The sequence below is a fragment of the Vipera ursinii genome (genome assembly GCF_947247035.1).
Source record: "Vipera ursinii genome assembly, chromosome: 1".
Lineage (NCBI taxonomy): Eukaryota > Metazoa > Chordata > Lepidosauria > Squamata > Viperidae > Vipera > Vipera ursinii.
This window is the reverse complement of record NC_139512.1, coordinates 70,272,767-70,390,090: the sequence shown is the minus strand read 5'-3', so window position 1 is coordinate 70,390,090 and position 117,324 is coordinate 70,272,767. Positions and strand designations below refer to the sequence as shown.

The window sequence follows — 117,324 nt, the reverse complement described above, 5'->3', positions numbered from 1 at the left end:
GCGCATAGATGAGCATAATAGATGTGCACAGGATATCCATTAATTCTAATATACCATCCCATCATTAATGGATTATAGCCAATTACTGCCACATACTTTACTGAGTAATGTCTTTTCTGAGCATTATTGCTATGCCATGCCATGCCATGCCATGCCATGCCATGCCATGCCCTGAATAGTAAATCCTGGTGCACAAGTTCACATATGCCTAAAATTTAATCTCTATTTTGACAATTTCAAGATTTCTTTTTTACACTTTTTATTATGTTATGTCCCTCTTTCAAACCTGGAAGCATTGGTGGTTGCATTACCTTGTGTCTGGCCATATAATTACCTCCAGATCTACTTATGCAAGTTCCCAAATAACTAGAGAAGTGCTGTAACTCTAGCCAAGTACAGGCTGTCTTTGGTAGCAATATAGAAATAATGTGCTATTTTCTTCCAAATGGAAAAGGGTCATTAGGTGGATTGATTTCCCTCATGCTCCCTGAGCCACTTCTTGGATGAATAGATTTTTAGGAAATAAGGATTTGTGAGAATTGCATGGGTGGGTAATTTTACTGTAGACCTCATTATGTAAAAAACAACAACCAAAAACCCAGTTTCTACAGAATTGAAAGATCTGTATATGCTGAGATTTAAATCCCAAGATATTTTGCTTTCCTACCACCTTGTTGTAATGGACTGTTTGCAGTCTATTTGGTTGCTGAGAGTTCACTGTTTTTTCAGGCATTGTCTTTTCTCAGTGGCAGCTCCTGCCCTTATTTGGGTAGATGGAACTCCACCTGCCCTTATGGATTCCTCTTAACTTCAGTCCTCCCCTTTGATTTTACTAATGAAAGTCACCCTACAAGGAGTTCCTGCTCTCATACAGTTCTAAAGCAGTGGTGGGATTCCGCCAGTTTGCACTTTAGCAGAATCAGTAGCTAATTTTTTGTTGCCCAGGCCCGGAATGGACTTCCGGAAGTGGCATCTACACAGAGAACCAGTTGTTCACGTATTTGAATCCCACCACTGTTCTAAAGTCAATGAAACTATTGAGCCTTCCTGTCAATCAAAGTAATGATGTATTTTTATTAACATCGTCCCACAGTTTGCAGCAAACTGCCATTTGTTTTTGGCTGGGGTTACACAATACCTTGGAACAACAAATTAGTCAGCCATAATTTTGCCTAGCATGCCATACATAAGGCAAATCAGAAAGCTGGCTTGAATAAATCATGGTTAATTACAGACAAATCGACACAGATCTGCTCTGTGAATCTTAGTAAATTCCAGACTATGCCCCACAGTAGATTTTAGAACAGTAATAAAAAAATATATATATATAAAGCAGCACTAACATAAAATGGTTGTTTTTTTGAAGATCGAATAAAGTGTAGGGGAAAGAGACTCTTGTTACTATGACACCAGGGACGCTTTCGGCTTTCCTGTTCTCGCAAGAATTGGCAATCCCGCGAGAAGGGACGAGGGGGAGTAACCTCTGAATAGCTCCCGGTCCCATCCTCTAGTCTAGTCTAAAATCAAACTCGCGCTTTCACTAAAAGTTCCTCCTCGCCGTGTTGCTTTTCTCCAAAAGCAATGACAGTTTGGCATAGTATTGTACCGCAGTACCGTGATTAAATCAGTGACTCACATCGCCCGATTTCATATTCGCAGCGGACTGGTAACTGCCTACCAACTCTTTACGTTGCCTTGCGCACGAGCTTTTTTTCCTTAAAAAGTGGTTTTTCGCTGTTTCCGACATTCCTTCGCATTTTAGCAATCCTCTAAATGCCTTGGCCCCCCATTCCCATACTTCCAGCGATGCTAACGGCTGGACGAGGCTCGGTAGAGAAGCCGGCCGATGCAACGCAAAGCAACGGGAGCGTCGGGGACAGAGGCTGTCCTGGTAAATCGACAGCCTTGCCCATAACTCGATTCTCTTGCAACCTAGCTCGCCAGGTGGCTGGGCCACTCCGGCGACATAAGTCAATATCTCGCAATTGTGGGGACATCAACGCAGGCTAAAAGACCAAACCAAAACCGACAGCGTTTGGGGCTGAAGGCAGCTCCAAGACCCTCCATCCCTGCTTCGTTCGCCAAAGGGCCGAGAATAAGCGTTTATTCCGCGCCCTCTCCCTTTGCGGTTCCGATTTCCCCCGCTCGCTCTTTTGCCTTCACTTGTGTGTGTGTGTGTGTGTGTGTGTGTGTGTGTGTGTGTGTGTGTGTGTTGGGGGGGGGGCGGCGAGCTGGCGAAGCGATTCGGCGGCCGAGCCGAAAACGCCACCTCCGCCACCGATGTATCTTCCCGTTGCGCGCAGCGGGCGGAAAATCCAGCCCGGGCGCTGAGGTCGCGTCGACTGCCGCAAGGCTTGCCGGTCCATAGGCTGGCGGGCGGGCGGGCGGACGGGCGGTCCGGAGCCCGGACGTAAGATGGCGGCGGCGTTGACGGGGGTGTGGAGGAGGAGGAGGAGGGGAAGACGGAGGACGGGGGGGTGGCTCTTGTGGCTGTCGCGAGGCTCGGGCTGTGGAGGCAGCGGGCAGTTGTGCCCGAGCTCGCAGGACGGGTAGAGGGAACCGGGCTCGGGGCTGGCAGGAGCCGGGCTGGGGCCAGGCCGCCATGGGCTCCCAGTTGCTGCAGATCCTGCGCCAGGGCGTGTGGGCGGCTTTGAGCGGCGGCTGGTACCAAGACCCGCACCAGGGCGCCGGGGTCAACGCGTTGCACCTCTACCTGTGGGTCTTCCTGCTTGGCTTCCCTTTCACGTTATACATGGTGAGTGAGGGAGCCGGCCTGACACATTCCCCACCCCCGCCCATGGCCGGGAGAGAAGGAAGGGAAGGGGGCTTTTCGGGCTTCAGCCTCGCCTTCAGATTGGGGGGAGCTACTGCCTTCGCCACCCGCGGAGCGTTCCCAGCCAGGTTGGGTTGGAGAGCCGCCTTTGAGAGCGCCGTTGCCGCTCTCCCGGCTGCTGCTTTTTGCTGTATTTCGGAGGCGGAGGGCGTCGGAATAAAGGGCCGTTGCCTCCTTGTTCGGGTTAAACGCTGAGCTATTCAACTTGGGGAGAAAAGGGAGTCCAAAACTGACCTCGGCTACTTAAAAACACAAACAGAAAAAAAGCTGCTTGTGGCGTGACCTCTTTCCTGTCGTTTGAAGCGGCGGATCCGTGGCTTTTTTGGCCTCGTACGCTATGGATTTCTTCTCCCCCCCCCCGGCCAGGAAATGCTTTGTGTGGGAAGCCAATGTTCCTTTTGCGTGTCAAGCTGAATGGAGGGGGGGGGGCAATCTTATACGTGGGGTGTTTTGATGAGAGTCCGTGTCCTCCAAATTCAGGATTGGTTGCAGCTTGTCAACATCTACAGTTGTTGGGCTTGTAGTTGTGAAGGACCAAGGATAAATAACTAAGGCTTAGGGCAGCGTTTCCCAACCTTAGGAACTTGAAGATGCGTGGACTTCAACTCCCAGAATTCCCCAGCCAGCTATGCTGGCTGGGGAATTCTGGGAGTTGAAGTCCACGCATCTTCAAGTTCCTAAGGTTGGGAAACACTGGCTTAGGGAGTCGGTCTGAAAGTAGTGAAACAACAGCTGGGGAGGGAGGGAAGTGTTGGTGCTAATGTTCCACAATTGGACATGCATCCCTGTCTGTAGTGGGATAAGTAATTCCCTCTCTCTTTTTTTAGTAGAAATCCTACAGCTGGAGGTGCAATTAAATGATCATCAGACGCTCTTCCCAGTGCTTATTTTATTCTTATTGATGCTGATGCATAATGTTAATTTAGTAGTTATTGTCTTGATTGGAAGGATGACAGAAGGCCACGTAGTATTTGAGGTCTGTTTGAATTATACGTTTCCGTAAAAACTTGAAGTCTTTGTGTGTACTGATTCAGAAAGCATACACTGTGGATGAAAGACTGCACAACTTCGATAGACTACAGTATATATTTCTACTACAGTATGGTTTAAGCTACATACACTTGCGTTCTGTGGATTAATAAATGAGCTGATGAAGAGAGAGAATGAGATTCTCTTGCTGTAAACAAATAAAATCACTGTAACTTAAGACCAGCCAGGTCATGTTATGGGAAAGCTACGAAATATTTCTTAGAATCACTTTTTAATTTTTTTATGCATTTATTGTAATATCACTGATATTGGCCTATTGAAATCTAGATGTTGGTAGCCATAAACTGCTAATGGCATAAACAATTATGCAAATATTTTCAATAATTTAATTTCAGAAATAAATAATGAGCTGAAGAATTAATAGAACAGAAGTGGGAAATGAACATGTTAAATACTATTGCTGTCTCATTCCCCTTACCAAATTCAGTTCTGTCTAATGTAGGGGAAACTTTTTTTGTGAGTATGGTGTTGCCATGACAATCAGGCATTATTGCACCTTATTCCTTGGAAATTCTAGTAAACATAAAATACCAGGGAAAAGCTGACTTGTGAAAGATTTATATTGTTCATCAAATAAGACTCTAGAGAGAATTGTGCATGAGGTTGCAACTAGAAGAATAAAATGAGGGCACACTACACAAACATCTTACAGTACTTTCTTGAAATTTCTTCCTCTCCAATCTCTCTGTGGGGAGGGGGAGGAAACAAGTAATTTCTATAGACAATCTCATTTGTCTGATTTTTTTTCCTGTAGTCAGTGTGATCACATTGCTTTCAGTGTGTAAAAGAGGACTTATGCACTTGTTCTCTTAAAATCCCACTCGAGTCTCCACTCTGCAATGGGAGGAGGTTGGCTTTATGTACTTGGGTATTCCAGTGAAGGAGGTTGCCTTGCCCCTCACAGACCAAGTACACAGTCTGGGGTCCTCTTAGACCTGTGGTTAAGAGGGCTTTTGCACCATTCCTGGACCAGGAGACTGGTCACTATTGCTCGTTCCTTTGTGACCTCTGGTCATAATTTTTGCAATGTGCTCTACATTGGGCCGCCCTTGAAGAGCAGTCAGAAGCTTCAACTGGTACAGAATGCAGTTGTGTGGATAGTAAATGGTGTCGGATACTTGGCATATGTAACACCCCTACTTCTTAAGCTGCATTGGTTGTCAGTGTGTTTCTAGGTGCAATTTAAGATGTTGATTGTCACGTTTAAAGTCCTTCATGGCTTGAGACCAGGCTATATAAGGGACCATCTTCTCCTAGTTGTTTTTACCTGTCCAGTCTTGTTTAGTAGAATGGGCATGCTTTGAGTCTAGTTACCCAAGGAATATCTGCTGGCAGGGACTAGGAGAATACCTTTTTTCTGTAGTGCCTATGCTCTGGAATATTGTCCCTTAAGACATTTGGATGGTCTTGATCTTATTGACTTTTCATAAGTCCTTGAATATCTAGTTATGTGGCTGGGCTAGGGTCCTGAGTTTCTTAAGGTTCCCATTTCCTGGTTATGTTATCATTTTTAGATTATAATTTTCATGGCTGCTGTATGTATTGTATTTGTAATTTGGTTTTAATTTTATGATTGTTTGCTGTGCAGAATCAGTTGTTTGAGATGGGCGGCCATATAAATTGAATAAATAAAGAAAAATGCATCTTTTCTTACAAACTTGCTATTTTTTTAATTCAGGCAAACTGTTCCTTATATCATCCAGGATAAATGAGGCATGAACTTTTTAACTCAGCATCTGAAGGTGATTGGCATCTGGGTAGAGAGGTACAGACTTACACAGAATCTAGTAATAATGAGTGGCTGAGGGCATGAGGACCTTCTGAATCCAGAGATGGTTCATGTATAGGATGGAGTCATGATTCCCCATACTTAGCAGCTTTGTAATCTGTTGGTTTTCTTGGATACTTGGGTTCAGCTTGAACAGCAACCATGCTAGGAAACCTTTGTACATATATATTTTGTGTGTCCGTTGTGGTTTTCCCTGGATTAGAAGGCTTTACACATAAGCACCAGTGTCCCACAACTGGTTTGATATGCACTAGTATGAATAGCAATGGATGCAGCTATAGTTGCCCACATAACACCTCTACTCTAGGAACTATACAGGTAGTCCTTGATTTACGACCCCAATTGAGCCCAAAGTTTATGTTGCTCAATGAGACATTTGTTAAGAGAGTTTTGCCTCATTTTACCACCTTTCTTGTCATAGCTGTTAAGTGAATTACTGCAGTTACTTGTAACAAAGTTGTTACATGAATCTGGCTTCACCATTAACTTTGCTTGTCAGAAGATCACAAAATGTGATTTTATGACCGCGGGACACTGCAACTATCACAAATATGAGTCAGTTGCCAGGCATCTGAATTTTGATGATGAGACCATGGGGATGCTGCAATGGTCATGTGAAAATGGTCATAACTCACTTTTTTCAGGGCCGTTGTAATTTTGAATGATCACTAAACAAACTCTTGTAAATTGAGGATTACCTGTATTGGTTGCTACTCAGTTTTAGGTGAAATTCAGGTTGTTAGTTATGAATTTTAAACCCTTATATGGCTCAGAACCTGGTTATCTTCAAGATCATCTGCTTCAAACTGAATTTAGCCATAAAATTAGGGAAGGAAATTCTGCTAAATTCCTCTCCTCAAGGGAGTCCTATTTGTAGTACACTATACTTAGGTCTTCCCAATGTTGACTTCCCTCCCATGGTACAGCTCACTCCCAAAAATATGGACTACTTGCCTGATGAATTTTTGCAGGAATATGAAAACCCATTCTGAGATGTATTTGAGCTTTCATTATGTTAAGTTTCGGCTACCATTATGCTTGTTGTGATTTTGTTGTTTTTCATATTTTTTTAACTTTGTATAAAGCTCAGAGCTGTACATGTGTATAGAAATATCAGTAACAAACTTGTAGGGAATTATCTTTGCTTATCAAAGTTGTATTTAAGACACAAGTCAAAGAATTATTTTACCACTGAGGCTTACATGAAAGATAAGGAATTATGAGCTCTGTTCTGTCTGGTGAAAAGCATAAAGGACAATAAAATTGAATAACTTTTCAGAACTTTGGCTTCTGTCTTAAGATAGTCATACATATAATTCTTTGTAATATCTGCCCCTTAATACAAAAGCAAAAAGATGATAAATAGATCTTCAGGGAAGGAAATAATTCTTGGATAGGCTTGAATTAACTGGAAAGGCCAACAATCTTAATCCTGTAGTGAACATCAAATCACAATTGACTCTTTATGAATTGTACATTTTGCCATGGGTATAAGGTTTATATACCAAATAGTGTTGGTTTGTGGTAGTACTTTGGTTTCAAAGTACTATTTATTCCAAGCTTTCTGACTTTGGACCAGTAGAACAATTACACATAATAGCAATATTTATTTAGAGTTTGGGAAAAGAGACTATTTTAGGATGTAGCTTTTAACTATGCACAGGAGTAATTAACTTCAAAATTACGAATTAAATTTAATGCAGTGATACCTCGGTACTCATCGTTAATTGGTTCCAAGAGGTGTGTTGAGTACCAAAAATGATGAGTACCAAACAACTTTTTCCCATAAGAAATAATGTAATGGTTACAAGAAAACCAACACTGACAAATTTAGCTTATGTGTTGAGTAACAAAAAAATGATGAGTATAGGGACAAAATTTTCCTGTCAAAATGTGTTTACCAAATTCAATGAGTTTCAAAGCAGTCGAGTATCAAAATACTGCTGTACTTCGTTCAAATATTAGGCATCTATTATGGCATATGTTTTGATTGATGAATATATGTTACCTATAACCTGGGGCCAAAGCTTGGTTATAAAACTCTTTCACTCTATCAAATAGTGCAAATTTTCTTTGCTTTTGTAGAGAAACCTTATAATTTTCTAATTAAATTACAAAATAGATAAGCATATAGTTTGTTTATTTTGTCTGATGTAGTTCTTTCTCCTTTTGAGAGGAAGCTAATATGTATTCCAGGAATTGTTTCACCATTGCTTATATACTCACATCTAGCATTATAGTTTTTGTATTAAGCAGAAGATTTAATTAGAGAAACAAAGTCCTTTTAAATGCTGATCATATATGACTTGATCTTTTCTGTGTCAAAATAGTTTCTATGTTGGAAATCTCTGAAATGAGATTAGCACTGCCAACTGTTGTATTATACAGCAAATGTTTGTTCTGAATCAAAAGGTCCTTCCTATATAAAGATGTATAGTAACAGAAATGTTAAATTAATTTTTGATTTGGCTGTCTTAGATGCCAGGTGTAGGCTCAGACATTCTGTGCTCATTCCTCCCTTTTTGCTATTTTTGGCTGTTGATGTAGCACAAAATAAGTGAGCATCAAAGGAGATAATCACATTAGCAACCAGGAATATTTACAACAGAAATATAAAAAAATATATTTAGACTTTTTGGATGTGATTTTCTTTCACTACTGCATCAACAGTTCTGCTTGTCTGCCACTTTCAAATATAGTACATTGAAAACATTTTTAGCCTTGAAAAGGTACAATTTTGCACATGTATGTGAAGATATATTATAAACTCACAACAAAGAAGAAAATGGTTTGCCCCATTAGAATTGTGTTCGGGTCTGGATAAATTTTTCAGATACTCCTGTTGTAATGATGGAAGCTTTGCTGTGAATTCTATGCATAAAATGGCAGCTTAAATCTTGCCTTTTTAGTCAGTATGTTAATACTATCTTCAACTGCCTTTTCGGTGGAACATAAATTTTATTCAGAAATGGCGGTCCTTATTGTGCAATTAAGATTAAAATCTTGTCAGTTTCATGTAAGTTCTTGACTTGATATAACTGTGTACCATATCACATATGCATAGGGAAAATTGAATATGCTTTTGCATTCTGATGCAGACAGGAAGCGAGTTGGCAAGAAATGAGAGGAAATCATAGTCTAAATCTTGGAAAATATAAAATGCTAAGAAGTTTAACCAAGAGAAATATTTATCAGTGTAGCTTATTTTGCAGCTTGACATATAATGTAGGTTGACATGCAATGAAAAAATAAACATTGCTACGTTAGGTGGAGGGTCAGTCTAAAACAATATTTCGTTTGCAACAAGTGCCTCGTCAGCTGCTTCTGGGTACAAGTAGGCATAACACAATAGTTATGGTATAACTAATGTATGAGTCATCCAGCTGAGATAGGCGGACTTCGAAAATAAATATTCAGATGTGTATTAGGGAAATTTTGCTCAGGAGCAGAGAGCTTCTGTTGATAAAGAATGGTAAATGCAACTGTCAGTGGCTGACTGAAATTCTGTTATGATTATTGAAAATGATCACCAATTACCTAGTGAATTTTCTCTTGACTTTTTTTGGAACAATTGCGCTTTGATTTCATTGGATAAAGCTGGGGTCATTTTAGGTTATACATTTTATTTATTTATTTATTTGTTTGTTTGTTTGTTTGTTTTATATACCGCCCTTCTCCCGGAGGACTCAGGGCGGTGTACAGAGCAATAAAGTAAGAATACAATAAAGCAATAAAGTGAGAAAATTTTAAAACCCAGATCCATCAGGCCAGGCCGGCTTGTTGGAATAGATAAGTTTTTAGATCACTCCGGAAGGAGCGAAGGTCGGGGGCCATCCGGATTTCAGCTGGTAAGCGGTTCCAAAGGAACTGCTGTGATGGGCAGTCCTCACCTTAAAGTCCAAATGGCATGTTTGGCATGAATTGCTTTTCACCAACTCTGGGTGGCACAGCATCCGCATCTTCTTTCTAGTTAGAGATAATCTTGCTGCAGACTGGTGCAGTACATTATTAAATATGAGGCTATATTTGAAGACTCCTTGGAAACCTCTTTACGCAATAAGACATTTAGATTAATAACAGGAACTAATTTCTTTTACGGATCTTAAAATGGACATTTATTTTGGAGTGTAATTTTAAGTGCTGATGTTGACCTTTAAAATTTTATAGAGCACATAAGCCCATAAATCAACTTTTTTCTCTATATTAAGCTATCAGATCTGTGGACACTTGGAATAGTCCATGCCAGAATGTTTTGCACAATATTACTTTGTTGCTACTATATGTTTTTCCTGTACTTTTTTTCTACTTAGCAATCTGTAACATTTTTTTTCTTGATGAAGGAATTGGTCTACTTAAATTTAGGAAAGTTTTGACAATGTAGACATTTAAGTTGAGGGATTTGCTTGAGGATTAATTGACTTTAGTAAATTAGAATATCATCTGCTGTTTTCATATAGTTCATCAGCTATTTTCCTGGCTAGAGGTTGCCTGATTAGTCTTCCATGTTCTGTTTGGCTTAGAATATAACATTTCATGTGGGATATGCCTGTGAAAATAGTTCTGAAGCTGCAAATTCTGTGGCTGCAAGTGTTGTGATTACTTGTTTCAGTTTTGAAGGAACTTGCTTTCAAATTATTGCACTTCGCATTTTTAGTCCTTTCATTGAAAGCTTGACTGATTTGCAGTGTAAATATCTGAAGGACTCTATTCTTCTAAATTCATTTGTCCATAATTTGAGAGAATGGAAGAATTCTCTGTTCATTATGTGGAAAAAAAAATCATTGAACATGTGGAAACAGCTAGCATTTTCAATGCCAGCGTCTTAAGCTTGTTTTGTCCTTATACAGCATTGGTACAAACTTTGGCTTCTTTACAATAACTACCGTAGTTAAAGTACTTATTGCATGAGCATTAAAAAGATTTTAGAGATTTAAAATTAAATCTGGTTGATGTAGTTTTATATTTTGATTTTGGGTAGCTTAATTGGATTAAATTTTGAATTATGGTGGCTTCCTGCATTGTCCAGAAATTCCACTGAGGTAAAAATATATTATTTTCTAAACCAAATTGTGATGATTTTGAATTAGCCTAATCTTCATAATAGTTTATATTCTTAGCTAGATGAGGCAAAACATCCCTCTTTAGAGTTAATGTTGGTTCATTCTCCATAAAATTATTTTACATGTGTTAATAATTCAAACTGTGATGACATTGTACCTGGTTTCTTGGAACAAAATTATTCTCAAACTGTACAAGTTCCTATTAGTTTATTGGAGCACTACTTTAAAAAGGTTTTCAGTATTATTGAAGATAGGATATTTTAAGTTATTCTTGTCAAAATGCAAGCTCAGTGTTACTTTTGAATTGGAATATATCATCTGACTATTGATTAATGAACTTGTAATTAGTCAACTACCTCACACAATTTTCTTTTGGCATTACTGTTAGATATAGATGGAACTGTGCCTCATTCACAAATATTGGGTTATGGTGTGTATTTTTATCAAATTTTCTCTTTCTGTCATTTTGAAATTGCAGTCTTCCTTTCTTAAGTTTCTTTGGGTAAGAATTCAACAAATCTAGTAATAATCTTACTCAACCACTGATTATATGCTTGGACAATTTCATATTATTTGCCCCTCAATTTTTTTCTTCTGCCTGATCAGTCTTTTACACTTGTTCTTCTGTGTTTTTCCTTATTTTAGAGTGGCTTCTTCTTAAAGACTTCTTGATGTTTATCAAGAAGGGGTATTTATTGTAAATGAGTTTCATTTTTCCAAAGACTATTCCCTCCAAAAATATCAATAGTAGGCCGCCATTACTTTGTTTGAATATTTTGTTGCCTCTCTTTCCTATTGTAAAGTTTGTCAAAAATCTCTCTGTTTAGCCTCTCTGTATCAATTTTTTCTTGTATATATGTTGAATTTCACAGTATTCTTAATCATTGCTAATAATTCATAACAGTTTCTCACTAGAGGATACATAAAGACTTACCTTTCCCTTTTCAAGTTAATGGCTCTTCCACTTTAGTGCATAGTCCACAAGCATTTTTAAGGACTTGTCATAAAGCATACATCTGAAGTGGCTTAAATATTTTTTTCTGATTCTAGGGTACTTGTATTATTGCTGCTATTATTTTTTAAAAATAAATTTTGCTGAAAGAACATTCATTATTTCTGCACCATCAGTTATGTTTATGAACATTTTAAGATGTGTTCGTTAATATAACTGAAGGAGTTGCAGCATTAAGTAAGTAGATCTCTGGGGAATTGAGGCAATTGGGTACTGTACTGTTTTTTCATTACCATGGTGCTTCAGGGTGAGCAAGTAAGCTTGAGCCAGTTTGACAAGGCACAATTTCTTCAAAAATAAATTATAATGTGTCACTTTTCCCAAAAAGTGTTATGATACCGTGAATTCTAGAATACATTGAATTAATAATATGACAAATGAGTTAAATGATTAATTGCAAATATTAAAATACTAATTTTTACTCCAAACTTTTATTTCACCTTTGCGAAATAAAAAGGTGGCCTTCACTGTAAATCTTAATAAAAAGTGTGCTCTCTTAATTCTAGAAACAATTCAAAACGATAAGAAGTATTTAATAGAATTGTCAGAATTACGCTTGTTTTTCAGAGTTCTGATTCCCACAACATGTGCAGAAGAAATATAAATAGAAGCATCAATAAGGGGTTTTTACTAGTTTTTAAAGCAAAGGTAGTGATATTCCCTTTTTTCCCCTTGCCCATTTACTTACCCATGCAGATAATTAAGTCTGCAACAGAAGACATGTTATCTAAATTACTATATAATAATTCTGACATGTAAAAAATAAAAAACCATCGATTTATGGGTGAGGAAAAAGCTAACAAATTCAGAACAGTAATTGATGTTTGAGTAGAATAGTGCTGGAGATGATATATAATATAAAACATATACTTGTAAAATAGAATCATTTTTCAAAATACTTTTAAATAACGTTTTCATTATTGATACTAGATGAAGAGTGCAAATATAGATAATTCAGCAGTTCACTAATATCTAATTTGACTTCCTTGCCAAATAGGTACTATTTTTAAATTAGAGCTTAAAGTACTCAGTGATTTAATTTACCACAATTTCTACTCTTCAAAGCTAATACACATTGGAACCAGTCAGGGCTCTTTAACAGCCATTATCAAAACAAACTTGTCTGTATCCTGTGATTGGCTGATAGGACAAAAATTAAATACTGTACCATTCTGTTGGTCAAAGAAATGTAGAAGGCCAAAATTGTGCTCAAGATTTTTCCAGCTGGAGAGTTCATTAGAATTTTATAACCTGTGCTTTTATTTGTACATAAAGCTCTCTACCCTCTATTTGCCTTTACGTCAGGTAGATTATTCTGATAGACCACATGAACCCGCCTCTCAGGTAGTAGACTCATGACATTTGATTATTCACATATTTAGCATATTCATTCACATACTAATAACTGAAGGTAAAATGTCCTGTTTTCACTCAGGAATGGGTGGGAGCCCAGAGAGTAAAGATATAGTATTTTGGGCAGGACAGATGGCACATACTCAGCTGTAGCAATTGTTATTTTATTAAATTTATTTGCCGCCCATCTCAGGGTTTCAGGCGACTGAGCAGCTTTTAGTATGATAAAATATCCAAATAAAAGACAATTATAAATATAAAACAGATTAATATAAATGTAATATAATATAAAGTAAAAAAAAAACACCTGAGTTTGGAGTGGAGAGGTGATGATGCCTTCTCTATTACTGTACCAACCACCTCCAGCCAGCAGCTTCTATTTCAGGACTCCAAGCCAACTGACATAGCCACTTTTTGAGGCTTTTCCTAGTTTGAGGCTAAAAGACAGGGGACAGATCTCACCTCCTTGGTGGGGGCTGTGGAAGAAAAGGCTCTTCTCCTGGATCCCACAAGCCAAAATTAGTGCAGACTGAAGCATGTATATGAGTATGGTGGATGTTATGCCCTTCAGGTGTGTTGAACATCAGTTTGGAAGACATCTACCATAAAAATGGCTTTGTTACTTCTTAATAGCTAGCTGGTGATTTGGACTTTGCGGTTCTTTTACTTCCTTGCTGCATATGCTGTAGCTGAATTGTGGTTTTCAGCATCTTAAAGCATATTGAAAAGCTTTTACTTTCTCAATTTTCTCTTTCAATTACATTTTAAATCAGTCTTCCACTTTTGAGAATGTCCTGTTTGAGGTTAGTCATGAATATGTTGGCCTTTCTTAATAGTTCTCTATTTAAATAAGATTTGATGGCATTGTGCTCTGTTTCTATTCAGTAATAACAAATACGTTGATTTAGGATTGGGACATAGGGTCACCTCATTTATGATCAGTTCCATAACCAGCCTGAATATATTGTTCATGACAAGTTGTGAATACTATTAATCAGATTCAAAGTGTATATAACTAAATGTTTGAAAATAATTTCCCTGGTTTCCTCCTTGTATCCAATTCTTTTTTTTTCTTTTTCAAAAGGCTCTTCCTTCTTCCATGTTGATAGCAGCGATTTACTGCCCAGTGATAGCAGCTCTCTTCATTGTTCTGAAGATGATAAACTACCGTCTTCACAGAGCACTTGATGAAGGTGAGATTGTGGAGAGAAATGCCAGTGAGCATACGGACAGGAGTGCAAAAGCAGAGCAGAATAACTCTTCTACCAAGAGAAGGGACAGTAACGGACCCAGGTAAGATATCTTCAGTGTGACCGGTTTTGGTCACTATTTATATTCTGGTAAATATTTATATTCTGAGATGATTTTTAAAAAAGTTTTTATTTTTTTTATTCTGCCTTTATTATTTTTATAAATAACTCAAGACGGATAAAATAACTAATGTTCCTTCCTCCTCCTATTTTCCTCACAACAGTCCAGTGAGGGAGTTGGGTTAAGAAAAAGTGACTGGCCCAAAGTCACCTAGCTGGCTTTCAGGCCTAAGGTGGGACTAGAATTCACAATCTCCTGTTTTCTAGCCTTAACTATCGGAGCTAATTAATGATTCATTCCTTCTTGTAAGGCAACAAGACTTGTTTTGTCATGTTGTGGCCTACCTGCCACTGTGTACTCATAGCTGCAGATTATCTATCTGCTGTCTTTATTTTGAAGCCATTCTGTACAAAAGATAAGCAGATTGGTCCAGGTTCAGCCTAAACAGAGATTCAGACTTTCCCTTGGAACAAATTTGTATTAAAAGTTTCATCCTCATTTTCATTTCCTGCTGTAGGACATTGTGGCCCCCGTAATAACTTTTCTTATTCCCATGATTCAAGTTGGGTAAGGGAAAAACTGACAGCCTTATTTCTCTTTTCATTATTCAGTGCTTATAGCAGTTGTTCCTTGCTTTTAGTTAGCCTCCAGAACACAAAGCATGATCACTCGTGCTTGGTCAGCTCACATAAGGACTTACGCAATGTATTCTATATAGGGCTGCCCCTGAAGAGCATCAGTAAACTACAATTGTTGAAGAATGTAGCGACACAGGCAAATGTGAGCATTCCTCATTTTGCACATCTTACATCTTTGTTCTATAGCAGACATGTCAAACACAAGGCCCGGGGGCCGGATGCGACCCGCGAAGTGGTTTCATGTGGCCCATGAAGCCATCCTGGAAACAGTGAGGGAACGGCCCCCACTGCCTTGGCCCTGGCCCAGAGACCCTCCTTCTGCCAGAGACCCCCAGATCTGTCCCACTCCTGCCCAGGCCCCCATAGGCACCCTTGATGGGAACGATGTAGAGCTGGCCACGCCCACCCAGTAGGCCATACGCACTCTAGCCACGCCCGCCCAGTAGGCCACGCCCACCCCGGCCATACCCACCCGCCCCCCTGGGAGCAACCGCAATGCTGATGCGGCCCTCAATGAAATTGAGTTTGACACCCCTGTTCTATAGCCTGTATTAGCTTTTGGTACTTAAAAAGAAGTGCTGGTTGTTATCCAAAAACTGTTTATGACATCAGACCAAGCTATTTGAAGGATCACTTCTCAGTTATTGTTTCTACCTGCTCTATTAATCTGCTTGCAGGGACATCCTTTGGGTCCAGTCAATTAAAAAATGTCATTGGGGAGGGGAGGAGCAGGGGGTGTACTTTTACAGTTGTAGTGCCTTTGGAACACCTTACCACCTGAAATTAACACGACCCCTTTACTCTGCTGGCATTCTAGAAAGCATTTAAGATTTGTTGGCTTAAGTGTGAGGATTGGTACTTAGTGAGACTTGGTTCATTATTTTTATTTCAGTGTTTTTATTCTTGGCTGCTATTTCTTATTTATGTATTTAGTTGGTTTATTTATATGATGAATTTTATATTTTGTTTGCTACCTAGAATCACTTTGGCAATAGTGTGGCTATAAATTAATATGAATAAACAAATTCCAATTTGTACAAACTGAAAATAGAACAGAAGAATTATCTTGCATTTCAATAAGCTCTTAAAAAGTGTCTCTGTCCCCAGGTCCTGGTTTAAAGTGGGTGATGGGTCCTTTGTGGGTCCCCCCCCCCCAAATAATCACTGATTTTTCCTGGACTTTTAATGAAGTTTGTGTTTTTATTGTGCATCTTATAAACTACTGAGTTATAGAAGATTGGATTAGCCTTTAAACTTACTATTCTGGCTTGTGTTCTTCAAAGTTCTTGTTCAGTATCTATTCAATTATAGATGTCCTATTCCAACTGTTGAAAGTAGTAGAAAATGATACGCAGAATTATCCTTGCTTATTGAGCTAAAATCATTGTTATTGTGGGTTGCATTATGCTTACATTTGCGGTCTTCATAAGAATATATTCACCTTGGATCTATTATATAGCCCAGAGTCTAAAGAGTAACACTTGAAAACCCAAGATTCTCCAGCATGACCGATGGAGAATCCACAATAGATGGGTTAATCCTTGTCTTCCTGCCCAGAGACTAAGTCAATCAACCCTTTGCCATGCCTCTTCCCTTGGGCTAGGATACCCAGTCTTGACTTGGTCTTTGCCCGTATGAGATGTGTAAAGCTTGGCTCAGTCTTTAGGCAGAGACAACGATCAAGTCGTATTTTTCCTTTTTATTTTCCTCTCTTCTCCCATCTATTGTGGTTCTTCCGGCTGCTGAGCTTAATAGTGCAGCGTTGGATCGCCTGGATAAGGGGGATTTGAAGCTTCAACAGGCCGGCTTAGCAGGTGCCGGCGAAGCGCCACGTGGAGGCTCGTTCATTCCTCTTACTCGCTCCTTTTTCTTCTGGCCGTTTAAATTGCTGTGTAGTGTTTGGCAGCGTGTGAGAGCTGGTTGTTTTGCAGGTTTCAAGCAATTTTAGCTTGGTTTTTCTTTTTTCCGGGCGTCAGCTGGAGCAGCTCCTTCGGTTCCACAGATAGCAGTCACCATTTTGGGCGCCGCATGTTCGTGCTGCATGGAAGGCAGTAATTGTTTTAGGGACAGAACTCCCTGCCTTGATCGCTGGACTTAGGGTTATCAGGCAGCAGTGGAAGGCAGCAACGGGCCTTTCATTCCGGCTGCAAATCAGAACAAGATCCTAGATCTCATTAATTTGGAGCGGCAGGTCTTTTGGAGGCCACGAAGCAACCAACAGTTGAACCTAATTTTTCATCACAGCTGCATGCAACACTGCAGGCTCATTGCCCTGCACTTGGGGCTAATACTGCATAGGTGCCTGATTCAATCTCACTGTTCCTTATTCACTAATTTGTCAGGCCTTTAGGTGGAATAGGCCTGCAAGCAGACATAAGCAAGACAAGCCGCCATTTTGGGGAGCACACACAAGGCCTCAAAATATTCCCTGACCATTGCATTGATCTGGCCGCCGCCAAGTGAGACACATGTGACCTGGCTGTTACCATTGAATTAGTCTTACCATCACTAAGCAAACTACATGTGACTGAATGTACCATACTACATGTGACTGAACATTACCATTGAATTGGTCTTGCCGTCACTAAGTGAACCACATCACTAAGTGAAACATGTGCGTTGGCTGTTGCCATTGAGTTGGTCTTGCTGTCTGTAAGTGAGCTACACATGCATTGGCTATTACCATTGACTTGGTCTGGCCATCACGAAGTGCAACGTCACTAAGTGAAACACATGTGAGTTGGCTGTCACCATTGAGTTGGTCTTGCCATCACTAAGCGAGTTATTTGGCCCTGCTGCCATCAGGAGCATTGCATGTGTGAGGGCAGTACCATTAATTGGTTCTGCAGCCACAATTGATCCTCAAGTATACTGTTTCTTACACTGAGTGGCTCTGCCACTATCAGTACTCTGCTCCTTACTATTGAGATTCCTCTTAGTACACCACTGAGATATATCTATTTTGAGATCCCTCTCAGCATACCACTGATATATATCTTATTGCAATGGCAGACAACTTGGCATCTCAGACTTCACAAGATCCCCCCAGCACTCCCAAGAAAATGAAGTATAATTCCTCTAAACAGGAGGTGGCCAGTAAACTTAAGGCCAAGGCTATTTCTGCCAAGAAATCCTCTAAGGCGGCTGAGAGGAAGGCCAGCAGGAGGCACCAGGCCTTAGAGAAACAATTCTCCAGGGTGCAAAGGTGACAGGTGTGGCTGCATCTGGACTGACATCTCCTGCTCCCATGGAGGCCTTGGTCTTTGGACCATAGCATGCTCCTTCTACTTCAGCTGCCCCAGGGACCCTGTATACTCTCCAATTCCCAGGGCAGCACAGGTGGAAATGATTCCTCGTGGCAAGACGCCTGACCTCCAGCTCCCCCCGACAACGAAGATCACACACTTCGGACCAGAGGCGATATTCACACGTACAGCAACTGGGCCTTGACCCTCAGAACCTCATGTCTTGTTGTCGCAAGAGCAATTGCAGGTCCTTATCCAGGGCATAGCTTCCACAATTCACCTTGGAACCGGAACCGGGTCAGTAATATCAGAGGCCCCTTCCTTCCTCTTCTAGGCAGAAGTTGCTGGCTCCCAGGGGTCGATCTCCCCTTTTAGATCTTCCAGGAGCAGACTCTCGCTCACAGGAGAGTATGAACAGATGGAACAAGGTTTGTCGGAGGATGAGGACCTGTCTCCTGATCCTCCTCCCTTCATAGGACTCTTTAATCCATCTTTCTTCAAATCAGTGCTCCACAAGGCCAGTAGTATCGCAAAAATTGGCTCTAGTCGAGTTCCCCAAGAAGAGCCCTCCACTAGCCAAGATACCAGTACGGTGTTTTCACAACCCACCTTTACCCAACAACACATTCCCTGTCCCCTATTCCTGGACACAATACAGGCTCAATGGGGGGACACTAGGCACCTTCCCCGCACTGGGGGGAACACATAAGAGGCTGTTTAACATGCATCCCACAGTTTCAGCGGTGTTAGATGTTCCTGTTGTGGATGAACCCTTAATGCCATTGTTCTCTTCCTCCATGGTATCAGGAGATATGGCAGAGGCTCTGAAGGCGGAAGACAAGAAATCAGAGCTTACCTTCCGCAGAACTCACCAGGCTGCAGCATGGACCATAAGAGCAGCTACTTCCGCCTCCTTTTTTGCCAGATCTTCCATTCTCTGGCTCTGCCAACTGCAGGCTAGAATCCCACCGGAGGAGGTACGAATAGACCACAATTTGAGCAAGTTAGTGGCTGCTTCAGAATACACGGCGGACGCGTCACTATGTGCTGCCAGATTTTTGTCTTGATCCATGGCATCCAATGTCACCGCTCACAGACTCTTGTGGCTTAAACATTGGCGGGCTGATATCTGGTGCAAGTGGCATTTAGTGGCTGCTCCGTACTACGGTAGACAGCTATTCGGTGAGACGCTGAATCCTTATCTGACGGAAAGCAGGGAGAAACGCAAGGTAATCTCCCACCTTTTCAGAAGAGTGGATAGGAGGATTACCCCCTACACCCGTGGGCACTCCGTTTGATCAGGGCCCAGGTCCATGTTTGGCCAGTCCGCCTGTCCTTTTCCTCACAGGCCAAAGCGTCAAATTGACAGATCCAGCAATAGGGACAGGCCTAGACAGCAATTTCAGACCAAGAGATCTTTTTGAGGCATGACAGGCTGAACTGGTGGTTTAAGTGACCACAAGAAGGGCTCTCCCATAGGTGGCAGGTTGGCCCCCTTCACACACATATGGGAGACCACCACCATGGACATCTGGGTCCTCAACACCATCAGATTTGGCCTGTCTCTGGAATTCATATCCAATCCCCCCAAGACATTTCTTCCCATTGGCCAAAAATCCGGTCAAAAAAGGCCTCATGAAGGAGGCTATCCAACATTTTCTGGACATCTTGGCCATAGAGCCGGTACCAGCGGGGCAAAAGGGACGGGGGTTCTATTCCATTCTGTTCGTAGTTCCCAAGACCTCAGGAGGATGGAGGGCAATCCTTGATTTAAAGGAGTTAAACACACACTTGGCACACAGGAGGTTCAAGATGCAAACCCTCCAATCCATATTGGCTGGCATCAGGAAGGGAGACCTCCTGACATCCATTAATCTCATGAAGGCATATTTACACATTCCCATCCTCCCCGGTCACCAAAAATTCCTCAGGTTCTGCTACGCAGGGCGCCATTTTCAGTACAGGGCCCTACCCTTCGGTCTATCATCGGCTCCCAGGGTGTTCACAAAGGTCCTGGCAGCAATAGCTGCACATTTGAGATCCGTTCTGGTGCGTATCCAGTGTTATCTGGACGGCATCCTCATTCAATCCTCCTCGGTTCAGTTGGCTCATTCAGACCTGGATTTGGCTGTCAAAACCCTTCAAGACCACAGGTTTTTTGTAAATTTCAAGAAGAGCCAGACAGTTCCCTCTACCCGCCTCTTCACTTGGGGGCGGTAATAAATACAAGGAAATGCGAGGTTTACCTCTCTCAGGAACGTCAGGACAGCATCCGGTCCCTGGTTCTCCAGGTCCAAAGGGAATGTGTAGTCGTCCTGGCGTTGCTTTCCCAACTTTAGGGTAAGATTATTTCCTGCATAGCAATAGTACCTTGGGGCAGACTACACTCCAGGACCTTGCAATGGTTCCTTCTTCTGTTCTAGAGACTGGGCACCAGTTCTTCCAACCAGAGGGTGCAAGTCCATCACGGACCCTAACATCCCTCCAGTGGTGGATTTCCCCAGCGATAGCCAAGGGGACCTTGTTCAAGGAACCCATCAGGCTCATCCTGACTTCAGACACCAGCCTGTTCAGCTGGAGAGCACACCTACAATCACAGTTGGCTCAGGGCCGGTGGTCCCAGTCAGATCTGCAGCAAAACATAAATTGGTTGGAGCTCAGAGCTATACGCCATTTCCACTGCACAGTAGCGAGACAACACGTTCTAGTCCTCACAGACAATGTGGCAGCGAAAGCCCACATAAACTGGCAAGGGGGTACCCATTCCAGGTCCCTTATGGCCGAGGCTCAGTTGTTGGGAACCTGAGCAGAGACCAACCTCTCCTCCCTCAAAGTCGAGCATATCTCAGGACAGGCGAATCAGCAGGCGGATTTCTTGAGCAGGGTGACAGTGGATCACTCCAAGTGGTGCCTGCATCCAGATATCTTCAAAAACATATCGGAGAGGTTGGGTCATCCAGTGCTGGACTTATTTGCTACTCCAGCAAATTCCCAGCTCCCGAGGTTCTTCTCCCAGTTCCTGTCTCCAGGGGCGGAAAGAGCAGATGCTCTCTGCAGCCCGTGGCCCGGAGGCCTGCTGTATGCTTTTCCTTCTCTCCCCCTGATCCAGGCAGTTATCTGAAAGATACTGCAGGAACAAGCAGAGGTAATACTAGTTGCTTCACACTGGCCAAGACGGCCGTGGTTTGCCGACCTCATGGGCCTCTCAATCTCTCCTCCGTGGAGGATTCCTCCAGACCAAATATCTCTCAGCCAGGGGATTCTACAACACCCAGAGCCCCAGTGGCATTTGCCTGGCATTTGAACGACGACTTGTGTCGCAGGAGTCCTACTCATCAGACATCATTACTGTGATGCAGGCTTCACGGAGACCTTCTACTAACAGGATTTATGATTCCACGTGGAAAAATTTCTGCACCTGGTGTAGAAAGCAACAACTAATCCCAGGGTTGATCACCATCCCAAAGATTTTGGACTATCTGATGGAGGGACTCAGGAAGGGCTTTTCGCCCAATACGATCCGCAGACAAGTGGCTGTTCTGTCCACGGTGCTTACATATGGCAATTCAGAGCCGTTGGCTCAGCATTCCATGGTGCGCTCCTTTGTTAAGGGAGCGACCAACATCAGGTCGCCCGTGGTTCACAGATATCCCTCTTGGGATCTGTCCAAGGTCCTACAGGCTCTCATTTCTTTTCCCTTCGAGCCCGTCAGAACCTGTTCCCTGAGGTTTCTGACGCTTAAGATGGCCTTCCTAGTGGCCGTCACATCAGCTAGGTATATCTCTGAACTGGCAGCCCTGTCTATCAGAAACGACTTATGCATCGTTCACGTGGACAGGGTGGTCCTGCGGTTGGATCCCTCTTTTGTTCCCAAGGTCAATTCCTTGTTTCACAGGACGCTGGAAGTGCTGCCAGAATTTTGCCCTCAGCCGTCTCACAACTTGGAACGTAAATGGCACACCCTGGACGTCCGCAGAGCCTTACATCACTACATTAAGTAAACTGCTCCCTTCCGCAAATCTGAGGCCCTCTTTGCTTCATTCCAACCCTCTTCAATGGGCCAGAAGGTGTCTGCCTCTACCATTGGCAGATGGATTAGGGCATGTATAATGGAGGCGTATCAGACATACTCCTCGCCAGTTCCTAGTCGGATCACCACCCACTCAACTTGCAGTGTGGCGACCTCAGTGGCATGGGTGACGCAAGCGTCTATTGAGGAAATTTGTAGGGCAGCGACGTGGTCGTCACCTTCACCTTTTGTGAGGCATTATAAACTAGATCGATTTACCTCAGCAGATGCCTCATTTGGTAGGAAAGTTCTCCAGAGAGTAGTACCAGATAGTGGGACACAGGCCCAGACTACTTCCCACCCACAGGAACAGTGAGGCTTTGATATGTCCCATCTATTGTGGATTCTCCATTGGTCATGCTGGAGAAGGGGCGTTGTCTTACCTGAATGCCTTTTCTCAGCATGACGATGGAGAATCCACTCCCCCCCCCGTTTAGGTCCGTCAGGTCCTGTGTTAGGGGACTTTTTTCTTTGAGCCACTACATTGTAAGGTCATCAACGGCTACGCCTTTGTCAAGAATGGGTATCCTAGCCCAAGGGAAGAGGCGTGGCAAAGGGTTGATTGACTTGGTCTCTGGGCAGGAAGACAAGGATTAGCCCATCTATTGTGGATTCTTCATCGTCATGCTGAGAAAAGGCATTCAGGTAAGACAACGCCCCTTTTCAAACAGGTTCCTTCATTTTTCAACATGAATGACTTTTGCCACAAAAAGTGCCTGTAGTGAGTGTGTGGGAAACCTTTTACTTTTTTATTCCTCTCAGTCCCAGCAACTGATTTCCTGCTGAGGATACAGAGGACGTTAGTAGTCCTAGGAACATTAATGCCTACTCAGAGGCTGCTTTAAAGTACCCATGAGATTTTGATTGGTGGATTCCAAGGCCTGACAGTTAAGTGGGTACATAGCTGGCTCAAAAAAATCGTATCATGAAGGATTCATCATCAACAGGAGAAGAGTATCAAACAGAGCCATATGGTTCAGTCTTCTGTTCTTATGTATTCATTAGTGCAGATGATAGCAAATGCGTGGGATAGCTAATAACCAACAACCATCTTGATAGGTTAGAGAAACGAACTGAAAGTAATGGAATGAATTGAATACAGTAAATAGCGAAGTTGTACATCTGAAAAGCAAAAATCAATTGCAGCAATATAGCACAGAGTTTGTTTGGCTTAGCAATAGTGCAGTACAGTACTTGAGAAAAAGACTTTGGAGTAGTAGTTGAATGCTACTGATAATGAGTCAGCAGGATGATGCGATTGCAAAAATAAAGACAAAATTTTAAGGGCTTTGAAGGTCATAACCAATACCTTAAAGCCGCTGGGTGAGATCATCTGTCACCATGGAGCAAGATATCATCAATATGCTGATGATACACACTGTGGTTAGAGACTCTTAGGGGCTGGATGGGAAGCAATGGGCTGAAACTGAACCCTGGCAAGATTGAGTGGCTCTGGGTTTGGGGTTCTTTGGTCCACAGAAAATTGCTACCTTTGGTCTTGGATGGGATGGCACTGCCCCAAACACACCCAATGTGTAATCTAGGAATTCTCTTGGATTCACAATCCTGCTCGAGGAGGATGTGGCAGTTATGGCCAGGAGAGCCTTTGCACACCTGCAGGTAGTGCACCAGTTATGCCATTTCTTGGATCAACAATCCCTACACACAGTCACTTAAGCCCTAGTTACCTCCCATCTTGACTGTTGCAATGCACTCTACATGGGTTATAGGGCTGCCCTTGAAAAGCATCTGGAAGCTGCAGTTCGTTCAGTATGCAGTGACCTGCATGGTTTTGGGCATATCTAGGTGCGCACATATGTTACCTGTCCTGCAGGAGCTTTATTTGTTTTTTGTTTTTTTTTATTTTCTATTTTCTATACTGTGTTTTTACTGCTTATAAGCCACATAGAGTCACTGTGAATGAGGTGGCCATAAACCAGGGGTCTTCAAACTTGGCCCTTTTATGACTTGTGGACCTCAACTCCCAGAATTCCTCAGCCAGGCACGCTGGCTGAGGAATTCTGGGAGTTGAAGTCCACAAGTCATAAAAGGGCCAAGTTTGAAGACTCCTGCCATACAAAATTGCACTCAGCAGACCAGTCGCCAGTGAGGCTTGTGGAAAAAAGATGTAATATGGGCCATTCTTCGGGCCTCAAAGACTACTCTCACTGCCACACTTTGCACCAGCTGAAGTTTCCAAATGGATTTCAAGGGTAAGCCCCATGTAGAGTGCATTGCAGTTGTCCAGACAAAGAGATGACCAGAGCTTGAATAACCAAGTGCAGGGAGTCATGATTCAGGAAAGGTTGTAGCTGGTGCATAAATTGGAGCTGTGCAAAAGATGTCCTAGTCATGCCTGTCACCTGCTCTTTGAGCAAGAGATGTGAGTCCAGGAGATTGTTGACTTGTGGTCTCCTCTTGTGGAGCAACTGCCTGGAATATTGGGAGTGATCTCCTCGGTCTTCATTCTGCCACATTTGTTTGCTCTGTTTTTAGCACAGACATTTTCAGTTTGCCATTTCTTCCCCAGAAGTGCCTATCCTCATCTTACAATCCATCTTTTCTGAAGATTCAGCGTATAGGTTGAATAAATAAGGGGAGAGTACACTGTTCTACTGTACTATGGCTTCTTGACTTGTATTTACGGTTTTGATGAGAACTGTTAGATGTTCTGGGATTCCCATTTTTCTGAGCATGATCAACACAATCAAAGGCTTTTCTATATAATCAGTGAAGCAAGTATCTTCTTTTTAGTGTTCTTTGGCTTTCTCAGTTATCCAGCCTACATTAGCAAATAATATCTCAGGTTTCTTGACCTTTTCTAAAGCCAGTTTGAACAGCTGACATCTCTTTTTCCAGGTAGGGCTCTGCATTGGATGTTCCTAAGCATTATTTTGCTACCAATTAAGGACATTGTATGATAGTTTATGTACTCTGTTAACTCTACTTTGGTATTTTTATTTTTATTTTATTAAGTTTATGTGCTGCCCATTTCATTGATGAGCAACTTTGGGTGGCTTACAACATCATAAATACAGCTGTGTAAACAGAATTAAAACACCAAACACTAAAAGTTAACAACAACAACAAAAGATGGGAACCAAATAGGGTGGAACTGGGATCTTCTTCCTAGTCTATTAACCATCTCCAGAGTAGGATGCTCCTATTGGAGCCCCAAGCCCATCGGCAGAGCCCGATTGCCAGGCCTTTTCAGAAAGCCAAGAGGATGATGGTGGATCTCAAACAGCATAATGTTCCAGAGTGAGGGAGCCACAGCAGAAGAGGCTCTTCTCCTGTCTGTTGGCCACTGTATCATTCTCCAGTTTGGTTAGAACCTTTAGTGATTCTTTTTCTGTTGCTATACATATTGCTGTGGGTTATTTCACCAGTTCCTGTAGCCTTCCAACTGAAGTGCTGATCTCACTTCATCTTCTAAAACTAGAGGTTCTTGTAAGTAGGGAATATCTTCTAAGGTATCTTGGATGTTTATATCTCTACCGTACAGTGCTTTAGTATACACCTTTTCTTTAGTATATCTATTTAAAATCTCATGAATTCACAGATCCTTTGCACTCTTTTTAGACTCTGTCATCTTGGGGGCATTTTTATGAAGAGTAACTTGGGTACAAAATAGTATAACAATGTAAAAAAAAAGTTTATTCTTATTTGGACATAGAAGATATTGAGCAACTCTTTTGATATTTTGCTAATTGAAGATTTTGGATTGCAACATTGCATTTGGTGCATTTTCAGTATATGAACTGAGTATTAGCAATACTGGCAATTGTAGAAGCTTCAAATATATCCTTTGGTGTAATTTGACATAGATAACTAAAGTAATACTTTAAACATTAAAAATTCTTTATCTTTTAGTGATCCAGGGGGCGGGATTGAGATGTCAGAGTTTATTCGAGAAGCCACACCTCCAGTAGGATGCAGTTCTCGAAATTCTTTTGCTGGCCTAGATCTAAATAACCAGGTAAGACCTGTTTGGGGACACGTGCCTTTTTTTTAGTTAAGTTCAGCCGAAATATGAGCCAAATAACAGCGCCCTTTATTTTTATTTTATCCTCATTTGTTTTAGTTTATTGAGGATCTGTTGCTTTGTTTGTTTTTTGTCAACTTCCAGGATTTTAAACTATTGTCTACTTACTGCAAGATCATACACTGGTTAAATTCTTCCAAAATGTTTTTTTTTATTTACATAATTTGTTGAAGTTATTCTGACAATGAAATAGTTATTGTTGTTGCTATTCTTTGTAGTTGTTTAACATTGGGCTGATTGGATTCTTTGAATCATTTTATGTTCATGTGTTTGGATATCTGTAGGTATTCCTAATTGCAGTTATTTATGTATTATTGTTATTCACATTATTTGAAATTGCAAAATACATTTTATGAGAGGAGCATAAATAGCACCATGATTTAGGAGAAAAAAGCAATTATATGATTAATTGTTGTTCACAAAATAATCTTTTTTAAAAGCTTAAAAGTACTATTCCTGTTCTATTAATAAAGGAGATTTCAGGTATTTACTCCAGTTATCGCAATTTTGCCTAAGAAGGTAAATTATTGATGTAACTCATTAGGTTATTTTTTTCATTTTAGATTGGATCAGGTTTATCTCGTCATGGAACTGCAGCTACCATTAAAGGTAACATTCTAATTTTCATCTTTGACTAACTTCAGCAGAAGTATTAGTATTAAAAGGCGTTTCCATTACATTGTTGATAGGTAAAAAATAAAGCACAATATAAGAAATGGAAAAATTCTTATTGATCCCTGAGTTCTGACAAAAAAATACAGAGTATCTTTAATTTAAATTTTATTTTTTTAACCAGAAAATTGATATGTCAGGAATTCTTTCCCTTTGTTTTCCTGTTGCAATAGCAGGCTTTTTCCAGATTTGAAACCTATTACAGTATTCTAGAATGTCTTCCAAAGTATTTCCAAGTATTTCAACTGGTTTGAAATTTCACAGCTCTAGTTATCTTATATGTAATGATATTTATAGACCATATTCATGCCTTTGGCAATATATCCAGTAATTAAAGATGATATTATTTCATCTTAAGCTCTGTAATAATTCTTGTTTCCTAATATACTTAAATGAACTACCAACCCAATCTCTATAGCACTTCTTCAGATCACAACTTCCATGTTCATAAAGTTGGAATAAGTCAGGTCAGGCCATACAGGTTTCCCCTCCTTGCAATATTATTTGATGCACTAAATCTGTTCCAATCTTTGGTTAGAGTTACTTTGGTATTTCATTTGAAAATATAACTGTTTGTTTGTTTGTTTGTTTATGCAAAGATATTATAAATTTTATATTTCACTTAGTTGAGCCTGAGGAGATTTACAGTAATATCATATAAATAAAACATACTTAATACCACAAAATGAAGTAACGTCCATCATCATTGCTCTAGAAAATAATAGTCTTAACACTTTATGAAAAACAAGTAATTAGGAACATTTCCTAACTTAGGAGAAAGTATAGAGGATTTCAGGGCTTGGGGCCACCAAGAAGATATTTGGTGATTTGCCATCTTCATCACTTCACATAGGGTCAGGACCTTCAGTTTATTTTGCTTTAAATAATGCATAAGGTGAAGCAAATCTTCTTGAGGGTATAATGTTGAATGAACTTGTTTTGTTGATATAAGGAATTTCATTAAAACGTGTCCTTAGTCCCTGCTGATTGCTCTGTGTCCTCAGTATGTGTGATTTTGTATGGAAGAGGGAATTCAAAAATTACAAGTCATTAGTATAATTGCAAACAGTGCATTTAAAGGTGTTATTCAGTGCTCTTTCATCCCTATAAGAAGGCTGAAATTTATTTTGGTTTTAAGATGTACTGACCATTTCATTTGCAATGTACATCCTCACCATATCATATATGAGAGTAGTTTTCATGCTATACTCTTATAGGGATTGTCTGGGGCTGTTTGCTGGAAATAGTAAGGTCAGCCCTGTGTATGATGAGGTCTCACACAACGCAACTGGCCTCCCTGTTGTATATTCTGCAGCTTCTTGAATAGTGAATATAACACTAGCCAACTTTCTCTTAGTCTTCCATGATGTTGTCTTTCCTCTCATCAGCTTTGTTGTTGCACAGGCATATTAGCCACGAACTAATAATGTAATTTAACATGGTGGAGATGCCCTATTATCTTTTGGTTTTCTTAGTCTTACGTCAACACAACAGGAATATGCAACAGTGTCCCTGCTGATGGGATGCCCTAACAGATTAGAGTGTACAATTCAGATCATTATAACTAGTGGGTTAGGACGCTGAGACTGTCGATCAGAAGGTCGGCAGTTTGGCGGGTCGAATCCCGAGTGCCGCGTAACAGAGTGAGCACCTGTTACTCGTCCCAGCTTCTGCCAACCTAGCAGTTCGAAAGCACATAAAAATGCAAGTAGAAAAATAGGGACCACTACGGTGGGAAGGTAACAGCGTTCCGTGCGCCTTTGGCGTCTAGTCATGCCGGCCACATGACCACGGAGACATCCTCGGACAAACGCTGGCTCTTTGGCTTTGAAATGGAGATGAGCATCGGCCCCTAGAGTCGGAAACGACTAGCACGCATGTGCGGGGGAACCTTTACCTTTACCTTTAGAGAATTAAAAACACTTCTTAAATTCTGTTTTCTTTTAGGAGTACAGGATGATGCTTTGTGAACTAACACATTATTTCTTTTACTTAGGCGATACAGACACTGCAAAGACCTCTGATGATATCAGTCTGAGTCTTGGCCAGAGTTCTAGCCTTTGTAAAGAAGGGAGCGAAGAGCAAGGTACGCATGTCTTGTGTGCAACCTGCTAGGTGTTATATCCATGAATACATTTTTAGTAAAACAAATAATAACTGTCTTAATTCTTTATTTGCAAAATAATAGTCATTTAACTGCAGCTTGCTGTATTAAGTGTTCATTTTATCTGTTATATAATCAAGTCTAAAGTTACGGTGATTACATCTGAAGTCTTTTGCTATTCTAAAATCTTTTTTTCCCCCTAGCAAACCTCAGAGGGTGTTAGATGTGTCATAAGTGTTTTTCTTGTGGATTCATATGCTAGTGATATGAATCTTAATAAAAGTAGCTTGCAAAGAGAATTAAACAACTTTTTTTTTAAAAAAAAAGACTTCTCTATAACGAACGATGAAGTGATTTTCACACATTTCCATATGGTGTATTTTGTATGCTTCCAGATCTGCAGTCAAGTGAGTTAATGCACTTAGCATAATATTCATGCAATATTAATGACCTGTTTTTGTTATCTGGACTTCTTCAAGAAATTAACTCATTGTAATTATCAAGACTGATTTCTTACAAGATTTTTTTATTCACATTTTATTATTTAACTATGGGGGCACGATGGCTCGATGGTCAAATATGCTGAGCTTGTCAGCTGGAAAGCTGAAAACCCAGGTTCGAGACCCGAGTGTTGTGTGACAGGGTAAGCTCCTGTTACTTTCCCAGCTCCTGCTCTTGATAAGGAAGGGACTGCCTCTTCTGTTTCCCCCATCCATCTATGTCCCCATCTCTGCCCTTTTGACTGATGCCCACGAAGCTAGGCACTGCGACTCAGGCTCTGTGGCCGCAGGAAGGGCATAGACGGGGGAGAATAGGTGATAGGGGGGGGAACTTGCAATGTCTTTGTGGTTATTGCAGGTGGGCCCCCAAACATCCAAAATTTGATCATGTGACCACAGGGATGCTACAACAGCTGTGAGACTGGTCATAAATCCCTTCATTCAGCCACTGCTACTTAGAATAGTCACTGAATTAATGGTTGTAAAGTGAGAACTACCTGTACATTGTAAAATGCTTATTCTACCTCTTTTTGGTCCTTGCACTAATTCCATATAATAGTTGTTTTGGTTATTGTTTAGGGTTTTGGTTGGCTGTGATATTCTGATGCATAGATTTGCTGAATGGTGAATAATTAACAAAGTGATCAGAATTGTGGATTTTAGTCTTTTTTGTTAGAGCAGATTCTGTATGCACACGTTAGCTGAAAAAAGGAACCTAGATATAAAAGATATTTTATTGGAGCTTCTTAGTGTAATATGTGAATATACTATTTCTGTTTATATCCTGTTGAAATACATTCATTTGAAGGAAGCTACTATAGGCATTTGCCTGCATACTTATTAAATTTGTTTCATTTTTTTAAAAAAACAAACAGATTTGGCAGCTGATCGGAAGACTTTTCATCTGATCTCCGTTGATTCCTTTGTGTCCATTCAGCCCTCATTGTCAACTGCACAGGAGTTATCAAGAGACAGCACTGATAAAGTGTGCCTTCCTAATCAGCATTTAGATCCTTCTGGGTCTAATACGTGTGACACTGAAATGGCTTCTCTTGTCCCTTTGCATTCACACTCCTATAGGAAAGATCATAGACCACGAGGTGTGCCAAGGACTTCCAGTTCAGCAGTTGCATTTCCAGATGTGTCACTAAATGACTTTCCTCTCTATCAGCAAAGGCGGGGGCTGGATACTGTCAGTGAACTAGAAGCTTGCAAGCCTCGAACAGGATCCAAAGAATCATTAGCTGAGAACTCATGTATTTCTGGTGTATTTCAACTAGATGACATTCTAAAATGTAGCAGTCCACAACTGCTAGTCAAAAGCAGCAAGAGTAAATCTTTAGAAGCAGACAAAAGTGTGGATAGCCTGAGAAGCCTGAGTACAAGAAGTAGTGGCTCAACAGAGAGTTATTGTAGTGGAACTGATCGTGACACCATCAGTACCGTCAGCAGCTATAAAAGTGAGCAGACAAGTTCTACTCATATAGAAAGCATGTTGTCAGAGCATGAAGTGTCGCCTAAAGAAGAGAAAAAAAGCAGCAAGAAAAAAAACTCTGCTGTTGATTCTGGTGACTGTCATATTGCTACTAACAAAAGGATGAGTACGGAAAGAACTATAGTTGAAACTAACACCAGCAGTTGCATTCAAGTAGAAGAATGCCTGAATGCATCAGAGGAGATGCACAATCAGAGGGCCCTTAGTACCTCTGCTTCAGAAGAAGCAAATAAGAATCCTCATGCTAACGAACTAACAACACAAACAGAACAGTCTCCCCGAAACCCTACTGTGAAAAGAGGGGAACATAAAGAGAAATCTTCCATGGTTGACTCGAGAACTTTTAAGGAAATGGTAGAAAAGCAGAAGGAGGGGGATGTGCGACCTAAATCATGTAGCTTAATCCATCGGACAGCTTCAGCTCAAAAATCCAGCAGGAGAAGGACAGGGAAAAAACGAGCTAGTAGTTTTGACACAAGTCGACACAAAGAATATATTTCCTTCCGAGGGGTATCTTCTACCAAGCCCCACAGTACAGGTTTTTGCCACGATGAAGACTCAAGTGATCAAAGTGATTTGAGCCGAACGTCAAGCATGCAGTCAGCCCACCAGTTCAGCAGTGATAGCTCTTCCAGCACAACTTCTCATTCATGCCAGTCTCCTGAGGGAAAATTCAACGCCCTAAAGACAAAATATATTGCCAAAGAGAGAGGCACAGACTTGGAAAATTCTTACAAAACTCACTTGGGCACTGATGCAATTGTTAAAAAGCATTCAACCCGACAGACTCACAGTACAAACGGTGCCAAGAGTCGTACGAGGGTGTTAAGCTTGGATAGTGGTGCAGTAGCCTGTTTCAATGATCCAAATCTAATGATGCCAGATACAATAAAACAATTAACAACTTCTAAATCTGACTTAGAGGCCAAAGAGGGAGAGGTGCTTGATGAGCTATCTCTGTTGGGAAGGGCTTCACAACTAGAATCAGTCACTCGCTCTAGAAATAGCTTACCCAACCAGGCTATGTTTACTGAAAGAGAAGATCAGGAGAAGGGAAGCATTGGTAAGTAACTGGAATACTTAGATGTAGCACTGCCTATCGGTGCGGTTGTTCTCTACATAGTCTACATTGGCTTATAGGAAATGTCAACTTCTTGCAGGTCATCTATATTTGGGGTGTTTTACATTTTGAGATCAGTTTATGCTAATGCTATTCTGAGTTCAGTTAGCATTAAATAGTGAATACTATTACTAATATTGGATCCCTTAGCATGAACTGAGATAGGTTGGACAAATACAACTGTAAAGAATTGTTGAGGTTCGTTGAACACATTGGAATGTTGAGAATATGGTATTGATCCTTTCACAAAATGGATGCCTTGGCAGGCCTTACTACAAATACCCATTGGTCAAAAAACAAACTGGTGAAGTTGTTCCTGGCTACCAAAGAATATAATTCCTGCTACTTCAGGTTACCATTTATTTTCTGATCTAGTGAGCACACTTCCCAATAAAAAATTGGTTAAAGCTATCAATTGTATTAATTTTCTAAGAATTCCTGTGATTATGGTAAATCAGAACAATATTACAGCCTAACTGCGAGCTAATTACAGCAAAAAATAAAAATAAAAATTAATTTTAAAAAGCCAGGCAGGAAAGGTAATCTGACAAGTGCCCAATGAGGTATATGCAGGCATATTGGTACCCAAGTATATTATGCTTTGTATTTGTCATCTAGTCTAATACTTTTATCATGTTTCATCTGTAATAATGAGGTAAAGTTGAACATACATGCATTCTAGTTCTTAAAGCTCTTAAATATGTGTAACATCTTTCCTTTAAGTTTTTCCATTGCATCTCTTTGTACTAGTGTCATGACTGAACAAAAGACAGATTTCTTTTCTTTTGTAGTGTGGTACTGTCTAGCCTTTTTGTAAGTCCCATAAGTTAGCTCTTAATATATGTGTGGTTTCTATAATATAACAATCCCTATTTTGCTTTCATCATTGGCAAATATTCCAGTGGAAAATGGCTGCAATGTATATTTTAATGCTGAAATAGTACAGGTATTAAACAGATACTACGGTAATTTCTTCCAAAGCATTTTCCAATATACTCAGAAGATTTAAGATCCATGTTTGTTTCTTGAGGACAATGAAACCAGCTCTTTGCCCTTTCACTAACTCGACCCATGCTTCTGAAGACCAAGGAGGTTTTTCTTTCCCCAAAATGGCTGCCATTTGATTGTTTAAGCATGTTAGGGACTAGTTAGCTATTTGCTTGAATAGGTGTATTGAGGTTCTACTTTAGGTCACTTGTAACACATACTTGACACTCAAGAAAGTTTGAAGTCTATTAGTATAGGTCAGGGGTAGGCAACCTCAGCTCTTTTATGACTCGTGGATTTCAACTCCCAGAATTCCTGAGCCAGGCTGGCTCAGGAATTCTGGGACTTGAAGTCCACGAGTCATAAAAGAGCCGAGGTTGCCTACCCCTGGTATAGGTAGTCCTTGACTTACAACAGTTCAGTTAGTGACTGTTCAAAGTTAGAACATTATTGAAAAAAATGACATATGACCCTTTTTCACGCTTATGACCGTTGCAGCATCCCCAGGGTCACGTGATTTATATTCAGATACTTGTAAACTGGCTCACATTTATGATGGTTGCAGTGTCCCTGGGTCACCTGAGCACCTTTTGCAACTTTCTGACAAGCAAAGTCAATGGGGAAAACCAGGTTCACTTAACAACCGTGTTACTAATTTAACAATGCAATGATTCACTTAACAAATGTGGCAAGAAAAGTCGTAAAATGGGGCAAAACTCATTTAACAAATTTCTCACTTAACATAAATTTTTGGGCTCAATTATCATCGTAAGTTGAGGACTGCCTGTAGTAGCAGCACTTCACAAGCGCATCAGCACTTTCCAGTTTAGAAATTATGTTTCGTAGAAACCTGAACTTTCATATAAAGTTGCAATGTTCAAAACACAATTTTGAACAGTAGGCTGGCAGAAAGAAAAGCATCTCCAATTGACAGTTCTGGTTTGTAAGCATTTCCTCACTAGTACCTTGTACATTTTTAAGAATAAATAATGCTAGCGAATGTGACTTATAACTATAGTTTATATGTTGTAACTATTAGTATATTATAAATAATATAATATGCTCTTCTATTGGTATAACTTGACCAATTAATATAACTGTTAATAGAAATTGCAAGTGAGAGGGTTTCTGATAAGTTATATTCACTGGCTGTTTGAGTTTAATTATCATAAAATGCTTATATATATTCTCTCTCTCTCTCTTTGTGTGTGTGTGTGTGTGTGTTTGTTTGTTTGTGTAAACAGCCAGTCAATATAAATTATCAGAAATCCTCTCTTGCGATTTCTATTAACAGTTATATTAATTGATCATTATACCAATAGAAGAGCATATTATTTATTTATTTATTTATTTATTTTATTTAATTTAATTTCTATACCGCCCTTCTCCCGAAGGACTCAGGGCGGTGTACAGGGCAATACAATATTATATTTATAGTATGTTATAGTTACAACAAATAAGCTATAGATATAAGTTATATTTTCTGGCACTATTTATATCTACAAATGACTTTTTGTGTGTTTAAATTTTATCCCACTTTGTTTACCAAAGTAGTTGATGCTTCATATTTAAAGTATTTGCAGTTAAATGGGAAGGCAATCACTGTATTTTCACTTTTGAAATATTTCTAATAATTCAACAAAATATAAGTATAAACTACATTATCACAGTCAAGGCTTATTCTTTCATTTTTATTTTATCATAAAGTGATATAGCAAATAGAAATGTTACTGTCTTTGCAATATAGTTTGATTAGTTGTATTGCAAACTGAAATGGCGGGGACTAGAAGGATATCACGATTCCCAAGCCTTTACATAACCTAAAAATTAACAGTTTTTCTTTGTAGACAATCGTATAATAGTAGTGTTTCAGACGTATTTGTTAGTCCTTAGCATCATTTTAAAAAAATGTTTATTTTTTAAAAAGAACTACAGACCAAATTTTAGTATATCACGTTGGAATAAAGTGCATTCTAAGCTTTTTCAGAACTAGGAAATTGCTATTCTAACAATTATCACAATTGATAATGTAAAGAGACTGAATTTAAAAGAGCACTTTTCTGCATTTATGATATATGTTTTCTTCTCATGTCTTAGTTATTAAGAGTACTACTCCAGTTAAGTTGTTTCTGAATTCATCTAATAAAATATCAACTTCAATTTGATCCTCCAATTTCTATTTTTTTGCTGATTGGATCCAAATGTAACAGTGCTAACAGGCCAAGTTAGGTTATGGAGAATCCTATACTGTTTTGTGTGGCTTTTTCTATCATGAGTCATTAAGGGCTTGTCAAGTGCAACTTGAACTAAAATTACTGTTAGCAAACACATGAACCAGATCTAGCTTTAAAACTGAAATAGCTGGGAGTTGAAATCTCCATGATCTCATGAGAGTCATGATACGCATGAACTCATCAGATTGTGATAGTCATGATTAACAACTGGTGTAGTATTAAGTTTACTCCAGCTTCTCTTGATATAAATTCTCAGAAAGAAAGCTTTTCTCATCCGACATCATTCACTAGCATAATAGCTGACTAATAGGCTCATTATGTATGGTTAGCCATACTAAACTTTCTTACCAGTAGATTGCAGGCAATAATTCTAATTTCAGAAGTGAAGAAAGTTGTAATGCATATTTTAGCAATTATTAATAATTATAGTATTCTCAGCGGTGAGGTCTTCATAATAAAGCTGTAACTTGCAAAGGTTGCAGAACTGGCCTGGGGATATAAACAAGATCCAACTACACCAATTTTGTGGTGTAGTTCTTATGACATTAGTGGGACAGAATTCATTATAATACAAGCCTTGATATTTATACGATAGGAAGAAGAATCTTCCCCCACCCTCATTTATCTTTACTATAAAGTAATACATGTTCGCTGGAAATAGGGTAACAGAATCAAATGACCTTTTTCTGTCATTTTTCTGTCATTCCAAGAGAAGTTTCAATCATCTTAAATTCAAAATAATTTTCCTTTTGGGTAAATATTGTAATTTATCTTCTGTTTGTAAAGTACTAATACCTTATGCACATAGTATTGGTTATATTGGCTTATTTTATATAAACAATTTGCCATTCATATCTGCCAAAAGCAAACTTTAGGAACTAACTGCTACCATTTAAATTTGGGTCAACATGTAAGGTACAACAAGAGTTACTTTGTATTCTTCTGTAACCTGCTGGAGTAGTTAGAAATGTGAAACATTGTAGAAGGTTGAATAAAAGAAGTATATGAAGTGGTATTCTCAGAAGAAAAGAGGTTCAGATTTTATTTCCCCATAGTATTTAGCATAGAAATGCAAATCTCCCATTATCCTGTCAGCTTTAGCAATATTTTTTGCAGGGTAATAACTACTCTGGGTTTATTTGCAAGACTTAGTTACATTGTTTCCAATACTTGCTCCACTTGTAATGGAACTTCCATATTCTTCATTATTTTCCAAATTGTAAATGTTCTTGGTTCTATTTGCAATGTAGATGTCAACTTATTGGTATATTTAAATTCAAGGCCTGGAAGAAAACATCAAAATGAGTGTGCTTATGGATTGAAGAACAGAAGTAAATATAAAATATAAGAAACAATATAAGATAGCACTATTTTAAAATAATGTAGCATTATGAACTTCATTCTTGGCTGCAAAACAAATGATTTTCTAGATAAAATGCCAATTTATTTTATGCTCAACTTTGCAAAAAATAAAACCAACTAAAGTTGCTTTTTTTAAATAGGCTTTTTTTCTTTGTACTTTGTAGGTTTACATAGTGAGAAGATGCTTTACCAATAATGTTTTTTGATATCTTGGAATTCAGCTTTTAAAATTTATAATTTTCTTTATTACCTCTATATATCTGCTCCCTCTCCGTGGCTTTTGTAAAACCACAGATTCACATTAACATCAAATTGCTATTTTCTTTGAAGAAAATATTAAGACTGGGAAATAATGCAACAAAAGGCCTTCATGAATAATTTACCTAAATCTGGAACAAAATTCACCTATTTGAATTTTAAAATATTTGTAAGATTTAGTTAAGATTCGTGAATATGGTTGAAAAAGCCATGGATTAAATATGATCTATTTTGAGAGGACATAAAAATTGTTATGTGATATATATATAAAACATAACTTGCCAATCAAATGTGATGATCTATTTTGAGAAGACATACTCTTATCTAAAAGAAGCTTATATAATTTGCACAAACCCATCTATTACCTGTTTCCTGTCAAAGGAATAAGAAGAAAACAGTAGCATAATGAGTATGATAGCCTGAGTGGGAAACCCAGAATAGATAAAATGTTTCAGTGTTCAGTATGATGTATACTTATTTAATTAATATAATTTGTATGTACTTTTTATTTTCACAGGAAATTTCAAAAGTTCATGATAAAAGCATTTGAAATTCAATAAATTCCTGGAAACAAACAAACAAATAAATATTGGTATTTTATATCACCAGGGAGAACTGACCATCTTGATATTTAGAGGAATGCCAAGCTAGATGTATATGACTCCAGTTGTTGGTAGAAACGCTTTGTTTCTGAGGCCTGCCTGATCTTAGTACAACATTGTGATGTGGGTGGACACCATGAAGTTTTGTTTATTGACATACAGCTATTCATTTCCTTTCTTAACTGAGCTATATTAATGGGCGATAAACAGTCTAAAGCATAATTTTTAAGGAGAAAAATAGTTATTAAGTTGGAAGATTTGAGTGCAAGACTTGTTTGACACATCCAGTATTTGATTATGTGGATGTTATCCATTCAGTCGTTTTTGACTTCTGGTTTATTCTATGGGCCAGGTCTCTCCACATCTGATCTTGCACTGCTTTTTTGAGTTTTTCCATACACTGGCTGCTATCAGCTTTGATGGTGTCCAGCCACTGTGTTCATCCAATATTTAAATGATAGTATTCAGTGGCAATGCTGTATCCTAATTTTCTAATAGAAATACAGTATATGATAAATGAACTGTCGACTCTATCAACTCTACTAAAATAGCTACAGTGATTTAGCAGTGTGAATTAGCATAGTGAACAGTTGGTTTTTCTTTTTAAAACACACCAGGATTCTGAGCGTCTAGCAGTTATCCATATTCCTGTGGCCTCAAGTTATTATCTGGATACATTTTCACATCTGTTTTAAAGTGTTTTAGAATGGATGTTGCCTCTCATTCCTAGCTAAACTGTAAATACTATACAGTAGTGTCGAACCCTGTCTAATCCAGGTGGTTGATGATTAGGATTGGGAGGGGTCTTGTAATAACCACTGTCATACTTGCATAATTTAGGACAATTTTGATAGTTCTTTGGTGTATTTTATTTCTCTTGTTTTTGTTTGCATCAATAGCATATATTTTCCAAAATACAAAGTGTAGTGTCAGTAGCTCTTTTTATTGGTGGATATTGCCTGCAAACAACCCTCCTGGTTCACAAAATGATTAAGCATAATTCCTTCTGGTAGCTTATGTTTAGTTCTACACTAAACGTGGGTATACATAGTTTTGACTAAGTCGGAAGAGGAGTCTTTACATGATATACCTAACCATGGAACATGATTTCTAACAAATGCCATTCTGGTTGCTTGTAGGAGAAGCCAGTTATATACTAGAAATATGTGCTGTCTTTAAACTGAAGATGTTTATGTATGCGTATGGCTTAGATGACAAACTCATAGTTAACCGTGTTTTCCAAGGTGCAATGGCTTGTTCAACAAACTATTGAGTGCCATTCTGTCTAAATCAAACTGTGTTTTTCATTTTTTGTGAATGAAGGCAGTGTCTAAAAATTCAGTGTAAGCAGAACGAGCCTCAAATCTCATTTCTCCAAGCTAATCAACACCCTCAGAGGTTTCTGATCTCCACCACTGAAAGCCATTAAGATACAATTATTAAAATATTGGACTGGAATTGGAGGTGACCCAGTTCAGTTCTTCATGGCTTGGATGACTTAGGACAGTTTTAGCCTAATCTATTTTTGTTTTAGTTTTGAGGATAAAATTGGTATGGTGATGAAAATAAGGTATATATATTGCCTTGAGCTATTGCAGAAAAACAGAATAATAAAACTGAATTCTAGAATGTAGATATCTGTAGTACTCAGCAGTGTCTCAATTAGAAGATTAATACTGAACTTTGGCTTGGTAACATTTAAATTATTTTTGTATTTTTATTCTCCCATTGTTGGGCACAACCTTCAGTAAAGAAATTGCATTGGTCTGATGAGAGTGGCCTTTGCTTCTGAGTGTTATTTTAAACACATTCTATTAAAATGTGTTTGAGAAGACAGTTAAAATTTAAAGCTAAAGTATATACACCTATTTTAGTATAATTACATATTAAAAACTGTGATCCCCTCTTCTTCAGAATCCGTCAGAATCAGCTTATAGGAGTCAGATAACTGGTTCCTAGGAAGGCAAGAAAGCTATTTTCAGAAACATCCAGCAATAACATTTTAAAACCCAGTTACTTGAACTTCCTATTCTTCACTCCTCCCCAAGGATAATCAGTGGAATAAATTCATTACCACAGATTCTCATGGGGTTTCTACAAGTCTTATGACTTAAAGAAGATATTTTTAGATTCATGTACAATGTTTAAATTAATTATTTGAAATACATTTCCCAAATATATGCCATATATTTCCAGGACAGGTATGCTTGCTAATTAGTTGCTAGAAAACAGAAATATTTGGGAAACTTGAAAGTACAGGTTAGGGATAGACTGTCCTGAAGAAAAAAAATCATTGTGTGGTTGCTAGAACTTGAAAATGATTTGATGGCACATAATAAAAACAAAATAACATCAAGGATTCTATATGGTATGACCTCAAACCTTTGATCCTATATAGTTCACATTCTCTTGCATATCATAATTACATTTGTTAGTGGAAAAAGAGCAACCGAGAAATTTTTTTTCTTACATTTTGTACATCTAGACAAAGTAAAAGCTAGATTCAAAGAAATATGAAATTTCTTTCATGGAATCAAGAGAGATTGAAGGTTCTCCCCACACCCCCATTCTTACCCTGCAATTTCAATTTTAGTATAGGATTGCCTATAACTTTTTAAGAAACCTTTGTGGGGTCCATTTAAAAAATAACTTAATTTTAAATTTTATTTGAAGTTAAGATATATCCTCAGCAGGTGCTTAAAATATTGATTTTGTGGAATCAAATTATTTTTTTTAAAATTGACTTAATCACTGTTTGAAACAGGAAAACCATAGCTGGATACTTGTTAAGCTGACCATTCCATAGTCATAGTTTCTTATTTGTCAGTGAACTAAAATGATCAACTGATTTGCAGGAGAAAGAACAATTTGTGGGAAAAGCATTGGATGGTGTAAACATTATTGGTCTGAGGTTCAATTTGACTTGGTCTATCTTGATGCAGCAGCACAAGCCAATGAGGAAGCAGTCACAGTTCGGCGTGAACGCAGCACATTTAGGCGTCAGGCAGTACGGCGCCGTCACAATGCAGGGAGTAACCCTACCCCTCCTTCATTGCTCATCGGCTCTCCCCTCAGGTATGGTATTTGTGTTCCACCGTATCTAACATGCATGCAGCTGATCACTGCTCCCAACTCCCAATGGTGTTGTAGGCATGCTTTGTTCTGCCTTCTCTCCTTACCCCCACCAATCAAACTCCTTAAGCTGTTACTGCATGCATTTGTGATACTTTTTCAATTGTGCATGTGTACACTAGGGTGTTCATTATTTCATCCATCTTTTCAAAATGATTAGTCTACTGAAAGTCATCTAAGACAGCTAACAAACTGATCTAAAATTAGCTCTTTCATTTAAGTTTCTAATTTTCCCCCCAATGTATTATTTTTTCAACATATATTCAATGTAGAAATGTCTTTAAATAATTCATGAGTTATCAGGGCAGAAAAAACAAAACATATTAAAGTAGTCTAATATTTTTGGAGACATTATAAGATATTCACCTCCATCTAGACTTTAAATGTAAATCATATAATTTTAAAAAAACTTAAGTCCATGTTTCTGCTTTAAAACCTGTTAGCTATTATATTTAATAAGCAATTTAATAAATAATAAATCTCAGACTTAATTGTAGTATAGATTTCATAAAAAATATTTTCTATTGTAAAATCTGAAATAAGTATTAGTTGTAATTGTGCAGCACTGCTGTAACTTCAATGTTTGTATATCACATATACAGATTTTCTCTTGTATATGCTATTGAATACACATAAAAACAATGTCAAGAGAAAAAAAATACTGGTGCCATGTTGGAAAAAATATTCAAATTCTAAAGCATCACGTGAGGTGCTTGGGATTTTTATAAATAGATCTATTTTCCAGTTTGGAAACCAGTTTGTTAGATTGGATGCCTATAGATAACCAGAGCATTCCGCACTTAACAGTTTCTTCTGGACATCCCTTTTAAGTTATTCGTGCGGATTGAGTGGCTCTCTGAACTATGTGTAATAGGCTGGCAATCAAATGGTGGAATCGGGAAAATTCAGTAATGCTATTCTGTTCTTGCAAAAGATAAACATAGAATTTGGGATTGAGAACTGCATGTCAAATCTGTAGATTATATAGTTAGAACCAGGGGGAATTGGGCATGATCAAAATAGAACACTGACTTATCTAACAGTGTTAAATCTATCTTATACTCCCATCAACTTCATGTTGTAAATTTATTTGCCTCTTTGTACTTTCCCACTTTGTCTTCCAAATTTATTTTTAACAAATTATGGAAAATTAGAGGCATCTAAAGAAGGAGTAGGGGAACCTATACAGAATGCTTTAGGAAGAAATTACATATGGTTCCAACACAATATAATATATATCTCAGGATAGATTTATGGAGTCCTTGGTGCTCTCTGAGTTTGGTTGTTTGTTTGCAGAGATTTCATTACTTGATTAAGTAGCACCATCAGTACTAGTGAATATGGGGTTTGCCTCCTGTTTATATATAGTAGCTTCCCTGCCAGTGTGATGGGGATGTGGTTTTCTCCTTGGTAGTTTTTTGATTAGGGTATTGTTTTCTGCTTAATTGTTTTCCTGATGTTAATTCCTGCTTATCTGGATGTTTTTGCTACAAAGAATATGTTTTGATCTTTTTTGTTTACTTCTTAGCTTTTTTTGTCTCTCTTGAATGGTATGTAATTGTGTTTTGTCTCTATGTGTCTGTTGATAGCTGATTTGTCAGAATGCCAAATTTCAAGGAATTCCTTAGTGGTGTTGAATTTGGCTTGGTATAGAATGCTCACAGTTTCCCAACTGAAAGTAGGATTAATACTGTCTGTTAGTTTAATTATGAGATTAAGTTTTCATTTTGCCTTCTGATTGCTAGTTGGTGTCCTCTCCTAATCTTCTGCCTGTCTTGTTATAGTCCTTGTACTGTATGTTGTAGATTACTTCTGTTTTCTTCTTCTTGGGCTAATGTGTCTTTTGGTTTATTTAAGATGGGGGGGGTTGGTTTGTGTGCTATGGTGATATCGTGTAGGTCCAGAACTAGGAAAAGAATCCACCACTTTCAGGTTTTATAGCAGAGACTATAATACAGTATCTAGAAACTAGCACTTCCACACATACAATCAAAAGTATGGATCCAGTATGTAGACGACACCCTTGTCATAATAAAAAAGGAACAACTAGAAGACACATGAAACAAACAACATCTTCAAAGGAATAAAATTCCACAAGGGAAGAAGAAAACAACACACTATATAGTGTGGATATCAGCAGCAGCAGAGGAAATGATGGCAAATTAGAAATACAACTTTTATCAAAAAACAACCCACACTAATCATTAACAAAGTAACAACCCAAACTCCCTAAATATGAGCTGGGTAAGCATATTATTCAGATGAATATAAACACACTGCAGCAATACGTCATTTCAGAAAAAGAAAACCTATACAACATCATTCAGTGAAATGTATATTTTTTCAACTTTATCAAAAAGTCCCTGGCCACTCAACCCGCTGCAGCACAATCAACACAAGTGATGAAAGGGCAACACTGCAATACATAAAAAAATCTCAGAAGCAACCAACAGATGATTGCAACTACATGGCATCACCATAACACAGAGACCTACTAAAGTCCTCCAAATCATTCTAAACCAAAAGACCCAGTAGTCCCAAGAAGAAAAAATAGGATCTCTATAACATACGGTGCTAGGATTATAACAGTCATTATGTAGGACAGACAGGCAGAAGTCTCGCATCCATGAACACCAACTAGCAGTAAGAAAACTAAATGAAAACTCCTTAGTCTCACACACGTGGACAGACTCAACCATGCTTTCAGCTGGTAAACTATGAGCATCCCAGACCAAGCTAAATCCAGTAATCCTAGGGAATTCTTGGAAACTTGACATTCAGATAAAAAGTATTGGTATTTACATAGTTGAACCCAAGACTGAAATTCCCTACCCCCAGATACAAAGTAACAAGCTACAGTTCCCACCCCACAGAAGCTGTCAGAAATCACATCCCACAATTAGCGTAAAGCACAGGCTTTTCCCTCCGGCTCTTCAGCCCGCCAAAACCTTATCAACAATATCCTTGAGTTCCCACACTACTGCATTTGTTATGCCTAGATAAACCCTCAAACATTTACCCCATCCCCTCTTCTACATCCTAAACTCTAAAACAACAGAAAAGGCACTTTAGAAGCAAAAGTAAAATGGCTGCTGAATCTCAGTTGTCAGAGCGTGGACATCCATTGTCACAGCGTTGACACAGGGTTTAACTGGACACAAAATCAAGCAGAAAAAAACATATGCAAGCAAACAACTGAGTTTAGAGAACCACCAATAATTCTACCAAGGGTTCCCATGCCAAAATGAGGTTCCCTTGCCATCATCATTTTTCCTCTGCACTTGAGAATTTTATGAAATGCATCAATGGCCTGATTAAAAATCAGTTATGATACTTTAATAAGATACTGAAATAAAACCAATAACAGGAGCCTTGGTGGCGCAGTGGGCTAATGGCTCCTTAAGTAACACCAGCTGCCTGCAATTAGTGCAGGTTCGCATCCCACCAGGCTCAAGGTTGACTCAGCCTTCCATCCTTCCGAGGTAGGTAAAATGAGGACCCAGACTGTTGGGGGCAATTAAGCTGACTTTGTAATAATGCCGCTTGGGGGGGCCCAAAAGCCCTAATAAGCAGGCATATACATAGAACGAAGGCTACTGCTAAGCACATTGGTTTGTGCTTAAATTGTAAGCCGCCCTGAGTCTTCGGAGAAGGGCGGGATATAAATGGGATTAAAATTAAAAAATTAAAAATTAAACATGCAATAATAGTATAAATGTAACAGTACACAAAATGTTTTAGAACAGAACTGTATAATGCAATCCAAAATAAAAAATGCACAATTGTGCATAAAATAAGAATGCTTGTCATTTTACAATGTAAAGTGAGTATGCAAATATATTTTGCATACACATCAATAGCCTGTGAATGAATTTCATGTTCCACAAATGATCTGTATGTTGACTAATAGTCATTAGTTGAATAGTATTGGTAAATTTCCTCCTTTAAGATTAAGTCGTTATTAAATACTTAATAATTAATAACATTGGAATAATTTCTCATATGGAAGTACAGAAGAGAACAACAAATTTATTAGTTCCTAAATCTGTCATTTAATCTTGATTATTCAGAACTGTCTTGAAAGCAATCCAAACTGGATATGAAGTCATAGATAATTCAGTGAATATCGATGAAGCATTCTAAATTTTTTTTTGTCAATATTAGGAACATATTTTGTAGTTTTATATTTTAATATTATAATGTTTAACCTCAACACCCGATGCTCTAAAAGAGGAAAAAAAGAAGAAGATATGTTTAAGTGATTGTCCAGAGAGCTCTAGTTATTGGGTGGCGTGACAGTATAATTAAATGAAATATTCTGGGTAAAATTAGTACTGTTAAAATTCTAATGAAAGTAAATGTTTTACATTTTTTATTCTGAAGAGTATAGAACTAGTCCTATTTTCCATGCTGCTTTGTGTGTAAGTGGAATAAAATTATACCACTATGTCCTCCTTTTGCCTATATAATCTTGATAAAAAAAAACTCTTTCGATTTATTCATCATGATACAGGTAGTCCTTGACATATGACCACAATTGAGCCCAACATTTATGTTGCTAAGTGACAAATTTGAGTTTTGCCCCATTTTATGACTTTTCTTGCCACAGTTGTTAAGTGAATCATTGCAGTTGTTAAATTAGTAACATGGTTGTTAAGTGAATCTGGCTTCCCCATTGACTTTGCTTGTCAGAAGGTGGCAAAAGGTGATCCCATGATCCTGGGACACTGCAACTGTCATAAATATGAGCCGGTGGTCAAACATCCGAATGTAAATCATGTGACCATGGGGATGGGACAGTGGTCATAAGTGTGAAAAGTGGTCGTAAGTCACTTTATTCAGTGCCGTTGTAACTTCAAATGGTCACTAAATGTTGTAAGTCGAGGACTACCTGTATTCCACTTGCCAATACAAATGCATCTTCTATGGTACCTAACTGATTTTAAATTTCCCAAATTGAAGTAGCCAAAGTAGAAAGTGTTACTTGTACTGGTAGAAGTCCACACGAAAGTACTTGCAGAAACCTATGCAGATCATCTTAGGAAAGCCGGGGAAAGGCAGGAAAGAAAAGCATACTCTTTAAGCCTGTGCAATAGCAAAAACATAAAGAGAGGAGCCCAGACTGACTCCCCCCTACTTTACATACGATAAGGGGAAGGGAGGAGAGAATTCAGCCCTTCAAGGTTCTTCTACTGCAGCCTACATAAATATAGTCCCAGTCAGTTTTTTGGAATCTCTTTCCTGATCTGACCTTGATCTGATCTCTACTGCTTCATACAGACCCATAATTTTAATGCGAATCCATTTACTTTATGTGGATAGTATTTTCAGCAGTGGGCTGTTCCATCGCAAAAACAGTCTACCATATTGAGCTTCGTCAATATGACAAAGGCACATGTTTGATACAGCTTCTGTATCTTTTAGACAACCGTTGAATCCCAAAACAATGAGATCAGTGTTCCATTTTTCTCTCTCTTATTGCTAATTTTAATTTAGAACTCACGTGGAAGTTACGCTGTTCTTTTAACAATTGGAAGTTATTGACCCCTCATCTTTTAAACATTCCAAACTCTTTTTCTGATACATTAGATTAGAACATTCCTCAATAATAAACTAATGAACCTCCAAATTCAGCTGTGTAGTTGATCTTTCATCTGAATGTATATGTATTTTTCCTTGATATCAAAGAATTGAAATCCAGTTGTAAAATTTAGGAGTCTGGAACAATTTCAGTAACAATATTGTCTACAACATAAAATGACTCCGTGGCCTATAGGAATTCTCCCAAAAGCCCACCTATGGTATGTGATCTCCTGTACAGTCCTTGAGGCAAATTTGGATTCCCAGCTTAAAGGACAATATAGATACTACAACCTAAATTTAGATGGACTCCTAAATACTTTATCAACTTAGGGAAAAATTGTCTGAGCTCATTTTAGCTTGTCTTCTGTAATACAATTGTAACATTCTTTAAACTTTTGTTAACTTAAAACTATTTATGAACTCTGTTGTATCTTTATTTGAGGTAGCTAGGCTTTATTGTTTTTCCCCTTAACCTGTGAAACAGAATAAAAACAATTACAGACAACCCAGAAATAAAGAACCAGACACACGGAAAGCTGAATTCATCTAAGGCATATCATTTGTCTGTCAAGCCAAATACTGGCAGTAACTGCTTTAAGTAGGAATTTCCCAGCTCTAACTTGTTGGAATTTAAAATGTCTAGAGTTGCAGTTCAGCATTACTTTTTGTGGGGCATCCAAAGCCCAGCTTATTTACATTTAAAAGGGCATTATCTTATACAAATAGGAAAAAAAAATTGTGGCTACTGCTAAACCATCAAATAACAATGTTTTTATGGACCGTGGAAACTAACACTATTCTTGCTGGCTTGCATGTTGCATGGTGATATTTCTTTTCGTGTCCATTGAAAATGCAGAGCTACGTGATACTTTCTGTGGAAATAGTCTTCAACAGCATTTCCTATCCCATTATAATTTCTCATATTTTGTTGAATATATTTTTAGGGCTCTTTTAATAAAGTTCATGTCTGAAACTTGTAGAATAGGTGATTTATTAATTTGTAATTTTTGTGCAACAGAATGGAATATCAAAGGCTTGAGAGTAAATGATATTTATTAAAACTAATTCCTGAACACTTCTGCTAAGTAATGTGGCAAAAAAAAGACTAAAATCCATGACTAAGTAGCAGGAAAATTTCCCAAAGACTACCTATCTTCATTTCTGTAAGAGTTATTTCATTTTGATAAATTTTACTTTTGTGTGAAATGTATTTTTTGAAGTTTGATGTTATAATAGACTATTTTGGTATCAAATTTGTGTTTAATTCCCCCCAATGTACATAAACATGTACATTTTTTAGAAAGTGATAATGATAAAATATACACTAACATTAAATAACTTTTCCATTCTTGTATTTGCATGTGTAGATATTAACATTATATTGTATAAATTTTTAAAATGTAAAATATTTTTTAAAAGGAACTAAATAATTCAATTCTTTAAGCTTCATATACTCTAAACCACCACATCTGTTTCTGACATGAACTGTTTGCAGTAAAAAAAAGTATACTCTTATTTCTTGGTTAGGACCCATGTTTTATGAATATGGAGCAATTCAACAAGGCCTTTAAAAATCCAATTATAGTTCTAAAAGTATGGCTATCTGTTTTAAAGGATTGTAATGCAATGTGTTAATCAGTTGTAGATGTTTCTTTAAAATATATTTTTGATGTTCAGTTATTAAATTATTTTACTGAAATATGATAGTAAGATTTTTCTAAGAATTAGAATAATAGTAGATGTAGTACAAATAGGGACGCGGTGGCTCAGTGGGTTAGGGCGCTGAGCTTGTCGATCAGAAGGTCGGCAGTTTGGCGGGTTGAATCCCGAGTGCCGCGTAACAGAGTGAGCGCCTGTTACTTGTCCCAACTTCTGCCAACCTAGCACATAAAAATGCAAGTAGAAAAATAGGGACCACTACGGTGGGAAGGTAATAGCGTTCCGTGCGCCTTTGGCGTCTAGTCATGCCGGCCACATGACCACGGAGACATCCTCGGACAAGCGCTGGCTCTTCGGCTTTGAAACGGAGATGAGCACCGGCCCCTAGAGTCGGAAACAACTAGCACGTATGTGCAGGGGAACCTTTACCTTTACCTTAGATGTAGTACAATTTTAGGAATTATACATATTGAAATTTAACAGTATCTATTGGATGTATTGTATAAGTATTACTGGTTGACAGTTTTGAAGTTAGAACTATTTTTTCATAATTATTCTTAATGTAAATTCTTCTGTAATATTTTCATGGAACAGATCCTTTGAATCTATTACCCAAATGCAAAGTTTTTGGACAAACCAGTTAACACATAAAGAAAGCCAACCAAATGTCTCAATTTCTTTTGTAAGGAAAAAAAATGTGAAAGAGTTCTTCGCAAGAATCAGAGAAAAAATTAAAGGTTTAAAGTCTAAAATGCAGAAATACTGGTCAGATAGTTAGATATATGAACCAAGGAGAATATAAACTATAAAAGAAATCAAGAGAAGACATTATATGTAGTTCAGGGTTGAATTATGGAGCCCTTGGTGATCTCTGACCTTTGTTGTTGTTGTTTTTGTAGACTCTTCACTACCCAGCTAGGTAATATCAGCACTGCTAACACTAATGATGTAACTAGTTGGGTAATTAAATTTATGAAACAAATATGAATAAAACTTTTTATGGATCTCTTAACACTCATTTAAATATTGCTTCAATTTTGTGAGCAATGTGAATTTATCAAACTTGATCCTTTTTTCTTAGAATAATTCTTTTCATCTGAAATGTTATGTGGATAAGGAGTGGAATTACACAAGGACATTAAGAAGCTACTATTAATAACTAAGCATTTATGGTTTTATTGTTCCCATCAGTAGATTGCTATTAGTCATATATAATTTTTTTTCTGTTGGAATTAATATTTTTAAGCTAATTGTTTTAAAAAATTCAAGATTTCTTTGACATAATACTATGCATTGTAGAAATATAGACTGTATATTCTACAAATAATTGCATTTTTATTCATATGAAATTAATAAACACAGAACAATGATACTTCAAGGCACAAATGCAGATTGCAAAACTGAGCCAACCCTATAAAGTTATGTAGAAAAACAGAATATAAATTGAATAAATAAATAACTGTTATACATTTAGAGATTGCTGCACGTTCATTTTAGAAATACTTCAAATTTTATATCTTCAAAATGAATACCTATGCACATTTATAAGTTTCACCAGTGTGATTGTTACATTGTAAATTTTATGAAAGGTTCATATCACACTGTTTCTTTCAGGCATATATAAATACATATGCCCATTATTAATTTACCAAGAAGTAACAGTGATTTAATTCAGTAGCATTTAGTTCAGCTGTAACATATATAATTTCTGCCTTATTCTTAAAATGTGCTATACAGATAGGCCCAGTTTAAGAATGAGTTTTGTTCCCAAGTTGAATTTGTATGTAACCTGGCACAATATTATTCTGTATTAAATAATATTGTATAATGAATTTGAACCATTTAACTTGAATCACTATGTATTTAAATTCAATTTTGCTACAATAGGCTCTGTTCTTAACTCTGGGCTATCCTTATATTGCAGGGGTGTCAAACTGCCAGCCTGCGGGCTGGGTGCGTCATGCGGAAGCCGCGCCCACCCCATTGCTGGCAATGGCAAAACAGTCCCGATACGTTGCGTGACGTCACGTGACATCGCGAGTTCGACATGTCTGTTATATTGGGATAATCTTAACCTGGGAACTTGCTGTATTGCAGTCATAATATACTAAATGTACTAATATTGCAGTCATAAGTATGACTTGAAAGACTGTACATAATCTTATTGAGTGTGATTCCTATAGTTACATGTAAGGTAGATTGCTATTGTTTTATGCTCACCAAAACCCAACTAAGGTTAAATAACTAAGGCTACATAACTATGATTGTAAGGCACAATTTAAATTAGATTTAGATCTGTTGGTAGCATAGCAAATATCTGCATGCAGAATGGGCTTATTTCATAGTACATCTAATTTTTCATATCAAAATTTTATTCACCATTCAGGAAAACTGTGGGCTTTATGTAATACATAAATAATTTTTCTTATTTTTATCTTTACCACCATGTATACCTCTGAATTTGGCCTGCCTTTTAAACAGAATACATTTGAGGGGAATGTAGAAAAAAAAGGAAAATTGGACATGTACTAATAATTTGTTTTCTTCAATATAAATAGATAATAAATTGATTTTTAATGCAACAAATGTATGTTGTTATTTTTAAATTGAGTTGAGCAAAGCAACTGCATTTACTCCTTATAGTCTTTTCAAAGTTTACTTTAAACTTGCATGAAAGAGTAACATTTGCTGTTTGTTAGCAAAAAAGCAAAGCTTACATTTTTTAAAAAAAAATTACATGATACTACATTGGACATTGACATCATGATATAATTGTACTTTCGAATACCGCTTCGAAGATAACTATGTGAAGTAGAAAATGTTTTGAAGTAATAATTCCCAGTTAGTGTAGAAACTGCCTGGAATGGTTATCCAGCTAATTTTGATTTTTGTTTGTTTGATTTCCTGGATATGTTGTAACAGTGTTGTTCATCAAAAATTGGTTAGTTCAATGTATTGCAGTTCTCTCTTAACCTTAAAACAAAATACAGTGTTAACTTGGTTTCTAGCTGCTGTTTCTGTGTTCTTCCCTGTAATGTTTCCACCATCCATGTTCTTTCGTAGCCTTCAAGACGTTCAGCAAGGGCAGCAGTCCACAGCCAAAGTCAAAGTCCAGTCACGCCCCCATTCCCAGGCAGCAGTGCTCAGCGCTAGCACCTCCTTGCTGGTGAGAAATGGGAGTGTCCAGTTAGAAGCAACACATGACAGTGCATCTGCTGTCGGCAGCAGCAGTTTGCACAATGAACTTGGTATGCAGGCATTACATAACTTAGTGCAATCAAAGTGTTTATTCTGTAGCTTTGTGGCTTATAATGCATTCTACCTAAACTTGCTTAGTCTTGGCTTTATTTCAGACTGTTGAGGCATGTTTCTTACAGCAAATTGCTTCTGGTCTCTGTTCTGCAAGACTTCATATGTTAAATTATTAGCTAGGGTTTATATATATATATATATATATATATATATATATATATATATATATATATATATATATATATATATATATATATATATATATATCACCGATTGAAGATACTGAATTACTTCTATTAAAATCCCTCAAAATACCATGTCTCAATGTTTGCATTTATTTTAAAGATTTTAATTATGCATGGAAGTATAAAAAATGGCTTTTTAGCATTAATATTCAGAATGCAAATAATAGTATTCCAAACTTCGTTATTATAAGACACTTTTGTGTTAAATGTTGCCATTGTAAGCTGTTTATGGTCCTCTTTACAGTACTGACGCTTGTGATTATTTTGTTGTATTGATCAACATTTTGGAATTCTGTAATGGAACTTAGGTTTGGTCATGGAAACTAAACCTAGAAAAGGCATGATACTACTTGTACTTTAATAATTTAGCAAGCCTATTTTTAATTAAAACATAATTACAAATTATCATAGAAATGACTTCCACATGTTTCATGTTGGATGATTAAAATGTGTACCAGAGCATAAAATGTGTCATGTGACCTCTGATGATTGCTGAATTATCATCCACAATGTAAAATCCTATTAATATTTTAATCAGGTAGGAAATAATTGTGTGTGTGTGTGTGTGTGTGTGTGAAAGCAGTGCTAAATTTAAACACTGATACTTTCAGTAGTGGATATAAAGGCAGTCTGGCTGGGATGTCTTTGTGCCTTTAGTCACCAAGATTGATTTGTTTGATCTGGCTGGCCAGGTGGTTGTCCTTCTTCCCTCAGTGCTCTGTGTGCATTCCTTCCATTCCATTGCCTGCTTGGTCCAAAGAGAATACCCATCCCAGGTAGGAATGTTCAGTTCTGGAGTTAGGGTATGTGATATATATGATAGCTGTATTCCCCTGGCTATAACATCCAAAATTAGATTTTTGAAAAGAGAGGTTTTTATGTATGACCAGGTTGATCACAACTTATTTAGGTGTTGCAGATGTCTCATTTTGCAGTCTTTTTCTTCTCTCTCTTGTTGCATTAGAATTCAATAGTGCCATCTCATGATTAACTGGAATAATGTAACTTGATAAAATTTGTTTTTGACGACTTTGAAGAAGGCATACTTAAAATAACAACTTGCAGTTTGCAAAATATGTTTACAAAGCATTAAGTAAATTATAGAGTAAATACTATTTTGCTAAAGCTGCAATTCTACTTGTATTTTCCCAAAATTAAGTCTTAAGAAATGTAATTAATTTTATGTTAACGGAAAGACGGTATCTTTGCTGGGAACCAAAAAATTGGAAATTTTTTTTAAAAGAAATTGGTAACAATAGTAGTCTCTCACTGATTATGCAAAACTCTTTGTTGCAAAAAGCAGTCATAAAATGAAATGAATATTTTTTTTATATTCATCCTAAAAATACAGTCCTGGGAAATAAACAGAAGGATCCTGCTGAAATTACTGCCTGGTTGAAAACTAGATCTTTAAATTAGGAAACTGTGCCTCTCCCTCTTCTCCTTTTGTTGTTTTTTATTACATAGCTTGTGGAAAAATACGAATTTTGCATATGTGCTACACAATATCCTTTGAATTTTTAAATCATTGACAAGGTTTTAAATGAATTCACATTTGTTTCATAGTAATTCTATATAATCAGGAGAACTTTTCCCAGTATATTGGCATACCTAGTGGACAAAATCATTTACAATCTTTTAGACCAATAGTTACCTTTTTAATACTTTTTTCAGTTGGTCTGCCCATTGCATCACCATTTTATTATTGTTCATTTTAGTTTTAATTCTTTAGGTTGCCAGAACAGACATCATTAGCAAAGAACCACAATTTGTGAATTCTTACTTTGCATAAATAGCTGGAGCTTCCATATAAACAGTTTATTCATCCAGAAGCAAACAGAAATTGTGCTGCTTTTATCTTCTCCAAAGGACAAAATGGGGAATATCCTCCATTAGCATTGTCTTTCCCCCAAAATGTGAGCTTTTGTGTCCTTATTTTTCTGTGGTTTAGTATCCCAGAATTAACTTAGGCTACAGTAAGCTGATAAATTTGAGAACTTGATGCATTTTTAATGTCATGTTATATGCTGTTTTTTTTAAAAAAAATAATTTGTATAAGAAAGGAAAGATCAGGAAAGCTATTGCAAAGATTTGAAGTACCATCTTTTGCTGGAATAATTTTAGGATCATATCTGTTTTGATGGAGCTCTTATTCTAATGCTATGGCTCTGTCTTATTAGAATGTGCTGCTTTATTGGTACCTGCAGCATTTAGTGGTGACTACAAAACGAGAGAATTTTGGAGTTACAGTAATCTTTGAATGTATTACTTTTATATTTATATTTTGGAATGAATGAGCAGATGACTGCTATGACTCAGATGTAGGGAGTTCCTATTTTCTTGTCATCTAGTTCTGTTTCAAGAGTTATACAGGCCTGCTACCTCTGATTAAGATTTTTTTTCTCTCAGATTTTTCCTCTTTATTGGTAGGACATTTCAGAGTTATAACTATGGCCCAATAATGTCCTTGGAGTGTTATTGTTTACATGCTGGAAGCTTAAATCAAATCACTTAAAAGTGAGAAGGTAGAACCAGATTGCACAGTTAGCCTCACTGCTACCATATTTGACACTACAGGAAAGCATATAGATGGCCTGGTGAAAAATGGTTAACTTAGAAGTGATTAAATGTTGGCTTTTGATAATATAAGTGGTTTCTTTTTTTAAAAAAATGCTAACTTATTTCTCTTTGAATCATAGTCACATTATATATTAGATTATCATGTCAACATTTGATACCTCAACTTTAATCCAAGGAGGAATGAATGAATAAACCTTTATTATCAAAGTACAACATGTGTACAGTAAGATTGGCTGAGCCTCCCTTCCTGCCCCCCCAACTCACAGTGACAACAAACCCACCATCTTGTTACACCATGTGAGCTAATTGCACACATATATGCCGAGAAATGTCAAAATATGGCTAGAATTGAAGCTTCACTGTGTTCAGCAGACTTGATAAACATTTTTCTGTTAGATAAATGTACATGCCTCTAGAACCCTTCTGTCTGTTTGTGACCTTCAATTGGGAGAAACAGTGCATTATTGGGCTACTATTTTTGAATCAACATACTTCAAATGGAGTAACTTATATAGTGCATCAAAATCTGGGATTCATGACTCCCGTAAATTAATATTTGGGTAAGTTGTGGCTGCTTCAGTGTTGCCACTCTGCTGTACCACTGCAGTCAGCCATAGTTGCATGTTAGTCATTTCTAGTGCGCTCTGCCAGCTTTCTACAAGGAAATCAATTGGGAATCTGGCAGGAACTCCAAAGTTACTCCCACACACTGCTTTTCTGCCTGTCCCTAGTCATTCTGTTTCTCTGTTTAGGTAAGGAAATATATCTGAAACCTTGACCTAATGTCTAATGACCCTAAACATTGCAATAGATCTTGTCAAGGAATGGCTTGGAGGAAAGAAAAAAGAAATGGAGTAATCTGGAAGGAACAAATCAAAGTCTGTATCTGCAGCAAATCCCGTCAAGACACTGTGAGATAATTTGAAATGGGCTGAAACCCCTCTAACATCACACAGGTGAAAAAAATCTGCATGGAAGAATGGAAATAAATTGCAGGGGATGTCAGAAACTGGTAGACAGTTATGAGAAATATCAGTTTGAGGTTGTTTCTGCCAAAGGAGGCAATATCAAGTACAGATAATCCACACTGTTGAGTCTGGAATTGTGATAGAAAGACTTTGCAGTTGAGTGGATCACCATGTGACCTGATTTTACAACCATTTTTACTGCAGTCGACTGCATTTAAGTGAATCATATGGTTGATAAATGTATTACGTGGCTGTTAAGTGAATCCATTCTCTCAAATGGGTGGGTTTTTGCCCAAAACCATGTGTGTGTGCAGCAGCCATAACTAACTATTTGTGGGTCCATCATAATTAGTTCTGGTTGTTTAAGCAAGAACTGCCTGCGTTGGAGCAAGGGGTATACTTATCTTTTCCACAGAAGGAGATGGTTTTGTTGTTGTTGAATAAATGATTGCAAAGTCAGTTTTTCATAGGGTTAAGTTATACCATCTTTGTCTTTATATATTGTTTGAATGAATACAAACAATTGTTTAGTCCACACATATATTAAAAAAGAATTTTTTTACATGGGGTGTATTTAATTTGTTTTATGATTATATACATACTTTAAAGAAATCAAATAAAAAAATAAATAAATCTACACACTATTAAGGGAAATCTGGATTCCACTCTTAAATTCATTCATATACATTAATATTATTTTTATTGTAACTATAGTGTGTCTTATCTCACTATATTTAGGGAAGTGCCGAGAAGTCATCAAATGCATTATCAGCCTGGTACCAGACATTTTCAAGTGTTTAGATATCCAAAATGCAGCAGAAACATATATTCCTATGCTTTCTCTATGCCTTAGGTAGTAAAACTAAATTTAGATTTATTTTTTAAAAAAATGGTGCTGGATGACGATATTCATTGGGCAAGTCATTCACTGTTCTGCAGAATACCATTTCTTCAACTGTGCTACTTATATCTAAATAAAACCATTAGCGGGAGATCATATGGAGCTTTGGAGTGGGAGGGATTCTAAATTGAGGATTATCTGTGTTATTCCCAAATTGGATGATGTTCTAATCTATTGCTACAAATGTTGAAATTTAATATAGCTTTACCATAGCTTAAATACATAGTATTGCCGTTTTTGGAATCTAGAGAGGGATAAGTGAATTAATACTATGAAATTGTTTTGTTCTGTGTTGTATAAGTTACCCTTAAATGGAGAAGTTTTGAGTAAGTATTGTATTGTAATTGCTCAGCTGGTACTCTTTTCTCAAATCCAATATGTTTGCTATCCTTATCAATATGAATGAATGAATGGCTTGTTTGACCAAAAAATCAGAGTCCCTCTTTAAGGGAGATTGGTGATTTAGAAATAGGAAAGATAAATAGGACAGACAGACAGACTATAAAATATTGAGAGCCTGAGTTTGATTTTATTTTTAAAAATCGTTCGCTGTTTTGCAACTCTTCTGTCAGATAATCTGAGTTTGATTTTTTTGTCAATGTAAGCAACAGGGCAAAAAGGATTTGTATCTACAAATGATAATCCTGTGTAATTGGTACGGGCTAAACTAGTTGGAAAGCTGATGTAAAGTCAGTTATACAAATTATTATTTTTCTATTTCTTCATTCACTTAATAGAGTTGTTATAACATTCTGAGTTACGTTGATATACAGCATGTACTTTCTAGCTGGTGGAATGCTTGCAACAGAGTACTAGCTTGCAATCTCTAATTTAGAAACCCTATCTTGCATATATGGTAATAGCGTGAACATGCTTAGGATAAAACTGGACTTCAGCAGCACCTTTGGCAGATTGACAAAAATGAACAGAAAAAAATCCTGTCCTTACTATTAACAGAAGATGCTGCTCATGGCATGTTTGCAATTAAAGCTGGTAACCACATCTACACTTTTTTTTTCTTACTAAACAAATTTCTGATAGATTTAAGATTCCAGCAGGTAATGTACAACTTGGAATGTAAGAGAGACATCTACTTTATTAAAAAGTGGGAATTAACAAATAAAAGAAATTGTTGTACATTCATTGTACATCCATGAAAAATAAGAGAAAGGATAAGAGTGTAATAAATAAAGGTGTTTGATATTACGGATTTGGAGTTTAGGAATATATGCAATGAAGTGAAGGTCTGCAATGGATTATAAATTATGACAGTGATCAGCATGAAAGAAATAAGTTGAATTAATTTGCTTATATAGGTTAAATGAATTCAAAATAAAATGAAGGAAGAATGAATTGCTTGAGAGGAAGGGGAACTCCAAAATAAGCGTGGTTGGATAGAATTGATGAGATTTTGAGAAAGAGAGAGATTAGAAGTTTAAATAATTGAAAGCAATATATTACTCTATGTAAGTATGCAGTAGAAGATCAATGTGTTTTCCAAGGCTAGAAAAGTATGGAGAAATATAGACAATGTTACATTTGTGAAATAATTTTATTCTACTTTATTTTTCTTTTCTTTTTTTAATCTCACATCTTTAGTTTTTTTGCTTACGATTTATTAAACTTTTTGTGGATTTTGCATTTCTTGAACAGGAAGAACATGATAGACATGCATGTTTGTATATAATTGTTCTGTATTGAAACCAAACTATGGTGACCAATGGATTTCTTCTGTAGAGAGGTTTAATGGAGACTATGACTCCTTCATTCCCTTTCAGACAATGAAATGGGCATTTTCAAAGGAACTATGCATATTATAAAACAAAAATGCACATCATCTGTTTGCTCAAAAGTTGTAGTGAACTCTGTACAAGTGTACAGCATGTCATTGGCTATACTTGAAGAGTGGAGTCTTTTTGTTCTTCTACATTTTTCTATTTTATTACTTTTTAATTTCATTGTGTCATTGTTTTCTTATTTTAGTAACCGTAGATTTCCACTCTATTGAGCTGCAGAGTTTTATCTCCCTCTGCTGATAAAAAGGAAGCATTGCTAATTCTTTAAATCTATGGTTTAATTGATTTGTTTTGGTTCAGAAGACAGAAGAATAAGCGGAACCAGAATGAATATGACACATCTTTTTAGGGGTTTGGTTAGATCTTAAAGGCTAAAATGCAGAAATATAATGTACTGTGTCCCTTAAAAAACAAGTAATCATGAAAATGTGTGATTTTTACCAGCTTTAATCAGATATTTAAGTGATGCAGTGATATTGGGCCTTTACAATTCACCCTTTAAAATTCCACAAATTATTAGGAATATCTGTGTTAGGAACCATTTAGTAATTGTTTCTATCAGTGGCTAATAATCATGGGTTGCTAATATATAGTTTTAATGGAAGCAGATTTCCCATGTTTTCATCAGGCAATAGAATTATCATGACAGCAAATTACATACATTGGCATAATTTCAAAGAAGCATTTGCTTCTATCTGTTTTAAGCATATTGCCAATTTCACTGAATTGTCTTACATTCGAATATTATACAAGAGAAATTCTTCCCCTTTCGTTTATTTAATTATTTAACTATTTTTCTGCAAATACATAGATCCAATTTATTAGCTTTCTCCTACAGGAAAGATAATGTAACTGCTGTAGGAATTGGTAAACCAAATAAGTAGAATTTTTTATTTTTAAAAATCCCATTTTAAATATTTTAATTGTATTGATGTTGTGTTTTTAATGTTTGTGTTAACTATCTATGCCAAATAAGGATGATGAAAATGGGTATATACATTAGCCAGCTTCATAAATGGCCATTTGTTAATCTCTAATCCTGATTTTGGGGATCTTTCTTATGATTTTTCTTACAATTTTTAAATTAGCGTGTATGTCTGTAGATAATATATTTGTTACTACAGTGTTCAAAAATTTCATAATATTTAATCTATGTCGACTTTCTCTTCAATAGGTAAGTTCAGTTCAACACTCTATGAAACGGGGGGCTGCGATATGTCGCTTGTGAATTTTGAGCCAGCTGCAAGAAGAACATCTAACATCTGGTGTGTTTTTAAAAGTAATTGGTGTAGTTTATGCAGTAACATTAATTTTATTTATAAATGGATAATATTTGTAGGATTGCATTTTGATATTAAAAGCAAATGTGCATCAGAAAGAAAGAAAAAAATTATCACCATCATCCTGGGTTATGGCTCAATTAGACATTCTGCCAAAATCAAACATTTGTTTCAATATAATGTGTGTTTGTGTATATGAGCACATTGGGGTAATGTTCTATTTTCTAAAACAGAATTGAATTAGAAAACAGACTAAGGTATCAAACTAACCTTGTCTTCTTGTTTCAGTGATACGGATTCTCATGTATCAAGTTCTACCTCAGTTCGTTTTTATCCACATGATTTAGTAAGTTTTTGCACTTGCTTCTATTTGTTGCAAACAAATCATCCTATCTATCTATCTATCTATCTATCTATCTATCTATCTATCTATCTATCTATCTTGTTATATTCTAAACTTAGCTGATCCAATTAAATTCAGGCTGACCACCTGAAATTTATGGTTCAAGTGGTCAGCAGCTGGACATTACAGATAGTCCTCAACTAAGAACCACAATTGAGCCAACGTTTCGGTTGCTAAGTGAGACATTTCTTAAGTGAATTTTGTCCCATTTTATGAGCTTTCTTGCCACATTATTTAAGTGAATCACTGCAGTTGTTAAGTTAGACACGGTTATTAAGTGAATCTGGCTTGCCCATTGACTTTGCTTGTCAGAAGGTGGCAAAAGGTGATCACATGACCCTGGGACACTGCACCCGTCATAAATATGAGTCAGTTGCCAAGGATCTGAATTTTAATCACATGACATGGGGATGCTGCAATGGTTGTAAATGTGAAAAACGTCACTTTTTTCAATACTGTTGTATATTTGAATGGTCGCTAAATGAACTGTTGTAAGTCAAGGACTACCTTCACAGTTGCAGATAACTAGAATGACATAGCTGCTTTAATATATTAGGGCAAATATGTATCAATGCCTTATTGATATGCAATTCAATCATATTCCTTGTTCAGCAGTCCTAGTCTCATCCTTTGATATAGCATTAAATATCCTTGTAGCTTGGTGTGCAGGTATGCTATCTGTTATTTTATTTAACCTTGGAAAATAAAATATTTGTTTGTTGAAGACAGTTAGCCAATCCTGATATCCTGTGGCATAGCCATAGTGTTTTTGAGTAGATGGTCCTAAGCAAGTGTCATTCAGATAATTCTTCCAGAGATAACTCTCTCCCCAGTACTTGTAGAGCCTTATACAGATGGTGGGTAATCAAGTGGTCATCACCCAGCAGGATCTCTCTCCTAACATTTATATTCCTTCAAAATAGGACTGAAGAAGTAAAATATTAAAGCAAAATCTTATTAATGTTATTGTAGCTTTCCCTCCCTCAGATCAGACTGAACAGACTGTTGACCATAGATACCGATCTTCTGGAGCATCAAGACATGGACCTAAGTCCTGATCTGCAGGACCATCTACAACCACAAGAGGAGCCATCACAAAAAGTGAAACATTATTATCGCTTTTGGATCCTACCCAAAGTCTGGATTGGTATCAATTTTGATAGATTGACTCTTTTGGCTTTGTTTGACAGGTAAGTCCTGTATGCATTATACTATTCTAACACAGAATGTGTTTAGATTATCAGTCTGCTTGGAGAAGAAAAATCCAAAGATTTTAGAAGTATCAAAGCATTAAGGAGTAAAATTGCCAAAAAAATAGTTTATTGAAAACTCTTTACTGAGCAAGGTCATAATCACAAAATAGTTACTATTGATAAGAAATCTAGAAAAACAAAGAGGAAGTGATTATCTCTTGTTAAGATTTGGACTGCCAGATAATTTGATTAAATGATGGATTGAATGATGATTCGCTTTGGATCTATTTAACAGAATAGATTTCAAGTGAAAATGTAGTTGATTATATTTCAAAACCAGAAATAAGCAAATATGTCTTCTGAATATGGATAATAATAGTTATTTTATTTGTTCTGCTTCCTTGCATTCTTTGTTCCTGTGGTTGAAGCATTTCACTAACACATCTCTTTGTCCATAGGAATCGTGAGATCTTGGAAAATGTATTAGCTGTCATCCTAGCTATCCAAGTGGCTTTTCTAGGTTCTGTACTCCTTATAGAAGGCTTCTTCAAGGACATCTGGGTCTTCCAATTTTGTTTGGTGATCGCCAGTTGCCAGTACTCTTTGCTGAAGGTAATGTTTTATCCTCACCGTTGCTTAGTTTGAAATTATTATTGTTGTCTACTCTGTGAGTTAATATACAGTATTTTCAAAAGATGTCCCTGTTTTATACCTTATTTTTGAATAATGGCATTAAAAGAGCACCTTGAAGGGGAATGTGGAATACTATTTTAGAACATGCGAGCAAATCTTTTCAGTCTTCACATTTATTTTTATTTATTTATTTATTTATTTATTTTATTTTAATTCCATTTATATCCCGCCCTTCTCCGAAGACTCAGGGCGGCTTACAAGCTTAGCAGTTCCTCTCGGTTCCCTTTTTTATGCCAGAGAAGGAGATTGAAATAAATTAATTTTGCATTTAATTGTAAACCCGCCATAGTTCAGGAGTTTGCATAAACTACGGTTTGTAGAACCAGTGTGGATTTCAAAATATATTTCATTGGATTGGACTGGATTGCTTTCTGGCTTGTTCTTATGATTAAGAAGCCACTAATCCTCTTATTTAGATGTCACAGGAAATATTAATGTATATGGATGTATTATCGTGAGACAACGATAAACACTTGGGAATATTATTAATTAATTAATTTATTTATTTATTTTATTACATTTATATACCGCCCTTTCCCGAAGGACTCAGGGCGGTTTACCGGGTGATTAAAAAACCAAGATACAAAAGTTAAAAACAAATTTGGTAATTTTTTGTTGTTTTTTGAAGTGAGATTTGTAAAACTTGCAATTTTACAAATGGTTAAAAATCACATTAGATAATATTTTTTAAAAATAAAAATCCTGAAGTTTTCTGAATAATTTGAAAACTCACTCACAATTTGAGGTATTTGGATTGTTCCAAATGAGGCTATTCCTTGATTGTGAATTTGGAATTTTTCCCCTAGGGACCAGTAGCTTTTTTTCCTGTGGTAACCCACACAGAGAAACAGTTTGTTCTTCTTGTTGTTCATTAGGCTTTTTTGTATATTTCTGAATTCCTCATGTCACATTATGAGATTTTATAGAAATGGATTATACATCGATACAGAATGTCCAAGGCAGGTTTTCCTGGTCTCCTACAATCTGCAGGAGAAACAGGAAAACAAGCTACATCATAATCCCTTGAGAGACTGTTAAAATGGCCATTTCCCCCACCAAAAATTTTCTTAAGAGATTTGTTTCTCTTTTATTGCAATTAGACATCTCTAAACTAGGATAGACATTTTAGTTCCCATCAACTCTGGATAATATTCGAGAAATATTTTTTTACAATTGAAAAATACTGTCCTGAAAGTTTAATGTGTCTAGGGAAGTCATTTTAAATACCATTTGTTCAGATGATTATCTTAGGAGATACCAGACCTACAATAACATTTTTCTACTATGTTTGCACTTTTTCAGAGTGTTCAGCCAGATTCTTCATCACCTCGACATGTAAGTTTTCCCAATCCGAACTTTATGTAGACTGATAAATCAAAAATTGCTGCATCTATTGCTGTTGTTTCAGAAATATTGCCATTAAGGAGAAATTGTGCTTTAAAAACATTGAGAGTTTTTTTTAAAAATCTACACAACATATCATATGTTTACAAATGGCCAGTATGCAGTTCAAAACGTACTTATTAAATCCACTAAAAATGAAGATGATGTTCTAAATAGAAAGTTGTTGAAGTGTTAACCACAGAACATAGAAAAACAATACACATACATAGCAATATTTATTTTAATGGTGCCTGATAGGAATTCAGGAGTCACAAAAGAGTTAAGGTAATTTCTATTACTTTAGTAGAAGCTGCAAAAAAAATAAATATCTAATGATAGCAGAAAATAAGCTGCTGTTTAGAGCTGAAAATTAATGCTGCTTGAATCTTTGTTACTCGCTTGGAGTATGAAGCTGATGTAATTGATATATAATTAAAATAATGTTGTACAATGTCTTATTGGAATGTGTGTGGGGGGGAACCCTATTCCTTCATCTAGAAAAAGGCATAAGCTCTGTCTTCAGTGGAATTACCATGCGAAATGAAAAGTTTCAGAACTGACTATTGAAGAAAGGAGCAATAATTTGCAACTTAAGCTGCAGTACTCAAACTTGTCTTCCAGGGTCATAACCGAATCATAGCCTACAGCAGGCCTGTTTACTTCTGTATATGCTGCAGTCTCATTTGGCTGTTGGATTATGGCAGCAAGAGCACTTTTACTACACGGTTCCAACTATATGGAATGGCTTTCACGAATCCAATATTGCTGCTTTCAGCAAGGGACTTGATTATGGGTGAGTGATTTTTCTGTTTGGTGTATTTAGGTAAAGGCAACCTGTAGCCTTCCAGATACTCTTGAACCAAAAATGCAGCAATCCCAGGTAGCAACTTCTGGAAGTTGCTAATTTCTCCCAATCCCTGATGTATGGATTACTTTGTCATCTTTGCTCTGTTGTACCTAATTGTTCTATTTTAGTCTCTCCCTCTCTGTCTCTCTCTTTAAAAAAGATGAAGTATTTTGATACACCAATCCCAAGAAGGTTCTTGAACAAAGATTTTAAGTGAATATACAGGATTTATATGCTAGAGAATATAATCAACACATAGTAGAAAAATAGTACATGTAGTATTTTTTAAACGACTATCTTGCTTAGTGACCATTCACAGTTATGACAGTATTGAAAAAAGCTCCTTTACAACCAATCTTTACATTTACACTGTTCTCAGGTCTGAAAAGGAAAGGAAAGCTGAACTAGGATCATAACCACAGTCACAATTTCATTTAATGATCACTAAACGTGTTTACCAATCAAATTGTCAGTCCCAGTTTTGGTTGCTAAATGAGGACTATCCGTAGAAGAAAACAAATGTGTCTCTATATCCTGCATCATTTTATTATCCCAAAAGTATTCCTAGAATCCCCCCCCCAAATGTATTAGGAGATGTATCTTTCAATTCATGTGCTGCAATCATCTCTTTTAGCCTGTGTTGTGGGTATTTTTAAAAAATACATTAGTCCGTGAACATGAATATCTGATGATATGTGATGCAACTGTGTGGTCAGGACAAAAATGTTCAACTCATTTGTTTGCTTTGTTGTTTTTTGTATTGGGAATTAGAGGAATTTAAAGGTGAAGTATATTACCTTTAGTTCAGAGAAGTTTAACACAGATATTGCCATTGTTGTTTTTGTTAAACACTGTAAAAATGCACACCTCCAAAAATTGTCCATTTGCTGTCACTAAGCTTCATAACCACATCATTTGGCAAAGGAAACTCTGGTCCCAATTGCTGTTTTAAGTTGAGGAGTATCTATACACACCAGTCATATACTTTTCTTCACCTAGCTTACGTCCTTATAACCATCTCAATCTGTTTTATCTCAGACCTCCATAGTACCTTTCTGTTGAACATGTTAATTTGAAGAATAAAAAACAAGAAAGACTTTCGCTTGTGCTTGTCTCATTCTTTCTCATATATATATATATGTTTATGTTTATGTTTTATTTAATTTATATACCGCCCTTCTCCCTGGGGACTCAGGGCGGTTCACAGGGCATATAAATAAAATACAATACTATACAAAAGTTAAAACAAAGATTAAATCAGTGCCCAATTAAAAAAACAATAATACAATCTAAAATGACAATTTAAAACCCAGCTCCCCATCAGGCCAGACCAGCCAATTCAAACAAATGGGTCTTCAGACCACGACGGAAAGTTCGGAGGTCCGATGCCGTCCGGAGCTCCACCGGCAGTTGGTTCCACAAAGCCGGGCCACCCACAGAGAAGGCTCTCCCCCTGGGGGCCGCCAGTCGGCATTCCCTGACCGGAGGCACCCTGAGGAGGCCCTCTCTGTGGGAACGCACAGGGCGGAGGGGAGTTGAAGCCGGCAGCAGGTGGTCCCCGAGGTACCCCGGACCCATGCCATGTAGGGACTTAAAGATCATAACTAAAACCTTGAACCTCACCCGGAAGACAACTGGTAACCAATGCAGCTCGCGGAGCAAAGGTGTAACATGGGAGTACCGGGAAACTCCCAAGACAACTCTCGCGGCCGCATTCTGTACCAGTTGGAGCCTCCGAGTGGTCTCCAAGGGAAGCCCCATGTAGAGAGCATTACAGTAGTCAAGGCGAGAGGTCACGAGCGCATGAGTGACCGTGCACAGGGCATCCCGGTCCAGATAGGGCCGCAACTGGCGCACCAGGCGAACCTGGGCAAAAGCCCCCCTAGTCACGGCCACTACATGATCTTCTAGGGTAAGCCGTGAATCTAGGAGGACTCCCAAGTTGCGAGCCCTATCCACGGGGGGTAAGAGCTCACCCCCCATAGAAAGAGATGGAACATTTTGAATGTCCCGGGATGCCGGAATGCACAGCCACTCAGTCTTGTCAGGGTTGAGCTGAAGTCTGTTCCTCCCCATCCAGACCCAAACCGCCTCCAGGCAACGGGACATCACAGCGAGGGCATCACTGGGGTGGTTTGGGGTCGAAAAGAAAAGTTGGGTATCATCGGCATATTGATGATACCCAACTCCAAAACCACGAATGATCTCACCCAGCGGTTTCATGTAGATGTTGAACAGGAGAGGCGAGAGAACCGACCCCTGAGGAACTCCACAAACGAGAGACCTCGGGGTCGATCTCTGCCCCCCTGCCAACACCGACTGCGAACGTCCCAGGAGATAGGAGGAGAACCACCGAAGAACCGTGCCTCCCACTCCCAATCCCCTGAGACGCCGCAGCAAGATACCATGGTCGATGGTATCGAAAGCCGCCGAGAGGTCTAATAGGACTAGGACAGAGGAATATCCCCTGTCCCGAGCCCTCCAGAGATCATTCACCAGAGCGACCAATGCCGTCTCCGTGCTGTACCCGGGCCTGAAACCCGATTGGTAGGGGTCCAGATAATCCGCTTCATCCAGGACCAGAGGGAGCTGATGCGCCACCACACTCTCAACAACCTTCGCAAGAAAGCGAAGGTTGGAGACTGGACGAAAGTTGTTCAATACAGCTGGGTCCAAGGCAGGCTTCTTGAGGAGAGGTCTCACCACCGCCTCCTTCAAGACGGTGGGGAAATAACCCTCACTCAAAGAAGCAGATATAACCGCCTGGAGCCAGCCTCGTGTCCTCTCCCTGGCTGCATAAACCAGCCAGGAAGGGCACGGGTCCAACAAACATGTGGAGGAGCTCAGCCTCCCCATAATCCTGTCCACTTCATCAGGGGTCACAGAATCAAACTCTTCCCAGATAACATTGACAAGACCGTCCGTGTCCTGATCGCCTGACTCTGCCCAGCTGGAGTCCAAACCGGTCCGAATCCGAGCGATTTTATCCGACAGATGTTGACTAAATTCCTCGGCACGACCCTGCAAGGGATCCTCCCTCACCTCCTGATTAAGAAGTGAGCGAGTCACCCTAAACAGGGCGGCCGGGCGATTATCTGCGGACGCAATGAGGGTAGAGAAGTAATTACACCTCGCCACCCTCATCGCTGCGAGATAAGACCTAATATGGGTTCTTAGTCGCAACCGGTCGGGTTCGGATCGGCTCGACCTCCAACAGCTCTCTAGGCCCCGTTTCCGACGCTTCATCTCCCGGAGCTCCGCGGAGAACCATGGAGCTCGCTGGGATCTGCGCCGGGTCAGGGGCCGCAAGGGTACAACCCGGTCAAGTGCCTCAGTGGCTGCCCTTTCCCAGGTTTCCACTAAGGCATCCGCCGAGCTGTGAGCAATGGAGGCAGGTGGGGACCCCAGCGCCGCTTGGAATCTATCAGGATCCATTAAGCGTCTGGGGCGGTACCATCTAATTGGTTCCGTATCCCCACGACGGGGGGTGGCAAAACGGAAGACCATCCGCAGGAGATGATGATCGGTCCATGACAGGGGCATAATAAATGGAGAGCCCCCACCAAGATCATCCAACCACCGTCTAGATAAAAAATCAGGTCAAGAGTGTGGCCTCCCTCATGAGTTGGTTCAGAAATTACTTGCGTCAGGTCCATGGCCGTCATGGAAGCCATGAACTCCCGAGCTAGCTCAGATGAGCCTCCCAGGGATGGTAGATTGAAGTCTCCCAAAACTATAAGTTTGGGAAACTCAACCACCAACCCTGAGAGGATATCAAGCAGCTCGGGCAGGGCTGCCGCTGTACGACTAGGCGAAATGTACGTCAGCAGCAAACCCAACTGCGCCCCAGAACCAAATCTCACAAAGAGAGACTCACACCCGACTATCTGAGAAACGGTGGTCTCCCGCGGACATAAGGTCTCCCTAATAATAACCGCCACTCCCCCACCCCTACCTTGAGCTCTAGGCTGGTACAGCACCCGGAAGCCTGGTGGGCAGATGTCAACCAAAGGGACCCCACCCTCTGGGCCCAACCAGGTCTCCGTGATGCAGGCCAGGTCCGCATGCTCACCCTCAACTAAATCCCTAACGAGGGGAGCTTTGTTAACCACGGACCTGGCATTCAGATACACCAGCCGGAGCTCAGGAGGCTGCACATCCTCGCTCCCGGAACCTCGGGGAAGAAGCAGAGGGTCGGAGCGCCTCACCGCTTGCAAGTAGCGGAGATGGCCCTCCCGGTAGCGATACGGCCCCCTGTCTATCCGCCTGCTGCCATTCCCCGTCGTGGGAATTGGTAATCCCACGACCCGCTCTTGAGCTCCGGAGACAGCGACACCCCGTTCTCCCGCCGCGCGGTCAGACCCAAGTCCGGCCTGAACCATGGTTGATTGGCCACCCCCCAAGGCCAAACAACCCTTATCACCCACCCCCCTCCCTAACCCTATAAAAAATCTAGATAAAAAAGTGATCAGAGGCCTTCTGTTAACTTTATATTGACGGCCCCTGCCCCTGCCCGGCCATCTCTCAGGGTCCCATAAACAATGACAGTACAAGATGTACAAGAGCTTCTGTGAAGCTACTTTTGAAGGAAATAAAGTAGCTGCTATGGAATGTACTGCTAAATTTGTGAAGTTAAAAAAAAGTTTTGGAGAGAAGCAATACATTTTTGAGTCATAGGACTCAATATAGCATATATAAATCTTAATGTATTGCTAGTTTTTCGTAGTTGTTTAACAATTTCAGATATTTTGCGCTGTTACACTTGCAGTTTTGCACTTAAACAAATAATTTTTATAAATGTAGACTCTTGTGATTATCATGTAGCTAAAACAAGTCTGAAAATAGTGTGTTTCCTGCCATATGCATATGTGCTTGCATTCTACTAAAAATGAAATTCAACAGCTACCTGAAGTAATTTTTTCTCCAAAGTAAAGAGAACATTTATTCACCATAGTTCAGTGTGGAGTATTAGTCAGCAGTTTTTCATGTACTTACTACTTTTTTATCCTTTTTGTCTCCTATAGTGTTTATACTATGCTTCCCTATAGTATTCTTCATTGGTCTTCTGCCTCAGGTGAACACATTTTTGATGTACCTCTGTGAACAATTAGATATTCATGTCTTTGGTGGCAATGGTGAGTAAAACTGTTTCATTTCATGAAATCTAATTAGTAAAAAACTTTTCAGTGTGTTTCTAAAAATAATTTTAATGCTTATCCAAACTGTCAGTATTAAGTGTATTACAGTTTAACCTTTCCAGATTAGAGGTTGTCTTTGACTTACAACATTTCCATTGCTAACCAATGTACTCATAAAGTGGGCTGTCGCATACTTAGTGCGGCAATCCTGACAATTCCCCTTGTCATCATTAAATACATTTTAGCAGTTGTTAGCTGAGCACCCACCCCATTCCGAGCCATTCTAGGCTTGGTCCCTCCCACCCCCAAACCTTAGTAAGGTAAGCAACTCCCACCCCCACCTGCCTATATCCCTTCCCCCATCTCTGCCTGTTGACTGTTCTGCACCATGCCTTGCAAGGCAACGGGCAGCCCCAGCACTGTGTGGCTGTAGGGTTGCTTGCCATGCACCTGGAAGCAGCAGCCATCCCAGACCAAGCCATGGTCATCGTTGCCATCCTGCATTCTAAGGCCCCTGCTGCCCAGCTTAACTTTTGGATTCTTTCAGCTGCTGCTAATGAGGTGTTCCTGTCCTGTCCTTTTGCACCAAGAAACCCCATTGGCAAAAGCGCTCCAGCCAAAGCATGTCCCTTTGCAAACAGCTTCTCCAGTAACCAGCTTAGGGCAAAGAGGCAATTAGTATTATAAATGCCCTTTTGTGCAAAGCCAACAAGAGCATTCTGACAAAAAATATGCCCCTTTGCAAGCAACTTCTCCGGGAAGGAGTGTAGGAAGCAATTCGTGGTTTTATGCATTTTTATTCATAATGCATTTTTTTCTCTTCAGTACTCAGTTGCAGAAAAAAAAATGCATACCATAACATATCAATGGAAATACAAAAGTAGACGATGGACTGCTGCAAGTTAGGAAAGTTGAGGATGAAATGCATGAGTCTAGGGTTCACTTGAATTTTGCTGTTCTATTCCAAACTTTGTTTTGGTATTTGTGTGTGTGTGTGTGTGTGAGAGAGAGAGAGAGAGAGAGAGAGAGAGAGAGAGAGGGAGAGAGAGAGAGAATGCACGTGTGACTGCAGACATTCATGCACATATACACTTTCAAGTCACTTTTGACTCTAGGGCCCAGGGGTGTCAAACTGCCGGCCCATGGGCCGGATGCGTCATCCAGAAGCCACGCCCACCCTATTGATGGCAATGGCGAAAAGGCTCCAATACGTTGCGCAACGTCACGTGACATCACGAGTTTGACATGTCTGCATCTAGACACTGCCAGTCCCTATACTTTTCTTCGCAATATATTTGCAAGTGGTTTGCCATTGCCTTCTTCCTAGGATTAAAAGAGGGTGACTGTCCCAAAGTCACGCAACTGGCTTTGTGTCTAAGGTAAGGTTAGAACTCACAGTATCCTGGTTTCTAGCTTGTGTCTTAATCACTGCATCAACCTAGTTCTCTTTTGGTATTATGTTACGTTAGTTACATGGTTGTTAAGTGAATCTGGCTTTGTTTTGTCAGAAGGTTGTAAAAAGAGATCCCATGATCCTGGGACATGGCAACTGTCATAAATATGAGTCAGTTGTCAAGCATCTAAATTTTGACCGCTTGACCATGGAGACGCTGCAACGGTCATACGTGTGAAAAATGGTTTTAAAAATGATTTTAATGCTGTTGTAACTTTGAATGGTCACTCAATGAACTGTTGTAAGTCGAGGACTACCTGTATATTATTTGAAAAGTAGCAGTAATTTATTTTTGATCATTAAGAAGATGTGAAAAAATATTTCCTGTAAGAGAGTTTATTTAAATTCTTTATACCCAAAGATACAACTAAAACAAACTTCAAAATAATAAATGCTTAATTTTTTACTAATTTTTTTACTAATTTACTAATTACTAATTTTACTAATTTTTTACTAATTTTTTATTATTCTTTGTTCTTGTATTATATCTAGCCACGACGAGCCTCATTGCAGCAGTCTACAGTTTTATCTGTAGTATTGTGGCAGTAGCATTATTATATGGATTGTGTTATGGGGCCCTAAAGGTGAGTAGTAGCATCAGTGCTATATTTTTATATAGTACAGTTAGATTTAAAATTGTTATATTCTATTTTTTGTGAAATGGATAAATGCAGTTATCATTTGATTTCATGTTTTTATATTGTACAAGGAGATAAGATCCTTTTTTTCATACAATACCGAAACCCAGGGATCTTCCAATAACATTAATTTGAAATAACTTCAAGATGCATACAAAAGTCCCACATCTTTATACAAAAGAAATATATTTTAAATATTTGTTGATATTAGGTGTAATGTAAGGAATGTAAGGTAAGGACGTTAGGCAAATTCAGTGTGATAGTGTTATTTTATAATACTGTAATACAAAGAATACAACACTTATCAAGAAAAAAATAATAATAATGGTTTATAGTGAGAAACGAATCTTTCTCTCTTTTTCTCAATGCATATTATGATTATTATGATAAATTAAACCTTGCAAAAAAGAAGTTAAAAAGCTACATAGAGAATTAATTTAGCCCGTAAGCTGCTAAATTTTTTAAGCAATACCCCAATCAAGTAACTACCACAGAGCCACTAGTAAACAGCCCAATAAAAGAATTCCTAAGATAGCCCCTACCCAACCAGACAGGCAAGACACCAGAATATAAACTGAGAGCAAACGGCACTCCTTACTAGCACTGATGATGCTACCTAGTTAGGGTAATGAAACGTCTGCAAGAAAACAAGCAAGCTCAGAGAGCACCAAGGACCCCTCATTTCAACCCTGAGCTACAAATATTCTCCTTCATTAAGGTAAAGGTAAAGGTTCCCCCGCACATGCGTGCTAGTCGTTTCCGACTCTAGGGGCTGGTGCTCATCTCCGTTTCAAAGCCGAAGAGCCAGCGCTTGTCCGAGAACGTCTCCGTGGTCATGTGGCCGGCATGACTAGACGCCAAAGGCGCACGGAACGCTGTTACCTTCCCACCGCAGTGGTCCCTATTTTTCTACTTGCATTTTTACGTGCTTTCGAACTGCTAGGTTGGCAGAAGCTGGGACGAGTAACAGGCGCTCACTCTGTTACGCGGCACTCGGGATTCGAACCGCCAAACTGCCAACCTTCTGATCGACAAGCTCAGCATTTATTTTTCCCAGGGAATTATAATGCTTCCAAATATTTTCTGATCTTTATATTGAGTAATGCATACCTTGTTTCAGAGCTGTCAGTTGGAATTCTGTGACTCCTGAATACTGGAGTTGGATTATTTTATGATTACATTTCATTATCCCAAAGGTGCTTTTTCCAAAAGGCAACTGAACTTCTTGGTTTTTGCCTTCAAAACATTTTGCTTCTCTTTGAAGATGCTTCTTTAGTTCCCCACCAGCTAGTTAAAACTGAAGAAGCTTTCTAGGATGTGAAGCGAAACATTTTCAAAGAAAAAACAAAAACAAAGAAAGTCCAGTTGCCTTTTGGAAAAAAGCACTTTTCGAACAACCATAACTGGATAATTGAGAATCTCCATAGACATTTACATTTCATTACTTTTCTTTGTATAAATCAAAAAGCAGGTTTAAAATAATCCCCAAACCAAATAATCTTATGGTTTAACCAACTATGCAAATGATATGATTATTAATTTTTGAATACAGAATTTCTAACAAGTTAAAAATAAAAATGATCTTTTACACTATAACTTGATATAATCATTCTGATAAAGGAATATATATTTGTCTACAGGATTCTTGGGATGGTCAGCATATTCCAGTGCTTTTCTCAGTATTTTGTGGTACATTAGTGGCAATTTCCTATCATCTCAGCCGACAAAGTAGTGATCCTTCTGTCCTTTTGTAAGTGATGCCTTCCTATTTCTATATTACATCTATTTTGTTCCTCAAATTGAGAAATACTAGAAGAAATTAACTTTTTAAAAGCCTAAAGCTGTTTCTACAAATAAGTCATCTTAACTCACTTGGAACTAGTAGTAAATAGATATAGGATTGCAATTGTAGCTCTTTGCTGCATTGAAATTTCTTCCTTAAAAGTGCCAAGTTACTCTGATTACTGCCATAGACTATTTATTTATTTATTTTAATTCCATTTATATCCCGCCCTTCTCCGAAGACTCAGGGCGGCTTACAAGCTTAGCAGTAGCCTTCATTCTATGTATATGCCTGCTTGTTAGGGCTTTCACACACACCCCAAGCGGCATTATTACAAAGTCAGCTTAATTGCCCCCAACAATCTGGGTCCTCATTTTACCTACCTCGGAAGGATGGAAGGCTGAGTCAACCTTGAGCCTGGTGGGATGCGAACCTGCACTAATTACGTCTGGATGCAATAATCTCTTCTGTCCATTAGCCCATTGCCTGTTTCTGTAGTAAGGTGATTCTCCATCCATTGTTCAGAGATTCTGAAGTAAAATGTTTCATTCATTTGATCAGGGAGACTAGAGGACCCAAATAATACACAACACACACACACACACACACATCCAGCAGCCCTGTTTAGGGTCACTAGGTCTCTAAGGAGGAGCCAAGGGAGCTCCTGCAAAGCCATTATGAGAAATCTTTGGAATGATAGCAATCAAGGATAACAATGTAAATCAGAACAGTCTCTGAAAAAGAAAGTTTGTCTGAGTAGTTTTGCTTTCAACAGGAGCATGCAGAAGAATAGGTCCAAATCCAGTCCCGATTTCAGGGAGCCAAATCAGATTAGATAGCCAGTCCAAGAATCATAAGCAGCATCCACATGAATGTCATGTAAGAGATCAGATGGTTGTTTCCAATGAAGGAACATGAGTTAAGGCTGCCTTTTATATCAGTGGCCTTCAATTATGAAAACCTCTCTCTCTGTTTGGCAAGAAGCCTCACTGGGCGTTATTGTTTTGCTCTCTGCTGTGTGCACCAAGCCCAATGGCTTCGGGATTATCTGAGTGCTCCAGCTCTCCAGGTTGTGTCTGATTAGCCTCAAATCATTCTTAAATTTGTGGCTCCTGAGCCCGACCATTCCACAAATTCAGTGGGAGTAGCTTTATCATAGTCAGAATCTGAATTTTGAGTCATGACCCTGGCAAGATGGAGTGGCTTTGAGACTTTGGCCTCCCAGGATCCGGTGATTTGTCATCTTTGACCTGGATGGGGTTGCACTCCTCTGGACTGACTTGGTGTGCAATTGGGTGGTCTTCCAGGACTCATAGCTCCTCCTTGAGGAGCAAGTGGCAGCCATGGCTCATGGAACCTTTGCACAGATTTATGTTTTGTTTTGTTTTATTATTTTATTTTTATTTTATTATTTTAATCCCACCTTTATTATTTTTGTAAATAACTCAAGGCAGCGAAACATACCCAACACACCTTCCTCCTCCTATTTTCCTCACAACTCAGTGAGGTGAATGGGGCTGAGAGAGAGTGACTGGCCCAAGCTCTCCCAGCTGGCTTTCAAGCCTAGAACTCACAGTTTCTTGGTTTCTAGCCTGGTGCCTTAACCACTAGAGCAAATGCCAGTTGTGCCCTTTCTTGGACTGAAAGGCTTTGCTCATGGTCACTAATGCCTTAGTCACTTCCCAGTTGGATTATTGCAATGCGCTTTTTGTGGGGCTGCCCTTGAAGATCACTTGGAAGTTGATAGTCCAAAACACAGCAGGGCGCACAATATTGGGTTTGCCCATATTGCATCTTTATTGCACGAGCTGCATGCCTGTCAGTTTCCTTCCAGGTGCTTATTATCACCTTTAAAGCCCTATATGGTACAGGTTATTTGTGGGACCACATCTCCAAAAGAATATTTGCCCATCCCACTAGATCAGTTAGGGTAGGCACGCTCGCAGTCCCTTCCCTGAAATCTTGTCATCTAGTGGGACCTTGGAAGCGTGCCTTTTCTGTGATTGCTCCTACCTTGTGGAACACCTTCCCCTCAGCAATTTGATGGGTGCTCACCCTTTTAGCCTTTCCGAAGACTTTAAGACCTGGCATTTTACCAGGGTGCTGAGATAGGATTGTACTATTGTCAGGCACAACCAACCAACCCACTTTTGAAGAGTTTGGTTAGCTATTTTATTGCTAATCCTATACACAGGAATTTTCTCAGAATAACGGTTTGACCCTAGATGAGACTAGATAAAGTTCAGTGGCATTCAAGGAAGGGTTGGATTTTGCCCTCTTATACCCACATAGAGATTCTACAATAAGTCCCTGTTTGACTCCTCTCCCTGACTTGGCCAGTCCCTCCTAAAACTGTATAGATAGATAGTTTGAAATATGGACCACTGGAGCCTACCTATCCTAAGGAGATGATTAAGGCACAGAATTTTTGTTTTATTGCCTTACTGTTTTTATGATTATTTTCTGTCATAAAACAATCTTTTATCTTGGTTTTACTGTTGTTATGAGCTGCCCAGGGTTACTTAAAATGGGCAGTGATATAAATCTTCTGAATAAATAAATTTAAGATGCACCCAGAGCTTTGTAGGAATTATTTGAATAATAACAGTCAGCTAAAAATTACACAAAGTACTTTAAATTACTTACAGATATGTTTGAAATATTGAACTGAAGCATTTCTGATGATATTTAAAAGATAAATGTGTAATAGTTAAATAGTAACATTTATACTTTCAAGTTTCAACTGTTTCAGTGAAACTATGAATGATTGGCACCTTGCTGTAGAGCACGGGTGTCACACTCGGTGCGTCACGTGACGTGTGCGACATATCACAACTTTTCGCATTGCCGGAGCTGGAGTGGGCATGGCCTCCACATAATGCAACCGGCCTGCAGGCCAGCAGTTGACACTCCTGCTGTAGAGGGTATATAGAAGGAATTTATAACATTTTATCTCATGGTCTACAGCAGGCATGTCAAACTCCCGACGTCACGTGACGTATCACAACTTTTTCCCCATTGCCGGCAATGGTGTGGGCGTGGTTTCAGTATGATGCATCCGGCCCATGGGTCAGCAGTTTGACATGCCTGATCTACAGCATTGTAAAGACATCGTTTGTTTTATCAGAAAATGAAGACTCATTTCCCTTTAAACTGGAAAGAATGATTTAGATTTGCTTAGAATACAGTAATGAATAATGCAGTTTTTTTCTGTAAAGACTTTGTTTAAAACAAGTATTTACTTTAGTTCTTTAGTGCAATCAAAGCTTTTTCCGACTTCAGAAGATAAAAACCCAGAAGATCCACTATCTGAAGTCAAAGACCCCTTACCTGAAAAGCTTAGAAACTCAGTGGTAAGTTGGAACATAGTTTATTAATAATTCTCACAAATTTGCTATCATGAGTACTAAATATTGAGCTAAATAGTTGACCTATTTCTGGGATATTTAGGAATAATCACCATCTTAGTCATAATCCAATACTTATCGGTGTTTCAGTGTTTTTATACAGTTATATTTCCAGTAATATGAACACCACTGTTGTCTGCTATAAATAAGCCAAATCTGAGGTATAAGAGACAGATTAATAGGTTTCATGAACAGAGGAAACTTTCAGAACTATTAATACTGACCTTTGCTCATCTGGGATGTGTAGGAGATACTGTCCAGAACATTAGGAACGCAGTTGCTCATGTTAGGACACCAGGTTGGAGGTTAGCAACATCCGCATTCGAGACCCAAGTGCTGCTGCGTGGCGGGATGAGCTCTTGTCATCCACTCCAGCTCCTTGACGGGACATAACAGGAACCCCCACGGACATCTCCAGGCAATGATGATGTCATCCTTTCAACCCAGAATCACTTTAAACGGTGCGACACAAAAGTTACTGGGGAGTGCAGAACATTTGGAGAACATCCCAATGTGCATGTTCCGTGTCTACAGTTCTATGAAAAGAGTATTTGATTGTTTCAGAATATCATAAGTATTTGCATATCTTTACCACCAAATCAGAATTGGAACTTTTTAGGCTGTATGGGTTTTATTATACTTACATTATATTTATTATATTAAATCAAACAATACATTCTGCTGTACCATTAGTCAAGTATGGAGCTGGTAGCGCCATGGCTTGGGGATGCTTTGCTTCCTCAGGACCTGAATGACTTACCATCGATGAAGAAGCATGAATTCTGATCCTGTTAGTGAATTCTGCAGAGAATATAAGATCATCTGTCTGCCAGCTGAAGCTGAAGTAAAGCACAAATAGATCATACAAATAGTCAGTGATTCCAGCTATACAAGGGCATCTATAAAATAATGGAGAAAGAACAAACTCAGTGTCAAAGGACTGATGTAAATCTCATTGAAGTAGTATGTGGAACCTGAAGTAAGCAATTAATGCAAGAAAACCCACAAATGCCATTCAATTGAAGCCATTCATCGTGGTGGAATGGGCCAGAATGCTTACCTATTAATACTGGGGTCTTCAGATTTGGCCTTTTTATGACTTGTGGACTTCAACTCCCAGAATTCCTCAACCAGGCACATTGGCTGAAGAATTCTGGAAGTTGAAGTCCACAAGTCATAAAAGGGCCAAGTTTGAAGACCCCTGTATTAATATGAGAAGCTAACCACCAGTTTCAGAGAATGTTTGGTTGCAGTGGCTGTAGCTAAAGGTAATGAAAACAGTTACTGAATCTAAAAAAGTAACTACTTTTTCACACGGACACATTTATTATTGGATTACTTTGCTTGTGAAATAAGTTAAACAAGCACCACTGATGTTATTTTTACTTAATCTCTATATATCTTGCTGTAAATACATATACAGTATAAGAGTCACATGAAGTTCTGATAATACTCCATGCCAAAGATATATATATACAATTCAGGTGTTTAAATGACTTGTTCAGACTGTGCTAAGATTTATGATACTCTGTTCTAACAATTGTTTAAAAAAGTATCTCTGTACAGCTTGGCAAGTCGTCAGGTACCTAAACCCAAATTCCACAAATATGTCAGTAAAAACTGGGGGGGGGAGGAGTATGTTTTGAGACTATAAATATTAATTACATTGCTATATTCTGAAACTGTCCTCGAAATAACTATGTGAGTAATAAAAATGTAGAAGTTGACATGCAAATGCATTTTCTTTATTATTTTTTTCTTGCTAGAATGAACGTTTGCAGTCTGATCTTGTTGTTTGTGTAGTCATTGGTGTACTTTATTTTGCAATCCATGTCAGCACAGGGTTCACAGTATTGCAGGTAAGACTTGTTTCTACTGTCCACTTAAAAAATAATGATACACATTTTTAATATATATCTTTCTTGGATATTATTTATATTGCTTAGCCACATAGAAAACTTGTTTCTGGGTTCAGTGACATCACATTGACTCTATGTATGCCTCATTTTCCTCCCGCTTTAAGTGCCACAGGATTTATTCCAGCTAGTCCCCATTACTAGAGTCTGTTAAGAATTTTAAGTAAGATGGAAAGGATATGAGTTAGCCTGTGATTAGAAAATTCTCATTTGTCCATGTTCCTGCTTGTGCAACTTTTTCAGAGCAGACTGATATGTCTGGTATATGAGTAAATATGGAAACTTGGGATGCTAAAAAGTATGATGTATAGAAGCTGTGCTGTCTGAACAGACCAGAATCTCACTTTTGTTTGTTTGTTTTTGTTTTGTGTGATACACATGCCATAAAATGCAAATACTAAGGACTATAGCAAGAAAGTTAGTAAATGTATCACTTAACCACTGAATCTGCTGAATGAATGAACCTTTGTTATCAAAGTACAACATGTATACAGTGAGATTGGCTGAGCCTCCCTTCATGCCCCCACCCAGTGACAACAAACCCACCATCTTGTTACACCATGTGAGCTAAGTGCACAACACACCGGCCTCGCAAGTCAATCATACATAGAGTTATTTCCCATTCAGGAGCCTGACAGCCCATGGATAGAAACTGTTTTTCAGCCTGTTTTTCAGGCTGGCTATACTTCTATATCTCCTACCTGATGGTAGGAGAGTAAAGAGGTACCGACCAGGGTGTGAGTCGTCCCTGAGAATTTTCCTCACTCTTCCAAGGCAGCGAGCCCTGGCGATGTCATCCAGTGGTGTCAGGGGACAGCCCACGATGTTTTGTGCTGTGCTCACCATCCTCTGTAACATCTTCCTATCCACGGCTGTCAGGCCAGCATACCAAACCACAATACAGTGCGAGAGGACGCTCTCTATAGTAGACCGGTAAAAGAAGGTCATTAGTCATTGTTCTACCCTGTTCTTCCTCAAGACCCTGAGGAAGTAGAGTCTCTGTTGGGCCTTTCTGGCCACCTGGGTTGTATTAACTTTCCAGGTAAGATCTTCACAGAGGTAGACTCCCAGGAATTTAAAGGAGGAGACTCTCTCCACACAGCCCCCCCCCTGTGATGTAAAGTGGGACAGGTTCCTCTCTTTTCCTCCGAAAGTCTAGCACCATCTCCTTTGTCTTGCCAATGTTCAGGTACAAGTAGTTCTCTAAACACCATAAGGATAGTTTTTGTACTTCCCCTCTATGCTGTTTCATCTCCACCATTATCATTTAATGGTGGTGACTAAATGATAAACTTCCAGCAGATTCAGTCTTAAGGAGTTGGAAAAGAATGTAGGTTTTAATCATACTCATCTAGAGAAACTCACTTTAGGATACCCATATATTCTCAAAGAGTAGGTGAGAAAATATAGACGAAGGAATGTTCCAACCCTGGAAATTTAATTCTAACTAGTAATAATAATATGTAGCATAATATTCTGCATATAAAGTGCAGCATTTAAAGGGAAAATGCAGAATTCTAGTCCAATTTTCCTTCAGTTGTTATCATTTTCCCTTAAACTGATACACACCTAATCAAGGGTAACAATTAGGATCCAATATGGGACTACTTCATGTGTTTCTGATGTTTTTGATATGCAGAGGAGAAGATAGCTTTTTGGTCAGAGCTGCTATTTACAGTGAAATAAAGTAATACAATTCTGAAAGGAATGATCATTGTATTTTTCTGATTTTGAGATTTTATTCTTTTTTCTTTAATTTTTTTTTTAGCCTGTTTTAAGTTACGTTTTGTATGCATTGGTGGGATTAATAGGATTTATGACCCATTATGTGCTGCCTCAGCTCCGAAAACAGCTCCCATGGCACTGTTTTTCTCATCCATTGCTGAAAAGCAAGGAATACTATCAATTTGAAGTCCGCAGTAAGTAGCACAATTTGCAGTAGATTATCTCTAACTATTGGTTGCGTTGTCACTTAATATATTGAGATTTTATAATTAAGTTGCATTTATTAAAAAAAATCTATCTACAGTTAAATTTTGTATTTCACTTTTGCCCTGTGAACCGCCCTGAGTCCTCAGGGAGAAGGGCGGTATAGAAATATTATTAAATTAAATTAAATTAAATTACATACTAGTTTTTCTTTTTGCCAGAGAAACTTTATTCCTCTCTCTCTGTATAAAGAAAGACAGTTCAGCTATCTTAGGGACTGTTCTATTAGAGATATTAGAGTTGAGCTTGATATTCTGTGCATATTCCAGAAATATTTGATGTCAAAATGTGCTCTTTGAATTCTTAGATGCTGCACATGTTATGTGGTTTGAGAAAGTTCATATATGGCTTCTTTTTGTGGAGAAGAATATAATCTATCCCTTGGTAGTCCTCAATGAGCTCAGCAGCAGTGCAAAAGCTATTGCTAGTCCAAAGAGATTAGATACAGAGTAAGTAGAAAAAGGCATGCATCTTTATTTTACTTTTGTTTTAAGTATGATTAGCATTTTGGAAAAAAGGTGTCTGTTTGGGAGCTTTGTTTCTAGTTTCACTTCCCCATTGTATAACCTTTCAGTACCCTCAGCACTAGAATTCTTTAGTGCCTCTCTCATGCAATGGTAGAATAAGAAAGTCTTATTCAAGCCACTGAGTACAAACTGCTGCTCAGTACAGATATTATAATAATAATAAACTTGGAAGGGACCTTGGAGGTCATCTAGTCCAACCCCCTGCTTAGGCAGGAAACCCTATACCACTTCAGACAAATGGCTGTCCAGATTCTTCTTAAAAACTTCCAGTGTTGGAGCATTCACAGCTTCTGGAGGCAAATTGTTCCACTGATAAATTGTTCTAACTGTCAGGAAATTTCTCCTTAGTTCTAGGTTCCTTCTCTCTTTGGTTAGTTTCCTTCTGTTCCTTCTTGTCCTGCTTTCAGGTGCTTTGGAGAATAGCTTGACTCCCTCTTCTTTGTGGCAGCCCCTGAGATATTGGAGCACTGCTATCATGTCACCCCTAGTCCTTCTCTTCATTAAACTAGACATACCCGATTCCAGCAACCGTTCCTTATGTGTTTTAGCTTCCAGTTCCTGGTCATCTTTGTTGCTCTTCTCTGTATTCTTTCTAGAGTCTCACCATCTTTTTTACATCGTGGTGACCAAAACTGGATACAGTATTCCAGGTGTGGCCTTACCAAGGCATTGTAAAGTGGTATTAACACTTCATGTCATCTTGATTCTATCCCTCTGTTAATGCAGCCTAGCATTGTGTTGGCTTTTTTGGCAGCTGCAGCACACTGCTGGCTCATATTTAAGTGATTGTCCACTAGGACTTCAAGATCCCTCTCACAGTTACTACTATTGAGCAAGGTACCACCTATACTATACCTGTGCATTTGGGGTTTTTTGCCTAAATGTAGAACCTTACTTTTTTCACCATTGAATTTCATTTTGTTAGATAGCGCCCAGTATTCGAGTCTGTCCAGATCCTCCTGTATTTTAAGCCTATCTTCTAGAGTATTGGCTATTCCTCCCAGCTTGGTGTCGTCTGCAAATTTGACGAGTTCCCCATCTATCCCCTCATCCAAATCATATTGAAGAGCAATGGGCCCAGAACAGAGCCCTGGGGCAACCCACTACACACTTCTCTCCATGTAGATGCAATTCCATTGTGGACAACACGCTGAGTACAGTTGGTCAGCTAGCTACGAATCCATCTGGTGGTGATGCTGTCTAACCCACTTTTTTCTGGTAGTAGGTTGTGGTCTACTTTATCAAATGCCTTACTGAAGTCCAAGTACATTATATCCACAGCATTCCTCTGGTCCACTAATTTTATCACTTGGTCAAACAATGCAATAAGATTTGTCTGGCATGATCTGTTTTTGACAAACCCATGTTGGCTTTTGGTAATGACTTTGTTTGCCTCTAGGTGTTCGCTGATTCGTTGCTTGATTATCTTTTCCAGAATCTTCCCAGGTATTGAGGTCAGGCTGATAGCTCTGTAGTTTCCTGCATCCATTTTTTTTCTTTTTTGAAGATGGAAACTACATCAGGTCTTTTCCAGTCTTCTGGTCATTCCCCAGTGCTCCAGGATCTTTGAAAGATATAGTTTTTGTGGTTCTAAGATCACATTTGCCAGTTCCTTGGGGTGTAGTCCATCTGGTCTTGGTGATTTGAACTTGTCTAGGGTGGATAGGTGCTCACTTACCATTTTCTTGCCTATCTTAACTTGCGTTTCTATTCTGTTTTTTATGGCACTGTTTTTGATAGGTTGGATTGTTTTTCCCCTGTGTGTAAAGACGGATGCAAAAAAATGAGTTAAATAGTTCTGCTTTCTCCCTGTTGCTTGTCACTTTCTTGCCACTTTCTCCCACTAATGGACCAATCATTTCCTTAACTTTTTTCTTGTTTTTTACAAGTTGAAAGACTTTTTTTTGTTTGTTTGTTATTTTTGACTTCTGTTGCAAGCCTTAGTTCATTTTGAGCCTTAGCTTTCCTCACTTCATCTTTGCAAGCTCGGGCTATTTGCTGATATTCTGCCTTAGTTATGTGCCCCTCTTTCCACTTTCTATACTTGTCCTTTTTGTTTTTCAATTACTAAAGTTTCAAACATTAAAGTAAAAGTTAATGGCAGATAGCTCTCCTAGAGAAAGGGAGCCTACAATTTCCCTTGGTAATATTTTTCGACTGTGAAAGTTCTTTTAGTGTTAGGAAGAAAGTTTGAATCTCTCATTAACTTTTTCTTGCCTAAATCTCGACAAACTGCCACACAAACTCTCCATCTGTCCTATCTCAGATTTAAGTTACTTGATTCATGAAGTCCTCCTTTCCAACACCATGTGTCTGGGATTCCAAACCTTTACTTTCTCTGCTTTCTGTAATCTGCCATATTATTGGGATAGATCAGATGTTAATATTTGCATGAAAGAATGGTACTTTTTATTTTGTCCAAGACAGTGGAATGTCATTAAAATTCATATAAAAAGACTCAGAACCCTATCCATTAGCCCATCGATCCGTCAGCAAGATGACTCTCCGAATCCATTACAGAATGGGGCCAAATGTGGTATGAAAGGAGAACTTGGGCTGGATCTAGCCTGGAGATACCTCCATAGATAATCCTTTGGTCTAATCCAGCAGAGCTTTTCATATGATGACAGGATCTTGAGGCCCTTTACGACTTTTTAACCTAATCTACTTTATTAACTGAATATTGGTATATAATGGGGAAAGGGGAGGTTCCTATATATCGTTTTAAGAAAGAGAAAAAAAATAGGTGGAAGTAAAGTTTATGACTCCATTTGAATGAGTTGGTATGAAGGCTGAATGAACATTCTGCTTACCCAAGAAACAAAGTGATCTGACTGTAATATCTTTCATCTGTATTTATTAGTTTAGCATGTATATATCTACGCATTTATTAATTTCTACTTTTAAAAACACATGCAATTTAGATATTTCTTGGGGTAAGATTAAGAATTTATATAACCCCTAGATACGTGGGTATCCACTGAGGGGCAAGTGACAAAATTGAAGTTGCAGTGCAATTTCTGCCTGTTAATAGATTTGCCTCTATTATTGCAAAGCAAATAGAGAAGGATGGAGCTGGTGTTAGATACACATTTTGTCATCTTAGTGTCATCACCACAAGCTACAGATGCCTCTAGAACAGGGGTCAGCAACCTGAAACAGTGAAAGAGCCACTCGGAACCAGTTCCCTCACAAAAGGAAAAACTGGGAGCCGCAAAAAATGTGTGTGCATGCGCGTACATGCGCACATGCGCAGAACAGGGTTTGACTGAAGAGTGGAGCCAAGGCGAGATATGCACCTACCCTGCATATTTGAACTGATTGGTTGAAATTTTTTAGTCCCACTTTTTTTGGGGGGGGGGACTGCACATGGCAGAGGACTGGGAGCCGCAGGAGATGGCTGAAAGAGCCACATGCGGCTCTGGAGCCACGGGTTGCAGACCTGTGCTCTAGAATATACCCATATGCTGAGAATCCAAACCAGATCTTGCAATTAAGGAAATCTAATAAACAGGAATTTTAGAAAACAAGTTCATTGGGAATAATCAACAAACTAATCAAGTAGAGGGGAGCGAGGCAAGAAGGAATTAATGGAAGTTTCTAAAGGGAATGCTAAGGGAAATTTTTTTGGCTTCAGGTTTCATCTGAAATTGTATTTTTCTCATTGCAGACTTGGTGCTTTAATGATTACTGTAGCTGGTATGAAGTTGCTGCGCTCCTCTTTTAGCAATCCAACCTACCAGTATGTCACTATCATTTTTACAGTGCTTTTCTTTACATTTGATTACAATCGATTCTCTGAGACCATGCTGCTAGATTTGTTCTTCATGTCCATACTCTTCAACAAGGTAAAGTCAAAATATAGCATCCCCATTCTATTCCATATTAATACAAGCAACTGGCAGAAAACTGGCTTGGTGTGAACATCTCCACATCTGCCAGAACACAGGGGGGAAAGGATTTTTGTGTAGCCGAGCTGTCTTCTTGCTCATGAACTTTTATAAAGCTCAAGCAGACCTTTTTAACACAGATCTAGTTCACATATATCGAACTGTTATTTATTAAGCTATGGTTCACTGAATAAACTAAGTCACGTAAGCACAAATGGTATTTTTCTTCAGGTATTAATTGTGTTGCTTCCTGTGCGTGGTTTAGTGTGATGTAGGTTTCTGTAAATGAGACAATAAGTAAATAGATAAACAGGAATTGTTATGGTACCAAGTATGAAGGTAAGCTGTCCCATGTGCACTTTGGTCAATGTTGGCTAATCTCAGAAAGCTAAGTAAAATTGTACATATTAGATATGTAAAGTAAAATTGGATAACTGGACAAAATTGGATTGGAGATTTAACGGGATATCTTAGGGTGGTAGACAAAAACTGAATTTGCAAAAAAAAAAAAAACATCCCAGAGGAAGCCAACATAAATTACCAAGAAAATGGTTTGTTGCCAAGAAAAATACATGGTCACATCCATGTAGTTGCCAGAAGTGTCAATCGACTCTCCTTTTAAATTTTTCTAGTCCTACAGTGTGAAATAAATTTTGCAATGCCATGTTATTTTTCCCTCAATTTTAAAAGGGAAGCCAGAGAAATTCCACTTCATTTTTGTTCTTGACAATGGTCTTTAATCGGTTTAACAGGGCATGCTTTCACAGGAACATGGGATGCGGTGGGTAGGTCTCTGTGGCTCCCTCAAATCGAGTTCCCTTAAGCCTTAATGGAGGCATTATTCTGCACATGCTTCAAGAGGATAAAATCCATGCATGATTATGCTTCTCTACTGCTACTTCTGCTGGTGCTTATATTTCTAAATATTTTCTTCTGATTTCTTTTGTAGCTTTGGGAACTTTTTTACAAACTGAGGTTTGTGTACACTTATATTGCTCCTTGGCAAATCACATGGGGATCTGCTTTCCATGCTTTCGCCCAACCATTTGCTGTGCCTCGTATCCTTTTGAAATTCAAACTTATTTTAATTTGATTTCCTGAAATCTAAATCGAGTAGAAAAAATACACAGTAAGTGATTACAAAAAGCAAAGACGAATTTACATGCTCAGCGTTACAAGAAAAGTCAATAGGGGACAAATATCCAATTTCATTCTATCCTGCTAATAAGATATTTTGATAATAATTATGGCATCCTTAACTTTATTGTCTGGTAGATTCTGCAATGCTGTTTGTCCAGGCAATCGTGTCTGCCTTTTTCTCTACCCCATTGAATCCTTTTTTGGGAAGTGCAATATTTATCACTTCATATGTCAGACCCGTCAAGTTCTGGGAGAGAGATTACAAGTAGGTGTTCCTGAAATCATACAAGGCTTTTGTGTATAGTATATTTGTAATGCATTGAAAAATAGGATATTTCTTCATGAAGTTGTTGGATTGGTTCAGTCTAGAATTTAAAATAGTCTTTTTAATCTCAAAAGGGACAAAAATGTTTCTTTTCTTGATACTGACTATTCTGAACATAATACATTTTAAGAAAAAAAATGAAACTACAGAACTTCTAATATTTAACAAATACTTTTTAAAGGAATGGGAAAAGATTTGAGTTTTACAGTGCAGGAGAATAAGGCATCCGCTTTTTTTTCCTGCCAGATGTTCTCATTTCGTCAAAATGAATTGATATGTTAAAGAACTATTCACTGTGTTTCTCCTGCTTTTTAGTAATTTCTTTACTGTGTTGTCCTCCTAAAATGTCAGTTGTAAACTACTTTCCGGTTGGCACAAAATTCATGAAAGTATCATTCAGAACTTTGAAAAACAGACAGGATCTGTTTTCACACCCAGGAAACATCTGGCTCAGCCTGTCTTCTCAGAAAGAAGGCAAACAAATGACTGGAACTAGCACTGTTCAAAGCTGTGTTTTCAGTGCTGTAAGAGGAATGGTGTAAGCAGGGAATCAAATATTTTGTAGAGTCACCGATTAGGAAAACCCTTTGTGGTGTACCAGCCTCTATATACATTTCCCCCTTACTTACTTTAAGATAAGGCATGTAAAAATGAGCCTCTGTCTGGAAGGTGGAATGGTAGGAAAAGAGATAAAGTTAAGTACCCTGTGGAACTTCATTATAAGGCATTTCAGGTGAACAACCAAGTCTACTCTTTTGTCCTTTTTTTTTCAGCACAAAGCGAGTGGACCACTCAAACACAAGATTGGCTTCTCAGCTTGACAGAAACCCAGGTAATATTGATAGAACTAGGCAGGTGGAACAGTTGAATGAATTGTGCAATGGCTCAATTTAGTCGATACCCTTTTTTTTGGTGGAAACCAAAATTAACCTGCTGAAAGATACATTTTGCATCTTTTTAGGGGTGCAGAAGAGCTCTTTCTAATAGATAAGTATATTGTTTTATGTGTAACAGTACATATTTTTATGACAAACAGCATTCTTTCTTTGAGAAATTTATTATGGAGGATAAATCTATACAATCTTTTGTTTTATAGATGCTGTTAGTAATTTACTTGAAATTCATTTTCATTCATAGATACCACATTCCTTAATCATTCCAATATCTTCCTTGTTTTATTGATTTTATCTATAAACTTTAGCAGTTGTCTTCTTAGATGATGCGATACCTATTACAGGTAGTCCTCGACTCACAACAGTTGAGTGACCATTCAAAGTTACAATGGCACCGGAAAAAGATGATATGACCGTTTTTCATTTTTACGACCGTCACAGCCTCCCCATGGTCATGTGATCAAAATTCGGATGCTTGACAACTGACTCATATTTATGACAGTTGCAGGGTCATGTGATCTCCTTTTGCAACCTTCTGACAAGCAAAGTCAATGGAGAAGCCAGATTCATTTAACAACCATGTTGCTAATTTAACAACTGCAATGGTTGACTTAACAACTGTGGCAAGAGGTCGTAAAATGGGGCAAAATTCACTTAACAACTGTCTCATGTAACGAGGAATTTGGGGCTCAACTGTGGTCATAAGTCAAGGACTATCTGTAATCAGCTAATAGATTAAAATCTTTTTCTCCGATTAAGCAACCATGCTTTTCTAAATTACAACTTCAAAGTGACAACTAATATTTCCTCTCTATCATCTGAATAAATCTACAATCTTTCTTTTATGCTTTTTTCCTGTTTTTTTTCTGGAAAAAACAAAATTCCGCTGCTAACCTTATGATTATTCCTCTTCGCACATTGCCACAATACCTGTTTAAGCTACCACATATATTCTAGCAACTTGTCTTCTTGCCTGGATTCCCCTTTTCAAAAAGAGTATATCCAAATATGAGAGAACTATCTATAAAAATAATTAATCTTAAGCAGGGGCAAAGGTTAATCCTGTATGCTAGATGCTAAAGAGTGCAAATCTTTTATTTCTACTTTGGCAATCTCTCTATAGTACTATTGTAGATATGGATACTATCTTGAGTTCCTGGAGATGATTCAGTACCTGATCTCTCTCACTTTTGGGATGCCCCACCTGAGAAATTTACCTTGATGTCAAGAGAATTACATATGTTAGTGTTTCTACAGTAGAAATAATATGGCTAAAAGGCGGGGGTTGAGTCAGCTGAAAGCTCTTAAAGGGATCATCTATCCCGGTCTGTTGTAATATCTTGGGGTGATTTTTCAGTAGAATTGTAAAAAATAAATTCATGTTTTTAGTGCATATTGTATGATTTTTCTCCCGTATATAGGTTCTGATGACAATAACCTGAATTCCATCTTCTATGAACATTTAACTCGCTCCCTTCAGCACAGCCTGTGTGGAGACTTACTCTTGGGACGGTGGGGAAACTACAGTACTGGAGATTGCTTTATTCTTGCTTCCGACTACCTCAATGCACTTGTACACCTTATAGAGATTGGCAATGGCTTAGTCACCTTCCAACTGAGAGGGCTTGAATTCAGAGGTAAAATCTTTCATTAATCTTCCTGTACTACTTTCAGACATTGTAACATCGAATTTAGTCCATTCGATTAATAAATATTTTAGATTTGAGATGCTCTGAGCCTGGGTAAAATTGATAAGAGCTGAACAAAGTTCATTTTATAACCTCAGATCACTTAATCTTTACTTTCTTCGAAGATTTCAACAAAAATTCTGTTACTTTTTCTTTCATTAGTGAATTCTATTTTAGTAATTTCTGACATCTTTATAAGCACTGTATTTTTTTTTTAAAAAAAATCTATGACATCTCTAATTAAATGAACATGAACTCATGAAGGTCCTTAATTACTTATCCCAATATTACTCATCCACTTTCTACCAGACAGCAAGTGCAAATCATTACTTCCAAATGATCAGAACTGGCGTTGTTAATGCTCCTATTTTTAAGAATTACTTTTTTTCATTTCAGGAACTTATTGTCAGCAACGAGAAGTAGAAGCTATTACGGAAGGGGTTGAGGAAGATGAAGGGTTTTGTTGCTGCGAACCTGGTCATATCCCTCATGTGTTGTCTTTTAACGCTGCCTTTGGCCAGCGTTGGCTGGCATGGGAAGTTCTAGTCACAAAGTATGTCTTGGAGGGTTACAGCATCACTGACAACAGTGCTGCTTCCATGCTTCAGGTCTTTGATCTAAGGAAAATACTCACCACATACTATGTCAAGGTACATCTCTAACTCAGGAATGTAGAATTGCTCTCCTCTTTCCAAAGGAGTACTAAGCTGTTTTATACAAGCTATTAATATCTGTGCTATCGCTATACAGGTGGTCCTTAATTTACAACAGTTTATTTAGTGACCATTTGAAGTTACAATGGCACTAAAAAAAGTGACTTATGGCCATTTTTCACACTTACGACCATTGCAACCTCCCCATGGTCACATGATCAGAATTCAGATGCTTGCAAACCAGCTCATATTTATGACAGTTGCAGTGTCCTGGGGTCATGTGATCTCTTTTGCGACAAGCATCTGACAAGCAAAACTCAATTGTGGTCGTAAGTCAAGGTTGACTCAGCCTTCCATCCTTCCGAGGTAGGTAAAACGAGGACCCAGATTGTTGGGGGCAATAAGCTGACTTTGTAATAATGCCTCTGGGCCCCCCCCCCGAAAGCCCTAATAAGCAGGCATGTACATAGAATGAAAGCTATTGCTAAGCACATTGATTTGTGCTTTAGATTGTAAGCCGCCCTGAGTCTTCGGAGAAGGGCGGGATATAAATGGAATTAAAAAAAACACCTACCTGTATTCCAAAAATCTAATTATGGCCTGGGTCCGGGTTATTTGAGGGAACACCTGCTGCCGGCATCAAATGCCCTTCGCCCAGTGCGCTCCCACAGGGAGGGTCTGCTCAGGGTTCCGCCGGTGAGAGATTGCCGGCGGGTGACACCCAGGGATAGGGCCTTCTCAGTGGGAGCGCCTGCCCTCTGGAACCAGCTGCCGGTGGAGCTGAGAACTGCCCCCGACCTCCGATCATTCCGCCGGGGCCTGAAGACCTGGCTCTTTGAGCTCTTGGGCCCAGGCTGAGGAGAAATTTTTAATTTGGGGTTTTTAAGTGTACAGGGTCAATTTAATATTTTTTAACTTGGTTTTTAACTTTTGTATGGTGGATTTTTTAATTCCCTGTAAACCGCCCTGAGTCCTCAGGGAAAGGGCGGTATATAAATGTAACTAAATAAATAAATAAAATAAATAATTATTTTCAGAATGTGCCTATAGAAAAAAGTCATAATGGCTTGGAATGTACTGGTGAGCAAAGTTGCTTTGGAGTTGAATATGTGAAGAGTCTGAACTTCAAATATAAATCCCCATCCTCCCACCCCGAGAGATTGAAAACAATAAATACTGTGCAAACTGTTCTTCTAAATGGTTTCACGTTGATTCATGTAAACCAACAGAAAAACAATACATCTAGGTGTTTTCTTCCATTTCTATTCCTTTCCTTCGCTGCTCTGGTTTGAGCCCAGTTGGGTTCAACAACTACAAAGGATGTGTTTAATCCTTCTTGGTGTGTTTGGTAAAAATACTTAAAGGTTACAATTAGATATATATGTATATATATATATTCTAATACCTTTACTTTTTTATCTTGTAGGGTATCATCTATTATGTAATATCCTCTCCCAAGTTAGAGGAATGGTTATCAAATGAAACAATGCAGGAAGGACTGCAGCAGTGTGCAGACCAAAATTATGTAGATGTAGACCCTACGTTTAATCCTAATATTGATGAGGATTATGATCATCGCCTAGCAGGGATTTCAAGAGAGAGTTTTTGTATAATTTATCACAACTGGGTAGAATATTGCTGCTCTCAGAGAGAAAAAGTAAGTACTTTTGAATGATTAAGGAATTCTATGAAGATATGGCATCTTATCTCTCAAAGAGCATCTAAATCCTGAAAATATGGAGATGTCAGGAATGTACAACACTGAAAGCTGAACTTCTTAGCCGAGTCCCATATATGTATTTGTTTAAAGTATTTATATTACATCCAAATAGAATTTACTGCTACCAAGAACCTATTCAGTAATACTATATCCCATTTGCTGATGGTGGAACATAAAGGCTTGCAGCCACTTTTTATTAAAGTGAAAGTGTGTGTCCCATTTTGGGTATTATTCTCTGTGTTCTTTTTCTTAAGAAAGTAGAAAACAATCATGAAAAATTACAGTTTGAGTTATATGATGAAACATACCATACAAACATATGCTTTACCTAATGTTTCCAATTTTTGTTTTTGTTTTTACTCAAAGCCACTCAATGCAGATAAGGATTCTTCTCTGGTTACCCTTTGCTACGGGCTGTCTGTTCTTGGTCGAAGAGCTCTGGGAACTGCTTCACATCATATGGCTAGGTACTCTTCTTTATTATTCCAGAATAGGTCCCCTAGAATATGGCTGTACCTTTTTCCATTCCCACTCTTAATTTGACTTAGCAAATTTGAATAGCTGATTTCACTCTCTAAATATTAGTGACAAATTCTGGCAGGATGCTTAACTTATCCTGCTGCAGTTTTCCTCCATAAACATTTAGTATTTAGAACTCTTAGGTCCCTCATCTAGATCAGGGCTTTTCAACCTTTTCACCCACTGTACCACTTTTAGGATATGGCAACATCCGAGTTCCACCAGTCACCTAGCAAGGTATCAAAAACTTGATGACCAAAAAAAAAAAGAAGGAAAAAAGTGAGGAAGTACAGATAGTCCTCGACTTACAACAGTTCGCTTAGTGACTGTTCGAAGTTACAATGGCACTGAAAAAAGTGACCCCCAAGCCACAGCCAAGCAAGACACCTGCCTGCCCACCCAGTGGCGCTCTTCCTCCTGTCCGAGGTTTTCATTGTTGTGAGCATTTCTGTTGAGGATTGGTAGCGGTGGTGGGGTGGAGAGGTGTTTGGTTTTTATTCCCTCCCATCTGCTGGGTGGTTGCAGCAGGTTTTGGTCACTTCACATGACCCTGGGACACTGTGACCGTCATAAATATGAATCAGTTGCCAAGCACCTGAATGTAAATCACAAGACCCTGGAGATGCTGCAACATTCCAGCTGATCGGCGCTTCTTCCGGGCTCAGCAGAAGCGCCAGGATCAGCGCCGAGTTCCAGCTGGAGCCTGGTGCTGATCCTGGTGCTTCCGCTGAGCCCTGACAGCCCTGCAGCTCTAGCCGTCTCTCACTCAGGCTTGTGTGGTGCTGCCACCGGTTCAGCTCATTCCCCTCCCCCCACTACCACTTTCCTAGGATGGTCTCATACCACCTGCCAGGTGCCAATGTACCACAGGTGGTACCCGTACCACTGGTTGAAAAGCCCTGATCTAGATGATTGTAAGATAATATTTTCAGTATAAAAAAAAATAGTTGCAACTCCTTTATGCAGTACGACTGTTTGTTAGACCCTTAGCATTCTCTAAGCATGCTTTTCTCCATCCAAATATTTCATGGCCAGCCTAGCTAACCTTATCAGTGTATGGTAGAGTAAAGTTTGCTGCCTGCTTTAATTAGTGTATTTGTTTCTTCTTTGGTTGTTGATTTAGTGTTGGTTCCTGTTCTGGCATTGGTTAATAAGTGCAGAATGATGACAGATGATGTACTTAGATCTGTTTGCCCCTTTGTTTGATTTTTGGTTGCTTCCTTTTTGGAATGGCTCATAGCTAGACCTTATCTCAGTATGTCTGTTAATGGCTAATTTCTCAAGAGTGATAGAACTTTAAAGCAGTGTTTCTCAATCTGGCGGCTTGAAAATATGTGGACTTCAACTAACAGAATTCTGGAAGCTGAAGTCCATACATCTTCAAGCTGTGAAGGTTGAAAAACACTGCTGTGAAGAATGTACTTGCATTTTTTAGATCTTTTGTTTCTATTGTAGTCATTGACCAGCACTGAGTTGGTATTTGAGACAAGCTCAATTTATAAACATCGAGAAGAAGAAAAGGGAGAATGCCAAGAACCCAATAGTTCAACTCTGGGCTGCATATATTCTCCACTAGAATTGTCAGTCTGTTGTAAAATGAGTAAAGAAATTTAACACACATAGTGTGTTAAATAGATGATAGATGATAGGGAACATCAGAAATCTTTCCTTTAACTTCCAGAACAAAATAAGTATAAAATTGATTCTGAGGGAAGTGAAAGACTCTGAGACACAGAAATAATTTGTCAGCAAATAGGCCAGGTGCTTATTCAGTAAATAACTGCAAAGTACAAGGTAATGGAAGCTTCCAGATAAAACTACTGCTATTCTCATTAACCCAAAGAATTTATGCCACTTTTCTGCCAAGTAATTTGAGGATGATTAGTTTTCCTTTAGTGTTTTAGCTATTGCTTGAATACATAGCCAGAACAGATGAGGAATTGAAGAATGGTTGTCAGGGTGTTTTTTTTTAAAAAAAAAACTCTCCTGATTTATATTTGTTTATGATGGCAATTTAAATTTGCTTTGGGAGTCCACAATGTTTATATAGAAATGAAAGTCTTACTTTCTTCAACTAATTTTAGAATGCTGAATGCTTGCTTTAATGTTTGGGGTTTCTCTCCCAAACCAAACAGTAATCTGGAATCTTTCCTGTATGGGCTCCATGCCTTGTTTAAAGGAGACTTTCGTATATCATCAATTCGAGATGAATGGATTTTTGCAGACATGGAGTTACTGAGAAAAGTGGTGGTCCCTGGGATACGGATGTCACTAAAACTGCATCAGGTATAAAGAATGCTTGCACACGTGTACATCAGCTGAAAGTGACACAGATTATTATGACTCAAATTCTGTGGGTAAGGGATTTGTAGCAATCCTTGGTAAAAATTTGATGCAAGAGCAAATGGAGCTCTTGACAAAGGAGTCACGTTTAATAAAGTATGAGGAAAAATTTTAATTGAGAAATGAATGCCAAAATTCTCAATATGGGAAAAGTTTCTGGTTTTAAGGTAAATAATAATAAGACTAAAATATTATCTAAAAACATGACTATGAAGGAAAAGGAAATGTTAGTTAAATTGACAGGTTATGAAATAGTGAAAAAGGTTAAATATCTGGGAGTATATATTACAGCCTCTAATGTAAAATTATATAAGAATAATTATGAGACATTATGGTTAAAAGTACAAAAGGACTTAAATAATTGGAAAAAATTACAATTATCTTTGCTGGGGAAAATTGCAGCTGTTAAAATGAATGTTTTACCAAAGTTTCTCTTCTTGTTTCAAATGATACCTATTTTGAAAAAAGATGCTAATTTGGATGATTGGCAGAAGGGTATTAATAAATTTATTTGGGCGGGGAAAAAACCAAGAGTTAAACTTAAGATTTTACAAGACGCACAGGAAAGAGGAGGACTTAAGGTGCCTAATTTGAAATTATACTATGATGTGGTGGTTTTAACACTGGTTAGTGATTGGCTTAATTTAACAAATAAAAGTATACTTTATCTTGAGGGATGGGTGGCATGCATATTTAATTTATGATAAAAAAAGTTGACAAGGCTTTTAAATCTCATATTTTAAGAAGTGCTTTATTGCGTGTCTGGAAAAAGTATTATTATAAGTTAAATTATAAAATACCAATCTGGGGGATTCCTGGACACGCGGTAGAGGGTGTATCTATGGGTGTGAATTTGGATATGATTTCTTACAAGGAATTACTTAGATTGGTAGGGAATGATTGGCAATTAAAGTCGTTAGTTGAGTTAAAACAAGAAAATATGGTACAGTCCTGGTTTCAGTATACTCAATTGCAAGCTAGGTGGAAGTTAGATCAGAAGGTTGGTATTACATTAATGGATGAAAATTTGGTAAAACAGATTAAAGATCAAAATCGAGCGCATATAAAGAGAATTTATAATGCTTTAATAGAATTGGATTCGGAAATGGAATTAGTTAAAGATTGTATGGTAAAGTGGGCCCAAAACATTCAAGAACCAATCCCATTGGATATATGGGAGGTAATTTGGGTTAGAAATGTAAAATTTACCCAGGCCCAAAATTTAAGAGAAAATTTTTATAAAATGTTTTATAGATGGCATCTGGATCCTAAAAAGTTGTCTTGTATGTATCCTAATTTACATCCCAAATGTTGGAGATGTGGCAGTTTGGATGCTACTTATTTTCATATTTGGTGGACTTGTAGAAATATAAAAGCTTTTTGGATTAAAATTTGGTGGAACATTCAAAAGATTTTCAAGAGAAAGAGAAAGTTTACTCCACAATTATTTTTATTGGGTGTTATTACAGATTGTGATACTAAAGAAACTAACTTGATGTTGAATTTGATAACAGCTGCAAGGTTATTGGTAGGGCAATATTGGAAGAAGGATAGCTTGCCTACTATAGAAGAATGGACGGTTAAAGTGTCAAACTTAGCAGAAATGGCTAAGATTTCTGCTTATTTGAAGGATCATTCACAAGAAAGATACATTTCGGTCTGGAGAAGATGGATAGAGTATATTCAGAATAAATATGGGACTAAAACGTTCCATTTAGCCTATGAGTAAATTTTAGATTGTTATTATTATTAATAGTTTATTATAGTGGAATTTTATTAGTTTTAATTATATGGTATTATTATTATTTTTAGTATTAGTATTGTTTAATAACTTGGATATTGTATTGTTTAATAACTAGGATATTAATTAGTTTATGTTTTTATTATTATTATGTTTATTTTCATTTTGCCTGTATTTATGTTAAAGGAGAGTTAAAGCGCATTATGAACTTGGTTATTTATATGGTTGGTTAATGTTAGTTAGATTATGATTATTATATTTGTAACCCTGTACTCAGCTCTGGGAAGTGGGGGAGGGAGGGGGGGTTTAGGGTGGGTTGGTTTGGGGGATTATATTGTAACTTTTATAAAACTTTTCAATAAAAAAAGAGAAATGAATGCCAAAATTTATTTATTTATTTATTTATTTTCTGTTGCCATCTATCTCAAGCAAGTGTCTCTGGTTATATAATCTGGTAAATTTTCTTTTAAGAGCTGTAACTATTAGAGGAGAACGTTGCAATTCCCTTCAACCAAGCCTTCTAGTGTCCAATTGTTTATGATTTTACTTTCCCCGTGTTTTTCTTTTGTTGTACTTGTACTTTGGTCTGTGACCACAAATAAATAAATATAATCTGGTAAATTTGATAAATTTACTAGTCAGTCACTGAGATGGGTGGCTTTAGAAGTAGAAAGTGAGAGAGAGAGAAAGAAAAAAAGAAAGAAAGAAAGTTTGGTTCATACATGTATTTGTATACATAATTGAAATGTATTAAAATAACGTTCCAGTAGATTAAAAAATACATGGATATTGACTGGCGATACCATTCTTTGTCAGTTTATTTAGGATAATTTATCAGGAAAGGAAAACATTATCAGGAAAGGAAAACTCCTAAGAAGTAAATTGGCTTTGAATTTTTTTCAGTTGCCTGTTTAAACGGGATTTATTTTCACAAATAGCTCATAATTAAAGATATGTAAGTTATGTGAATTTGCTTCACTGTCGATATTAGCAGGATGAGCAATTCAGTCTAGAGTGAATAGATGTTTTGAATAGATATTTTAACAGATCTATTTGGGTTTTTTTAAAACAGCTTCTGTTTTTCCTTGCAAGGTTACCTCCTGTAAGAAAGAACATGTTACTTGGAGTGAGCAAATTTGGGGGAAGTGGTTGGAATAAAATGGAGAAGGGAAGAATTGAGCATCTAGGAATTGAAGGGAAGCAGACTATACCTTTCAGTGTCACTGGCTGCAAAATTCCCTGGTATTGTTTTATCAAATTTTCCCTGGTCTCCATTGTTTGGCTATTTTCTCATTTTTTTAATACCAAACTTTCAGAAGCATATATTCATTTTCATATGCATTTCTTAAAAACAAGTGCAATTCTCACATCTTTTTGACAAGAGAAAAGCTATGTTTGTTAATTGCATTTGTTATTGCCATGGGGCCAGATCTCACAAATCCACCCCTGGAAAAAATTATGGCTGAGTTGTCTTACATCTCAGCTTAAAACCTAGACCGTGATCTATGAATGCTTATACAGTAGTAAATTTGTTAGTTTTTAGGGAAACAGAGCATACTTACTTTATTGTTTAGATCTTTTTCTTAAGTTGATAATTAGATGTAACCTTAAACAATTCAGCTTGGTCAAATATAAACTTTGACTGTATAATTTTAATATAGACTAAAACAATGTTCCTCCTTGGCAGCTGAAAGATGCGTGGACTTCAGCTCCCAGAATTCCCCAGCCAAACTTGCTACTTTGGGAGTTGAAGTCCACACATCCTCAAGTTGCCAAGGTTGAGCAACACTGGACTAGAATATATAATCATTTCTCTTTTCACAATGAAGGCTCATACTGAAGAGGGCTTTTTCTGTTCTGTTTAGGATCATTTCACCTCTCCTGATGAGTACGATGATCCTGCTGTTCTCTACGAAGCTATCACAACGCATGAAGAAAACCTGGTTATAGCGCATGAAGGGGATCCTGCTTGGCGAAGTGCTGTACTTTCCAATTCTCCCTCCCTGCTTGCCCTTCGCCACGTGATGGATGACGGCACCAACGAATACAAGATCATCATGCTGAACAAACGTTATCTAATCTTTAGAGTCATTAAAGTAAGATACTTTTAAGGGGGTGGATGAGACCACCTGTTCCAGGATGAGAAGTAATAAGTGGGGGTGGGGGGATAGGCATTTATTACTCTATGGTATGAAATTGGTGTTTTGATGCAAGATTCCTTTTTTAAAATGCTATTAATTTTGTCGAGCAATTCTTTGATGTTAAATTGTTTTACGTTTTTAAAATATTTTGATTAAGGAAATCTGCAGGACTTGCAGACTAGGCAAATAAAAAAAACACCAGTTAATATTTTATATTTAATTCCATAATTGGGAGAAGTGTAGCACAGGCCCCTCTCACTATTTTGCTACGTCTTACTTCCAACAGCATGCTGATAACAGTTTTTATCTTATTTCTTGTATAATAAGCAAATTTTAAATTTTGTTTACGCCAACGCTTGCTTAGAAGTAGAATAAATAATTATAGAATAAATGCATGAATGCTTTTCATAAAGTTAAATACAGAGTCTGCATGTTTCTGAAGTAATTAAATGAATTTTAATTATTTTTCTAAAAGGTAAAACTTTAACGTATAATTTTAAAATTGTTTAAATCATGAGGGTATTTATGATTAGGATGGAAGTGTGTATGTGTGGCTGTGTGTGCGAGCACGCCTGCACGCGCCTATATCCTGTTTTTAGTATGCATTTTAAAAGCGTTTACAAAGATTCTCAATCATCCAGGTCATGGTTGTCCCAAGCGTGCTTTTTTCGAAAGGCAATTGAACTTTCTTGGGGTTTTTTTCCTTTGAAAATGTTTCACTTCGCATCCAAGATGCTTCTTCAGTTCCTCACTGAAGAAGCTTCTTAGATGAGAAATGAAATGTTTCCAAACGGGGGGGGGGGGGGGGGGGAAGAGAAAATCCAGTTGCCCTTTTAAAAAAAAGCACTTTGGAGACATTTAAAAAATGCTTGTAATTTTAGACTACTTTTGTACTAGTAGATTTATTTGGTAAAATCAGTGAGTATTTCATGTCCTAAGATTCATGTAGTTATAGCTGTCCGATTTGCATTTTGCCTCACTATTTTTCTTACATATCTTCCCCATTTCTGTGTTTTTGCAGGTAAATAAGGAATGTGTCCGTGGCCTTTGGGCTGGGCAGCAGCAGGAGTTGGTCTTCTTGCGCAATCGAAACCCAGAAAGAGGCAGCATCCAAAATGCAAAACAAGCTTTGAGGAACATGATTAACTCATCTTGTGATCAGCCTATTGGATACCCAATTTATGTCTCACCTCTCACAACTTCATATTCTGATAGTCATGAACAGCTAAGAGAGATTCTTGGTGGTGCCATCAGTCTGGGAAACATCAGGAACTTCATAGTATCTACATGGCACAGGCGAGTAAAAGAAGTCTCCAGAGTACAGTTGCTCATTTTAGTATATTTAACTAGAGTGGTACATTATAAAGTTTTTTGTTTTATCACTTTTCCTTTTATGATACAAATTCAGAGTAAGATTCCTGTCAAAACAAGAATATTGCTTTTATTAGAAATTTCAGTACATTGTCAACAGTCACTTTAATCTCAGTTGTATTATTTACCTCCTGCAAACATTAACTATGGATAAAGTTTGCTCTTTGTGAAACTCTGTTCCAAACACAGAATTCTCCCTTAATATATCCTATTTTTCTCTGGAATTCACAGTTCCAGGGATGATTTTTAAGTTTCTGAACGTAAATTAGGCAATACAATCTTATATGTTTTGTTTCTCCCTACAACAGCACTCAATACAGCTGAGAAAACTGGTGTTGTGTTAGATAACTTTTGGACAGGGCCCACTTGTTCAACTTTAGCTATCTCAAGAAATTTTTATGAGATGCCATCATGAATTTCTGGAAGAAAATGTATGATAAATAAACATGAAAAGTACAGGTCAAGATATCTTTGGAAGATTTTGATATTTACTTTATTAGACTGCTTGCTATTATTTTTTTATTATTGTTATGTTCAGGTTAAGAAAAGGCTGTGGTGCTGGTTGCAACAGTGGAGGAAACATTGAAGATTCAGACACTGGAGGTGGTGCTTCCTGCACAAGTAATAGCGTAACTGCCAATGATTCTCAGAGCAGTGTATCTCAAGGTGGCGGGAATGCAACTGTTGGACAGGGATCTGGAGTAGGATTGCATCCTCCTGTCACATCTCATCCAGTCCCCCTAGGTAAAACTGAACTAGTGTCTGAGAGTGTATATATTCAAATACCTCACTGCCCAGATTGGGATAATTAGACTTCGAAATGTTGTTGTTTTAACTTTTATCTACCCGTCAATAGTGTCTGTTAAACATGTTTGGAATCCACAGGTCCCATACCATCCATTCACCTTGCAGCTTTGGTGATTTTGTAGAGGGTAATAAGAAAGATGCAGTGTACTTTTTTCCGTGAAGATCAGCACACATATAAAAGACATAAGTCATCCTCTTAAAATCTCAGTATCATGAAGCTGCATGCATTTCTCAAATGGAAAATTCTGAGACCAATCCTAAAATAGCAGTTTGGCAGAAATAACCATACTGGTTTGGACTCTAGCCTTCAGGCAGACTCAGCCTGCCTTGGTTATCTGGGAAGAGTTTGATCCTGTGGGTCCTGATGACAGGACAAGGGTTCTTGGAACTCTTACTTCACTCATCTGTACGTTGACCCATATTCTTCCTGGTTAGCCCAGGCTTCCTTGAATTGTGACATATGACCAGGGCACTAGCAAATTCCTCATTGAGTGAGGCAGTGGTCTTACTGCTGCTCAAGAAGCCATCGCTGGATTCAACCTTTTAGGATAACATTGATTCCATCTCCAATCTTTTCTTTCTAAAAAAGGCTATTGAGAATGTGGCTGTACAGCAGCTTTAGAGAGTTCTGAAGGAAACAGATTATCTTGACTCTTTTCAGCTGAGTTTCAGACCAGGCAGGAGACCAAAACAACCCTGACTGCATTTGTGGATGACCTCTGTGGGAGAGGGAGAGGGGTGCTATGACCATCCTGGCTCGTCTTGATCTCTTAGTGTCCTTCAATACCACTGATCATGGTACACTTCTAAACCAGCTCTGAAGAGTGGGAGGTACAGTTGCATTGATTTTCCTCTTTTCTTCAGGGTCAGTTCTGGTTAGTGTTGATGGGGAGAGAGGGAAGAGAGAGATCTAGCTCATGACCCCTTCTTCCCTGAAGGCTAACTGATCTTCCCATTCCTATTTCTCATCTATATGAAGCAGCTGAGCAAGCTCATCCAATGGTAGGGGTGATACTCAGCCACTCAGAGTCACCTTCAACCTGCTTACTCCAGGATTCGATAGGTTGATAAAAATGCCAGATCTGGTCTAAGTATCTGGCTGACTGTGTGACAGAACAACAACAACAACAATAATAAATCACATGCTTATGTTATCCAGCTTTGTACTTGCAGTATACTTTCTTTCAGTGTTATGGTGATCTGAATGGAGAGAATAGGCTTCAGCTCAACCCTGGCAAGACTGAGTGACTGTAGTTTTAGGGTCTCCAAGATCCAGGGTTTTTCCATCTTTGGTTACGGTTGCACTGCCCCAAACAGATCTAGTGCACAATTTGGGAGGTTCTTCTTGCCTCCAAAGAGCAAGTGATAGCCATGTCTAGGAGGACGTTGTTGTTTTGTAAAGCAGTTGTGCATCTTCCTGCATCAGGAGGCAGTGCTCATGCTCACTCCTGTCTTGGTCATCTAATGAGTAGATTACTTTTATATATTGTCATGGCTATGTGCTATGTGACTATCCAGAAGCTGCAGCTGGTCTAGAATGCAGTGATGCAGGCAGAAATGGGCACCACCTTAGTAGGCCCATATTACTTAGCTTAGTTCCATAAGCTCCACTGTTTTCCATTGTGCACCCAGATGGAATTCAAAGTGTTGGCTCTCATCTATAAAACCTTCAGTTGAACGTAGCCAGATTATTTGTCGGAATGTCTTTCTCCAGTTATTTCTACCTGTGTGACAGGAGAGGCATGCTCCTATCCTTTCGATTAAAAAAACTGATACAGGACTTGGGAAACATGTCTTCTGTCAGAGCACCTGCCCTCTGGAAAACCATATTCCCCAAGACTAGATTGGCTCCAACCAAGTTTGGGGGTTAGATGACCTTTTGAGTCGTTTCTGTTGGGTCCATTCTTGGTAGTCGTCGTTGGTTTTTCACTTCACCTTTGCTGATAAACAATATGGTCAACTGGTCATATTTTCCATATGGGCCATGTAAATCCATTTAATGATTAATTACCACATTTGCATTTCATTACCCAGTGAAAGATCTGAATGTACGTTGAACATTATATCAAGATCATCTTAAATAGTTTCTAAGAGTTATTTTCACTATATGGGAAGTTCTTTGTAGAAACCACGCCACACAAATCGAACAGTTGTATTTATGCCTTATCCTTCCTCAGACGATAATAGCAAAAACTAAAATGTCCAAAACAAATAAACAGCTAGTTTCTGGGAGTTGAAGTCCACAAGTCGTAAAGTTGCCAAGGTTGCAGACCCCTGGTGTGGTGTCCCCTGCTTGAGCAGGGGGTTGGACTAGAAGGCCTCCTATCTATTCTGATTGATTGATTGATTGATTGATTGACTATTGCTCTGTATAGTCAATCAATCAATAGGAATTCTGGGAGTTGAAGTCCACAAGTCGTAAAGTTGCCAAGGTTGGAGACCCCTGCGGCCTATACCATTTCAGACATGTGGCTGTTCAGTCTCTTCTTAAAAAACTCCAGGGATGAAACAGTTAATAGGCCTTGCTGCTTCTAGAAGGAATTGATCCAGAATGTAATTTGTATTTTAAACAGCATCCAAACTTTTTCAATTTTCCATTGCAAGTTTACATCCTTGGAATAAGCCAACTATAGCCTGTGCTCATATATTGTATTTTTAGGCACCAGCCAGAGTGCTCATTCTGTGCAGTCAAGCCTTATCAGACATTCCCCTGCTCGTGCCTCAGTTGCCAGCCAGTCAACTTACTGCTACAGCAGTCGTCATTCATCCCTCCGGACATCCACCACGGGCTTTGTGCCTTGCCGACGGTCTTCCACCAGCCAACTTTCCCTTCGCAATCTTCCCTCATCCATACAGTCCCGTCTGTCCATGGTGAACCAAATGGAACCCGCTAATCAGACTGGCATTGCCAACACGCAGCATGGCCTCCCTTCTTCAAGCAGTTCCAGTCAGAGCATCCCAGCCTGCAAACAGCATGCCCTGGTTGGCTTTTTAGGGACCGACGGACCGACAAATGCCACCGATTCACAGGCAGGCACAAATGTGAGCCCTGTGAGCCAGGCACAAACCAAAAGGGATGATGTTGTTTACAGAATTCAGGTAAATGAAATGTAGGAATTGATATGGTTTATATCCCTTTACTACCTAATGGCTATTTTTATGGCTGGACAGTTACATGTTTAATTTTTTAATCTTCCCTACACTTCTGGAATGTAACCCTGTGGAATGAAAAAAACAATTCTTAATATACAGAATTCGCTGAAGACTTCAGAGGTAAGACTGAAGTCTCTAGGGCTGGTATCCTCTAGGGGCTGTGCTGTGTTTTGGCTACACTTCTAAAATGGTGCTTCAGGGTTTACATTCACCAAAGAATAGAGAATGAATGAGGCAAAGATATGGTCAGGAAATTGATCTTTGTATTACAGGAAAATATGGTGTAAGTTAAGTATCAAAGCTGTTTCAACAGTTTCTGTAATGTTATAATAATGCGATTAGGTGGAGAATTAAGCGATGATTTGTTTCATTGAGTCTCCACGTTTCAGTGTTTTTACATTAAATAGGCTTGCTTGTCTAATGTTGCTTTGAGGTCCAAGCTTGATGACCCAGGTTTGGAACCCAAGAAAAACATTAATGGGAAACAGCGAATTATATCATATTTCCTTTGTGTTCTACTCAAACTAGTTGTAGGAGTGTGAAATCTGTGGCTCTCTAAAGTTTGTTGAAATATATCTCCTTTCTTATTTTGCTGTCTGTGGTTTTGTAGTGTTTGGAGTCCAATTATACTTGGAGGGATATGCAAAACATTTCAAGTTGAAAAAGTTTTGAACGGTTTCAAAATGGGGCATTTCAAACTCGGTTCTGGCATAGCACTAATTTTAAGCTGCTTCTTTTTTAGATAATAGATCCTAGCCAAATTTTGGAAGGGATCAACTTATCCAAAAGAAAAGAATTGCAGTGGCCAGATGAAACGATAAGACTCAGAGCAGGAAGAAACAGCTGGAGAGACTGGACTCCTCAGGAAGGCATGGAAGGCCATGTGAGTTTCATTCCTCGGTTGCCTTTCTTATTGGCGTGCTCAGAGATTATATTGGTTGTACGTAAATACAAAAAGTGGAACAGTAAGAAAAAACTAATTCTACAAATTCTAAATTACAACAATAGACGGGAATATGCATCATATGTCTTTGCATTCTGTGTTCTGGAAATCTTAACTTTAAAAAAAAACACAACTTAAGACCCAGTCAATTCTGCATAGTTTCTTGGGAGGTAAGAGCATATATATATATATATATATAATAAATTTGGATTGCTGACAAAGAATTAAAGGGAGACTGATATAGCTATTTCACATATATATGTGTGTGTGTTTGTGTGTGTGTATACACACACAGACACATATATATATATACACATACACGTGTGTATGTATATGTGTATATATGTATACATATATGTGTGTGTATATACAAACATACATATATACACAAACACACATACATACACATGCATGTGTGTATATGTATATGTGTGTTTATACGTATATGTATATATGTATGTGTGTATACACATATACATATACATATACAGACATATATACAGACACACACACACATATATATATGTTTGTGTATATATGTATGTGTGTGTGTATATATATATATGTATCTATGTGTGTGTGTGTGTGTGTGTGTACACACATCTTGATCCTCATGTAGTCTGCATATATTACTTCAGAATGATAAAGTTCTAGTATTACAGCTGAATATATTGTCTTTGCTTGCTACCCCTGCTAGGTGATTCACCGTTGGGTGCCTTGCAGCAGAGATCCAGGGCATAGATCTCATATAGACAAAACCATCTTGCTCGTCCAGATTGAAGACAAATATGTTGCAGTGATTGAAACTGGAGTCCTGGAGCTTGGGGCTGAAGTGTGACCCTCTTGGACAATTAAAATCTAGTCCATCTCCACAATGTTTAGAAATGAAGTAAGGAGTCTCAGAAGAATACCCTAACAGCTTAAGTAATAGGAAGAGGCCTGAAAATGAAGTTAAGGGAAGGATGTCAGTCTCCAAAACAGTTAAGGGGGTGCTTTTGATATTTTTCAAGTTAGCTACTGAAGAAAATATTGTGCATGAAAGGTAAACAGGATATATCTTTTGCTTTATACATTATTTTATCCATTGCAATGCTTTAAAACAACCCCACATTTTCCAAGTTTCAAAACAGGAGCATCTCATTTTTCTAATTGTCTTGCCAAAAATATTTTGTCTCATTAATGTAGATTCAATTCATTTTTTAAAGCAGCTGAAAACTGTATAAATGTTGAGGTCAGTGTGAAGCTGAATAGAATGTTTCATTAACTGCAATTGTAACCAGATTTCAGACTTATTTCTTCTAAGTGGAAAAAAAATCGTTGAGAAAACTGCACTATTTTTTTTATGGCAATGCACTACAAAAATCTGAGATTGCTCAGAACATTTATTGATATAAATATAAATATATATATATATATATATAAAGAAAATACCATTATTTAAATTGCCTTTGGGATTAACCACCTTCTCCTCCATATTCATATGATGGTAGAAAGTATCATTGGTTCATTTTTGGCTTAACATTGCCCAGCAACTTATTTATTCTGTCCTATTTACAATATATGATGAATTACCAGTAATTATAGAAGAAAACTACAGGGAAGCCTACTCGTGGTGAAACCAATTAATAGTGTTGTGTTTTTTTTTACGATGGGCTCAATCATACAATTGTGCATATTTTTTCTCTACTTTTGTTATTTTTGTTATATGGAGTCAACAAAAATATATTACTGGGCTCCTATGGAAAACTGAATGAGACACATTGTTTTAAATAAGGTTGTGACTTTATCTCTGTTTTGGGACTTACTCCTTTATTGAGCAAAATGGTTTACTTTTTTAAAAAATGAAAAGACAAAAATCAGAAGGCATGTTGTATCATATTATCTGTATCATTTTGCGTTTTAGTTCCTTTTAGTTGCTATTATGTTCTGTGACTTGAATTTATTTTCAGTAATTATATATTCTATAATAATTGTACTTTGCATATAACTGTGAAACTGATTTATGTTGCATATCATCGATTTTTACTGATTGGAATTTTTGGTGTGTGTTGTCAGGGAAACAAGTTACTCCAACAGCAACAGAGTAAGGGGACAAAGTTGCAATTTTTTTATCTTGCTGTTTCTGTGACTTGCTCACAATGTTAATGGAAAGTTTTACGTGCAGTAGTTATTTCCTTCATGTGATCTGAAAGCCTGGGCTCAGTGGGAAACAGAACCATTTGCAGTTGTAGCTTTTAGAAGCAGCCATCTTTTATTTTTGAACTATTCCTGTGTTGGGTGATCTTACAAGTAAGAAATTGCAGTGAAACATAACCATAGTACACTTAATGAACATAGCCAAATGATGTCATAACATGAACAATCTGATACCATAAAAAACAGCCTTTGCGGCTTGCTAAATATACTGTAGCAGTAAAATGCAAATGCTGTTCTTACTGTACTAAAATCTTGACCAGGTCACATACTTTGCAAAGCTGTTCACTGCTGCAGATAATTGTTTTTAGCATCTGAAAACCACAAAATTTGTGTGTGGGGGGAGCAGCATTAATAATAAAATATAGAAAAAAAGCTTCAAAAAGATTTTGCTGTTCTGGTAAAATATACATCACCTGCTAATGTCTGAATGCCCCCAATTTAAACCCTGATGCTATCAAACTTTCATCATTTTATGAACGAGAAAGACCATTTTCAGAGTTTTGTCAGCCATCCTTCTTCACATTTTAATTGACAGCTAAATATTCATTTGTCTTTTTGACTTTCCTAAAAATAGAAAGAACCGCAATCTACCTTTCAAAAAGATTAATCAGTCATTTTGAATATATTACATCCATTGATAAAGAGAGTGCTTTGGAAGGTTAACTTGAATGAGGCAATGAAAACTGTAATGTGGAAAATGAATTTTTCTGATAAGATTTTTCTTTCCTATTTTTAATTATTAATAGGAACAAAAAATGGCACTCTGACAGGATACTCCACACTACTGATTATATTTGAAACTAAATAGGTATATTGAAAGAGATGATAATTTCAAGACTTTTGATATGATTATATGTAGATATATTTAGAATGTGATAAATTTAGTTTAAATAACTGAAAACAAATTACTTGATTAGCACAGTCTCAATCACACCTTTGTTAGATATAAATTTCATCTAATTAGTATTCATGAGAATATATATTTAGTTTTATTTCCAAGTTTTTAAAATGTTCATCTCCCAATAATTTGGTGGAATATCCTTTATTTGGATTAACTATTTAGTATTTATGAAACCTTTTTTTTGCTTGTTATATGAACTTGAAAGCCAAATTAATAGTTTTGCAGTTTTTCATAAGTGGACGTAGTGGCTTTCTTCATTAATTTCTCCAACTAGTTATGAGAAGCATTCTGAAAACTTTACATTTTTTTTTGCATTTGATACTAAGTCTTGTACAAAACTAGTAATCCACTAAATTAATTTCTAGATTAAGCTATAATATTTATGTAGAAAAGTTTATGGAAGTCAATTTGCCTACTATCAATGTTTATAAATGTATGCATAATAAACTGATAATCCAACTAGGCACTAATTTAATGTAAAATCACAGACATATACATAGCTTCCCAGTTAATGTTTTGGGAAATTAAAGAAGAAATTTCTTTTACCTCGTGAAGTGCGTTAATTTTCATAAAGAACAAAATCTTATTATTGCTTAATATTGAGGTAATTTCTGTAGATGTTCTTGTAACCTAGGAAATAGATATGGAGGGAAGGAAAATGTTTTTGAAAAATTATATCTTTTACAAGGTTTTTTTTAAATTATTTGTTGCTTTTTCTACCCATGCTTGCTGCTGTTGGAGAATGACTAGTTGCATAGCTGCAATGTTGTGTGAAAATATTGAATAGATGGTACAGAGTATAATGGAAGAGGCCTTTGAAAACGTAGATTTGGGGACAAATTTTACACAAGCTGACATTGAAATGCCTTCTTAACAGATGAAATAAAGCAATGGTGCTAGCCAGCCCTTCAGTTCTATACATTTTAAGTGGTAATAACTCTACCAATGGACTAGTGCATTTGAAAGAGCTTTTCAAAGAATATCTAAATATTTCTTATGAGCTGTAGCTTCAGCCACCTTGGTTTTACATACCTAATTTTATTAAGAGAGATTTTTCTTACCTATTATATAGGTTCTACTTGTCTGGTCCTACTTGGTGATTGGTAACCTGATGCCATTAGCCCTGCAATGCTAGACAGTATAAGAATTATAGCAGTATTTAATGTGTGCCTTAGTAAAATGGTGGTGACTACATAAGACCTTGGTGGGAGCTAATGCTCATATCTAGTTTTCCCAAAAATGTTTAAAAGATGGCTGCTCTAAAAGGCTTCATGGATTTATATGCACAGTTCATCAGCAAATATATTTGAAAATACTATTTAGATATTTATACTAACTTTACACATGACCCAAATGGATGACAAAAGTCACAAAGGTTAAAAGTCAAACATTACTTCTTTATGAACTCAGCCAGATAATGAACTGCTTATTATTACCTTAAATAATGGGAGGGTGAAAATAAAATGAGTTGGAAAATGGAATATGTACTTTGCATTTACCAGCATATGGAGAACTTGCCAGGGATAGGGTTATGTGTACTTTGTATGTGTCAGTGAGAGTATGAGCGTGTGGGTGTGTGTATGTTTTTGGAAAAGCCTGTAAATATTGTCGCTGTTTAAAACTGGGAAAAATTGACAGGATTTGTTTGTAACATGTTGCTTTGAAAAGACAGTATTGACAGTGAAGAAACAATGAAATTAAAAAAAAAATCTTCTTGTCCCTTGTTTTATTTTCATGTTCAGTTTTTTATATTGAAGACTTTTGAACAACTACGTATAATAATTAATAATAATAATAATAATAATAATAATAATAATAATAATAATAATAAGAAGAAGAAGAAGAAGAAGAAGTAGTAGTAGTTGGAAGGGACCTTGGAGGTCATCTAGTCCAACATTTCCAGGCAGGAAACCCTATACCATTTCAGGCAAATGGCTGTCCAGTCTCTTCTTTAAAACTTCCAGTGTTGGAGCATTCACCACTTCTGGAGGCAGGTTGTTCCACTGATTAATTGTTCTAACTGTCAGGAAATTTCTCCTTAGTTCTAGGTTGCTTCTCTCTTTGGTTAGTTTCCATCTGCTGCTTTTTGTCCTGCCCTCAGGGGCTTTGGAGAATAGCTTGACTCCCTCTTCTTTGTGGCAGCCCCTGAGATATTGGAACACTGCTATCATGTCACCTTTCACCCTTCTCTTCGTTAAACTACACATACTGCTAAGCTTGTAATCCGCCCTGAGTCTTCGGAGAAGGGCGGGATATAAATGGGATTAAAATAAAAATACCCAATTCCAGCAACCGTTCCCTATATGTTTTAGCCTCCAGTCCCCCAATCATCTTTGTTGCTCTTCTCTGTACCCTTTCTAGAGTCTCAACATCTTTTTTACATCGTGGTGACCGAAACTGGATGCAATATTCCAGGTGTGGCCTTACCAAGGCATTGTAAAGTGGTATTAGTACTTCATGTGATCTTGATTCTATCCCTCTGTTAATGCAGCCTAGCACTGTGTTGGCTTTTTTGGCAGCTGCAGCACACTGCTGGCTCATATTGAAGTGATTGTCTACTAGGACTCCGAGATCCCTCTCACAGTTACTACTATTGAGCAAGGTACCACCTACACTATACCTGTGCATTTGATTTTTCCTGCCTAAATGTAGAACCTTACTTTTTTCACCATTAAATTTCATTTTGTTAGATAGCGCCCAGTATTCGAGTCTGTCCAGATCCTCCTGTATTTTAAGCCTATCTTCTGGAGTATTGGCTATTCCTGCCAGCTTGGTGTTGTCTGCAAATTTGATGAGTTCCCCATCTATCCCCTCATCCAAATCGTTGATGAAGATGTTGAAGAGCACTGGGCCCAGAACAGAGCCCTGGGACACTCCACTACACACTTCCCTCCATGTAGATGTGGTTTCATTGAGGACCACATGCTGAGTACGGCCGGTCAGCCAGCTACGTATCCATCTGGTGGTGATTCTGTCTAACCCACATTTTTCTATCTTATCAAGTATCACATTCTGATAGGTAAAAGTAGCTTTTTGGGGAAATGGTTTGATTAAATCTAAAGGTTTGTGAAAACCTTTTACAAGCCTATCCAAAAATACTATATTGGACCATGTTAAAAATAAAAAAATACTGCCATGGTGGCCCAGTGGTTAGAATACAGTACTGCAAGCTACTTCTGCTGACTGCCGGCTACCAGCAGTTCGATTCTCACCAGCTCAAGGTTGGTTGACAGCCTTCCATCTTTCTGAGGTCGGTAAAATGAGAACCAGGATTGTTGGGGGCAATATGCTGACATTTGTAAATGGCTCAGACAGTGCTGGAAAGCACTTTGGAGTGGTATATAACTGTTACGTGCTATTAGTATCACTGTCTTAATAAACTATCACATTGACACTGGCTTTGGCCACAGCCATACTCTGTATTGGAAAAATTCAGGACTGTTCCATGTAGATTAGGGTTAGACCTTCACCTTACTGATTTTTTTCTGGTAATTCTGACAGAGAGAAGAAATAGCTGCATTCAAGCCAGAATTGTTTTAGTGGAATAATCCATATTTGTCTGATTTACATATAAAAGTAAACAATAATGGAGGGATGTGCTATACTTAAGCCATTATCTTTATAACTTAGTTCTGTGTGCATATGATAAGCCTATGTTTCCTTATGAAATTGTTTGATATCTCCAATTTTTCTTTTCACCAAAGGGGAAAAAAACGAAAATTGAGTTTTTTCTGATTTTTAGTTTATAATTATGGTGGATGCTTTTTACCAAAGTCTCCAATTCTTGTGTTTTATGAAAGTACTGACTTAATATGTTACTATATACTTTTACTACTATCCAGCACTTTTTACTAGTTCTTGCTTTGAGGGCTGAAGACTTTGCAACCCAGGATGTGTAATTGGAAAATAATAATAATAATAATAATAATAATAATAATAATAATAATAATAATAATAATAATAATAATAATTTTATTTATATACCGCCCTTCTCCCGAAGGCTTGTCTCCCTCTCATCATCATACTTGTTATGTTGTGCTGTCTATGATTTTTTTAATGTTGTAAAATACCCAGAGTTGCCTTATTAATAAATAAGTAAAAATAACTAAAATGAATTTGGTGCCATTCGAATAAAAAATAAACCTCTTCTCATTTACCGAAAATCTTTAATGGGGAGCTAAAATTAAAATTAAAATTCTTTAAAGGAATGAAGTTAATGAAGCAGGAACTAGTAGTTCCCATACTAGAACATGCCATTATGTCAACAGTGATTTAGAAAGGTAGTAGGAAAAAGAATTGAAAAACAGAAATATGGTCTTCTATAAAGGCTTTGATTTCTTGATTTCTGCAATGGACAAATCTTCCCAGTGTTTATGGCTTCATTTTCATTTGCAATAGAGAGACCAATCTTGCCAAATCATATGCAGGACTTCTGCCAAGTAAGCCAGTTTCAGAATAAGGTTTTCAGTATCTGCGTATCTGATATTTATGACTATACCTGCTTAAAGCCTGACATTTTGGCTAAGATATACCTGTGATTATACATAGTTTCTACAAATTACGACATGCTCACACACACTTTAAAATAACAATTGGGCTAAAGAAAAGCAATTCACACACAATTCAATTTTTTAGCTACTTTTTAATCCGCCTTTATTATTTTTTTATAAATAACTCAAGGCAGCAAATATGCATAATAGTCCTTCCTGCTCCTATTTGAAACCTCCCTACTCACACAAATGATAACATCTAACTTTATGAATATTTGCAGTTTTTTGGCTAGGATTATTTGTGTACTAGAATATTATTTATGTCTACACTGACCATCTTACTTAAGTGATTCTGGGCTGTTTTGTGAGAATTGCCCTCAAAATACATAAGTGCATTTTTCCTGGAAACCTCAAAAAGAGGCTCTTTTTGTATTGAAAACAAAATCTGAACATTTTAATTTACAACCTAATAGATCTAATTAGCTCACCACAGGAAAGTTTTATTGTAAACTTCCCTCCCACTTCATTTAGGTAAAAACTTGTAAGTAGCAAAGCAGAAAATACTTGCACCTTTTAGTTGAAAATTTGGCATGATTGATTCTCTTAGTTCCTGCGGAAGAATTTTTTTTAAAAGTATAGCTGTTTATTTCCATAACTATCAATGGGAAACATCCAAGTAGGGAGTTTTTGACTTGAGCCGTAAGCATATCCAAGGCACGTTATTTTTTATGGTTTTTAAATCAATCCCTGTGGTAGAATGCTTACACGCTACTGCTGTTGCTATACTTACCATATTTCTTAATAAAGGGTTCTCAAGCAAAAAGCACATTTGTTTTATTTTCAAAATAATCCAGTTTTGGATTTTACCCCTTGATATATATTTTTTTGTAAACTAACATGATGCCTCCAGCAGATGGCAACAACAATCCAACCTTGTGTTGTAACTGTCACTGCATATTTCTTAGGAGTGGCCCTATAAAGCCCCATAATGGCACCATAAACAATAGGATTTCACTGTAAAGCTTCAGTTCTTAAAATAAGCACAAGAAGTATTCAAGCACAGAGATGAAAGTATTTTAATGCCAGGACAATGGATACAAAATCATCTGAAATAGGAGTGTCCAGTGGTCCAGTGGAATGAAGCCATGATGGATATAAACAGTTTAAAGAAAGCTGCAGGAGTCAAAACATCTACAATATCCCATTGCCACAAAAGAATCCACAGACATGAACAAACCTTGGAAACTGTATCAGCTGCATTAAACCAAAATGTCCTTTTATCCAAATTCTTTACAAGCTACCAAAGCTCTGGTTTGTATCTTCCCTGAAGCTGCAAAATATGTTCCTATATAAGTGAGCCTGAAAACTGGATGACAGCACAATCCCTATCTGTATTCTTCTGTTTCTCTAGGGAGGAACTCCCTGACAAGGAAATCAAGAGGATGAATTACTTTGTCCATCTCCTGTCTGAGATAATCTTGCACTGCCCTTCTAATTTTGTCTCTGATTGCTTAGAGCTGTTGTTTATAAATAGGCTCTGAATTTCCAGTCTGAAAAATTGCCCTTAATGTTGAATGTTTTGCATTAACATTTTTTTATCTCTTTTCCTCTCCCTGTGCCAGAACTTTATAGCCATTTTGTTTGTCTCCAATGAAAGGATCCAGATGTCTAAAAAGAGTGTGTTCTGCTATTCTCTGGATTATACTTAATTATATTTATTATACTTCAACACAATGCATCTATTTACAGTTAAGCATTCTTAACAGGGGTCCTTATGCTGCAGTAGAAGTGGAGGCAAGTAACTGTGATGACTCTGATGAGCAAAGGCGAGAACATTTTGTTTTCCACCAACCTATTAATGATGTGTCTTCATTGCAGCACAATTACTGTTTCAAAAGGTTGTAGACAACAATTCCTTATTCAGCTTTTACCAAACGTGCTTAAAGGACCAGTTTGTTGAGAAGAGATCTATGATTTTGGTAAGCCATAGGCTTAGTCAAGACTGAATCCAGGTAAAGCTATTCATACAATTTCCAGTTCTTTCTCCAGAAGTTGTTATACCATGCTTTCTTTTATCCCAATCCAGATGGCTACTAGCCAGAGATTATTGGAGTTGTAGTCTCACACCATGAAAGTTAAGGTTAGAAGAGGGCATATGAAGACCACCTTGTGGCCTGGCCCCAACTACACTAACTACCCTGAGCTCTTCTTCCTCTATATTTGATTGAAGACCTGCCTAAATTTCTTTCTCACTCTTCATTTCCAATCGAGCATTTCATGCCTAAGCCCAATGTTTCTGACTGAGCGTTTAACACCCAATATTTTGTAAACTGTTTTCTGCAAGCCTGAGGGAAGACTTTCTGTCCTCCCCACACATCCTTCTGCCTCCTTCTGCCTAGATTTCTAACTGGCAGATTGTGGGGGCAGAGGAGTTACTCATGCAAAAGTCAGAAGTCTGTTTAATCCTGAAATTGCTTCTGCTAAGAGATATCCTGCATTTTGGCAATTCAATCCTGATGTTTACACATTGAGATAAGTCATATCAGGCTGCGGCAGCTATTAGCTTCATGATCATCTATGGTTGCTCTAAAATCTGGAAAGATAAGCCATTGAACTAAAAAAAAAAGGAAAGCTCTGGAAAATGTTGTCTTGATAAATCTGACCTGTCACAGCCTCCCAAGATTTTATGCAACTCCACCCAAGACAATTTGTGGCTGTGGAAGATTTGAGTTATCTTATGATACGTTGCTTTGCCACTTCCTTACTTCTCATGCATTCCCTGATGAAATGCAAGATATGAAGCCTATGAAATAAATGACAAAAGCTCTTCTAGCATGTTAGGAAGAAAATGAAATGTTGCCCTGTTAATCTGGACTCTCAGCTGAAGCGAGCAGCAGTTCGTGGTTCTCAGGGGGAAAATAAATTTATTTGGGTTTGCCTGCCTGTCCTGAGGAGACAGCAGGGCTGAAATATCATTTTCCTAAGCTGAGGAATGATGAAGAAGCTGTGATTGTTTTAGTGCTCATCTTTGAAGAGAAACAAATCCTACTATTGACAACAGGCAGAATTTTGAACATTCAGGGCAAATGAAATCCTGTCTCTAAGAAACCTAAGTGCATTGAGAATAACATTTTCTACTCCAGCCCTGATGATAGGATTAGTTGTAGAAGTAGAATTAGGGAGGAGGATTGTGACTCTTGCTGTTTTGTCTTTGGAATACAGTAAGACAATTATACCTTTAGTGATTGTCTTGGGTTCAAGGGTGAATTCTTCTTTCTTCTAAGCCAGGCATGTCTGCAGAAAAACCTACTCCAGTTAGCTCTCCCTCCCTCAGCGTAAAATAACTTACACAGGATACCATTTTTCTATGTAGCAGACATGCAGTTGGACCTCTGCAAATAGAGGGCTACTTTTTCCCCATTGCCAGCAATGAGGAGGGTGTGGTTTCATCGTGATGTATCCGGGCCAGCAGTTTGACATGCCTCTTCTAAGCCCTCCTTTCTGCAAACTCTCCTTATCCATTGACAGCCTGATTATAAATATCCCACATTTCTGCTTACATAAGCACCCAAGGCAGTAATCACAAGCCATGCATCAAGATGCAAACCAATAAAGCAGAACAATAAAATCCATGCAATTACAATCAGGAGGAAAATAAGACCAAATCCTGCTAACAGTTAAATGCTTGGGGGAATGACACCTTTTAGCTATTTTGCAAAGTCATTGGAGAAAGGGCCCTCTCATCTGGGAGTAGGTTGCCTCCCTCTTACAAGACGGGGCTGGTGGTTAAGGAGGATTGCTGTGTTGCAAACCTGCTCTTTGTCAAAATATGTTGCATAATCTTGGCCCTACAGTTGACCTAAATATAAAAAAACCCACAGCTTTGATCACATCATCTTGGCCACCATTTTGACTTTTTTGACCACATGCTACAGACATCCCTGTCTATGTATTAAGCTTTCTTGAAATGTATATTTCAAAAGTAAAACAGCTAACAAGTGCTTGATTAATCATTACCCTCTATTTGCAGAAATCCAACTTCATGTCTGGAACATAGAAAAATGGTATCTTGTGTAAGTTATTTTACACTGAGGGAGGGAGAGCTAACTGGAGTAGGTTTTTCTGCAGAGTAAAGTAAAAAAGATCAAGGTGGAGACCACAACAGTGTGAGAGAGAAAAAAGTACAGGTTTGATCACATTGTTATGTTCACCATCTTGACTTTTTTACCCATACCCTGCAGACACTACTGGCCAGAAGCATAAATAAAATCACCAAACAGGGCAAAAGTAACCAAGGTTACTTATTTACTATACTCACAAAAAAAAAACAACCCCCAAGCAGTACTCCTGAGTCTCTTTTAGAATATAATGAAACAGCGGATATATTCACCACTATTGCAAACAGCACTAACTCAAATTTACTAGCATATCAGTAATTAAGATACCTGAGGGTCAAGGTGTAATTCATTTCCAGCCTCAAAACATCAAAGGAATTTTTTCAGAATGAAATGTATTTCCAAACGAATTAAAGCTAATCAGATAATACTGGGGTTGATCGTGTATCTTCTAGTCCAGGGGTAGGCAACCTCGGCTCTTTTATGACTCATGGACTTCAACTCCCAGAATTCCTGAGCCAGCATCTGACTCAGGAATTCTGGGAGTTGAAGTCCATGAGTCATAAAAGAGCCGAGGTTGCCTACCCCTGTTCTAGTCTGTCACATTGAAAGAAATCCTTTACCTTTGCCTTTAGTTTAATGTTTCTCAACCTCTGCAACTTTAAGATGTGTGGATTTCAACTCCACACATACTAGGAGCTGAAGTCCACACATCTTAAAGTTGCTGAGGTTGAGAAACACTGCTCTAGTTGATCTAACTAAGAATGCAGACACATGTTCTTTGTTCAGAATCAGACTTGTATTTGATGTGCATAAATGTGCATAAACACTTGTATTCACAAGGAAGCTTGCATTTATCAGATTCAGGCTTATGGTTAGATGTCAGGATCAGCTAGAGGACACATAATCAGGTTAATGATTGATCTTGATTAAAGTTGGTCAATATCACTTGACCAACTTTAGATAACACAGCTTTGGACACACTACACCCTTGGAAAGTTATATGCTTTTCAGGCTCAGCTGCAGTTTTGCCATCTGTATGATTTTGTGCTGATGAACCACTTTCAGCTCTATCCACACCCCTTCAATTTGTACTCAAATTGAAGAACATAAACAAGCAGACATAACTGATTTGAATCTATCTGTATCAATATTAGAGCGAATAAGTCATTGTTAGTGTTGAAAATGTTAAAAAAATAGGTTTTATTTTGATAAATATAATGATCTATTAAAATCTGGACATTAGAGGAAAAAATGAAATGGGGACATTTTTGCAAACAAGTGTTTAACAGGAATATGTTCTTGAGAATCATTTGATACGTTGCATTACATTTAATTTCTTTAAAGACATCTGTACACCAATCTAGTATTTCATTTCTGTTTTTAGGTCTTTCTGTTACTGTTATCTTTTTTTAAAAAAAAATCCTGATATATATGGAGGTACAAGTTATTTGTACAGATGTTGGGCTCTCTTCACTGGATGTGCTCAGTCAAAATCTAGAGAGCCATCTAGTCTGGGATGCTGCCCCCTGGATTCCTATACTGCACAGAATGTTTAAGTCTCAGTTGTCTACATGGCTCCTTTCAATGTTATGTCTCTAGGAAACTGACCCTAACAGAAGCACTGGATTTTAAATGGGAAGAGCTTTTACAGATTTGGATTGCATTGGAAGGATAATGAGATAACATTAAAAAATTAAGTTGTAGTCAAATGTTTCAAAAATAAAACCTAGTGTTAATAAATCGTTCATAAACTTTAATCCCCAAGATAGTAGACATGTTGCTTTTAG

The 117,324-nt window shown here is 37.9% G+C and overlaps 1 protein-coding gene across 1 annotated transcript; it reads left to right on the top strand.

Moving 5' to 3' along the window:
• The first annotated feature begins 2,473 nt into the window (after positions 1–2,473).
• On the top strand, positions 2,474–108,644 carry PCNX1 (pecanex 1). The gene is made up of 36 exons (XM_083350565.1): positions 2,474–2,755; positions 14,182–14,390; positions 26,234–26,339; positions 26,969–27,014; positions 29,074–29,163; positions 30,557–32,239; positions 40,682–40,814; positions 51,177–51,361; positions 59,030–59,120; positions 59,424–59,481; positions 60,511–60,728; positions 61,190–61,343; positions 62,727–62,759; positions 63,429–63,600; positions 68,679–68,789; positions 70,738–70,829; positions 72,524–72,633; positions 75,914–76,019; positions 77,840–77,932; positions 79,758–79,908; positions 80,286–80,427; positions 84,176–84,353; positions 85,345–85,453; positions 85,671–85,800; positions 86,634–86,692; positions 88,175–88,390; positions 88,838–89,091; positions 90,521–90,751; positions 91,181–91,281; positions 93,469–93,619; positions 97,283–97,513; positions 98,580–98,854; positions 99,468–99,673; positions 102,396–102,835; positions 103,632–103,772; positions 104,530–108,644. Exons 1-36 carry the CDS (start codon positions 2,603–2,605, stop codon positions 104,668–104,670), a joined length of 6,999 nt encoding a protein of 2,332 aa, XP_083206691.1. The 5' UTR covers positions 2,474–2,602; the 3' UTR covers positions 104,671–108,644.
• The last annotated feature ends 8,680 nt before the right edge of the window (positions 108,645–117,324 follow it).

Excerpts from the sequence above, each read along its gene's own strand:
- PCNX1 (XM_083350565.1), top strand. The coding sequence starts at position 2,603 with ATGGGCTCCCAGTTGCTGCAGATCCTGCGCCAGGGCGTGTGGGCGGCT. Across the intron at positions 84,354-85,344 it reads TGTCCATACTCTTCAACAAG|CTTTGGGAACTTTTTTACAA; the intron begins GTAAAGTCAAAA and ends TTTCTTTTGTAG. Across the intron at positions 86,693-88,174 it reads TCAGCTTGACAGAAACCCAG|GTTCTGATGACAATAACCTG; the intron begins GTAATATTGATA and ends TCCCGTATATAG.